The 144,179-nt window shown below is 37.1% G+C and overlaps 2 protein-coding genes across 9 annotated transcripts; one reads left to right on the forward strand and one right to left on the reverse strand.

The window, feature by feature from the left end:
• Positions 1 to 10,475: 10,475 nt before the first annotated feature.
• CEP126 (centrosomal protein 126) lies at positions 10,476 to 96,669 on the reverse strand. 8 transcript variants are annotated; one of them, XM_057490353.1, is made up of 11 exons: positions 96,533 to 96,669; positions 92,122 to 92,241; positions 80,979 to 81,124; positions 70,836 to 70,947; positions 63,423 to 63,621; positions 57,321 to 59,475; positions 31,122 to 31,234; positions 28,554 to 28,629; positions 27,426 to 27,635; positions 18,876 to 18,937; positions 10,491 to 11,317 (listed from the first exon to the last, which is right to left on the reverse strand). In XM_057490353.1, the coding sequence occupies exons 1-11, from the start codon at positions 96,658 to 96,660 to the stop codon at positions 11,255 to 11,257; spliced, it is 3,384 nt and encodes a 1,127-aa protein (XP_057346336.1). In that variant the 5' UTR covers positions 96,661 to 96,669; the 3' UTR covers positions 10,491 to 11,254. The 8 variants fall into 8 exon arrangements, with proteins under 8 accessions (XP_057346338.1, XP_057346336.1, XP_057346337.1 ...); XM_057490354.1 differs by lacking the exons at positions 28,554 to 28,629; positions 31,122 to 31,234 and having other exon boundaries at positions 10,495 to 11,317; XM_057490355.1 differs by lacking the exons at positions 70,836 to 70,947; positions 80,979 to 81,124; positions 92,122 to 92,241; positions 96,533 to 96,669 and adding an exon at positions 64,861 to 64,974 and having other exon boundaries at positions 10,476 to 11,317.
• A 4,660-nt stretch (positions 96,670 to 101,329) lies between these two features.
• ANGPTL5 (angiopoietin like 5) lies at positions 101,330 to 115,063 on the forward strand. Its single transcript, XM_036902777.2, has 8 exons — positions 101,330 to 101,516; positions 102,172 to 102,316; positions 103,808 to 103,911; positions 104,768 to 104,861; positions 107,167 to 107,267; positions 108,887 to 109,007; positions 111,070 to 111,255; positions 114,193 to 115,063. The coding sequence occupies exons 1-8, from the start codon at positions 101,421 to 101,423 to the stop codon at positions 114,510 to 114,512; spliced, it is 1,167 nt and encodes a 388-aa protein (XP_036758672.2). The 5' UTR covers positions 101,330 to 101,420; the 3' UTR covers positions 114,513 to 115,063.
• Positions 115,064 to 144,179: the final 29,116 nt, after the last annotated feature.

Below are 144,179 nucleotides of genomic sequence, written 5' to 3' on the forward strand. Positions count from 1 at the left end.
CCATAATTCTCAAGGGTCATGTACTTCAATGCTTTCTATTAAAAGGTAAAATTCCCATTTTGGAAATGTCCATTCTATAATGACATTAAAAATTCAAACCTGAAATCATAGTTATAAATTATAATTTATTTACATCTTTATTTAAAGTTCTTTATTTAAAAATTCTTTCTAGTTAAATTCTTAGTACCAAGAACACTCTACATTGTTGCATAGCTGAAAGGGAAGGTCTAGGGTTGAACCTGTGAAAACTGTATCAGGTGGAACAATGATGAAATGGTCTGGGCACACAAGGTGGGGATATTTCAGAAGAAACTGCAGAGTACTTTAGCCCCTGCTCCCCTCTCTGGCTTCCTCTGCCACAAACTGGGGGTTTCTTCTCTCCTTTTCATTCTATGAAACAATATTCACTTGGCTAACGCTGAAACGTTTTTCAGAATTCGGAATGCCATTCATTTCTCATGTGTTCATATAGCTTGTGAACTTAGTACTTGTTAAACTGATTTATAAGTGCCTCCTGCTTCGTCTATCTCCTCCATAATAAGACTGTACAAACAGGAAAACAAAGCTATTATAAGGATTATGGAACTAAAGGATTATTACAGGGGTAACATACTACCAAACATGGGAGGAGCTGGGAGAACAAAGGTCTGGAAAGGGAGAGTTGGAGGACCACAGTAGGGGGACCAGGTGAGCAAATCTAGCTTGCACTAGCTTGCAATGCCAGCAAGGAGCAGAGGAGCAGTGGGTGTCCAGACTGCTTGGAGCACTGGTGTGGGTAGCCATGTTGAAGCTTGCAGGGAAATTTGATAATTCAAGCTTGCCTGGCTGCCGAAGGGGAGACAAGAGAGGGCACTTGATGGAGAAATCTATGGAAACTGCCACACGTGTGAAAACTGCTTTGGTGAAGCTCTTGGTGGGTCTGCAGTCTAGGGTCTGATGGTGTGCTGGGGGCTACTGTTAGTCGGCAGGACCCACATTGGGGAAGATGCTGTAGAGTGAAGAACGAGGACCAGCTGGGGCCTGATGGGCACGTCAGTGGCCATGGTGACCTTGTAAGGATAACAGCTTTTGCTCACTTCCACCTTCCTCTTTTGGCCAATTCTTTTTCTCTTTTGGTGGATCCCAGCCTTGGCAAATTTGACAAAACAAGGGCTATTACATACTCATGATGTACTCTGAGAACGTAACAGAGCTTTTGGTGCCTAGCAGCAGTTAGCATTTACCAAATGAGAGAAGGAATGGCAAGAGCATTAATATACTATAAATGAGAAGCGAAAAAAAATTTGCTCCTGAGACATGAGAGTATTTCATAAATCTCTTCCAGTGTACTTGACTCTCACTAATAGCTAATCGAACATTTATGTAGTACCACTATTTTATTGATAGATCGGAGACCAAGGGAAATCCAGGTTAACAATGTCCCAAGAAGAGTGATTTGTCGAAGTTTCCAGGGCCGTCCACGGGAGAGGGCGCCCGGACTGAGGGCTTCACTGGCAGTCCTCGTAGGTGCAGGCCGGCTTTTGATTCCCCAGCGCCACTACTGGACTTGCGGAAAGGGTAGGGGACCTTCTGTCCCTCATCGCTGTGTCAGGGCCCGTGTTTCTCAGCCTTGGCCGCTTATTAGAGTTCTTTGGGGTAGATTTAAAAGAACCAACTGCTCAAGCTGCAGCCTAGTGTAATCCAGGCTTAAACTATTTTATTAAAGTTCCTCATGTGATTTCAATGTGCAGCCAAGGTTATGTTACTGGCCTGTGTTCTTCTAAATGTGGTCCATGGACTGGCAGCACTGGTGTTATCTGAGTCCCACCCCAGACGTATTACATTAGAAAATGCATTTACTAAGCTCCTCAGGTGATTGAAAAGTACATCAAAGTTTGAGAAACACTGTTCTAGACCATTCATTGTTCCTCCCATTTTCTTAAAAAGCCCCATCTCCTTTGAAATGTATGCTATGAAATATTCTTATTTCTTACTTCTCTGGTTGATTCATCAACCTTCATCCTAGAAACTCCCTACAATTCAACAAAGATTTTAGCATCTGGCTTATTTTCTCTTCGTGACAGTGCTTGTTATCTTTTCTGGTGATTTTAATAACCACACAGATAATCCATTCAACACCCTGGTAACTCAGTTTCTTGGCCTCCTTGTCCCTAATCCTATCCTCAGAGGAAGGGAATCCCATCCCTGCACTGGCTTTCCCTCCTGCCCGGCGTCAGAAGTCCTCCGGCAACAGCACGTGAGTCCTTCGGCTCAGGCAGCTTTCTGGGAAAGCTCGGCTGAGACATTTAGCAAAAAATGTAACCCTGCTCAAATCCAACCGCTATTCTAGATGAAATGACAAAGACTGGTGCAAAACACAGCCATGGTGAGTAATCACTCTTTAAGTTTATGACTAAATATATTAAGTTCCTCTACTGAAATTAATTCTCAAACTCTGTGAAACAAATTTTTCACATCTTCTCTCTTCTCAAGTCTTCGAACCCTCTTCCCCCTCCTTACTCAATTGATGGGTTTGCCTCTAATTTAACAGAAAATAAAGGCCACCAGAGAGAACTCATATTTCTACTACCATCTCTAAATCTACTTACTTCTGTATTCATAGCTGTCTTCCCTCCTCAGTGCTTCTGTGGAAGGCCAACTTCTCCCCGGCATCAGAGGCTAGTCACAGCTACCTATACAAAGACTTTGTTCCTATAAATATCCTTTTATCTCTTGAATCATTATTAACTGAATACAATCATGCCTATATATAATAAAGATTTGCTCCATTTTGTGGACAGCTTTTAAACTTCACCCTTCCGTCTTCCCCTCTGCTCCACATCTGAGCAAGCTGATAAGAAAACCTCAGTGCTTGCTTTTTCCTCTGGTTCTGGCAGGAGAGTCAAACCAGGTGATTCAAGCCCCAGCCCACGCATGGGTACCTCAGCCCCATCCCCCACCACAATAAAAACCTTGAGCCAGTCTCCTTTTCTTGTTCTCTCAAGCCATCAAGCCGTTTCATAGCTGCTTGAAAGACTTGACCTGCTTTCTCCAAAGACCTCAATTATGTAGGTCATAAAAATTTTCATACCCTGCTAGTGTGTGCATGGCATCATCAGTCTTCATGCCTGAATCAAATTTTGGGCTGGGGATAGGTGTGTTCAGCTGCTTCTGATGAGTGATTACAACTGTATAATATCTCCCATCTTAAAAAAAAGTGTGAGCATGGATTTAAGATAGGCTGTTTCAACAGAGAGTCAAAATAACCATGGCTTAAAGAAAATAGGAATTTATTTCTTACTCACATAAAAGTCCTAGCTGATGTGGTAACTGCTCCCTAACATCTTTAGGGGCCCAGGTTTCTTCTAGCTTCTTCTCCACCATCCCTACATTTGAACATATCAGCATGGTACAGTGATAACACTCAAGTCTGCATTCCAGGTGCCTGGAGAAGGAAGAGGAGAAGGGAGAAAGGAGGACTTGCCCCTTCCCCTTAAGGGCAGAGCTCCAAATGTAGTCATATGGCCTTTTTTAGCTGCAAGAGAAGCTAAGTAACATTGTTTTTATTCTGGTGGACAGGTACCTGTAAAGCAGACTTTACTACTAAGGAAAAAAGGGGAGAATGAATGTTAGAGGTCAACTAATAGTCTCTGTACCCCAAATCTTTTCTTGACTTTAAATCCCTGGTAGACAGAATAATGCCTTCCCCACCAAAGTTATCTACTTTCTAATCCCAGAACCTGTAAATACGTTAGGTTACATGGCAAAGGGCAATTAAAGTTATAGAGGGAATTTAGTTTGCTTATCAGCTGACCTCAAGACAGATTATCTGGGATCATCCAGGGAGGCCCGTGTAATTGTTACAGTTCTTAAAAGTGAAAGAGGGAGGCGAGGAGGTCAAAGTGATACAATGTGAGAAGGACTTGACCCGTCTTTGCTGACTTTGAGAATGGAGGAAGAGAGCATGTGCCGAGGAATGCAGGGTGTCCTGTAGAAGCTAGAAAAGGCAGGGAAACAGATCCTCCTCTAAATCTTCAAGAAAGGAAATTAGCCCTACTGACACCTTGATTTTAGTCCAGTGAGATCAGTGTCAGACTTCTAATCCCCAGAATGGCAATATGATAAAAGACCCCACATCTTTGTGAGGGGCCACAAACATCTTTGTGTTGTTTTAAGTCAATGAGTTTGTGGCAATTTGTTACAAGAGCAACAGGAAACTGATACAGATTTTGTATTGGCTATAGGGTGCTGCTGTAATGCATGCCTGGAAATGTGGAAGAGGCTATGAAATCGGGCAATGGGCAGAAGCTGGAAGAATTTTGAGGAGCAAGGTAGAAAAAGCCTAGAGTGTTTTGAGCACGCTGCTGGAAGAAATATGGATATTAATCACTTTGCTATTGAGAACTCCAAGGGAAGTGAAGAGCATGGTAGAGAAAACATATGTCATTTTGGATCTTCATGAACAGATTCTTGGTAGAAATATGCAGTGTTAAAGGAGCTGCTGGTAAAGGCTCAGAATGAAAATGAGGAATATTTTACTGGAAACCTGAGGAAAGGGCATCTTTGTTATACAGTGGCAGAAGTCTTAGTGGAATTATTTCAATTCCACTAAGTGGATAAGTGGGACTTATAAACCATGAAATTGTATATTTAGTTGAGGATATTTCTAAGAGTTGAAGGTGCAGGCTGATTTCTTCCTGTGTCTTACAGTAAAATGCCAGAGGAAAAAGATAGATTAAGGGATAAATTGTTAGAGAAAAGGAAATATGACTTGATGTTTTGAGAAATTCTTAGCCCAACCAGAGTTCAAAAGATGCTAAACTTAAAGAGATTCATGGTAAGGATAGAAACAACTAATGATGTGGCTGTACAGTCATTTCCTAGTACCATGGAAAGAGCAAAAGATGACAGTACTTAGTTACTGCCTCTTTAGAGATTAACTGTGTGCTTCACAGATACCCTCAGCTATCAGCACAAACAAAAAATAGGGGTGTGGTCATCTCAGAGGAGCCTCTTGTCTAATGATGTGAATTCCTATAACCAGTAGACTGGTTATGCTAGTAGACTCACAAGGTGTTTTAGAATTTTATATCCGCAGAAACATTGTCAACTTGGACCAAAAAGGATAGAGAGAATATGAAATGAAAGAAGGCTGATAATAAAAATTCTACAGGCAGGAAACAGGCTCATAAAACTACTTAGCTGCAAACATGTTACTCACCATGAGGATGGCTCAAAGGATGGGGCCCTGGGCAACATAGGATTATTCTAGGCCTTGAAACCTAATGGATTTTGAAATTTCTTGGGACTAGTTACTCCTTTTTTCCTTCTATCTCTTTTTGAATGAAAATGTGTATAACTGTTATCCTATCCTACCTTATGTTCTACCATTGTATTTTAAGAGCAGGTAACTTGGGTTTTAAGTTTCACAGGTAAACAGAGAGGAATTGTGTCCAACCCATAACTCATTTAGATGATGAGATTTGGGACTTCTGATCTGGGGAGATATAGATGAGAGTTTTGACTATGAGTTGATGCTGTATGGGGTGAGAGCTTTGGGACCCTGGGATAAGGTGAATGTATTTGGCATGTAGGATGGATACCTTCAGGGGACAGAGGGTGGATTATGGTAGACAAAATAATGGTCCCCTAAAGATGTTCACATTCTAATGCCCATAAATATCTTATGAAAATGGTGTATTATTTTCCTGTTGCTGTTATTAACAAATTACCACAAGAGTCTGAATAGACATATTTCTGAAGACATACAGAGATCCACCAGGCATATGAAAAGACGCTCAACATTACTAATCAACAGAGAAATAAATAAAAACCACAGTATCTTCTCATACCTGTTAGAATGGCTATAATAAAAAAGACAAGAAATAACAAGTATTGGCAAGGATATGGAGAAAAGAAAACCTTTGTGCACTGTTGGTGGGAAGGTAAATTGGTGAAGCCACTATGGAAAACAGTATGGAGGTTCCTCAAAAGATTCAAAATGGAACTGCCATGTGCACAGAAAGAGAAATATCATATGATCTCACTTATTAGTGGAATCTAAAACAAAACAAAATGAAACAAAATGAACAAAACAGCAGTAGACTCAGAGACACTGAGAAGTGACTGCTGGTTAGCATGGGGGAGGGGTTGCAGTGGGTGGGTGGGATGGGTGGGGATAAAGGGGCACAAAAATCTCAAACGTAATATAAGTTGGTCATGGAGATGAAGTGCAGCATGGAGAATATAGCCAGTGTTCTGTAACGTCTTTCTATGTTGACAGAAAGAAACTGCACTAGTTGTGGTGAGGATTTAATAATGCATGTAACTGTTGAACCACTGTGTTATATACTTGAGACCAATATAATATTGTGTATCAGCTATACTTCAATAAGAAAATACATTTAAAAAGTAAATATTTACAACAACAACAACAATAACAAACAACTGCCATATGATTCAGCAATTCCACTTCTGGGTTTTTATCTGAAGAAAACTAAAACACTAATTTAAAAAGATATGCATCCCCATGTTCACTGCAGCATTATTTATAATAGCCAAGATATGGAAACAACCTAAATGTCCATCAATTGATAAATGGATAAAGATAAGGTATATATACACAATGAAATACTATTGAGTCAAAAAAAGAATGAAATCTTGCCATTTGCAATAACATGGATGGACCTTGAGGGTTGTATGCTAAGTGATGTAAGTCAAAGACAAAGACAAATACTGTGTGATCTCTTATATGTGGAATTAAAAAAACAAAACAAAACAAACAAACAAAACCCAAAGCTCATAGATACAGAGAACAGATTGTTGTTTGTTGGTCAAAGAGGTTGGAGGGTAGGCAAAATGGTTGAAGGGGGTCTAAAGATACAAGCTTTCAGCTATAAAATAAATAAGTCATGGAGATATAATATACAGCATGGTGACTATAGTTAATAACACTGTATTGCATATTTGAAAGTTGCTAGGAAAGTAGATCTCAAAAGTCCTCATCACAAGAAAAAAAAAAGAAAAAAAGTGTTGTAAGGTATGATGACAGATGTTTGAACTAGACTTACTGTGGTGATCATTTTGCAGTGTATACAGATATCAAGTCATATGTTGTATATTGTAACTAACAGTGTTATGCCAATTACACCTAAATTAAAAATCACTGCAACTTAGTGGCTTAAAAAAATACAAATTTGTTAGCTTACAGTATATGGAGGTCAGAAATCTGAAATGGTTTCAGTGGGTTAAAATCAAGACAGTGATCGGATTGTGATGCATCTTTAGGCTCTGGGGAGGATCTGTTCCTTTGCCTTTTCCCACTTCCAGAGGCCACCTGTATTCCTTGGCTTGTGACCCTGTCTTCTATCTTCAAGGCCCGAAGTTTAGTATATTCAAATCTCTTCTGACTCTGACACGGACTCTCCTTCCTGCCTTCCTGTCACTTACAAGGACCCTTATGATTACATTGGGCCATGGGGAGACTCTGCTCATCTTAAGGTCCTTTACTTATATCTGCAAAGTTTCTTTGTCATGTAAGGTAATATGTTCATAAATTCCAAGGAGGAGGATCTGGACAGCTTGAGGGACCATCTTCGGCTTACTGCTTCTAGTTTGTTTAACTTTTAAGTATATCATCATACAGTTTCTAATAATATCCTATTATTATCTTTCTTTACTCTTTTTTGCAACCATTCCAATTAGTGTTTTGTCTCAAATACTCCACTGGAATAATTTTTGTTAAAGCCACCAGGGACCTCCAGGTGGTCACATCCAATGGGCACTTATAGTTTGCTTACTCTGTCTCAAACTGGTTAGCACCTCCTGACCCAGCTGAGTCCTCCCTCCTTCTGGAAACGATTTCTTTCTTGGCCCCTCAGATCTCTTCTTTCTCTATACTTTCTCTTCAAGTGACATCATCCATTTTCATGGCTGTAAATACCATCTATACACTAGTAATTCTCAGTTTATCAAAAATTCATCCAGGATCTCACCCCTAAATTCCAGACTTGTATATTTAACTGCTTATTGGGTATCACTACTTGGATAGCTAATAGGCATATTAAACCTAAAAACTGATTTTCAACCCAAACCTGTTATTTTGCCTGGTATTCTGGCAAATGGTTCCATCATTCACAGAGCCACTTGGGCCAAAAAACATTGGAGTCATTCTTGATTCCTTTTTTTTCTATGTATCACATCCAATCTTTCATAAAATAAGCAGTTCAAAATATGTCCTGTATGTATTTTAAAATTTTCTCACTTAGGTTATTGCAAAAGCTCTTTAATTGGTTCCCCTCCTTAAACACTTGCCACCTCCTTCGCTCCTCTAAGTGTGTTCTCCAGACACCTGAGCGACTCTCTTAAAAGGAGCATGTCCCTCCCTTACTCCAAACCCTGGAAAGGATTTATTCATATTACTCTAGACTGAAATCCAAAATCCTTACTAGGGTCTATGAACCCTGCATGATGTTATTTTTGGCTACCTCTCCAACCTCATTTCCCACTAATTTTCTCTTGCCAACTGCGTTTCTACTCCTTAAACGTGTTAAGCATACTCCTGTATAAAGTCCTTTGCACTTGTTCCCTCCATGCAGAATGCCATTCTCCCACAGAGGGTAGCCCCCGTTCTTCACGCAGATATTTGTTTGGCTGTCACCTTCTCAGAAGCCTCTGACCTCTGCCTCTCAGTGCTCCCGGTACTTGTTGTTCCTTGTGTTTCTGATACTAGCAGTTCTGGCTGGTGTGAGGTGATATCCCATTGTGGTTTTGATTTGCATTTGCCTGATGAGTAGAAATACTCAGCTTCTATTCATGTGTTTGTTGGCCATCTGTAGGCCTTTTTTTGAAAAATGTATTTTCAGGTCCTCTGCCCATTTTTTATGCCCATTTTTAAATGGAATTATTTGGGTTTTTTTGGTGTTGAGTTGTATGAGTTCTTTATGTATTTTGGGTATTAACCTCTTATTGGATATGTCATTTGTAAATATATTCTCCCATTCATACGGAAAACAGTATGGAGGTTCCTCAAAAAATTAAAAATAGGAATACTATATGATCCAGTAATTCCACTTCTGGATATTTACCTAAGAAAAACAAGAACACTAATTTGAAAACATAGGCACCCCTGTGTTTACTGCAGCACTATTTACAATAGCCAAGACATGGAAGCAGTCTAAGTATCCACTGATAGATGAATAGATAAAAAAGATGTGGTATTAAACACAATGGAATATTATTACTCAGTTATAAAAGAGAAGGAAATCTTGCCATTTGTTACAACATGGATAGACCTATAGGGTATTATGCTAAGTGAAATAAATCAGGCCGTGATAAATACCATATGACTTAACTTACACATGGAATCTGAAAAATGAAACAAATAAGGAACAGCCCCCTCCCCAGAAAGACACTCATAAATATAGAGAACAGAGAGGTGGTTGCCAAGGGGATGATGAGGGAAAGGCAAAATAGGTGAAGGGGACTGAGAGGTACAAACTTCTAGTTATAAAATAAATAAGTCATAGGGATGAAAGTACAGTATAGGGAATATAGCTAATACTATTGCAATAAGTTGATATGACACGTGGTAACTGTACTTAACTGCAGTGAACATTTTATAATGTATATAAATGTCGAATCACTATGTTGTACACCTGAAACTAATATAATACTGTATGTCAACTGTACTTCAATAAAAAAATAGCACTCCCATCACTCTGTGTCCTCTTACCATGCTCTGGTTTTCATTCAGTATACTTTATAGCCATCCATTTATATATCAAACTTAATCTGTATTGTACACTAAAATTTAAATTCCATGATGACAACTAGTTTTGTCTTTTACTGTATCCCTAACACATACAGCAGCAGTTAGATAGTAGGAGCTTGATAAATTGAACAACTGAATATTTTTTCCTTTATTCATTATTTTGATCTGCCATTATGTACCCTATTTAATTCCTAAGGGCACAGAAATATCTACCTTCCAGAAGCTCTTCATCTAGAAGAAGAGAAATTTTTATATATATATATATATATATATATATATATATATACAGAAATAATTATGGTTCAGGGTACAAAGGATACAATTTATATAGAGGAGGTAGTAGAAAGGATTGTTAGGAAAAATTGGAGAAGATTTTTTCTGGAATTCTGAGCAGAATGTAAAGAATAGATAGAAGTTTATCAGGCAGATCAAGTACAGTGAGAGGGAAAGTGTTCCAAGCGAAGGTACAGTATATGAACAGGCAGAGAGATGAGAAAAAATAGCAGGTATCTGGGGAACTCTAAAGGGTCTGGTATACTGGAATAAGAGGTGTGGTGGGAAATGTGGTGAAGATGATGCTAGTGAGCAGGAGGACTTAGGAAGAGCCTCATATGAAAACTTTTTAAGATCAGACACATTTTGGAAATGCCATTCTAGCAGACTTATTGGGCAGGAGGTAAAAAATTCAGCTTGAAATAGTCCAGATGAGAGGTGATGAGAGCCTGAAGTAAAAATAGTTGAGGGAAAATGAAGTATGTATGAGACTATCATAATTCTATGAAAAAAAATTTTTTATGATCATACAACTTTCGGCTTTTGGTTTCTATACTTTAAAAAACAATCCTCTAGAAATCTGGTTTCCCCAGTAGGCATTCTTATTGATAAAAGAGCATACTGATCAGGCAATTCAAGTAATCCAGTTGGGATTGCAGTTTATTTTTTATATTTACCATTTACCTATTGAGCTTTGCCAGGATTTTCAGTTACCCTGGATAAAATGATAACTTTAATTTCTAAACATGCAGAATTAAGAACAAGACTCCTTGGTAACATCTCTACAGTACAGAGATCCTCTCAAGTTTTAAACAAACAGCTTTACTGTTTATGTGGGATATTATTTATTAACCATAAACTTTTTACACTGTACAAAAATGTAATAGAATCTATGATGAATTTCAGAAGATCAAAGATTCACAACTATAGCCAACACATAATTTGAATAACTAAAAATTCCTGCTTTATTTTTAAATCTAATGAATTTATTTCCATTAGCATGCTCATTAAAAACAATGAACTATTTCCATTCATTAAAAATGTATTTATCAATAAATAAAGTATACATTGTAGCAGAAATGTAAACCAGCCCATATATCTTCATTACCCACATTATGATTTACCTTTATGGTTATAGTATTTTAAAACATTAACAAATATAGAAATATATATTTTTACAAGAGATTCTCAAAAATAATGGTTCCATTTAATAGTTACTGTTATACTTCATCAATACTTTCTCTGCAATCTGGATCCAACATCAGGATATAGACAGGTCCTTGGTTGGCTATTCTGTAACATAATTTCAGAATATTATTTTACTGTAGAAGCCATAAACTTTAACAAGTAGATTTCCTTACAGATTATAGATTTTAATAAGACCAAACTCATAATTCAAATTCTCAAATGTTACATATTTGTCAATCTCAACATAATGAGTACCTCTTTATATAAGGCATTATACTAATTATAATAATAATCTTCATTCTGCTATTGGTAAATTGCCCTTAAGAGTTGTTTTTTATCATGATCTGCTGTGCAAATGGTCAAAGTTTATTAATATTATTTTCTACAAGCACTGGGAGATAATGTAACACTCTAGGAGTGGTTTAACAACATATACTGGGTTTAACAAAGTTACAACATATATAAATTAAGTAAATAACCTAAAAATTCATTAAATTAATTTTATTTAAAAAAATAGATAAAATATTACAAAATGAAAATTCTGCTTCTAAAATTTATGGTTTTTACACTGAAAAATCATGGTAGGTATCTTGAGGGATGCCCTGCAACAGCCCTATTATGTTGTATTGTTTGCATGTTGTCTGTATTAGAATGCAAGCTACTTGAGGGCAGAATATGTTCTCTTCTTGCTAGTCCCATCCCTGAGTGCCTGACACATAATAAGAACTCAGGCAATATCTGTTCAAGACCCATAAAATAGCTTCTACAAAAAGAAAAAAATCAGGCTGCTATGACTCAAAAAAGAGGGAATTTTAAATTTTGGACAGGATAAAACTTGGGTTAAATAAAGTTTCCTAAAGGGGATACCATGGAAGCCAAGTCCTAAAGAATAAGTAGGGCAGAGGCATTTAGGAGAGCAAGTCCTATGAGGCAGCGGGAGCGGTGTGGGTCCTGGAAGTGTGCAAGGAGTTCCAGGAGACCTGCCTGTTGTTACTCAACAGTGTGTAAATTATAACTTGGGAGCAACTGTACATGAGTGTGGAGAGGTCTTGAGTGAAGTTCTCTGAAGCTTTAATTTTGTCTTTTAAGTCTTGAGTAACCACTGAAGTTGGATTTTAAACAGGAGAGTGATATGTTCATATTTGTGTTTTCAAAAGATTAGTGTCGTGGTGATAGTGTGAAAGATGCACCAGGAAGAGAAAACCTGAAGGCTGTTGAAATGGTTCAGGTGAGACATGATGAATTCTTAAACTAAGACACTATCAGCAGGAATGGAGAGGAGCGGGTGAGTTTCAGATTCCCTTTTAGCTAAGTGTTACTAGGATGATTTATTGACTGTGGGAATGGAAGAAGAAGACTGGATGAGACACAAATTTCTGTCCAGGAAATCTGGTGGATGATGGTGTCATTAATTGAAATAGGAATTATAAAAAGGTAGAACAGATTTTGGGGACAGGTAAGAGAAGTTTAAATCCTGGCTCTCCCACTGAATAGTTCTGGGACTTGAGAGAATAATCTGATGTCCCTAGTTTAGATTATCAAGAGAATATGTGTGAAACCATTTGGCACAGTACTTTTCAACTTTTAGGAACACAGTAAGTGTGAGTTTCCTTTCTTATTTCTAATTATATCTCAATAATGTTCAGTTGCCACTGAAGAGTACTAATTATTCAATATTAACATTCATTAAAAACCTTTGGAAGAACTCCAGAAATAGTGGTATTTTTATGGCACGTAAAATCTTGCTTTAGAATATTAAAAGAAGTTGTTTCAGGTTCAAAGTCATGAATTTTATTGCAGTCTGAAAAATGTAGAACATTTATATATTCAAAGACCATGTATAAAAATATAAAGACTCAACCAATATTTTCAAGTATTTAATATGTGCTAGTTTCTATGAAGATTAAGTAAAAAACAGTCTCAAGAATAAAGTTCTAAAGAAGATAATTCATGTAGAAAGATAACTAATGAAAATACTTATGGAGTATAAGTGCAAAACCATGAGATACCACAATATAAGTCCAGAGGAAGGTGAGAGCCATCAGCAGGATTGGTTATGGAAGGCCGTGGGAAGTGACATTAACTTGGTAACTTAGATGGGTTGGATTTGGAAAAAAGAGTGAAAGTATAACGGTGTTTGGAACTAGGCATGAACATAAGCAAAGCATGAGAAAAACACGGAGGTGGAACACAGTATTGTAAATTTGATGGACAATATAGTAAACATGTTTGGCTGGAATGGAAGATTCATTTTGTAAGAGGAAAGGCAGGTGGGGCTACAAGTTGCTACAAATGATTGTTAGAATAATCCCTACTTTTTAGGTGGGAAAGTTATGCTTTGCAAGTAAATTTCCCTTAAGTTATTTTAGGAACATGGCATTTTTTGAGATAATTTAAACAGATAAGATGGTCATAGTCATAATAGTGAATAGCAATAATAATAATGCAACTCAACATATATTTAGTATGTATTATGTTACAGGCACTGTTCTAAGTGCTAACGGGCATTTCACATAATCGTCTTAGGTACTCTATGGGGGTAGATACTATTATTTAGATGATTATGAATGTCCAGTGAAAGGATACAGGAAGGTGTATGTTGAAATTTTTTTCTTCTGAAATTTTAGAATAGCACTTGATCTAAGCAATGGTAGTTGATTTCCTATGCTATGAGAGATACTGAGAAGACTTTCTTTCTCAATATTATTCCTCTTACTTGAGTTAAATGTGTCTGAAATCTCACTATTAGAAATTCAGAATTGTTCTTTGAAGAGTTTTTAAATAATCTAAATGGCTTTAAGTATTTTAAAATGACTTTTGAAAATGATAAATCATCTTTTAAAATTCATTTTAAATGCCTTAGCATGAATGAATATATCAATTCACTTCTCTGCCTGAGAGGAGAAACCCAAATCAACACCACCAAGCATATGGAGGAAAAGAAACCCCAAGTGCAATAAATGGGGTAAATACAGCAAAAACAACAACAACAAAAAACCCATGCATGTGTGTGGTGGGGATAGTAGATTAATATATAAACTTCCCCAGTTCAAAAATTTTCCAAAGAGATATATAATTTCTGGAAATTAAACATCAATTCTCAAATCTTAAACAAATGGCTTCTGAGTCTTCAGTACTGGGGTATGTGATAAATTTATTATATAATTAATGTTGCTAGGCTAAGAAATGCAGTTCCTGAATTAACTATATGATACATGTAAATAATAAAGTGAGACATATATGACACGTTATAATTTAAAAAAATTATTGTAAATTCATATGAATATGAAAATATTAGAGCTGATAGGTAAAATAAAATAAAAACATTAATAAAAAGCTTATTTGCAACATCTTCAAAACCATAAATACTCCTAAATGGAAAAAATCCCTATTGACTAGAACTAGTCTGTATTACAATTGTCCTGGTAAATGCAATAGAGTTTGGGTAGTCTCTTGTGTTAATATGGTAAGTATAGGAAGATGGTTGTATATTGCCTTTCTTACATATTTGAAATGCACTGGAGATCCAGGAACAAATTTTAAAAGCTTTTAAAAGACCAAAATGTATCTAAAGTCCATATATTTTATTTCCAGGGGAGGCCCTAAGTACCTATTTATTGTTGCTTTAAACACAAAACTAAACTAAAAGCTAGGACATCAGTTTACTTGACTTACAATAAATTACAAGCAGCTGAATAGAAGACTTGACGGAAAGTAACAGGTAGAAGAAGCCTAGGTGATAAGAAGAAAACAAAGCGGCTATAAAACAAACTTTGAAGCTTTGCACCCATTATAAATGTTAACCTGAATTTAATAATGAGAAAACAACCAGACAAATCCCGTCATGGTGTGGGGAAGTTGGGGTTACATTAGCGTTTGTTGCATGCAGGGCAAAAGACAATGTGGGCTGTAGCCCATTGGTGGGGCTTGCCATTGACCTTTGAAGAAGTTAGTAGAGCCCAGCAGGAGTGTGTCCTGTGCTCCAAAAGGGAACTTGCACGGAGTTCCACAGCAACATGGGACGATAGCTAAGGGGCCTATACCCCTCATTAGGTGGCAGACAGACTATATTGGGCCTCTACCTGTGTCAGAAGGATATCGGTATGTGGACACAGCTACTGGACTTCTGGTTGCTTTTCCTACCCATTGTGCAGACCAGCAGATGACCAAAAGAGGCCTAGAGCATCCCTTTGCTGCCTATGGCCAACCACAGGTAATTGAGAGTGATCAGGGCACCCATTTTACCGGACATATACCGCAAGAATGGGTGCAACAGCTGGGAATCAAATGGAAGTTTCAAGTGCCATACAATCCTACTGCAGCAGGCATGATAGAGAGGCACAATGGTTTGTTAAAATTCTGACTAAAGTCAGATACCAATAGTCTGTGGGGATGGTGAGTCCACTTATGGACCGTGCTATGGCATTTGAACAAGAAACCCCGAAAGGGAGCCCTGGGCCCTGTAGACATGTTAACACATATGGCTGCCTCCCCTATACAACTGCAAGTACTAACAAAGGAAGGATCCCTGAAGCTGAATTTTAGCCACTAGAATAACATCTTGCTGCCAGTACCAACTGCACTGAATCCCAGAGACTCCATTGAGTGGGTGTGGCCTTGGACCTTTCAACACATGGACCATAGATGACTGGCTCTCCTGGCACCTTGGGGACAAGGCCTGGAAGCTGGCTCCTGTGTATTCCTGGAATAACAGCAGAGTGGCCCCCAAAGGTCACAGTAGTATATCCTGAAAGGCCAGAAGGTAGGAGTTTTGTTTTGTCATTATGGCCAGTGCATGCACCTCCAGTAGCACTATATATAGACCCTTCAGTAATCCCCATGGGGAAAGGAGTAAAAGTTTGTTATACTAGACCTGGAAGGGACCCCCTTCCTGCCACAGTCCTACCACAGAACCACTCTCTTGCATGCATCCTACCTGATGGACAAGATTTACTATGCTGGTGTCATTAAAACATGTGTCTTATTGCCCCTAAGGTCTTTGTGGATTGGGAACTTACTCTGTCTTGAGGATTATTATAATATTGGTTACCTGTATCAAAATCTTATTGTATCTTCATTTTTGTTATTATCTCTATGTTGCTGTTATCCTCTATTGCTGTGGAATCTGGTTACAGTGCTCCAGCTTTCTCACACAGGGACCATTGCAGAAGATTGAAAGTGTATAGATTATAAGGCGAGAATCCTGGAGGGGTAGAGTGTGGGGAAGTTGGGGTTCCTATGGCCAGGATCCTCACTTAACTTAAATTACCCGATGATGTAACTGGCCAGTTGCTAGGCTACCACTTCCACACCTTTAGGCAATAAGCTATTATTGCACTGTATAGAGAGCGCTGCCCAGTGTGGAGGCAGAGACGCTAGTGCTTGACCTACCACCAGGAGAACAAGCTGGGTAATAAACCCTTTCACCCCAAAGAAATGTTCTACTGTCATTTCTTTGGTGACACTGAATCCATAGTGAACTTGCTGGGAGCTGAAATCCATTGGCAAGACACGTGGTATATTCAATAAGACAACTGGCCTGGACTCCTCAAAAGTGTCAACATACATGGAAGATTGAAAGAGTAAAGAGACATGACAACCAAATACAATGTATAATCCTGTGTTGTGTCCTGGATCACGGAAATAGAAGCCACAGAAGACATTTTTTTTCAGATCTGGGGAACTTTGAATATGGAGTGTGTACCAGATAATATTGTATCAATATTAAATTTCTTGGGTGTTGATGATGGTATTGTGGTTATGTAGGAGAACATGTATGCTGAAGCATTTAGTGGGACAGTATTATCATGTCTAATTTATGGGTTATTAAAATGTATGTTTGTGTATGTACCTCTATTGTTTCTATTCTATTCTTCCAATCTAGTCATCATACATCAGATAAAGCAAGTATGATAAAATGCCAACAATTGGTGAGTCCCAGCAAAGGGTAACATAAAATAAAAATAGTGGAAAAAGGGTAAATAATAACAAAATGTTCAAATCCCCATGCAGAATATGGAAAAGATGCTGTTTTGCCAGGGGAGAGGGACAGGGTAGTTTAGATGCCATTTGTTTAAATGGGTAGTATAATTCTGTGATTTTATGCCATTTTCCCTGAAAAAAAAAGAGGAAGGTTTCTGACCCATTATTTAGTGATGTTAAATTAAGGAAGACATGTTTGGAAGTAAAGGGACTGAAAAAAGACAGTTACTAACTGTCCTAAGGAATTAAAAAGATAACATAAAAATGATTTCAAGCTTACCAGTAGTCCATAATCGACACCATCAGCTCTTAACTTATTAGTTAGATGCTCTAACAATATGATGACACAGTGCATCAATATGCACAACAGGATAATTTTCTGACTAGGAAACTTTTTCTCCCTATTGAGTAGTGTTTACAATTCAGGCTCAGTTGTTTGCAGTTAGTACAGTTTTCAAGATGGGTTGAAGTGTATAGAAGACTGATTTCAGTCACTACAGGTCTTATCTTACTAAAGTGAAATACAAATCCTAACATCACAAATGACAGAAAATCATGATTTAAAATTCATACCCAGAAAAATTATCACGGAAAAAATTACTTAAATTGATGAATTGGTGGAGATGAAAAACTGAGCAAAAAACCAAACTAGGATGTAAGCAGTAACCATGAAAAAAAATCAGCAAAGTGGCCGTTGCCGAAAGTGCTGTGTCTAAAAATCACAACATCAAAATACCACATTGAAGAGGCCACTCCTCAGACCCACACATCCAGAGGTAAATAAGCTCCATGAGGGCAGAGGCAGCCTCTTCTATTATTCACTACTACACACAGCACAGAGCAAAAATCTGAAACAATGAGTAAGAAATGTGTAACTTTATATAAAAGCAAATAATAAGAAATGAAGTATGCTTGCTTATTAATTTTACTTTTCCCTATGAAGATTTCAGAACTGAGGGCACATGATGAAAAGCAGCAGAGAAGCATCCAGTTTATTCTCCAATAAAACAGGTCTTGTTGAACATCTAAATTGAGGGTTGTGAGAATACAAACTTAGTTTGAGGATACCTTTTCTATAGACCTGAATGTCTCCTGATCATCTCTAGCTAGATATGATTTCTTCCTTCTGTGATTTCCTAAGAGTCTTATCTTACCTTGTATCACAGTTGTTTGTATATAATATCCATGTGTATCTTTCTCCCTGGTAGACTGAAAATTCTTGAATACAATGACTGTTTTTCATTTATATGTGTATCTTTACCAGAATCCAGTGTCAAGGCAAAAAGAAAAAAATTTAAAATAGTAGTGTCTAGTTTTGATTGCTGAAGACATGGAAGGGATATTGGCAAGTATGGGATTATTACCAATGTAAACAACTTTCCAGTTAGGCTACATATCTGAAACTATTTAAGGAGTAGCGCATTGATGCCTGTGTTGCTGTTTCCATGACTGATGAAGGAAGTACTCCGGATATAAAAATCTTCACATTATGACTTTTAAAAATGAAAGGATATTTGTTTGATGCTAACAAAACATCTTATAATTTAAAGCTGATTGGGGAGAAAAAAACTCCCTAAAAGCCAATCTCAGGAAAAATTAACTTAAATACAGGGTTCTTACACATAAAATCATGAAGTTTCCTAAAACAAGAGAAAAAAACCCAGCTTCTTAAAGTACTTACCAGAAATGTTGTTTGTAAGGTATTTTTCATGGATCGTTTTTTGCAAATGGTTTCTTGCACATCTGGAATATAATTATACCATGATAGAAAAATAATTTAGCTATGTATATTGAAAGAGAAGAATGACCAAAGAATCAAATAAAAAATTCTGATGTGTCAAAGTACTTCAAATTAAGAGACCTTTTTCCCTCCCTATTGTCCCCAGAAACAGTCTTTATGCTTTTATTAGGTTAGGGAATAGAAGTAATCTTATTAAAACAATTACATAAAACTTATGTTGAAAAAAAGGAATTCCTAGTACTTTGACTATTCTATAATAATCTTTATTCAAATGCTAGGTTTTCTTTCCTTTTCAGTCTTTCTTCCTTCTTGAAAAAAAACAAGAAATGAATTTCATTCTTGAAACATCTCAGGAAAGAGGAAATGTTTATTTAGCTATTGAAACACAAAAAAGTTGAGTAATTTGGTCAACTGTTGCCTTTTCAGTGTTTAGGCTTTTGTTCATACAGTAGCAAATATATGGGAAAAGAAGAAAGATTTCAGGCAGAATCTTGTAGTGTAGCATTTAAATATGTGGAAGAATCTAATAGAAAAAAAAAGTCTCCAAAAGAAAAAGGACTTGAGGTTTTTCACTTTATCTGAATAATTTTACATCTTAAACTTATAGCATTAATTCTGTATTGCTTTTTTGTGGTTGTAGCATCCTTTTTATTAATATATAATTTAAAATCTTTAATTTTGAAATTAACACATATAGAGTATATAAAACATAAAAGCATATTATAGTTAATAATAAACCTAATGTCTGTTTAATCCTCTAGTTAAGGAATTTGAGCATTATCACTACTTTGGAAGCTTCTTGGAGCTCCCTACCTCCACAGTGCCCTGTGGACTGCATTCCCTTACGTTGCCCATTAGTATCCACTATACTCACTTTGTTTCTTTATGTTTTTAACACATATTTATACATTCCCCCAAATAATACTGTTTAATTTTCCTATCCCTGAACTTCACATAAATGGAATTGTATTGTCTTTATTCTTACATAATTTGCCTTATTTTGCTCAAAATTATATATTATTTAGATACATCCATGATGATGTGTGCACTTGTAGTTTGTTATTTTCCTTGAATAGTATTCCAACACATTAATATACCATATTTAGATGTTTTCAACTTTTATAAACAATAATGATCTCTATATACTTATACATGTCCTTGATGTACTTGTGCAGGATTTTCTCTAGGGTATCCAGTAGAAGTGAAATTTTTCTCTGGGTTGTAGGGTATGTTCATGTTCAATTTATTAGATGGTGGCAAACATTTCCCAAAGAGATTGCACCAGTTTACACTCCCACCAGAATTATATGAGAGCTCCAATTGCTGCATGTCTTTACCAACATAGCACTGCCAGGTTTTTACTCTTATGTCCTGATGAGCATACAGGCAGACCTTGGAGATATTGCATGTTTGGTACCAGACCACAGCAATAAAGTGAATATTGTGATAATGAGTGAAAATAAATTCTTGGTTTCCCAGTGCACATAAAAGTTATGCATTAACTATATTGTAGTCATTACATGTGCAATAGCATTATGTGTGAATGAAACAACGTACACACCTTAAAAATACTTTATTGCTAAAAACGCTAACCATCATCTGAGATTTCAGTGAGTCAATCTTTTTGCTGGTGGAGGCTCTTGCCGCAATATTGATGATGCTGACTGATCAGGATGGTGGTTGCTGAAGGTTGGGTGGCTGTGGTAATTTCTTAAAATAAGACAATGAAGTTTGCCACATCAACGGACTCTTCCTTTCACAAACGATTTCTCTGAGCATGCGATGCCATTTGACAGCATTTTACCCACAGTAGAACTTCTTTCAAAAGTTGGAGTCAATCCTCTCAAACCCTGCCTCTGCTTTATCAGCTAAGTTATGTAATAGTCTAAATCCTTTGTTGTCATTCCAACAATCTTAAGACCATCTTCACCAGGAGTAGATTCCAACTCAAAAAACGATTTTCTTTGTCCTCCGTAAGAAGCAACTTCTCATCTGTTTAAGTTTCATCATGAGATCACAGCAATTCAGTCACATCTTCAGGTTCCACTTCTAATTCTAGTTCTCTTGCTATTTCCAAATCTGCAGTTACTTCCTCCACTGAAGTGTTGAGTCCCTCAGAATCATCCATGAGGGCTGGAATCAACATCTTCCAAACTCCTGTTTAATGTTGTTATTTTGACCTCTTCCTAATGGCATCTAGAATAGTGGATCCTTTCCAGAGGGTCTTCAATTTATTTTGCCCATGTCCCCCAGAGGAATCATGGCAGTTACAGCCTTATGAAATGTATTTCTTAAAGAATAATAATTAAATGTTGAAAATACTTCTTGATCCATGGCCTACAGAATGGATGTTGTTAGCAGGCACAAAAACGACATTCATCCCTTGTACATTTCCATCAGAGCTCTTGGGTAACCAGGTGCATTGTCAATGAGCATACTATTTTGAAAGGCAATTTTTTTTCTGAGCAGTAGGTCTTAATAGTGATCTTAAAAGAGTCAGTAAACCATGTTGTAAACAGATGTACTGACACCCAGGCTCTATTATTCCATTTATAGAGCACAAGCAGAGTAGATTTAGCATAATTTTGAAAAGCCCTAGGGTTTTCAGAATGGTAAATGAGCATTGGCTTCACCTTAAAATCACCAGCTGCTGCAATAGCCCCTAACAACCAAGTCAGACTGCCCTTTGAAGGTTTGAAGCCAGGCATTGACTTCTCTTCCCTAGCTATTAAAGTTCTAGATAACATCTTCTTCCAATAGAAGGCTGTTTTGTTTACAATCAAAATCTGTTTAGCAAAGCCACCTTCATTAACTATCTTTACCAGATATTCTGGAGAACTTGCAGCAGCTTCCACATCAGCACTTGTTGCTTCAGCTTGCACTTTTCTGTTAGGAGGATGACTTTTTCTTTAAACCTCATGAACCAACCTCTGCCAGCTTGCAACTTCTTCTGCAGCCTCATTCTCTCTCTCAGCCTTCCTAGAATTGAAGAGAGTTAGGGCCTTGCTCTGGATTGGGCTTTGGCTTAAGGGAATATTGTGTGGTTTGATCTTCTGTCCAGACTACTAACACCCTCCCTCTATTAGCAATAAGGCTGTTTTGCTTTCTTAGCATTCATGTGTTCACTGGAGCAGCACTTTTAATTTCCTTCAAGAACCCTTCCTTTGCATTCACAACTTGGCTGTTTGGTGCAAGAGGCCTAGCTTTTGGCCTACTTGGCTTTTGACATACCTTCCTCACTAATCTTAGTCATTTCTAACTTTTGATATAAAGAGAGAGATGTGCAACTCTTCCTTTTATTTGAACACTTATAGGTCATAGTAGGCTTATTCATTGGCCTAATTTCAATATTGTTGTGTCTCAGAGAATAGGGAAACCTAAAGAGAGGGAGAGAGTCAGGGGAACAGCCAGTCCATGCAGCAAGCAGAACATACACATTTATCACATTTATCAATTAAGTTCACCATCTTTTTATATGGGTACAGTTCATGGTACTGCAAAACAATTACAATAGTAACATCAAAGATCGCTGATCACAGATCACCATAACAAGTAATAATGAAAAAGTTTGAAATATTGAGAGAAATACCAAAATGTGACAGAGATGTGAAAAGAGCAAACCATGTTGCAAAAATGGTGCTGAGATAAACTTGCTTGATGCAGGGTTGCCACAAACCTTCAATTTGTAAAAAGCACAAATATCTGTGAAATGCAATAAAACAACTGCAATAAAATGAGGCATGCCTGTATCTCATTGTTTTAATTTGCATTTGTTATTCATGTAGTGGACATCCATCAATGTTAAATGTCATTTTCCTTTCCTTTCCTGCAAGTCATTCCTCCCCACTATTTCTCTACTGAGTTATTTTCTTATTGATTTATAGGAATTCTTTATATATTTTGAATGGGTCTTTTTCTATGTATTATAATAAATATTTTATATCACTTTGTGGCCTGTCTTTTTATTTTTTTTAATGATGTCTTGATATGAAGTTTATAATTATAATCAAATTTATTAATTTTCTCCTCTATGGATTATGCTCATTTTGCTCCACCTAGGAAATCTTTCCTTATCTGGGGGTTAATGAAAATTTTTTAAAATATTGTTTCCTAAAAGATTTATATATAATTTTCTTTCACATTTGTATTCACCTTGGAACTGATTTTTGTGTATGATATTTGATAGGATTCAATTTAATTTCTATTTGGTATTGAACTTCTTCAATATAGTGTGACAAACAACTTGTCTGAAAATGACCCTCAAAGTTTTTCATAGCTTCTCTTTTATTTTGCTTTCTGGGGTCCAGGAACAGGTTTTCACCCCATGTGAGAGGGGCTTTGACTAAATCCAACTTCTTACAAGATCAGTGGCTCCTTCTCTCAGCACAGGAAGGTTGCAGTTCCTCAGATTAGGATTATAATGACCTGCTTGTTAGACTGGTTGATATTGTCCCACAGCTCTTGGGTCTTCTGTTCTGGCCCTTCCATCCCCACTCCTTTTTGTTTTCTCTCTTGGTGTTCCAGTTTGGAAATTTTCCATTACCTATCTTTAAATTCATTGATTATTTCTGCAGTTGTGTTGAATGTACTGAGGAACCTATACAAATATCTTTCATTTGTTACAGTGCTTTTATTTCTCACATTTGTATTTGACTCTTTCTTATGGTTTCCGTCTCTTTGCTGAAATTCCCATCTGTTTATGCATGTTGTCTATGTTTCCCACATTGTCCACCTCTTCCGCTATAACTGCTAACATATTATAGTTACTTAAAATTACCTGTCTGATAGTTCCAACATCTGCATTATCTCTGTGTCTCAGTCTGTTGATTATTTTATCCCTTGACAGTGAGTGTTTTTCTTATTTTTGTGTTTCATAACTTTTTACTGAATGCTGGCCTTTGTGTTTAGAATAACAGGTGCTGAGATAAATAGTATTCGTGGCTGGAAACAGGCATGCCGCTTCTGCTAGATAATTGGTGTGTGTGTGTGTGTGTGTGTGTGTGTGTGTGTGTGTGTGTAATCAATTTTCAGGAATTGAGCTGGGTTTGGGTTTTGTTGTTGCTATGGTTACATTAAGTAAATCACTGGTTTCAAATTCCTCTAGTGTTATTTTATGCTTCTGCAGGGTTCATGGGGTTGTTTAGTTTTTTCCTTCACTGTGTCCTTGTCTCTCTTCCAGTTGCAGATTTCTCTTACCTATGACTTGGTACTTGCTTGTCCTGTGGTGAGGGAATAGGGACGTTTTCCTCCTGTCACGGTCTAAGCTCACTCAGCCTTATGCATATCCTCTGTGCCTTCTTAGCTATCCTGTTCCTCCTTCTCATAGTCAACTTTGCCTGGTATCTTTCACTCAAGTTTTGTGCAAAAGAATTTTGTGTCCCTCTTCCTAAAGTAAAATACCTCTAATGATCTAAGTCCACGCCTGTTTCTTGCTGCTCCCAGGAGTGGAAGTTTTTTGCTTTTGCCTACTCCCAGTAAACTTGCACCTGTGACCTGGGGGCAGATTGCAAAGTTTGCTGCCTCTGTCCCAGTATCCTACAGCCTTTATTCTGTAGGAGAAACGGTTCTGCATAGGGCTTCATGCATTTCTTACAGCAATGGCTGAAGAAGGATTTCCACAGCCTCCTGCTCTGCCCTTGTTTTTGTCATAAATCCATAGTGTAGGTTCATGGAGAAGAACCTGTAAATGGGTGTGAACTCTTCTCGTGCCTGTGGTGCCCAGGGGTTTTATATTTTCACAGTAGTTTACGTTTATCTTTTAGTAATTTGTTGAAAATTTCAGTTGAATTCTTAGTATCAGCTTCTAGGGAACCCATTTCTTTCTCCCTTTCTCTGCCATCAGTGAGCCAATGGTCATGTCCGTTCTCCCCTTGGAGTTCCTGTCTTTCTTTGGATGTCAGGCTACTTGGCTGTGCTATGACTTCAGCTCTAATGGGTTCAAGAAAAGCTATGCTTTTGTCATTTATCTGCTTTTTCTTATTCTTAGGGTGGGATTGACACAGTCCAGCTTTTTATATTATACATAGAAGTGGAATATAAGCACACACACAATACATACATGTATATTTATATATATGCATAATACATGTATATACGAATATACAGTTGAACTTTGAACAACATAGGTGTGAACTGTGTGGGTTCATCTGTATGTGAACTTTTTTCAGTAAATATATTGGAATATAAGTTTTTTGGAAATTTGTGACAATTTGAAAAAAACATTTCTTTCCTTTGCTTACTTTAAGATTCAGCATATAGTATATATAACATACAAAATATGTGTTAATCAGCTGTTATTGCTAAGGCTTCTGCTCAACAGTAGGCTATTAGTAGTTAAATTTTTGGGTAATCAAACATTATACATGGATTTTAGACTGCAGGTGTTGGCACGTCTAACCCTTGTGTTGTTCAAGGGCCACGTATATATATATTCAGTGGTTCTCAACCACAGCTAAGTTTTTGTTACCCAGGGGGCATTTGGCAATATGTGGAAACACTTGTCATGACTGGGAGGTACAATGGCATCTAGTGGGTGGAGGCCAGGGAAGCTGCTAAACATCTTACAATGCACAAGTCAGCCCCCCAATAAAACAAAGAATTATCTGTTCCCAAATGTTAGTACTGCCAAGGTTGAGAGACCCTGATAAATATATACATATATAAAATATTTTTATTATTGTTCATGTATAAATATTTTATAATTTTTATTATGGTGTATTTTTAGAATCAGGATTTATTTAGAAATATGTTTCTTAATGGTTATATTTTCATTATTTATTTTTATCTAAATTGCATTGTGGTCAGAGGATGTGAATGACTCCAATCTTTGAAACGTGTCAGGATTGTTTCATAGTATAATATAAGGTCCAGTTTTAGAAATGTCCCTATGTATGCTTGCAAAGAATGTGTCCCTTTGATCAAGTCTATTAATGATTGATTCGTATACATCTATTTTATTTTTTGTCTATTTGTTCTATCAATTACTGACAATGTAAAAAAGAAAAATCTCCTACCATGGTTAAAAAACGTTTTATGTATTTTGAGGCTATGCTCTTAGATAGATATAAAATGAAAATGATTTATATATTTCTCCTCAATTAAAATCAATGTCTAAAAAAAGTACATACCTTAATTTAAAAATACTTTATTGCTTCCAAGTAATCTTTTTTATGTCTACTAACACTTTCAGCTTTATAGTCAATTTTGTTTGACAGTAATACATCTAAAGCAGCGTTATAAAGTTTCATCTAACAATCTCTATCTTTTAAATGTAACATTTAATCAATTTATATTTATTTATATTTGTACATACCATCTTATAGTATAGTATTTCTTTTTCCTATATTTTCTATGTTTATTTTTCTCTTTTCTTCTCTGCAAGTTTGGAAGTTTTATATTTCTACTCCTTTATTTGTGACCCTCAAAATTACCAGAAGCATACTTCATTTATCAACACCTAAAGTTTAATCTATATCTTTACCCAATTCCTTAACAATTTAAGAATCCTAGTATACTTTAATACCATATAAATACTCTTAACTTATGCATTTTTTTGATAGGTATTTTAATTCTAACTTTTTCTCTTTGAAACACACATTACTTTATTACATTTATTTTATACAATGTTCAAATTTACACTTTCAGACGTCCAAGATTCCAGTCTTCTGCAGTGCATTCTTCAGAATTTTCTTTATAAGAGTCTGCTGTTAACAAAATCTCTTAGAGAAAGAGCTACATCTTACATGGACAGATACACACAGAGAGACAGAGAAAGGGGTGAAAAAAAGCTAACATGTCTTCACCCCTCATCTGTTCAGTACTGACATTCAAGACGTGCAAGCTTTTTTCATTTCTCTCTTGTCTCTGTGTGAATGTCTGTCTGCAAGGTGCAGCTCCTTTGGAGGCCCAATTTTACTGGGGAGGATCCTCCATGAAACTACTCATCTTGAGGAATCCCTGAGTTCTGTCTTCTGTTTCTATTTTTCTGTGAGGCTATGAAAAACAAAGCTCATTTTCATTCTGTGGGTTAAATGCCCTCAAGACAAAAAGTTAGTTGTTGCAGTGTCCTTATCTTTCTGGTTTCTTATCTATATACAGTTCCTGGTCTTAAAAATTCCTTATATTCTTAACAGCTTATTGCTATACTTAAAGTTTTTAAGGTACTTATTCCAGAATTTATGGTTGTTTTTGATGTATGGACAGTATAGTGACCTAGCCTGTCACATTGCTGAAATGGAAGTGTATTCATACATTCCTAAAAGATAGTTAAGCCTGCCAAAGAAATTGGCATCACCATAATGACATAGTGTGATATACTTGAATAGCATGGTATATTCAAATGTATTTTTAATCATTATATATTTGATTGAGGTAGATGATAATCTGAATACATTTTGTATTTTTATTTCTAATTTTTAAATTAAACTTCAAATTAAATTTGTTTAACACAACATTTTTTTTTTTTTACAAGAGGTGTTCTTCCATACTTACATTGTAACCTTTCATTGAGATGATTAAGGGACTGTAGGATCTTCTGTTCTTCAATTGATAGTGCACAGATGTTGAGTGGCTGGGTTTTATGTAAAGCCAGATCTGATTTCTGTAGTTGATTGCTATTCATGACAGTTAGAATTTCATTCTCAGGCACTAAAGTTTTCACTAGGCTTTCAGCCATCAAAAACTCCGAAGTACTATCTGAAACTACAGAAACTTTACATTAATTATTCCTTGATCTCTTTTTGTCTTTGGGATCAGCCCTTCACTATATAAGCCTGTATGTTCATTTCACAGCAGAAGCCTTGTAAGTCTATTACTTTGCATTTGTAGGCAGGAAATTAGCTCTCAATAAATCATATGTTGAATTAAAAAATAAAAAGTAAGACTTCTATATGTGAAAATACAAAATAAGCAGAATAAAATGTAAATAATAAAGTAGTAAAAAAATTTTCAACTAATATAAGGATTAGAACTCCTGATGTTTAAAGAATTTGCAGAAGTAGATAGGAAAATACCAAACTCCTATATCTACAGAGAAAAATATATAAAGGAATAATTCACCACAAATATATATTTATATTTACAAAAGCAACTAAGCATACTGTTACTAAAAGATGTTACAAAATCAAAACAAAAAAATACCATTTCTTTGCCTGTCATATAAGCAAATAATAGAAATGATTTTACCTCATTTCTATTCTGTATAGTTGGCATATACCCTAGGAGAATTTTGAACGATAATACTTTTCAGGAAAATACTTCAGGAATATGTATGAAAAGACATAACAATCTTATTTCCTTTGATCCAGTATTCATTTTACACATTCATTCAACAAATATTTACTGGGTACCAGTTATATGCAAAATACTATAATGTTAATTCTGAGAAATTATCTTACGGAAATAATTAAAAAGCCAGGAAAAAGCTTGATATAGAAAGATGTTCTATATGTATTATTTAGAATAAAGAAGAACTGGCAAAAACCTAAATGTGCAGGGTAAGGAGAGTTCATGTTCCAAATGGTGGTTTAACAGTTACATAATATGTAAATACTTGGGGAAAAAAATATAAATGAAATCACTGGGAAGAGCTCAGAGAAAAATGTTTAAACTAAAACATACCTTCTTCAAAATTAGAAGTACCACTTGTAGTTTGTTTTGGGTCACTTGAACTTAGCTGGACACTTTGTCCAAAATTCTATAAAATTAGAATATTAAATCAGAACATAATTCCATATTTAAAATCTATGATATGTACATTGACTTTTAAAAAACTTTTATAATACCGTATATATTTTCAGCTATCACTGTTCATGTAACTTTTATAATATATATATTTTTGGAGTCGAGGTTAAGAATTCCTGGAATAAGGTCTTTCTATGGTACCTGAATATTTAAAAAAATTTTTTATGTCAATTTTGGAAAGTTTTCAGGCTGCAGTGTTGTCTGGGATATTTGGAAGAGAGAATTAAGTTGCATGGCAATCAAAGGAACTAAAGGAAAGGTAAAAAAATTACCTGAAGGTTTATAACCTAATTAATTTATCATTGTAAGGGTGAGTCACAACTACTAGCCAAAAGCTTCTGATTATTGCTAATGCTAAGGATACGTCAGTATCTTAGATGACTAAACTTAAAATAGAAATAGCTGCTTCAGTGCTGCATAGAACCCAGAAATGGGAAATCCCAGAGCACTGGCAATTACCACCCTTATTCTACACCCTCTGAGGGATACCCTCTCTCCTTCCCTGGATAGGGTCTACTTGGCTTCTCTTACTCACATTTTGTTCCATTTTAAGAACTGTTTCTTTTAGATAAAATTGCCTGGTTATCACTACACCTAGCCTAGGTTCGGTCTGATCTGAGAAGCAACTGATGCAGGTTTCTGAAACAGCCCTCCTTCAGTAGCTCTCATGGCCTTGCCTCATCTCCATTATAGATGTGAGAGGCCTTGGACTGAGACCTGGGCAAAAATGACAACTGTGCTTTTTTTAAAAATCTTTCATTGATCTCTTTTAATTTTCTCCATATAGAAGTAGTGGACTGGATTAATCTAGTATGATAAAATACCTTTCCTAATACAAGGTGAAGGTGGCCACTGTGATAGTAACTGAACCCTTGTTTAGGCTCTCAAGTTAAAACAAAACAAAAACCAAAAATCAAAACAAAACAATAGGGATGAAAAAATTAGACTTCAAAGCTTGATTTTGATTCAGCAACACTGACCTAAAGGTAACACGACTTTGTAAGATATATAAGAGGGTGTGTGAGTGGAAGATGTGTATGAGAAAACTGAAGTGAGGCTTCTGGAAAGAAGGACAAATGTGGATTCTAAAGACTGTAAGAATGCAAAGCAGCAAGACAGCAGAGCAGAATAAGACCCAGACAAATAAAGATGAATTTAGAGATGGCATTAATAACTGCCACTTAAAATTTAATTAATTTTTTTGTATTAACATGTATATTAACGTAATATGTATAACACCTACATATTACTGTAATGTTTAAAATGTATTAATTAAAAATACAGATAAAAATTTGTTCACTTTACAGATTTTGAGATGTCTGATGTGAACATGGAAGTTAAAAAGACAGGACTGATTGGTATTATTATATTTATAATCAGGAAGTTATGTTTGTAATTAAGTACTGTGTTATTAAGCAATAAGAATTTATTGGTAATTGGCTTTATTTACATAAATGTATAACTAAATGACTTTGATTTTGCTAATAAGAATATTTAATGATTGACTGTTCTCCATATTAATAATCTTCTCCAGACAAAAATCAATATTCCTATAACATACAAATAATAGGACATTCAACCTATAACCTGGATACAAGTTCTTCATAAGGAACTCTATTATAATTTCATTAAAAAGATCAGAAGTGATATTTAAAGTAAAAACTCCAAATGAAATGCCATTCACTCATCCATCTAGGTATTTTAATATTTTAAATTCAGTTACTGATGTTTCTAGAAAATGTCATATTTAGATTAGACTTACTTAGCTCTCACAGAATTACCCCCACTAACTTCAAAGTTCATATTATTAGGCTTTTGATCTTTATTGAAGATCTCTATTTCAAACAGCCATACAAAATTCCTTATTCATTTGTTTTTGACTGTTACAGGGATCTTTCCATTATAAACTTCAAAGCCCCTACAGAAGATCCTCAATGGGAAATGATTCTTAATATAGTTTACTTCAAATAACATCATTATCATTATCTCCTGAGAACTATATAACCCATCCTATATTCCTTTTTGCCATATTTTCTAGGAAGCTGAAATCCAAAGAGGATATTTAAACACATGGAACTAAATTAGTCTTTATGATTAGCGTACTTGCTTCTTCTATCCATGGTTGTAATTTGTTTTCTTTTTTTCATATATATTTAAAGAAGTTGTGAATAATCTGTTTTTTCCAGAGTTGACTATAAATAATAAAATGGTGATTTCTTAAAGTTGTTTTAAAATCTTCATTAGTTAACTGACCACAAGGCTAATTAGAATATAGAAAATAAGTGTAGTACAATAATTCCAAGGCTGCTTCACAGTGGCTTTGGATATACTTGTATTTGTGATTGTGGCCCACAGTTTATCGCAAGAGCACAATTCTTTAACAGTACTCTGTTTTTCAAGCATTTTTCACTATTAAAGAGGGATGTTTACTAATACTGTACTTACATGAACTTGTGCACTGTACTTCTCTCCTACAGATCCGGGGTTTTGTCTTTTGCGTTCTAAAAGACTTCTCTGCTTATTTTCAATAATTTGTTTTCTTCTTCTAACAGTAGAATCTTAAACAAAGGCCAGCACAATGTCAAAATTTATACAGTTTGAGTAGGTAATATATATCTACTGCAAACTTTCAAGTTAGCTACAGACATCACAGAAAGCTATAAGTTTCATCCATTCCTTCAGCAAACTTCTTTATATGTACTGTGAACAGCACAACTATAATGAATTAAAATCTCTGAGGGGTTTATGGTTAGAGCAGTGACCTCCATAGTGTGATGCTAGAACACCAGAAGAATTTGCAAAATAATCACTGCTCTGCAGAAGAAAATCAGAATTCCAATTTATATTTATTACCTAAAAATTAGAAATTAAACTTTACTATAGTAAAATATAATCAATACTGGCACTCTTGTCAGTTTGCAAGGCAAGTGGTCATATGTTGCATATAGTATGCAAAGTTATCTTGGAAGAAGAGTAGAGGTTCTCATTGTGAAAGGTGGGCAAGGTATCATTCCTTGGTGCTCTGTTGCTTCCTGGAATGTACTATATTTTATGTGTGCCCTGATAAGCGGATTTATGGGCATCTTGTAGTATCTAAGTAAGTCTCCACAAAATGGAAAAGAGGCTAAAAAAGACTTTTGTAGGGCTTCCATTTTATATGTAATGTTTTATTGTTTAAGGTGAGTGGTGGGTACATGGGCGTTATTTTATTATTTTCCTATGCTTTTTGTATGACTAATTAAACACTTATTCTTGAAAATTATAGATCAAAGATAATATTAACAATGCAAGCACAGGTGAATAAGAAGTATGCAGAGCTGAGCAGGGAAAATGATGGTGTGAGAAGAGAGGCAGAAACTTCCTCCCAAAACCACATATAACATGAAAATATAGCAAATACAACTAAGTCTGAAAGAGTGACCAAAAGACTGCAACAGACTGCCTACATCTGGAGAAAAGAGAAGACCTCACAGAAAAGGGTAAAGTAGCAAAGCTGTGATCCATGGGACCCAAGTCCTCCCCAACTCAGCTCACAGGTGGGAGGAAGAGAAACAAAGTGGAGAGGAAGTAGAAGCCAAGGAGTACTAAACACCCAGTCCTGGAGATCTGCTCCAGGAGCACGAACCCACATTACATGGTATTCTGGAGATTAGAGGGGTTGGAAAGAAAAGACAGGCTGAATACTCAGAGAGACTGAGATTACAGTCACTTGTGGAGAACAGTTACCCAAAACCCACAACACCAGGACAAAAAAAACGTGGGCACCTTGAAAGGCTTCACAACAGTGAGAAGGGTGCGAAAGTGGCAAGGATTACACAGAGCTTGCTGCTCAGGAGAAAGGACAGGTGAACAAAATCACCCTGGCACGCTCAGCCCAGCAGGTTGGGAACTTGCAGGAGCTTCAGATGTTCCATCATCCTGCTGGCAATGCAGTGCTGAGGTCCCCAACTGTGATACACAACCTGTTGCAACTTCCTCTTGGCAGGCACTGGTCAGCACACCTGCTGACCCCACTATTGCACAAGGCCAGCCAGAGGGCAACCCTGCTTATGGAAGCTACAGGGGCACATGGCAGAGGCCCCTTCTGGTATGCTCAGCCTACTGGACTGGGCAGGGGGGCAGGTACTGCAGCTGGGAAGCAGGAAAGAGCTCTTTCCTACTGGTGGGTGCTGGCACCCATGTGCCTGTGATCCCTCCACCCTTCATCACTCCAGGTTCTGGACAGCTCCAGAGAGTACAGCTTCTGGGCACTAGAGAGCGCCACCTACATAAAGTTATTATTCCATAGTAATCATTATAATTATAAAACAGCAAAAGGATTTTGTACAGAATCCCTCAAATACTAGAAAGAAGGCTAAGTGAAACCAATCTTCTTGATACAGATTTCAAAATAAAAGTCATAAACATGTTCATGGAGCTACAGAAAAATATTCAAGATATCAGGGAGGACTTCAAGAAAGAGATAGAAACTTTAAAAAATGCAGTATGTGAAATAAAATATACAATGGAGAGATTTAAAAGCAGATTAGATGAAGTAGAGGATACAGTAAATGAAATAGACATTAGAAAACAGGAAAACAAGCTGAGGCACAGAGAGGAAAAAAAGATCTCTGGGAATGAAAGAATAATGAGAACTGTGTGACCAATCCAGATGGAACAATATTTGCATTACAGGGATACCAGAAGAAGAAGAAGAGAGAAAAAGGGATAGAAAGTCTTTATGAGGAAATAATTGCTGAAAACTTCCCCAATTTGGGGAAGGAAATAGTCTCTCAGGTCATGGAAGTGCACAGATCTCCTAATACAAGGGATCCTAGGAAGACAACACCAAGACATATAATAATTAAAATGGCAAAGATCAAGGACAGGAAGAGAGTATTAAAAGCAGTGAGAAAGCAAAAAAGGATCATGTACAAGGGAAAGCCCATCAGGTTACCATCAAACTTCTCAGCAGAAACCTTAAAGGCCAGAAGGGAGTGGCATGATATATTTAATGCAATGAAACAGAAGGGCCTCAGTCCAAGAATATTCTACCTGGCAAGATTATCATTTAAATTTGAAGCAGGAATTAAACAATTTTCAGGTAAGCAGTTGAGGGAATTTACCTCCTACAAGCATTTCTACAGTGTACTTTAAAGGGACTGCTATAGATGGAAGTGCTCCTAAGGCTAAATAGCTGTAACCAAAGAAAATAAAACCACAGTAAGGGAAGAAGACCAATTAATTACTAAGCAAATGCAAAATTAAATCAACTGCCCACAAAGTCAGTCAAGATATACAGAATATGACACCTGACATATAAAGAGTGGAGGAGGAAGAAAATAAGAGAGAGAAAAAAACCTTTAGGTTTCATTTGTAATAATAAGGAAGTTAGACTGTTAGATCATAAAGAAGCTGCCCTTGAACCTTTGGTAATCACAAATCTAAATCCCACAGTGGCTATAAGTATGTATCTATTGATAATCACCCTAAATGTAAATTGACTGAATGCACCAATCAAAATACACAAAGTTACAGAATGGATAAAAAACAAGACTCATCTACAAGAGACTCACTTCAAACCCAAAGACATACACAGAATAAAAGTGAAAGGATGGAAAAAGATATTTCATACAACTAATAGGGAGAAAAAAGGAGGAGTACAGTACTTAGACAAAATAGACTTCAAAACAAAGAAAGTAACAAGAGACAAAGAAGGACATTACATAATGATAAAGGGATCAGTCCAACAAGGGAATATAACCATTACAAATATCTATGTACACAATATATGAGTACCTAAATATATGAAACAAATACTAATGGAATTAAAGGGGGAAATAAAATGCAACACATTCATTTCAGGAGACTTCAAAACACCTCTCACTGCAAAGGACAGATCAACCAGACAGAACATAAGGAGACAGAGGCACTGAACAACACATTAGAACAGATGGACCTAATAGGCATCTACAGAACACTTCCCAAAAGCAGCAGGATACACATTCTTCTCAAGTGCACATGGAGCATTTTTTAGAATAGAACACATGCTAGGCTATAAAAAGAGCCTCAGAAAATTCAGACTGAAATTTTGATAACCTGCTTCTCAGATTACAAAGGTACGAAACTAGAAATAAATGATGCAAAGAAAGCAAAAAAGCCCATAAACACATGGAGGTTTAACAACATGCACCGAAATAATCAATGGATCAATGACAAAAACAGAGCTCAAGCCATATATGGAGACAAACGAAAACAATTCAACACCGCAATATCTGTGGGATGCAGTGAAGGCTGTTCTAAGAGGAAAGTGTATTGCAATACATGCTTACCTCAAGAAAGAAGAACTATCCCATATTAACAGTCTAAACTCACAATTAGTGAAACTAGAAAAAGAAGAACAAATGAGGCCCAAAGTCAGTAGAAGGAGGGACACAATAGATCAGAGCAGAAATAAAATAAAATTGAGAAGAAAACAACAATAGAAAGAATCAATGAAAGCAGGAGCTGGTTCTTTGAGAAAATTAATACAATAGATGAACCCCCAGCCAGACTTATCAAGAAAAAAAAAGAGTCTACACACATAAAATCAGAAATGAGAAAGGAAAAATCACTAGACACCACAGAACTACAAAGAGTTATAAGAGAATACTATGAAAAATTATATGCTAAAAAATTGGATAACGTAGAAGAAATGGACAACTTTCTTGAAAAATACAACCTTCCAAAACTGACCCAAAAAGAAAAGAAAATCTGAACAGAATTTCTTCTGAAGAAATTCAAATGGCCAACAGGCAAATGAAAAGATGCTCCACATCATTAATCATCAGGGAAATGCAAATGTGCAAATGAAAACCACAATGAGATATCACCTCACAGTAGTTAGGATGGCCAACATCTAAAAGACAGGGAACAACAAATGCTGGCAAGGATGCGGAGAAAGGGGAACTCTTCTACACTGTGGCGGGAATGTAAATTGGTTCAGTCATTGTGGAAAGGAATATGTAGTTTGATCAATGAACTAAAAATAGAAATACCACTTGACCCAGTAATTCCACTCCTAGGAATTTACCCAAAGAATACAAGATCTCAGATTCAAAAAGACACATGCACCCTCATGTTTATTGCAGCACTATTTACAATAGCCAAGACAGGGAGGAAACCTAAGTGTCCATAATAATAGATGAATGGATAAAGAAGAGGTGGTACACATACACAATGGAATGTTATTCAGCCATAAGAAGAAAACAAATCCTACCATTTGCAACAACATGGATGGAGCTAGAGGGTATTATGCTCAGTGAAATAAGCCAGGGGGAGAAAGACAAGCACCAAATGATTTCACTCATTTGTGGACTATAACAACAAAGCAAAACTGAAGGAACAAAACAGCAGCAGACTCACAGACTCCAAGAAGGGACTAGGGGTTACTAAAGGGAAAGGGGATGGAGAGGGCGGCTAGGGAGGGAGTGAGAAGGGGATTAAGGGGTGTTATGGTTTGCACACATAATATAGGGGGGCACGGGGAAGGCAGTATATCACACGACAAGTAGTGACTCTATAGCATCTTACTATGCTGATGGACAATGACTGCAATGGGGTGTGTGTGGGCTACTTGATAATATGGGTGAATGTTGTAACCGTAATGTTGCTCATGTGAAATCTTTATAAGATTGTATATCAATGATACCTTTAAAAAAAGTTTTTTTTTTAAGTTGACACATCTCTTATTACAAACTCTCTGCCACATAATGACAATGACAGTATAAATATATTTGTAACAAAGTTAGGACCAAAAAAAAAAATTATCAAAAATCTGAAACAATCAACTTCACCCTAAATGTATACTGTGTTATGAGATTTTAGCTAATGATGGTATGGAATGAAGTCATAACTGATAAGACATTTGAAACTTCACATTTGGATGGTTATTAATGTTAAGTGAGAGAACAAGTATTTTATAATTGACACATAAAATTTTAATAATTATTATCTTAAAATGTATTATTTTTAAAATTTAAAAATTAAGTTCATACTTCATCTACATCTCTGTAACAATTTCTATTTCTGTTTAAGCTTATGTATATGCCAGCACAGTAATACATGTGTATGGCATATATATACATGATACAGGGTCAAAATTGCTATTAATAGTGGTACAATAAAAAAATCTTAAGAGTCCATTAGTCTAGAGGAATGGAGATCAATTTAAATGCATTAGTACAGCAAAATGCCTAAATTGTATATAGAGCTAAAAACAGAATTATATGAAAGCATAGAGGCTAGAGTGTCTGTGAAAATCAAGAAAGGTTTCACAGAGAAGGTTATGCCTGAGCTTGGTGTTAAAGGAGTATCATATTCCCAAGTAAAAGGGCTCTGAGTCAAAAAGAACATTATCTATCTACAAAGGCACAAAGTAACAATAATGCATAGTTAAGAAGTTTCTTGAGGTTGAAAGGTGGAAAATTCAATATGGGTATGCAAATGTATGTGGAAGTCTGTATGTGTGTTTGTGTGTGCATTAGTGATAAGAATTCAGGTAGGAGAAAAAATGAAAATATTTTTAGTTCTGAAATTATGTACTGGAGAATGAGTTTGAATATTGAATCTAATGTGTTACTATAGCATAGACATATACACACATATTCTACATATAGCTATACATATATAGTTAATATACTATAACTACAAATATAAAGCTATAACTTTCAAGAAAGTAACTTAGTAATTGAGCTCCTAAACTTTTAGAATAAGAAATAACATAATTTTAGCTAATATTTTTCTAATTGAAGTATTATTGATATATAATCTTAATTACCCATATTATTAAATCCTCACCCCCTCTAGTGTGGTTACTGTCAACATAAAAAGATGCTACTGAATCACGTACTTATATTCTCCATGCTGTACTACTGTCCCCGTTACCAACTCATATTGTGATTGCAAATTATTGTATACCTTTATCCCCCTCCCTCCCTCCCTGCCCTTTCCCATCCTCCCCTTTGGTAACTACTAGTCACTCCTCAGAGTATATGAGTCTACTGCTGTTTTGTTCCTTCTGTTTTGCTTTGTTTTTATATCCCACAAATAAGTGAAATTACATGATATTTGTCTTTCTCTACCTGGCTTATTTCACTGAGCATTATACCCTCTACTTCCATCAAGCTGTTGCAAATGGCAGGGTTTCTTTTCTTCTTATGGCTGAATAATATTCCACTGTGTGTATGTACCACATCTTCTTTATCCATTCATCTATTGATGACACTTAGATTGCTTCCATGTCTTTGCTAATGCACATAGTGAGAACAGAAATATAGTACATATGTTTTTTTGAATCAGGGATTTTGTTTTCTTCAGGTAAATTCCTAGAAGTGGAAATACTGGATCAGATAGTATTTCTATTTTTAGCTTTTTGAGGAACCTCCATACTTGTTTCCACAGAGGTTGCACAAATTTACATTCCCACCAAAGGTGTAGGAGGGTTCACATCTTTCCATATCCTGGCCAACATTTGTTATTTCTTGTCTTTTGGATAGTGGCCATTCTAACTGGTGTGAGGTGATATCTCATGGTGGCTTGGATTTGCATTTCCCTGATTAGTGATGTGGAGCATGATGTGCTTGTTGTCCATTCGTATTTCCTCTTTGGAGAAAGAGTCCATTTTAAAAATCAGGTTGTTTTTTGGGTGTTGAGTCATATGAGTTCTTTACATATTTGGATGTTAACCCCTTATCAGATGAGTTGTTTATGAATATAATTTCCCATACTGTAGGATGCCTGTTTTGATGATGATGTCTTTTGCTGTACAGAAGACGTTTAGTTTGATACAGTCCCACTTGTTCATTTTTTATTTTGTTTCCCTTGCCTGAGGAGATGTGTCCAGGAAAAATATTGCTCATACTAATGTTCAAGAGATTTTTGCCTATGTTTTCTTTTAAGAGTTTTATGGTTTCACAACTTATATTCAGGTCTTTAATCCATTTCGAGTTTACTTTTGTGTATGGAGTTAGACAATAATCCAGTTTCATTCTATGACATGTAGCTCTCCAGTTTTGCCAACACCAGTTGTTGAAGAGGCTGTCGTTTATGCATTGGATATCCGTGGCCCCTTTATGGTATATTAACCATATATGTGTGGGCTTATATCTGGCCTCTCTATTCTATACCATTGACATATGGGTCTGTTCTTGTGCCAGTACCAAATTGTTTTGATTACTGTGGCTTTGCAGTAGAACTTGAAGTCAGGTAGCATAATCTCCCTAGCTTTGTTCTTCTTTCTCAGGATTGTTATGGCTATTAAGGGTCTTTTGTTGTTCCATATGAATTTTAGAAATATTTCTTCTAGTTCATTGGAGAATGCTGTTGGTATTTTGAAAGGGATTACACTGAATCTGTAGACTGCTTTAGGCAGGCTGGCCATTTGGACAATATTAATTCATCCTATCCATGAGCACAGGATGAATTTCCATTTATTGGTGTCTTCTTTAATTTCTCTCATGAGTGCCTTGTGGTTTTTAGGGTATATGTCTTTCACCTCCTTGGTGAGGTTTATTCCTAGGTATTTTATTCTTTTTAATGCAATTATAAATGGAGTTTTTTTCCTGATTTCCCTCTGCTAATTAGTTATTAGTATATAGGAATGCAACTGATTTCTGTGTATTAATTTTGAATCCTGAAATTTTGCTGAATTCAGTTATTTGTTCTAACAGTTTTTTTGGTGGAGCATTTAGGGTTGTCTATGTATAATACCATGTCTTCTGCAAATAGTGAGTTTTACATCTTCCTTACCAATTTGGATGCCTTTTATCTTTTTGTGTTGTCTGATTGCTGTGGCAGGGACCTCCAGTACTATGTTGAATAAAAGCAGTGGGAGTGAGCATCCTTGTCTTGTTCCTGACCTTAGCAGAAAAGCTTTCAGCTTTTTGCTATGTATGATGTTGGCTGTGGGTTTGTCATATATGGCCTTTATTATGTTGAGATACATATACTCTATACCCATTTTGTTGAAAGTTTAATCATGAATGGATGTTGAATTTTGTCAAATGCTTTTGCAGCATGTACTGAGATGATTATGTGTTTTTATCCTTTTTAAAAAATGTGGCGCATGATATTTATTTCTGAATATTGTGCCATTCTTGCATTCCTGGAATAAATCCAACTTGGTCATGGAGGGTGATCTTTTTTATGTATTTTTGAATTCAGTGTGCTAATATTTTGTTGAGAATTTTTGCATCTATGTTCCTTAGGGACATTGGTCTTTAATTTTTGTGTGTGTGATGTCTTTTTCTGGTTTTGGTATTAGAGTGATGCTGGCCTCATAGAATGACTTTGGAAGGATTTCTTACTCTTCTACTTTTCGGAATACTTTAAGAAGGATGGTATTAGCTCTTCTTTAAATGTGTAATAGAATCAGCTGTGAAGCCATCTGGACCTAGGTTTTTAAAATTTTTATTTATTTATTTTTATTTTTTAAAATTATGTTTACTAGACTCCCCCATCACCAAGTCCTCCCCACAAACCCCATTACAGTCACTGTCCATCACCGTGGCAAGATACTGTAAAATCACTACTTGTCTTCTCTGTGTGGCACAGATGTCCCCGTACACCCCCTGACATTATACATGCTAATTGTAAGGCCCCCTTTCTTCTTCCCCACCCTTCTCCCTCCCTTCCCACCTATCCTCCCCAGTCCCTTTCCCTTTGGTAACTGTTAGTCCATTCTTGGGTTCTGTGATTCTGTTGCTGTTTTGTTCCTTCAGTTTTTCTTTGTTCTTATACTCCACATATGAGTGAAATCATTTGGTACTTGTCTTTCTCTGCCTGGCTTATTTCACTGAGCATAATACCCTCTAGCTCCATCCATGGTGTTGCAAATGGTAGTATTTGTTTTCTTCTTAAGGCTGAATAATATTCTATTGTGTACATGTACCACATCTTCTTTATCTATACATCTATTGATGGACACTTAGGTTGCTTCCATTTCTTGGCTATTGTAAATAGTGCTGTGATAAACATAGGGGTGCATCTGTCTTTTTCAAACTGGGCTGCTGCATTCTTAGGGTAAATTCCTAGAAGTGGAATTCCTGGGTCAAATGGTATTTCTATTTTGATCTCTTTGAGGAACCTCCATATTGCTTTCCACAATGGTTGAACTAATTTACTTTCCCACCAGGAGTGTAGGAGGGTTCCCCTTTCTCCACAACCTTGCCAACATTTGTTGTTGTTTGTCTTTTGGATGGTGGCGATCCTTACTGGTGTGAGGTGATATCTCATTGTGGTTTTAATTTGCATTTCTCTGGTGACTAGCAATGTGGAGCATCTTTTCATGTGTCTCTTGGCCATCTGAATTTCTTCTTTGGAGAACTGTCTGTCCAGCTCCTCTGCCCATTTTTTAATTGGATTATTTGCTTTTTGTTTGTTGAGGTGCATGAGCTCTTTATATATTTTGGCTGTCAACCCTTTATTGGATCTGTCACTTATGAATATACTCTCCCATACTGTAGGATGCCTTTTTGTTCTATTGATGGTGTTCTTTGCTGTACAGAAGCTTTTCAGCTTGATATAGTCCCACTTGTTCATTTTTGCTTTTGTTTCCTTTGCCCAGGGAGATATGTTCATGAAGAAGTTGCTCATGTTTATGGTCCAAGAGATTTTTGCCTTTGTTTTTTTCTAAGAGTTTTATGGTTTCATGACTTACATTCAGGTCTTTGATCCATTTTGAATTTACTTTTGTGTATGGGGTTAGACAGTGATCCAGTTTCATTCTCTCACACGTAGCTGTCCAGTTTTGCCAGCACCAACTGTTGAAGAGACTGTCATTTCCCCATTGTATGTCCATGGCTCCTTTATCAAATATTAATTAACCATGTATGTTTGGGTTAATGTCTGGAGTCTCTATTCTATTCCAGTGGTCTGTGGCTCTGTTTTTGTGCCAGTACCAAATTGTCTTGATTACTGTGGCTTTGTAGTAGAGCTTGAAGTTGGGGAGCAAGACCTCCCACACACACTTTATTCTTCCTTCTCAGGATTGCTTTGGCTATTCAGGGTCTTTGGTGTTTCCATATGAATTTTTGAACTATTTGTTCCAGTTTGTTGAAGAATGCTGTTGGTAATTTGATAGGGTTTGCATCAAATCTGTATATTGCTTTGGGCAGGATGGCCATTTTGATGATATTAATTCTTCCTAGCCAAGAGCATGAGATGAGTTTCCATTTGTTAGTGTCCTTTTTAATTTCTCTTAAGAGTGTCTTATAGTTTTCAGGGTATAGGTCTTTCACTTCTTTGGTTAGGTTTATTCCTAGGTATTTTATTCTTTTTGATGCAATTGTGAATGGAATTGTTTTCCTGATTTCTCTTTCTATTAGTTCATTGTTAGTGTATAGGAAAGCCACAGATTTCTGTGTGTTAATTTTGTATCCTGCAACTTTGCTGAATTCTGATATTAGTTCTAGTAGTTTTGGAGTGGAGTCTTTAGGATTTTTTATGTACAATATCATGTCATCTGCAAATAGTGACAGTTTAACTTCTTCTTTACCAATCTGGATTCCTTGTATTTCTTTGTTTTGTCTAATTGCATGGCTAGGACCTCCAGTTCTATGTTGAATAACAGTGGGGAGAGTGGGCATCCCTGTCTTGTTCCCGATCTCAGAGGAAAAGCTTTCAGCTTCTTGCTGTTTAGTATGATGTTGGCTGTGAGTTTATCATATATGGCCTTTATTATCTTGAGGTACTCGCCCTCTATACCCATTTTGTTGAGAGTTTTTATCATGAATGGATGTTGAATTTTGTCAAATGCTTTTTCAACATCTATGGAGATGATCATGTGGTTTTAGCCCTTCTTTTTGTTGATGTGGTGGATGATGTTGATGGATTTTCGAATGTTGTACCATCCTTGCATCCCTGGGATGAATCCCACTTGGTCATGGTGTGTGATCCTTTTGATGTATTTTTGAATTTGGTTTGCTAATATTTTGTTGAGTATTTTTGCATCTACATTCATCAGGGATATTGGTCTGTAATTTTCTTTTTTGGTGGGGTCTTTGCCTGGTTTTGGTATTAGGGTGATATTGGCTTCATAGAATGAGTTTGGGAGTATTCCCTCCCCTTCTGTTTTTTGGAAAACTTTAGGAGAATGGGTGTTATGTATTCTCTGTATGTCTGATAAAATTCCAAGGTAAATTCAACTGGCCCAGGGGTTTTGTTCTTGGGTAGTTTTTTGATTACTGCTTCAATTTCATTGCTGGTAATTGGTCTGTTTAGATTTTATGTTTCTTTCTTGCTCAGTCTTGGAAGATTGTATTTTTCTAGGAAGTTGTCCATTTCTTCTAGGTTTTCCAGCTTGTTAGCATATAGGTTTTCATAGTAGTGTCTAATAATTGTTTGTATTTCTGTGGGTCTGTCGTGATGTTTCCTTTCTCATTTCTGATTTTGTTGATGTCTGTTGATTCTCTTTTTCTCTTAATAAGTCTGGCTAGAGGCTTATCTATTTTGTTTATTTTCTCAAAGAAACAGCTCTTGGTTTCATTGATTTTTTTCTATTGTTTTATTCTTCTCAATTTTATTTATTTCTTCTCTGATCTTTATTATGTCCCTTCTTCTGCTGACTTAAGGCCTCATTTGTTCTTTCTCCAATTTCAATAATTGTGAGTTTAGACTATTCATTTGGGATTGTTCTTCCTTCTTTAAATATGCCTGGTTTGCTATATACTTTCCTCTTAAGACTGTTTTCACTGCATCCCTCATAATTTGGGGCTTTGTGTTGTTGTTGTCATTTGTTTCCATATATTGCTTGATCTCTATTTTAATTTGGTCATTGATCCATTGATTATTTAGGAGCATGTTGTTAAGCCTCCATGTGTTTGTGAGCCTTTTTGCTTTCTTTGTACAATTTATTTCCACAAATGTTTTATATCTTTGTGGTCTGAAAAGTTGGTTGGTAGAATTTCAGTCATTTGGAATGTACTGAGGCTCTTTCTGTGGCCTAGTATGTGGTCTATTCTGGAGAATGTTCCATGTGCACTTGAAAAGAATGTGTATCCTGTTGCTTTTGGATGTAGAGTTCTATAAATGTTTATTAGGTCCATCTGTTCTAGTGCGTTGTTCAGTGTCTCTGCGTCCTTATTCATTTTCTGTCTGGTGGATCTGTTTTTTGGAGTGAGTGGTCTGTTGAAGTCTCCTAAAAATAAATGCATTGCATTCTATTTCCTCCTTTAGTTCTGGTAGTATTTGTTTCACATATGCTGTTGCTCCTGTGTTGGGTGCATATGTATTTATAATGGTTATATCCTCTTGTTGGACTAACCCCTTTATCATTGTGTAAAATGTCCTTCTTTATCTCTTGTTACTTTCTTTGTTTTGAAGTCTATTTTGTCTGATACTAGTACTGCCACACCTGCTTTTTTTCTCCCTGTTGTTTGCATGAAATATCTTTTTCCATCCCTTGACTTTTAGTCTGTGCATGTCTTTGGGTTTGAGGTGAGTCTCTTGTAAGCAGCATATAGATGGGTCTTGCTTTTTTATCCAATCTATTACTCTGTGTCTTTTGATTGGTGCATTTAGTCCATTTACATTTAGGGTGATTATTGAAAGATATGTACTTATTGCCATTGCAGGCTTTAGATTCATGGTTACCAAAGGTTCAAGGTTATTTCCTTACTATCTAAGAGTCTAACTTAACTCACTTAATATGCTGTTACAAACACAATCTGAAGGTTCTTTTTTTTCTCTCCTTTTTCTTCCTCCTCCATTCTTTATGTATTAGGTATCAGATTCTGTACTCTTTGTTTATCCCTTGAATGACTTTGAGGATATTTAATTTTATTTTGCATTTGCTTAGTAATTAGCTGTTCTACTTTCTTTGCTGTGGTTTTATTACCTCTGGTGACAGCTAAAAAATCTTAGGAACACTTCCATCTATAGAAGTCCCTCCAAAATAGACTGTAGAGATGGTTTGTGTGAGGTAAATTCTCTCAAGTTTTGCTTATCTGGAAATTGTTTAATCCCTCCTTCAAATTTAAATGATAATCTTGCCAGATAAAGTAATTTTGGTTCTAGGCCCTTCTGCTTCATTGCATTAAATACATCATGCCACTCCCTTCTTGCCTGTAAGGTTTCTGCTGAGAAGTCTGATGATAGCCTGATGGGCTTTCCTTTATATGTGGTCTTATTTCTCTCTCTGGCTGCTTTTAAAAGTCTGTCCTTATCCTTGATCTTTGCCAGTTTTATTATTATATGTCTTGGTGTTGTCTTCCTTGGGTCCCTTGTTTTGGGAGATCTGTGCACCTCCATGGCCTGAGAGACTGTCTCCTTCCCCAGATTGGGAAGGTTTTCAGCAACTACCTCCTCAAAGACACTTTCTATCCCTTTCTCTCACTTCTTCTTCTTCTGGTATCCCTATAATGTGAACATTGTTTCATTTTGATTAGTCACACAGTTCATTCTTAGAGATCCTTTTTTCTCTGTGTGCCTTAGCTTCTTTGTATTCCTCTTCTCTAGTTTCTATTTCATTTACTGTCTCCTCCATTGTATCCAACCTGCTTTTAATACCTTCCATAGTGCTCTTCAATGATTGGATCTCTGACCTGAATTCATTCCTGAGTTCTTGGATGTCTTTCCATACCTCTATTAGCGTGTTGATGATTTTTATTTTGAACTCCCTTTCAGGAAGTTTCATGAGGTCCATGTCATTTAAATCTTTCTTGAAAGTTGTATTAATAATTTTACTCTGGCCCAGGTTTCTTTGGCATTTGATATTTGTATATGGCACCCTCTCATGTCCAGAAGCTCTACTCTGGAGTTGCTCAGTCCCTGAAGCAATGTCGGGGGTCACAGGGGAGCAGTATTGATGCCAGGGGGGAGAAAAGAGCTGTTTCCTGTTTCCCGGCTGCTATGCCTGTCTCCACTGCCTGAACCAGTGGGCCGAGCACACAGGTATAAGCTTTTGTCCCAGAGCAGCCAGATATGGATCCCTGCTTTCCACAAGCGGCTGGAATCTCAGTCTCTCCAGGAATTCTGCCTGTATTAGCTTTCCAACCCCATAATCATGAGAGTATCATGAAAGTACCATGAAATGTAGGTTTGTGCTCCCAGAACATATCTCTGGAGCTAGGTATTCAGCAGTCCCAGGCCTTCCACTCCCTCCCTGTTCCACTTCTCTTACACTTGCTGGTGAGCTGGGGTCAGGGAAGGGCTTGGGTCCCGCTGGGCCATGGCTCTGGTATGTTATCCTGTTCTGTGAGGTCTGCTCTTTTCTCCAGGTGTATGTAGCCTGGCACAGTCCTCTTTCCTGTTGCTCTCTCAGGACTAGTTGCACCAACTATATTTTCTAATTGTATATGGTTTTTGGAGGAAGCCTCTCTCTCTCCTCTCTCATGCTGCCATCTTCAGGGTATTTTTTTTTTCAGAGTTTTTGATTACCAATTCAATTTCATTCCTGGTTATTAGTCTGTTCATACTTTCTGTTTCTTCCTGAGTCAATCTTGGAATGCTGTATTTTTCTAGGAACTTGCCCATTTCATCTAGGTGGTCCAATTTGTTGGTACATAGTTTTTCCTAGCATTCTCTAGTTAAATTCTTTGCATTTCTGTGGTATCTGTTGTGATTATTCCTTTATCATTTCTGACTTTATGTTTGTACTCTTCTTTTCTTGGTAAGTCTGGCTAGGGGTTTATCTATTTTGTTTATCTTCTCAAAGAACCTGCTCTTATTTTTATGATTTTTTGCCTATTGTTTTATTCTTCTTATTATTTATTTCTGCTCTGATCTTTATTATGTCCCTCCTTCTACCAACTTTGGGCTTCATTTGTTTTTCTTTTTGTAGTTTGTGAGTTAGGCTATTTATTTGGGATTGTTCTTGTTTCCTGAGCCAGACCTTTTTTGCTATGCACAGCTCTCTTAGAATTGCCTTTGCCACCTCCCACAGATTTTGGACTGTTGTTTTTGCTTTCATTTGTCTCCATGTATTGCTTGATTCCTGTTTTAACTTGTTCATCAATTAAATGATTATTTAGAAGCATGTTGTTTAGCCTTTGTGTGTCAGGCTTGTTTCCTTTTGTAAGTTATTTCTAGTTTCAAACCATCATGGTCTGAGAAGCTGCTTGATACAATTTCAATCATTCTGAATTTACCAAGGGCCTTTTTGTGGTGTAGTATGTGATCTATTCTGGAGAACATTCCATGTACACCTGAGACAACGTTTGCCTTGCTGCTTTTGGGTGGAATGTTCTGTAGCTATCTGGTAAGTCCATCTGATCTAATGTATTATTCAGTGTTTCTGTTTCCTTATTTATTTTCTGTGTGGTTGATCTATTGATGTGAGTGGTGTTTTTAAGTCTCCTAAAATGAATGTGTTGCAATCTACTTTCCCCTTTAATTCTGTTAGTATTTAGCTTACATATTTTGGTACTCCTATGTTGGATACATGGATATTAATGGTTATATCCTCTTGTTGGACTGACCCCTTTTTCATCATGTCATGTCCTTGTCTCTTGTTACTTTGTTTTGAAATCTATTTTGTCTGATGCTATTACCACTACTCCTGCTTTTATCTCCCTATTATTTGCATGAAATCTTTTTCCACCCATTTACTTTTAGTCTGTGTTATGTCTTTGGGTCTGAAATATGTCTCTTGTAAGGAGCATATCTCATCTATATAGATGAGTTTTGTTTTTTAACCATTCTGCCAGTCTGTGTCTTTTGATTGGTGCATCCAGTTCATTTTACATTTCATTATTGATAAGTATGTACTTATTTTATTGTTTTCTCATTGTTCTTATAGCTCCTCTCTGTTTCTTTCTTCCTCTCCTGTTATTTGATAGTTTTCACTAGCATTGTGATTGGGTTTCTCTTCTTAAATTTTTTTTGTGAATGGCTTTAGTTTTGTGGTTACCAAAGGTTCAAGGATAGCTTCCTTACTATATAACAGTCTATCTTAAATTGCTGATTACTCTATTTCAAACACAATCTAAAGGTGTTTTCCTTCTTCTTCCTCCTCCACACTTCATGTATTAGATGTTATAATCTGCACTTTTTGTGTATCCCTTGACTGATTTTGTGTATAGTTGATTTTGCTTTTGTTTTAATTCTATACTTGCTTTAGAATTAACCGGTCTATTACTTTTACTGTGGGTTTATTTTCAGTAGTGTAAGCTATTTAGTCTTAGGAACATTTCCATCTATAGCTGTTCCTCTAACATATTTTGAAAGGCTGGCTTAGTAGTAGTGAATTCCTTCAACTTTTGTTTATCTGCAAGTTGTTTAATCCCAGTTTCAAATTTAAATGATAATCTTGCTGGGTAATTGATTCTTGTTTGGAGTTCCTCCTATTTCAGTACATTAAATATTTCATGCCACCCCCTTCTGGACTGTAAAGTTTCTGCTGAGAAGTCTGCTGATAGTCTGATGGGGTTTCCTTTATAAATAACCTTTTCTCTCTCTCTTTGGGACTTTCAATACTCTCCTTATCCTTGATCTTTGCCATTTTAATTATTATATGTCTTGGTGTTGTCTTACTGGGGTTCCTTTTGTAAGGGACTCTCTGAGCTTCCTTGACCTGAGTGTCTATTTCCTTCTCTACACTGGGGAAGCTTTCAACAATTATTTCTCATAGAGACTTTCTATCCTTTTTTCTCTCTCTTCTTCTGATACCCATTATGTGAATATTGTTTTGTTTGGATTGGTCATGTAGCTGTCTTATCACTCTTTCATTCCTAGAGATCCTTTTTTCTCTGTTCCTCAGCTTCAATGTGTTCCTGTTATCTAATTTCCATTTCATTGATTGTCTCCTCTACTTGCAGTAATCTACACTTCAATCTGCCATTGTATGTTTCATTTCAGTTACTGCATTCTTCAGCTCTGAGCGGCTCTTTTTCAGCTCTTCTTTTTGTTAAAGTCCTCCCTGGGAACTTGAATATTTTTCTGTAAGTCAGTCAGCATGTTTATGACAGTTGCTTTGAAATCTTTCATCAAGAAGATTGGTGATCTCTGTTTCATTTAGCCTTCTTCTGGTGTCTTGTCCTGTAGTTTTGTTTGGTACATATTGCTCTGCCTCATTTTTTCAGGGTGTCTGTATTTCTTCTTTTGTATTTGATGGATTTGCTATGCTTACTGGCCTACAGAGTAATAGTTTTATGAAGGAGGATCCTATCATGCCCAGAAGCTCAAGACTCTTTACTCTCCAGTGGCTGGTTCTACTTTGCAAGAGCCCCAGGTGTTGTTGGTGTGCAGTGGGTGAGGCTGCCTTTCTGTCTGTCTGCTGGTAGTGGTCTGAGTCTGCAGTGCTGGCAGTTTGCCTCTGCCACCTTTGTGATCTGAGCAGAAGCCTCTGCTGGGATGGCTGTGGGTAGCACTGCCCTCTGCCTGACCTACAGCACTGGCAGGACTGCAGAGTTAATAGGGCTGGTGGGCGGGGATGTTGTGTGACTTTAGGGCTGGGTGGGACATGCAGCACTTGGCCTGGGGAGGAATTAGCTTTTGGGACTGGCTCCTGCAGGCACTTCCCTAGTTGGGCTGAATGGGGACTGAGAAAGCTGTGAGTGTTCCTCTGCTTGCCAGACATCAAAGTCTGATGTGTTGCTGGGCTGAGGGTTGGTTCACCAGCAGGGCACTCAGGGAGGTGTCTCAGGTTTGAGTCACCAGCAAGGGGCATGGAGTGTCTGGGGCTCCTTAGAGTTCCTGACCTATTGGGCCAAGGGCTGGGGAGGTATCATGCACCTGCCTTTTCTCCTGAGGGGAGCTTCACCCAACCCTTGCCTCTTTGGCATTCCTCCCACTGCTGGCAAGCCTTTCAAATTGTCACCTCCTCTTTGGGTCTCAGGACTGGTGGAATATACCTGTCCTCCACAAGTCTCAGCCTCCCAGAGTGTTCCAGCTGTCCCTTGTGTCCAGCCCTGCGATTCACCAGAAACCTAGTGTAATGTGGACTTGTGTTCCCAGAGCAGATCTCCAGGGCCATGTGTGCAGTGTTCCTGGGCTCCTATCCTCTCTCCACTCTGTTCCTCTTTCTCTTGCCTGTGGGCTGGGTTTGGGGGAGGGCTTGGATCCCACTAGATGGTGGCTCTGCCACTTTTCTCTTTTCTGTGTGGTCTTCTCTTCTTCCCCAAGTGTAGGTGGTCTGTTCTGCAGTCTTCAGATCATTTTCAGGTTTAATTGTATTTGCTCTATTTTCTATTTTTATGTGTTTTTGGGAGATTTCCAACTTGCCTTCCCACTCGGCCATCTTTTTAAAATTCTAGATAATATTGATCAAACATTTACAATTGTCTAGGCATTGTTACTAGGGTTATAGACACTGTTATCACCACTGTTTTTATAGATAAAGAAATTAAGGCTCACAGGGGATAAGTAAGTTGCCCAAGGTCACAGAGCCAGTAAAGGGCAAGGCTGGGATTTAACTCCAAGTAGTTAAGTCTTCAAAATCTAAATTCTAGCTCTTATCCTCTATGCAAGTAACTTGCATTCTGATTTACTGTGTCTCACAGAAGAAATATATTTTGCATTGTGGTCTAGGATGAATATACGGTTTGTGAAACATATTCTCACCACCATATATGATGCTCTCTGTTAATTTCTATTCTAGAACATCATTTGAAAATTATATTTCATTAAAAAAATTCTGATCACCACTCATTAATTTCATAATTCACTGAGTCATGACCTACAGTTTAAAATCACTCTATTGTATTTACTCCCACCCATATGGATATGCTAAGTATGCTAAAGTATATATATGCTAAATGTTATAGTTTCTAGGGAGATCAGTTGGGCAGCAATAAAATTTCTATACTGTTTTCTATGCTTGGAATTGTCTTCTAAATGATGTAAAGTCCACATCTTTTCACTGTAAGAGCTTTAAAAATACCTTAAATGAAAATATCCTTGGCCACATGACTGTTGTGTCCAGATTTTCCCCTTCCTTCAGCTTGTTCATAAATCTTCTGGAGGGAAGATCTACCAACACTTTAGTACTTTCTTGATTTGATGCATAGTTATTTGTTTTTGTGTTTTATTATTCTTTGTGTAGATGTTGTTTTGTGGATTGTAGATTACTGATCCCAGAAACAGATACAGTATATGCTTAAAACTGTTTATGTATTGTTCCATTCACATACATGTTCTTAAATATTATCTAATTATATAATGGCTGAGAACCTTGCTATTTTTGCAAAAATAATGTAGTTTGCACTGGCATCTCTGGCCAAATTCTAGTCTCATGAAAATTACAGAGTTGATAAGTTTACTACAAAAACTCAAAATAAAGCTACTAATCCTTAATAAATTATATTAAAAAATCCATAGTACTCCTAATTATAAATGTAAGGGAACATTTTGGAGACTCACAGAATGATAGCTTTTGAAGAGATCTTAGATGTTAACTATTCTTTTAGTTATAAATTACAAACAGGTGGACATTTAACCTCTGCTTGAATGGTACAGTGATGGGGAGCCACTACCCCATGGGGGATCCTCTTCTACTCTCAGTGGTTTTAGCTCAAATCCTTCTTTATGCTGAGCTGAAAACATCCATACAATTTTTACCCCTTCATTTACGTCTGGTTTAGTTTTGTGTAGATTTCTTCTCCACAATTCTTTAAAGAAAAGTTGGCAAGACAGATAACTTTCTTCTTGGAATCATAAAATTAAAAAAATACTAAGCACATACAAGCAAGTTGCAAAGGAAAAGACCACATCCAAATGAACTTTTACTCCTCAAGAAGAACGAAACTATAAATCACAAACTGGCAGAAGATAATTGCAACACATATAACTGATAACTGATATACAGTCCTAGAATATATAATCAATTTCTATCAATAAGGAAAGAGAAAAACAAAGAGCAGACACTCCACAGAAGAGAAAATGCAAATAGTGAATAAACATATAAAAAATGCTTAAGTCATTAGTTATCAGATCAATGCAAATTATTATAATTAGATACTCTTTCTCACGCATAAGACTGAAAACACTAAAAATTATGACTGTCAGTTTTGATGACAATGTAATAAAGGGGCTTTCATAGATTGCTCTGGAAAATAATTTGGCATCACCTAGTAAAGGTAAAAGTACACATACCCTATGACCCAGCAACATGTGAACTGATAGACATACAGAGCTGTTTCTAGAAGTATTATTCATTAAAGCAAGAAACTAGAAGTGACCCAAATATCCAGTGATATAACAAAGAAAAACTTTTGTACATTCATATAATGGAATGTAATACAGTAATGAACTTTCATTAAAAAAATTCTGATCACCACTCATTAATTTCATAATTTGCTGAGTCATGACCTATAGTTTAAAATCACTCTATTATATTTATTCCCACCCATATGGATATGCTAAATATGCTAAAGTATACATATGCCAAATGTTATAGTTTCTAGGGAGATCATTTGGGCAGCAATAAAATTTCTATACTGTTTTCTATGCAACAATGAAATACAGTTGAATCAATCAGTAACAATGAATCTAAAAATCAAAACTGACTGCTTTTCTCCAAAGCAAATCATGGAAGAACATAGATGAAATGGGTCCAATTATGTAAGTTACAAAACTTGGCAAAACTAAATAATATACTGAGATACATTAACATGAAGCAAAATTATAAAGAAAAGCATGGAATAATTAATAGAATTCCATATATGGTCATTTTTATAAGAAAGAAAGGGGATGTAATTGAGGAGGGACATTTTGTCAGTAATTTTCTATTTCTAAAACTGAGTGGTGGGCACAGGATTCTTCTTTTATTATTTATTATTAGTCTTCAACTTGTTCTTATATATTATATACATTCTTTACTATGTAAGATATTTCACAATGGAAAACTTATGAAAATAAACAATGCAAATACAAGACTTTACAGTTATTTCTGCTAAATGGAAATTTATTAGTTTTGGTTTATTATTTCAGTTAGTAAAGATGATTTTGAATCTTAACTCCATTCTCCATTTTATTAATGACTTCCTTTGTTACTATGTGCCTTCCACAAACTAGTATAGATCATTGTACTTCTTTTAAAATGTATATCATTAAAAAATTGTGATTATTCAGAGTTTTCAAATTTAATTTACATTTTCCATCTCTTTTGAGATATCATTGATATATAACATATGTAAGTTTAAGGTGTACAATTTGATCATTCAATACACATATCTATTGCAAAATGATAACACCTCCATCCCCTCACAGAGTTTTTTTTTTAAACAAGCATAATGGCAAAGTAGTTAAGAGCACAGATGCTAGATACAGAATGCTTGCATTTTAATCCTGTCATGCCATTTATACTAGCTGTGTGACTTAGATAAGTTATTAATATTCTGTCTGCCTCAGTTTCCTCATTTATAAAATGGGAATAATACTATTTACCTCACACAGTTAATGGGGAGAATTAGATTTGTTTCCATATGTAAAGTGCTTAAAATAGTGATTGGCACATAGTAAATGCTATCTAATTTTTACTTAGAATAATTTGCTTTAGTGTCTCTGATTAAATTTCTGATCTCATGAAAACTAGATTTATTCTAAGGTAAGAACTCTGGAGCTATAATACAAAATCCTGGTTTGGTTTTTAACTAGTCATGTCATCTTGGGCCTATATAATTTCATATTATGTTTGTCAATTTCCTCATCCATAAAATATGGGAGTTAAACTCAATTATCTTTGGTCTTTTCCAGTAATCACATTTTTGATTCCTTGAAAGTATTTTTAATACTTCCTTGGAAAGGAAAAAAAAATCAGATTTCAAGTATTTAATATGCTAACATCATTTGGATTTAAAAAAAACTAAATAACCACCTATAGAAACATGCACAAATTATAAGTACTGATTATACACACACACACCCAGATTGCACAGCCACCTAAGTCAAGAAACAGAACATTATCAGCACTGAAAAAACTTTCATCATTACTATTTTCCACATACTGCTTACCACACTTTTAACTGTTCTTGAACCTGATAGAAATGGAAAATAATGTATTTTTATTACTGGTTGTACAATATTATGGTGTGAGATTCATAGATGCTACTGTTTGTTAGCAGTGGCTCATTCATTTGAATTATGGTATTTGGTTGAATGAACGATGGAATTTTACTTTATATATTGTAGTGTTGAAGGACATTGGAGTTAATTCCAGGTTCTGGCTATAAAGCTGCTATGAAAGTTCTTGTACATGTCTTTTGGTTTACATATGAATGAATTTCTGACATACACACATGCATATATACAATCTATTTCTGTTGTACTGGAATTGCTGGGTCATAGGGTATGCATATATTCAACTTTAGTAGATATGAAAGTTTTTTAGTGTTATACATTTTAATCAACACTTAATATTGTATCTTTTTAATTGTAGCCATTCTGATGTGTGCAGTTACATCTAATTGTTTTAATGTGAATTTTCCTGTGGACTGAGGCTGAGATCTTTTCATATGTTTATTGACCATTTGGCTATCCTCCTTCGAGAAAAGCTTATTGAAATATTTTGCCTTTTTTTAAAAAAAAATGTGATTGTGTTTTTGATGTGTCACTTAGTGTTTCAAACACTAACACAGGTGTTGCTGTGGAAGTAATTGTATATGCTATTAAAGTCCATAGTCAGTTTGCTTTAACTGGGGGAGATTACCATAAATAATCTATGTATACTTGATTCAGTCAGTTCAAAGGCCTTAAAAGCGACTGGAACTTCCTTAAGAGAATAAAAAATTCTGTTTGTAGATAGCAACTTTAGTCTAGCTTTGTGAGTTCTGACCTGGCCTGCCATAAAAAATTCAGACTTGCTTAGTCAGCCCTGTATTCATGTACGCCAACCCTTGCAATAAATCTTAATATATCTTACTGTTTCTGCTTCTCTGGTTGAATCCTGACTGATATAAGTGGGAAATCTTTCTCTTATTGGTTGTAGGTGCTCTTTACATATTCTGGGTAGGAGCTCTTTGTCAGTATTATGCATTATAAATATCTTCTCTCACTTTGTGATTTGCCTTTTAAATAACTTAATGGTATTTTTGGATAAAAATGTTTCTAATTTTAATGTACAATCTATGGATCTTCTTAACTGTTAGTGCTTTTTATGTCTAAGAAATCTTTGCCCATCCTAAGGTTGTAAACATAATCCCTATGTTATCTTCTAGAAGTATTTCTTTTTCACTTTCCGTATTTATATCTACATTTCACTTGGAATTGATTTTTGTGTAAGGTGTGAGGTCATTTTACTAATCCTATGTAATCATTCAGTTGACACAATGCCATTTAATGGAAAAGCAAGTTTTTTCTCCTTGGCACAAAGTATCACCTTTACCCAAAATCAAGCATTTAAATATGTAGGTCTTTTTCTGGTCTCTATTCTATTGCATTGGTCTAAATATCCTTGTGAAAAAACCACACTGCAGTCAGAGAGCAGGAGATAAACCAAATTCCTGATTTTAGAAGTAGAGGAGCTATGGGTGTTGACAAGGTCAAGAAAATGAAAAAGGGAATGGAACTTGACACAAAATGGTATAGAAAGTCATTAGAGACGAGAAATGGTTGAGAGAGATCAGGGTGTTGCACTGTTCAACTCCATGAATGCTGAATTATAAATATATTGGCAAAGACTACATGGAATGGAAGACTGAAACTGATGTCAAATTCATCTTTGATGGGTGATATGACTTGAGAGGTCAGACTTGAGAGGTCAGGAGGTGGTAAAGTTGAATGGTTGAGCTTCTTGGAATAGAGTTTTACTGGAGAATTTTGCTAGAGTTCTGGAAATGCTAATAGAGAGCAAGATGCCCTCTACAATTGTCAACTACAGGAACACTGAGTGTGAGAACAAAAATTACCTGGCAAATAGGAGAGTAAGGAAAAAATGAATATATGCTTATTGAACTAGAATCCAGTATTAGCAAAGAGTTTGCTTGAAATGTTAATATTTAAATCATTTTGAAAAGAAAAGTTTGAATGCCTGAGCATACAAAGTATTTAGTATTGTTAGTATTATATTTTCTAAGCATAATCACTATATTAAGAAGTATAGACATATACAACAGTATAAATATTTCTCTCTTCATGAAAATATGGAGAAAAATGTTGAAATTTATAATATTTTCCCTCATATAAAGAACTTCTCCAAGAACTACCTCCTTTGATTAAATGTTAGGAAAAAATTGATTCTCCAAATGAACATACAAATTATATTCTCTTATCAGAGAATGAGAGCATAATTTTAATGTGCTACCCAATGCTTAAGCTTTTGGGAAACTATGTTTCCTAATGTTTTTTCTGATTAGCTCAGACTCTGATATATGATGTTTGCTTAATAACTATATTTATTACATAGTTTTTGTAGAAAAGGCATGGGACTTGGAGCCATAGGTATTTGGATTAAAATACCAATTTTGTTATTGTAATAGTGCTTGAGTTTGGGCAATTCGATTTCCTTCTTTGCAAAATGGGGTTTTAAAAAATATTTATTTCTCAGGGTTGTGGTGAGGTTTAAATGAGACAATAAGTGTAAAGCACTTAGCACTGTAACCTGCATAGGGCATGAATTCAAAAAAAGGTAACCATCATAATTTATTTACCATAATTTACTTTAGAATATCAAATCTGTATGATGCTTCCATTGTTTGGAAGTCATGTGAAAATGAAAGTTACATTGTGAAATGGCTGTATAAAAAAAGTATGAAACCAATTAGTGAGAGAAATAATTTTTTAAATCTAGGTTTTTGTAGGTAAGTACTGAAGATTTTTAGAATCTTTGCATTTAGCTCCCCATATGCTAATATGGCTTGTATCCATTCAATTCAAGAAAAATTTGGGTGCCTACTAAGTGCCAGGCACTGTTAGGACCTAGGGATACAATGATGAATTTTTAAAAAGTCCCTTGTCCTTAAAATCTCATGGTCTAATTGAGGAAGACACAATATTAAATTTTAAGTTAACCCCCTCTTCATAGAGTCTTAATATTTATTCATAGCTTTGGGAGAAAGAAAAAAGATTTGCTTTCCTGATTTTTTTCCCAAGTCATCTATTGGCTCAACAGGCAACTGATTCCTACTGGTAGGAAAATTTATGGGCTTGTAGTCCATTCCCTCCTCAGAGGAAAGTAGCTTCGCAAAGAGTCGCCAGCTACCAAGGGCAATGGCATTCTACAGCGAATTAATTTTCAGAATGTTTAAAGGAATGGTATCCTTTTTTTCTCCATATGAAAACCAACATATACAACACATAAAAGAAGAGCTGTCACTCTTGTAAAGTGGGTGGGAAGGTTAGGCACACTTATTATTAACTTAGAACAATTCAACAAATGATTTAATGAAAAAGGAAAGCAGTATAACCACATTTACTCACCTATTTAGAATGATTTAAACAATATTTTTCACTGTGCTTGCTTTGACAGAATTTTTGACTATAATATTGAGGAATGAGATCCTAGTCATGGAAAAAATGAGACTGGCAAAAATTTATAATTTTAATTGAGTAAAGGCTGGGTCTTTCTCTTAAATGTTTCAGCCACTAGATAGACAAGTGTATAACATTAAGGGAGATTAAGTTATTTCTATAAGGCTGTTATTATTTAATACTGTATATGTAAGGTACACATTACCATACTTTAATATGAAAAATTTCAAATGAATTTAAAAAGTCATACATTTAATCTGTAAAAATATATAAAATCATTCTTACCAGGAGCCTTTTCATTTTGACTCAGAATATTGTGCGGCAGTCTTTTCCACAGGGGAACAGATTCTTCTTCAGTAGTTCTAAGTGTCACAGACTGATTATTTTCTTCATAAACAGGACTTCTTTGGGTGTAATATAATGTCCCATGTTGCTGGGCAACCTTTTGAATGCCATTTGAATGATTTATTTTTGCTAAAGTTTGGCACTCAGAAGCACAATATGGTAGAGAAGTTATCTCAGTGACTAAGTCAGAACAAATATCTGAGAGTGGAAAACTACTCTCTTGATTTTGCTGGATCAACCTGTGTTCTACTGGAAGCAAATGACTTGAATTAAAATAGTCCTGTGTCATGTTTTGAGAATTTTCAGGCATTACTGACTGATATTTAGCCACGTGTATATTTTTACCATTCCTAATATTTGATGGATACTTAGGTGGAGGATGAGGTACAATTAGTTTACTCTGAGCTTGTAAAAATGTGTTGGCTTTGCTTGCAGACTGTGGTCGAATAACAGTGCCTTTTCTATTTGTGTATAAAAAGCCTGATTGGACTTTAGCAGATCTTGTTCTTCTAATTACTTTTGTGCCACCTCTTTCTGAATTAGCCTTCTGAATTTTAGAATCACTGCTCTGTAGAGGAGATTTATTTTCCTCTTTTTCTGAGCTTGGCCAGGCTTGTTTAGCAATGTTATCACTTGAAGGTATAAAACAATTCAAAAGCACATGGTCTGTTCTAGGTCCTCCTAAAGTAGTGACATTTGCAGAGATGGAATCATCCTTGGGCTCTTTTCTATCAGCAGAATTTACAGCACAAGCAGGAACACTAATTATGTTGCTGGTAATACTACTTTTAGTTTGAATGTGGAATGGTTGAGACCACTGTTGGGATATTTCTATTCTATTCTTCAGTGAATAATTATCTTCAGTATTTTTTTTTGTATCTCCAGTTTCATCAAACCACCTCAGTTTTTTAAGAGTCTTTGGAATTTTGGCACCTTTTCCTTTTTCTTTTGTTAATTCAATACTATCTCTGATAGCTGTTGCTTTTTGAGTTCCTAACTTAAAGCCTTGGTTTATAACTAGTGCCTTAAAACAGTCATGTTCGTATTTAGATTCCTTCTTTAAAATACTTTTAAGAAACCTCACACCATTTCTCTCATGGATGTTATATTTTATTTTCTTGTGCTGACCAACTAAGTCACAATCAGAAATTACATTAGACAATGGTATTGATGTTTCAGCTATTTTTTGTTTTTTATCTTTTGAATCAGAGTTGTGAGGTATATAGGGAGCTTGAAAATCATCTGAAAATAAAAGAAAATTCGCCTTACTACAATTAAAATATTTTACCTTTTCATCTTTAACCTCTTTCAATTCCCCTAACTGATCAGTACACTGCACTGGGTCTATTTCTTTTATATGTATATTGTTTTTGGGTAACGGCCTAGCTGATTGTGTATTAGGTGTAAAAACTAAAGGTGTTGCCGCAGGTACAAGTAAGGTAGCAGGAACTGAAGCTGTTCTATTTTCTTGAGTTAATTTAGAGTATTTCTCTTGGTCTGAAAATGTAGCCATTTCCTGGGTTAGAGAATCTGGAGTGGTCCAGGCTTTGCTGAATTTAAGGGTTTGGCTCTCGGTAACTAGTGGTTTCTCCCCTTTGAATGCCCCAGAAAAGGAGTCAGTTGTTTCCATAGTGCCAGTTTCAGGGGTCTTTTTGCTTTTCTTATCTTGTACAAGAGTGGGCTGGCTATAAACAAAGGCTACTGAATTATTAGTAGTATTTGTGGCTCTTTCCACAGTTTCACTTGGAACAGATGGATTTTGTTCTTTACTAGTTAAACATTCACATGAAGGTACAACATTAGGTTTACTTAGAATATCTGAGAAAGGTGTGACAGTGTTATTATTTGGATCATCTAAATTTATAAGCCAATTATTTATATGTTGAGTTTTAGAGAATGACAGTTTATCTTCATCAAAGCAGCTCACATTAGTTGATTGCAGATTTGCTGATCTGAGGGAAACAGAATTCTGATGAATTGATGTGTAATGCTCCTTAAGTGTTAAATATATTTCTTCATGTTCCCCAGCCTCAAGACTGTCTATACTTGAGAGGGCTTCATAATTTGTTATCTGCTTAACTTCATCACAAAACTTCTGAAAGAAAAAAAGAGCATTGTTTTATAGCTCAGATATTTTTAAATGCCAAAATTAATGATTCAATATGCAATTGTTACTGAGCCTTGACATCTAAAAGAGTAATATGACTACAAACAGTGTAAGTATATATCTACATTTCTGCCCTTGGTGTAGTTCTCAGAGTAAAAAAGAGGGAGCAAAGACAATAAAGTATGTTTACCTTAATTTCTATGCCTAAAATAACTACCCAATTATTCTAACCACAGTTAGAATAGTAGTTTCTTGCAGGTTTAATAACAGCATGTGAAATTCTGAAAAAAGTTACTTACAAATGGTATTTTTTCTTGAAACTTTCACTGGACTTGAATGAGGCTCCTGAAAGCTGCAACCCTAATGTGAATTCCCTCCAGCTACATCTCTTTATAAAAGTTAATCTTGTGGTCTACATAGAGTTCTCCACTCTGGCTGCACATTACAACCACAAAGTGAGCTTTGTAAAAATAACTATGCCTGGGCCCTGCTGAATTAATACTTGCCTGGGGTCTATGTATTGGTATTATTCTTTTAAAATTCCCAGGTAATTCTAATGTGGATTTAAGGTTGAAAACTATTGATTTTAATGACTCTTTTTTAGAGATTTAGCACAGTAATAATTTCCATGAATTCCATAGACATTTTCATCACTATTTCAATGGAATTTCATGGAACTTATAAATCTTCAATAATATACTTCAAAGTATAGTGAGTATTTAAAAATATTTCTAATTTCTCACACATATGTAGAATGTATTAATCTGTATCACATATATAGAAATAAATTTATAGAAAGAAAACCTTAAATTATAAATCTAGTCAAAAAGCTGAATGGACTCAAAGAAATAGTGTCCCTTAATATTTCTCACAAATTTTAGAAAATTTAAATATTCTTATATTAAACAAAAATACATTTCTAGCCTAGAAATAAACTAAGAAGCTCAGAAAATCAGTTACAGAATACAAATATTCAGTTTACATATTTAATGCTTGTTGATATATTATTGTGAAGTTTGAAAATGATTTGTGAGAGTTTGATATGACTAGCATTTATTACCTGCATGTCATTTCCATCAGTATTGTGATGTCTTTTTAAAGTGTTGGTCATTCAACCTAATTAGAACAAAAGAGAGCACAGATCCTTCTATGCTTATTTTTGGAATTGAACTATTTTAATTGATAATGGAAAGGAAAACTGGCCTAGAGGTCGTCCTTTGACACTACATCTAATGAGATGTAGAAATCTGGGTTAGAAGGTCCTTCTAGATAGTGTGATGAACATGAATCTAAGATTTCTGTTGCCTGAGTCTGTTTGGCCTTATCGTCCAAGGTACCTCAAAAGAAGTTCAGCAATGCATAATTTCACAAACTATATATTTTTTCCCCTAGAATTTTTCTCACCAATAAATGAAACATTTTGATTTACCTTCAAGTTTCCTTGTAAGTTACTGATATAAACTGTAATAGACTTAACATGCTGTGTTTTAAATTTTTTGTTTTTAATTCAACTTTATTGAGGTATTCTTATCTACAATTTAATGTACCCATTTAAAATGTATAGTTTGATGGGTTTTTTGAAATTATTCACCCATAACCACCATACCAAAAAATATATAGAATGGTTTCATCTGCTGAAAGTCCTTCCATGTTCTTTGAAGTTAATACCTACCCACCACTGACAACCACTAATCTGTTTCCTGCCACTATAGATCTGAGTTTTCATCTGGCATCATTCTCCTTCTGCCTGAAAAACTTACTACAGCATTTCTGACAGTGCAGATGCTGGTACAGTGCAGTGGTGTTCAGCTGTTGCTTGTTTGAAAATCCTGTACTTTACAAGGATACTTTAGTTGGATATAGAATTCTATGTTAATAGTTTTTTTTCTTTCTTGGGACTTTAAAAATGTTGTTTTGCTATCTTCTGGATTGATGTTAGTGTAGTTCATCTTATCTTTGTTCACCTGAATGTAATATATCTTTTTATCCTCTGGCTTAATTTAATTTTGATGTATGTGTGTGTGCATGAGCATGTACATGTGTGCATATTTATCCTTCTTGGAGTTTGTTGAGTTTCTTGGATCTGTGGCTAAAAGTTTTATCAAATATGAAACATCTTCAGCCTCTGTTTCTTTCTTTTTTTTATTGAGGTATCATTGATAAACAATCTTATATTGGTTTCAAGTATACAACACAGTGGTTCATCAGTTATCCATATTATTAAATCCTCACCCCCACTAGCAGTTACTATCTGTTAACATAGGATATGTTACAGAACCATTGGATATATTCTCCATGCTGTAGTACCATCCCCATGATCAACTCATATGGTGATGGAGAATTTTTGTGTCCTTTTATCCCCCTCATGCTCTTCACCCACCCATCCCAACCCCTCTCCCATGGTAACCACCAGTTACTTCTCAGTGTCTATGAGTCTACTGCTATTTTGTTCATTTTGTTTTGTTTTATTTTTATATTCCACAAATGAATGAAATCATATGGTATTTGTCTTTCTCTACCTGCCAGCCACAGTTTCTTTAAATATTCCCTCCCCTCTTTGTGGGATTTTTAACTAATGTATGTTAGATTGACTGATATTATCTCACAGGTTACTAACATTCTGTTCTTTTTTTTTGTCTTTTTCCCCCAGTGTTTCAATTTGGATGATTTCTATGGCTGTGTCTTTAAATTCACTGATCTTTTTGTCTGTTATGTCTGCATTGTTAAGTCTATCCAGTGAAATTTTCTTTTTGGATACTGTTTTTCAGATCTAGAAGGTCTATTTGGTTCTTTTAAAAATATCTTTACAATATGTTCATTTTTACTTTAATCCTTGAAAATATTTATAATAATGGTTTTAAATTTCTTGCCTGATAATTCTATAACCACTGTCTCTTCTGTGTATGATTACATTTGCTAATTTTTCTCCTGGTTATGGGCCTTATTTCCCTGCTTTTTCACATGTCTAATAAGTTCTGATTAAATGTTGGGCATTATGAGCATTATGTTGTATGTCTAGATCTTAGTCCTTCTTCAAGAGTGTGTTAAAATTTTTTTTGACAGACAGTTGTGGGTTACCTTTGGATTTTTTTGAAGTTTCTCCAAGAAATATGTCCAAGTGAAAAATCCATGTGATCACAGAGCTTACCTCATGTTTTTCCCTTTTTTCAAGATCATATTCTGTACTCTCTTTTGTCTAATGTCTAAAAGCAGCTACCTCATATATTTTATTCGGCATTATAGTTGTTTATGGCAGGAAGGCTCTTCATCACAGCCAGAAGTCTCCTGCTTTGTTTTTTTAGCTTTGCCAACATTGCTTAGTTATTGGATGAATCAGGCCAAGGTTATGAATTTAATCTTGAGAGTAGCTTATTAAAAATCTCATAAATGTGTGTAATTGCTCATGAAAAATAAAGTGCATGAACATTTCAGGAAAATCAGCCAAAATCCATACTCACTTGTGGGAAAAATGACAAAGTAAATGCTGTACTCAGATAGAATAGAATACTAAATAAGGTAAAACAGAATATAAGATATAGATAGAATAGAAATCCATTTCTAGCTAATTGTGCCATATTTTCATTAAGAATCTGCAGTCCACATATAATTTTCAGGCTCCTTTTTATAATTCAGTCTCTATCAATGACTCTTATATTGTATTTTCACATAGCTTTCATGTTTGTCAGAAAATAACATCATAGAGCATATTTTCTAAATATGTTAGATGGAAAAAGAATAGAGGAAGCATAGAGAAAAATAAGTAAAGGTAAGGAAAAATTAAAAGGAGTTTCTCTAGTACATATCATGAATTTGTGTTGACTCATCCACATTCTAACCTTGGCTAATGGCAGGTATTTCCTTAGCGTAGAACACTGCAGAAATGGGACAGAGTCATTGCTAGATATTAAAATATTAACATATTTATAGTTTCATACTTGCAAAGTGCTTAGATGCTGATCTTCTAGGAGTTTCTGAGTTTCCTCCAGTTTAAGCTGGAATACATCTTTGTTAGTAGCCAAGTTTGTCCTGCTGTTTTCCTTCATTTCTTTAACACAATTGATTTTGGATAAAAGATGTTTCTGATGCTTGTGATCATTTTTTGGCAATGATGAAGGCAAGGCATTATCTATAGCTCTGTGAACCATATATAAAAAAATATTTAGTACATTTAAATAAAGTGAACTTCTTTATGTGTATATATATATATATATACTTCTTTCTATATATAAATGACACATTCATATAATAAGTCTGTGTATATGTGTGTGTATGTGTGTGTGTGTGTGTGTGTGTGTGTGTGTGTGTGTATGTGTCCAGATAATCACATATAAGGATATTGGAGAAATACATAGACATATTGGAATGGGAATTTAAGGCAATCAATAGAATAAAAATGGTTGTGGGATTATAGTTCCAATAAAGTACCCAACTTCATACAGGAATGACAATTATTCATGGCTTTTATTATTAAATCCTATTCTTCTATTGTCTGGGATATAGAAGGAATTCTGGTACATATGAAAGTCAGTTTTCAGTTATTTAAGAGCATTCATATTTGGGTAATAATATACTGCATTATTGTTAGTTCCAAGTTGCTGTCATAGCTGGTAGGTATTCTTACAACTTAAAAAAGTGGTTTAATAGAAAATATGAAAACTGCCTGTAGGGTTGGCATGAATTTCTATCCTACTTTACTAGGTTTGGAGCTTGGATCTTACTTCATGGAGGAGAGTGTACACATTTTCAGTTGTGTCACAAATATAAGTATGACTTTCATGACACAGAAGGGGTACCTCTAATGCAGAGCCTACTTTGAGTGTGCCGAAGTGCCACCCCAAAATTATCAGTAGATGACATCATTGTCTATTAGAATTTTGCATCCTCTGGAAACTTAACATCAAGTTACATTTCAGCATTATGTACAAAATGAACAGCAAAGAACAAATAAAAACTTTCAGGTGGGGTGGGACAGGGGTGAGATATATCAAATAGCTGACTACTGCTGCATTAGGGCCAATAGTATGAATCCAAAGGGCATTTATTCCAAATTCATTTGAATTATTCCCAATGAAGATAAAAATGTTTTGGGAGGTGACAAATGGTCACATGTGACATATACCTATCTCCAACACCCATATATATCTTTATTTGGACTGTAATAGATCAATGATTACTAGATTCCTGACTATCCTTATATGATCACAGGGAGATCAGAGAGAGCAAGAAGGTATTTAACATAAGTTCCTGAACACTTAGAGAATGTTTCTCTCTGTTTTAGGCTTTCCTACTCTTACATATTCCTTCCCTTTCAGTCACTCTTCCCAAACACAGTATTGCTATATCTACAATGTATCTAATAAACAATTTATTTACCTTTACAGTTGCCGTCTCTCAACTTTTTCTTCTCTATTTCTTTCTTCTCTACTCCACTTGCTTCTCTTTTCTTCTCTACTTTCTTCCCCCAGTGAGGAGGATTGAAGGGATGAATAGGAATAAAAGGAGACGGGGAGGTAGAAAGAGAGGGAGAGTGAAGCATGGGGGGAAAGGAAGAAGAAATCATAGAGGAAGAAGAAACAGGACCAACTGGAGAGGGAAAATCTGAATATCTTGGAGGCAAATATGGAGAGGGAGGTGAATGCAAAAGAGAGGAAAAAAGAGGAATGGGTGAAGGATGTAGGGATGGAGAGGTAGAAGATGAAGGTGAAGGAGAGGATAGCATGGGAGAAGAAGAAAACTGTATAGAGGACGGAGAAGATGTAGAAATAGGAGATGAAGACAAAGAAGAGGATGGAGAATGACAGGGAGGTCGATGGGAGAGAACTGAGGCAGGCGGATGGTCTATAAAGGCCTCGGGCATTTTTGACAATGTTGTGGTTTGTGGAGCAGATTTTTGGACTGACTGAAAAGGACCTAAGCTAGTAGGATGTTCAGGCAACGGACTGATGTAAGAAAGAGTCGGGACCAGTGGATGAGGGGGACAATTAGGTAAACAGGAAGGCTTCAAAACAGGGGGAACTTCCAAAGGAGGTGGGGAAACAGCCAGTCGAGCTGGAAGGGAACGACGAACAAGAGCAGGAGTTAGTTTGGCTGGGAGAGAACGCTGTGCTGGAAGGAAATGTTTGGGTCTGAAAGTTTTGTAAAATAACTTGCTCTGTGAATCAGAATCAGGAATCATTGGAGAGCTTCGGAGTGGGTGGGGTAGATGGTCAGGTGGGACAGAAGGAATTGGGGCTGGTAGATGAGGGTAATGGCTAGAAATGCTGGGAGTAACTGGGGCTGGAGGACGAGGGATATATTTGATTGGGTAGGATAGTAATGGAGCTGGTAAAAAGGTTTTTGGAAGAGTAGTGGGGACAGTTGGATGGAAAGGCAGAGTATGGGGCTGGTGGGTGAGAGAAACAGTTGGATAGCTAGGAAGAATTTGGGAATGGTGGGATAGCAATGGGGCCCGGGAAGGAGACAGATGATCAGTTAAGTAAGGATCAGGTGTGGAGACAGCTGGACAGGCAGGAATGGATCTGCACAAGTGGAAAAGCATTTGGACAGGTAGGTAGAGAGACAGCCTTATTAAGATGTTTTGTTTTATTTTGTTTTGTTTTTTTGATTGCTTCTAGGCTTTTGACTCAAATTATTTTTTGTTCTGAGGGTCTATGCATGCTGTTCTGATCAACCAGTGTCCTCTCATAAGGACTGAGAAATGTACATAGCTTATTTAGGTCCCCCTTTTCTCATTCCTTGCTCTTAAGAGTCTTTTTATCTTACTGAACTCTGATAGTCATACGGATAATGAATATGGGCTAGAAGATCTGGCTTAAATTACAAAGGGCAAACAGAGGTCAAATAGACCACTGCTCAGCTCTGGAGAGATTTCTCAGGGTAATATGTGGTTCAGGATCAATTGTCTCACCACAAATACATGGATATTGGAGATAGATATCTAGCAACATCATTTTAAAATATAAACATTTAATATGGGAGAAGATACAGCTTCTTTTATCCTACATCTACCAAGAGGGTCAAATATATTATCTTTGTGGTAAGGATTTGGTTTGTAATAGAAGGCTGATTACTTATATTTTTGAATGTCAGTCCCTTACTAATATTCTTATATCTTATTATTTCCTGAAGCAGCTTCTATTTTCATATGGATATATTCCCTGATTTTTCTTGAGGCCTAAGAATTGAGTGCTTCTTTAGATTATCACATTCCCAACAGCTTAAATTATTTTTACTTATCACTAATATTTTCCACATTAGAACAATCATTTATGTATACTGATATACCTTTTCTTTGAAAGCTCCCTGTTTCTTGGCATTACTTTATTGCTGAAGACATTCTGGTTTTATATTCCACAGAAAATGTACTTTTAATGTGGTAACAGCTTATCAATATTTATACCTTAATTATATTCTCAATAAATAGTACAATATATATTTCCCTTAACCCCAATGCCTGATCCTTAATATTCCAAGGTTTCATATTTGTATAGCATTTGACAATTTATGAAGTATTTTCAAACACATTATTTAATACTCATCTGTGGAGAAAAATTCAACTTTTTAATAAGTAAATCATAGTGTTCTCTCTATAATTGTGTACATTTGCTGTTTTCCAAATACTTATGTGTGTATGTATGTGTGTGTATATATAAATATATATATGTATACACACATATATATCATGAAGTCATAGTCAAAATAGTAATTACAATCACAAATGAAAACTATGTATTCTAATTTAGAATGGAGATAAAGCAAAGATGATGTATGTTATTTGATAGGTCTAGAATAGATATGGCATAATGATAGCTATATGCTTGTTGCTACAGGGAAATCAAAGTTTTCCTGAAGCTTTGGCTCTTCTAAGACTTTAAGGAACCATATGGTATTGAACGAAAAGTCTATCCTTTCATTCATAGTAAAAATATTTTTTTATTGAAAATATCTGGTAATACAAAGGATAACAAGTAATAAACAGAAAAAGAAACCTGAGAGTGAAAAAACCTGTTACAAAAATGCATGTTACTTCTATACTAAATGATTTGGAATTTTTTGTTACTCCAAATTTTGTTACTCCCTGAACCCCAAAATCCTAATTGTCTGTCACTTTCCATAGTGTAGTCTAAAATTACATTGCCTTCACTGCATCAACTTCCACTTCTTCCTTAACACACTGCTATCTTACTTTCACCTCTACCACTTCAATGTACTGCTTTTGCTAACAATTAACTATTGACCTAATATAAAAATAGATACTTCTTGACTGCTATCTTTCCTGATTTTAATTCCTTTGGTTTCCATATTAGCATGCTTTCCTACTTCTCTGGTTGTTTCTTCTCAGGATCTTTCTTAAGCCCCTCTTCCTTTGCTTGTCTTTTACGTGCTGAAATTTTTGAGGGTTATGTGACCCTCTTCTTTGCTTAGCTATCCCTATTCTCTGTGTAATCTTATTCATACTGTCTGTGTGATATTATTTGTATCTGTATGCGAATGAAGGATTAACAAAACCCATTCTTCTCTGTGGACCAATTTGACTTTGGATTAACTTTCTAAATTTGTTCCCCTGGATTATTAGTAGGATTTGGACTGTGTTACAAGGCACACTGATTATGGTGAAAACAACCCTTCACTGATAACTGCATCTGGACTGAGAAGACTGTAAATATACCATAGATAGCTGGTAGGAAGCTACGGCTTTAGTTAAGTAAATTATAGTGCTTCCTTGAATGTGGTAATTCTTATAACTGGACATGACTCCTGCATAGATCTGGAAGCCATTCACTTGGAGCCATTACAAGAAATACTGGTTCCTCTTTGGAATGTGAGGTTTGTAACCCAGGGTATATGCCCACTAATTGTGATCTCACATCCTTACAGTTAAGTTGTTAACTGGGAGAGGGGTATAGCAAAGACTGCTTTGCCGCCTGCCATGAGGATTTCTCCTATTGAAGAATGTTGCCTTTGACATGCAGTGTTTTCTGTCCTCTGATTGAAGCCAAATACAGCCTATTGTAGTCATGGGAATTTGATTGCTTAGCTGAATTCAAAAACAACATTGCTAGATACTGAACCATGACTTAGCCACTATCCATTTGTTGGCAATTATCAAATATATATATGTGGCCCAGATTTTTTACCATGAGAAACTGGATCTGGAATATCCCATAAATGCCTCAGACTCAAAACTTATCCTCTTTATAGTCATTCCTTCCCTCAAACCCCTTCCTTAATAGTTCTTATTTTGATAAGTTGTTATACTATCCAGTAAATGTCCAAACTCACTCTCCAGAGTCATCCTTCACTCCTTCAATCACCTTCCAGTTCTTAAATAGTTATCAAATCATGTTGATTCTATCTCCTAAATAGTTTTTAAAAGGTTTTCATTTGCATTAACTAAAGTATCACTTTATCCTACTTTCCCACTTTTAGTTTTACCTTACTCTTTTTCATTCTGGCAATATTTCTAAAATACAAACATTGTATGCTTGCTTCAAGACTTTTGGTGGACAAGGCTCTTCATTTAAGTCCTAGCTTCCTGTCATGTTGCCTTTTCACACACTACTTGTTCCCACTATCTGTCCTTTTCATGTATTAAACTTCAGGTCAAGTTCATACCCTCTGAGAAGTGTTCATATATGTTAGTGATATTTATTTTCTCAAAATATTTATTGAGTATCTCCAACATGCATAGCAGTGAGCCAAGCACTGCAGAGAATACTTGCATGTGTAAGATTTAGTCTTGTTCTCTAGAATACCACAGTCTGGCTGGGGAGACATAAGTCCACGCAACAATTAAGCAACAACATACACAATCATGACTTTCATATCTGTTCCTATACTCTTGACCTCTCACTATCTTTCTAAAATAATAGAAGTTTATATACTTCCTTAAAAACCTTACTGCTTAAAAACCTCTACTGCTTCTCTACTAGCTATAGGACAAAGTTCAAACTTCCCAGCTAGACATAAAAAAAATTTTGTATCTGACCTTAGCGTATGTTTCTACATCATCTCCAGTACCTACAACACATCATGCAGTCCTGCCACTCTGAACAATTTCTATTTCCTTACGGGTCTGTGTATTCATACACACTGGGAAAGCAAAAATTTCATTTGAATAGCTTTATTGTGGAGGTCTGGAACCAACCACAGTATCTCCAAGGTATGCCTGCACATACTGAAATAACCTCCTGTTCTGTCTTCTTTCAATCCATTATCCACACTTGCTCAAAATAGTTTAGAATAATATGTTAAGTTTATTCTTATTAGTCATTTGCTGAATATCCTTCAATGACTACTCTTAAACTCTCAGGATAAAGTTTATTTCTTAGCATACAGATGTATTTACCTCTTCAATCTCATAACTAGTGAAGCATTGGTATTTTGCATTCTATCATTCAGTCATACTCTTATTAGAACACATCATTCCTTGTCTGGAATACCATCTACCCACTGGTTATGACTAACTCCTATTTTCTTCAGTCTTTGCTAAAAAGTCTTCTATCCCATAATGTCTTTCCTGAATTGCAATGAAGACTGAGAGGATGAATTTAATTGTTCATAGCTTGGATTGAGGAAACTACTGGCCACAGGTATTACAAATGGAATTACTTTATTAAATAATATTATGTACAGGTAAAACATTAACATAATTTATGTCTGAATTGTAGATGTCTTTATATAAATAAATATGTGATTATACTTTTTGTAGCATTATTTCACTTCTCTCCTGGATTATATACTAGGGATTTTATTTTACAATATTATACTTTTCCATATCCCCTTTACAATGCCTGATCTAGTGATGCATGTGTTAGCTTAAAAAATATGTTTAGTAAATAAATGGCAAATACAACTTGTCAGAAGGTACTCTATGGTTGGTTGATACATCCTATTGCTTCCAGATGAATCATTTAAGCTAATGTGGAGAGGAACCAAGAGACACTGTAGCTTTTTCAAGATGTTCAGGATTTTCATTGAGGAAAAACCAATTTCTGTCATAAAGTTACTTGTACTTAAATTTATATCACTACAATGCAACACAATTATTTCCTCTCAATAAAGATGAATAACCAATATGAATATTTAAAAATAGTTTTGATGATAGTTTCTATAGAAAATCATTCAACATAGCCAGCATTGTAATACAAATGACAATAAATTAGAATTTTGCCTTGTTCTTGCAATTTATATTCTACTCTGCCTCAATTTAATCTGTGAGAATAAAATAGTAAGATCTAAAACTCAGGGTAGGAGTAACTGGTGAAAAAGCCTACAAACTCAGTAATTAGAAAGCTATTTAATTATTACATATTAGTAATTGTACATAGTAATCACAAATTACTTACCTCCAGCTTATTGTTGGTCTGTGGGAAGAGGGAAGATTTACTTCTGATTTTGAGTTGGATTCCTGAATTTGCCTGAGTGCCTCTTCTAATGGAGGAACTGGTTTTTGAAAAGCTAAGGGGATAATAAAGGTCAAATAGTACAGACTCACTTCATCTTCAATGATTTCTTTATATATAATGTAATTGTTCAATGATAAAATGCTACTTTAAAACTTTTGTGAAAAGAAAATATTTTTTAGAATAGTATAAGTAATTTTAAATTTAGACATCCAATTCCACAAAGAGAAAATGTTAGGACCTCAAAATTCTCATCACCAATTTTAATAATATTTATCTGGAAAAAAGAAACTTTGGGAAATGCCCAGGCTCTTCATTCTGGCACAAAAACCCCATTATATTTGATATCATGTCTCACAAATTTCTAACAAAATTCGTATTCTTATGAGGAAAAGAGGAAGATATAAAAACACCAGCTAACATTTACTGAGCACTTACTGTTACAGACGTTATTTTCAAACACATTATAAGTATTAACTAATTTAATCCTCTCTATGGCCTATAATGCAGATGCTATTTGAATTTCCATTTTGTAACTGAGGAAACTGAGGCATAGAGAAGGTAAGCAACTTGTTCAAGGTAATACATTATATGGACACACATCAGCATACTACTCTGCCCAATTTCGAACCCAAACCTACTTCCCGTATGTATCTACTCTCTCAAACCTTCCACCAGTACTGAACATACTCTATACTTACTTCTTGAAATATTCTTTTCACCTTCTTATTAGAGTTGAAACACAGCTTCTTTTAAGGATACTGTTTCTCCTGCAGCCCTCTTAAGTGGAGCTGTTATTTTTCTCCCATCACCTATTACAGTTAAGTTACAGCCTGGAGATAGGGTGGGTGACTTTCTAGCTCTCTACTGACACCTCCAAACTGTCTCCCATCTTTTCTCCTTTAAAAACACCCATATGTTATCAGACTTTTCCACTATTACAATGTTTATTTACCTTAAAATGTTAAGTAAAATGAGTATATTATGTATGGGTTAGTTCAAATTGAACTCTAGAGACAGTCTATTCCTTAATCAAGGGGTGATGGCCTAATATACGAGTGAAGAATGCATGGTTATGAGATAGTTTGCAGGATATTCTAACCATAAAGGACGAATCCTCTTGAGGCAGATACTATCAAGTTTTATATATTGACTTTCTAGAAATGGTGTACTCAGTGTCCCAAATGGGTTTTTTTTGGTGAAAATAATAGCCTGATGCATGTTAAAATAGACTTTCTTTGCTGAAATTAGAGGTATTCAAGACAAATGGATTTTGCAAAACATTTTAATCACTCTGTACACTTGCATGAACAGAGAATAAGAATCTAGGGAAGCCTATACACCTCATGGATGGCATCTGAGGCTAGATCTGTAATCAGTCTTGTGTCCAGCCATTAACATAGGAACATTTCTGATTGTTCAATGCCAGAGGCACAGAATTCTCTCTGGAATGTGGACCTGAGTAGATTCCAGACATACGTCTAACTGTCATGTACAATGCAGTCAGAGCACTTAGAAGGACAGAGAGCTGGGACTTTATGGAGTTTAGTGAACGTGTTATATGAATTGTTTTGTGTCTCTTTTGCTAAGGAATGCCTACTCATACTGGATTATAGTCTGAGACTTGCTTTTATTAACCCTCACCACTTGTCTATCAAAGGGAACTTTAACACTAACTTTAAAACTAATACAGGCCAATGTAAGCACTGATTCAAAGAGATATATTCACCCTTATGTTTTCTGCAGCATTATTTACAATAGCCAATATAGAAACAAATTAAGTGTCCATTGATAGATGAATGGAAAAAATACCCCCCCTTCACCACACAGGAATATTACTCAGCCATAAAAAAGAATGAAATCTTGCCATTTGTGACAACATGGATGGACTTACAGGGTTTTATGTTAAGTGAATTAAGTCAGACAGAGGCCAAATGCCATATAATTTTATTTATATGTAGAATCTAAAATTTAACACAAAGGAACAAACAAAATAAAATAGAAACACAGTCATAGATGCAGGAAATAAACTCTTGGTTACCAGAGTTCAGACCTCTGAACTCGAAATCTGTGTCCATGGGTGAGACCCTTGGGTGAGCTGCCCCTAGAGATGGTGGGGACATACCTGGGCCACCCCTGTGGATGGCAGGGAGGCTCCAGTGGCTGTGGCAGTGGAGGGTGCAGCTTCACCCAGGAGCCCCCTGTCTGTGGGGCTTCCAATTGGGGAGTCCCTGCTGGGGAATTGGTCTAAAGCACCTCCTAGATGGGTGGGGCCTTTACTAGAATTGGGAAAGGGTAGGGACATTGGAAACTGTGGAATTAGCCCTCCATGAGATAGAAGACTGCTTAGAGGTCCTGAGTGGCTGCGTAGCAGCTGGGATTGTATGATGTCTGTTTCTCGAGATAGTGGAAGGGGTTATCGAGGAGAGAGAGAGACTTCAACAGGAGAGAGGAGCATTGCTTGGAAGAGCTGGGCAATGACCTATGGGATGCCCTTAAGAAAGAGAGAGTTATTGAGAACACAGGTTGTGCTCATGGAAGATATGTTAGCAGTGAAGGAGGAGGAAGCAGGAGAATCCGTGATACAGGAGGCCATAGGGGAGGGGGAGGAAAGAGCAGTGCCTTCAGCCCCGGACATGGTGGAGGAGATAACAGGAGAAGATGAGCGGGTGGGACAGAGTGTCGATCTGCTGCCGGGCCACTGCCTGAGGCACCAGCTTCTCCCGTATTAAAGGCCCACCTGGTTGTAATTAAGAAAATAAATTGCAACAACCCCGGACTCCTCAGGGGGAGGAGCTCCCCCTCCCCAGGTTGTGGAGCCCTCCATGCTCTGCCCCTACACCCAGGATGAGCTGGTGGACATGAGCATCCGGTTTTGGCAGAAGCCATCAGAACCTCTGCCAACGTGGCTTTTTTGTTTCTGGGATATGGGGGTGGAAAACATTGTTATTTCAGGTTCTGAAATGGGTAGATTGGCTTCCCTGATGACTCACGCTTCCCTCCAGCAGCAGTTGCAAAGTGTCTGTCACACCTCCAGGAACTGGGTACTTCTGGATTGGCTGAAAACAGCCATCAGGGCAGTTTGGCCTAATCAGGGTGATTTACTATACTTACCCAGTAGCTCGAAAGTGTATACAGACCTCCAGCAGGTGTTATGGGAGCTGGTCATGAAAAATATCAATTATAATATGGACCCCAGGACCCTGATGAGTTGTTATTCACCCTAGGAATGAGAAATCTGGTGCTCCATACAGCTCTGCCATTTCTCTTTGGGTCCCTAGTGACTATTCTTACCCCCCATATAGGGCAACCCATAAGTGAGGGTACTCATACTTTGGAGGTTGAAACAAGAGCATGGAAGGACGTATAGGCTGTGAATGACAGGAGAGGTGCAAAGGGCCCGCAAAGGTCTCAAGGACCCAGATGTGGGTTGATTAATAAAGGCCAGGGTAGTGAAAGAAAAACTTGATGGGAAGCCCAATAGAATCTTGTTCGAACTGTGGCACCAATTAAAGCCAGAGCAGCAGTTCCAGCCACTGAGGTCCAGGACATGGAAGCCAGAGGTAAAGCCCCATGTCTGGCCTGTGTCCCCGCAAGACTTCTAGGGGAAGAATACTCAGGATCCACCCTGGCACTTGCCTCCACAGGAGGATGATTGGGCATTGCTGTTTGACTAGGGGTGGGGGGCGGATGGTGGAGGTGTTAAGACCCTACCTTGTGGGGCATGGGGACCAAAGACCACCTGTAGAATTAGCAATTCATTGGTCCCTTGTGAATGTACAATGTGCCCTGGTGCTGGTGGACACAGGAGCTGAATGTTCTCTGATTTATGGCAACCCTGGCATTTTCCTGGGACCCTGCTGTGACAGATGGCTATGGGGTAAGGCAATTCGAATAAAGAAAGCCTAAATCCCACTGGGGATAGGGTGTTTACCCCCAAAGGAGTATACTGTATACATTTCTCCCATCCCTGAATATGTTTTGGAGGTGGATATCCTGCAGGGCCTGTGGTCACACACTACTGCAGGTGAGTACAGACTGAGGGCATGTGTACTAAAGGCAGTTCTGCGGGGACAAGCACAGTACCCACCTGTAGCTCTGCCTGTACCCTGGTGGGTGACAAATGCTAAGCAGTATAAATTGCCTGGGGGACACAAAAAAATTGGAGAAAGTCGGAGTTGGAGAAGGTGGGCATCATAAAGTCCACTCATAGTCCTTTTAATTCCCCAGTGTGACCAGTGAAAAGCCAGACAGCTCCTCTCACATGACTGTGGGCCACAAGGAATTGAATAAAGTTACACTCCCTTTGTCTGTTGTCTCCTCTATAGCAGCCCTTATGGACACCCTCAGTCATGAACTGGGGACGTATCATTATGTTATGTACTTTGCTAATGCTTTCACCTCTATTGACATAGCATAGGAAATTCAGGAACAGTTTGTTTTCATGTGTGAAGGCTGGCAGTGGACATTCACTGTCCTTCCTCAGTCCCATTATTTGTCATGGACTTTATAGCCCAGGACTTGACCACATGGAAGAAACCACAAACGGTGCACCTGTATCACTACATTGATGATATCATGCTCATGTCTGATTCTCTTGCAGATTTAAAAGGGGCAGTTCCTAGACTGCTGCAACATCTACAGGAGAAAGGATGGGCTGTGCACAGCACCAAGGTTCAGGGACCTGGTTTGTCTGTAAAATTCTTGGGGGTTGTCTGGTTGGGTAAAACTAAAGTTATCCCAGAAGCAGTCATGGATAAGCTTTCCCCACCCTACCACTGGTGGCAGTATTACAAGAATTTTTAGGTCTTTGGGGCTACTGGAGAGTGTTTATCCCACACTTGGCACAAATTCTGAAGCCCATATACCAACTGGTATGAAAGGGCATCAGGTGGAACTGGGATGAAACATGTGCAGCTGGTTTTACTGCTGTTGAGTGAGCAGTCAAGGCAATACAGGCCTTGAATGTAATGGACTCCTCAAGGCTCTGTGAGCTAGATGTTCATGTAACTGAAGACGGTTATGGATGGGGCCTTTGGCAGCAGCTTGAATGGACATGCCAACCTACTGGATTCTGGTCACAACTACAGAAAGGAGCAGAGGTCTGGTACACCTTGACAGAGAAGCAACTGGCTGCTATGTACCATGGCTTGCTGGCTATGGAGCCTATCACTGGAACAGCTCCGACCAAGGTAATAATCACCTATTCCATTGAAGGGTGGGTGTGAGACTGGACCCAAGGCCACAGAGTGGTGTGGCACAGATGCCTACACTGGCCAAATGGGGTGCATACTTACAGCAGTATAGAGCCCTCTCCAATAACCCCTTAAGTGGAGAACTCCAACACTTATTAGGTCCAGTGACGTATACCAGTGGAAAGTGGGAAGAACTTGCTTTTGAGCCATTGGTAGCCAAGAGTCCTTAACAGGAGGGAAAAGCCCCTACACCTGAAGATGCTTGGTATACAGATGGCTCCAGTCATGGGCAGCCTCCAAAGTGGAGGGCTGTAGCTTTCCATCCTAAGAGTGAGACAATATAGATGGAGGATGGAGAGGGGAAGTGCAGTCAATGGGCTGAGTTGTGGGCAGTATGGCTCATGATCACCCAGGAGTCCTCCCTTATAGTTGTTGGCACTGACAGCTGGACCATCTATCAGCGCTTGACCCTGTGTCTACCAGCATGGTACCATGCCAACTGGATGGTTGGTCACTGGACCCTTTGTGGGAAAGAGCTGAGCAAGACCTATGGGCCTCTGGTCAGACTAAGACTGTTACTGTATATCATGTGACTGGCCATTTGCCTTTGGCATCTCCAGGGAATGATGAAGCAGACACTTAGCCCAGGTGCGTTGCCTATAAGAAAAGCCTGCTTTTGATGTGGCCCAATGGTCACATCAGCGATTGCTGCAGATGGGGCAAAAGACAATGTGGGCTGTAGCCAGTCTATGGGGCTTGCTGTTGTCCTTTGAAGAAGTCAGCAGAGCCCACAAGGAGTGCCTTGTATGCTCTAAGAGGGACTTACACTGAGTCCCGCAGCAACATGGGATAATTATAAAGAGGCCAATACCCCTTGTTAGGTGACAGATAGACTATATAGGGCCTCTGCCCATATCAGAAGGATATCGGTATGCTATGACTTGTGTGGAAACAGCTACTGGACTGTTAGTTGCTTTTCCTGTACGATGTGCAGATCAGCAAACCATCAAACAGGCCTACAGCGTCTCTTTGCAGCCTGTGCCAACTGTAGGTGATTGAGAGCAATCAAGGCACCCACCTTACTGGATGTACATTACAAGAATGTGTGCAACAATTAGGAATAGAGTGGAAGTTTCATTTATCATATAACCTACTGGGGTAGGTATGACAGAGAGGTACAATGGCTAGTTGAATTCTGACCTGAAGTCAGCCACTAACAGTCTATGGGGCTGGCCAGTTTGCTTATGGACAGTGCTATGGCATTTGAATTAGAAGCCCTAAAAAGGATCCTTGATCCCTGTGGACATGCATTGCTGCCTTTCCTATACAACTGTATGTGTAAACCAAAGAGGAGTTATTGAAATCAGGATATGGCCATCAGAGCAACATCCTGCTGTCACTCCCAAGTGCATTAAACCCTGGAGACTCTGTTGAGTGGGTGTGGCCCTGGACATTTCAACACATGCACCAGTGATGGCTGCCTTTCTGGCACCTTAGGGTAAAGGCCAGGAAGCTGGCCTACTGTGTGTTCCCGGAGTAACAGCAGAGTAACAGTGTTAAGGCCCCCAAAGATCACAGTAGCGTACCCAAAACGTCTGGAAGGTAAGAGCATCTTACAGGGAAGTTTTGTTTTATCTTTACGGCCAGTGCATGTACCTCCTGTAGCCCTATATACTGACCCATCTGTAACTCCCACAGGGAAGCGGGTGAAAGTCTAGTATACTAGACCATGATGAGATCCCGTTTCTGCCATGGTCCAATCACAGGACCACTCTCTTGCATGTCTGGACAAGATTTGCCTATGCTGGTCTTATTAAAACATATATCTTATTACCCTTAAGGTAATTTTCTTCTATAGTCCCTATGGCCTGGATCTATCCCCTGGCTGCAGCTGCCACATGATGATTTCTCTGAACTCCCTACCTGTTCAACTACTGACTGCCTGTGGAATGGGTGAGGTATGGACTTAATCTGCATAAGACGTGCAGGTAACGCACGTAGGACTTTGAACCTATGTGAATCCTTTGGCTTTAAGATTATCATGATTTTATTGTTATTGCTACTGTATATTATTAGTCTGGTTACAATGTTCCAGTTTTCTTGTCCAGGGGCCATTGCAGAAGATGGGGAAGAAGTAGATTGTGAGGCAAGATTCCTGGAGGGGTGGGCTGTGGATAAAATTGCAATATTTCCAGAATATCTTGCCTGGCCTTACTGCATCTCCATATCAATAGGTGTTTCCAAGGGGTGGAGAGAAGTAGTCCATCCTCATATCAATAGGTACAAGGGAGAGCAAGGGCATATCTGGACTGCAGAGTTGGGTGGGGCCCCTTTTTGCAGCCAGGTCATGAGAGACATGGGTGAGCAGAAGTGGACAACTGCTTGTAGGCAATAAATGCGTTTCTCCCACTTTATTTCTCCCTTTGACTGATTTTGGTTTCAAAGGTAATTTGCCCTGGCTGGGAAAATATTTTGCTCCTAGAGTTACAGCATTGTATGAGAGAAAAATAAACCCCTATCACATTTAAGCTACTATTTTGAGCAATGTTACTACCTACTTTTACTTACAGGTTTATTACTTACTGACACAGAAATGGCTTGCTTTCCTGTTAAAAAATAATAGTATCTTCTGTCATTACAAAGTTATTACAATATTATTGACTATATTCCATATGCTGTACTTTTCATCCCCATGACTTATTTATATTGTAACTGGAAGTTTAATTCTCTTGATCCCCTTCACTTATTTTGCCTATTTTCCCAACCCTCTGGCAAATACAATTTTCTGCATTGTATTTATGAGTCTTTTTCTGTTTTTTGTTTGTTCATTTGTTCTTTTTTAAAATTCCACATGTAAATGAAATCATGTAGTATTTGTCCTTCTCTTTCTGACTTATTTAGGACAATACCCTACAGGTACATCTATGTTATCACAAGTGCCAAGATTTCATTCTTTTTTATGGTTATGTAATATTCCACTGTTTATATATACTACATGTCCTTCATTCATCTTAGGTTGCTTCCATATTTTCATATGTCTTTTCAAATTAGTGTTTTGTTTTCTTAAGGTAAATGCTCAGAAGTGGAATTACTGGCATATGATATTTCTTTTAATTTTCTGAGGAACCTTCATCCTGTTTTCCATATTGGTTGCACTAGTTTACATTTCCAGCAAGAGTACATAAGGATTCTCTTTTTCCTACATCTTCACTGATACTTGTTATAACTTGTCTTTCTGACTGGGAGGTAATATCTCACTGTGGTTTTGATTTGCATTTTTCTGATGATTAGTGATGTGGAACATCTCTTCATGTGTTTATTGGCTATCTGTATGTCTTCTTTGGAAAAATGTCTATTCAGTTTCTCTCACCATTTTTTGATCAGATTGTTCTTTTGATATTGAGTTGTATGAGTTCTTTATATATTTTGGATATTAATCCTTTATTGTATACACCATTTCCAAATATCTTTGCCTATTCAGTAGGTTGTCTTTCCATTTTGTTGATGGTTTCTTTCTTTCACTGTGCAGAATCTTTTTAGTTTGATGTAGTCCCATTTGTTTATTTTTACTTTTGTTCCCCTTGCCTGGGGAGACATCTCTAGAAAAAAAACTGCTAAGGCCAATATCCAAGAATTAACTGCCTATGTTTTCTTTCAGTAGTTTTATGTTGCGGGTCTTACATTTAAGTCTTTAATCCACTTTGAGTTTATTTTTGTGTATGGTATAAGAAAGTGGTCCAGTTTCTTTTTTTTGCATTTAGCTATTTACTTTTCCCAACACCATTTAATGAAGAGAGTGAATTTTCCCATTATATATTCTTGCTTTCTTATTGATTAATTGACCACATAAGTGTGGGTTTCTTCTGGGCTATCTATTCTGTTCCATTGACATATGTGTCTGTTTTTGTGCCAGTACTTTACTGTTTTGTTTACTGTAGCTTGGTAGTGTAGTTTGAAATCAGGGTATGTGACACCTCCAACTTTGTTCTTTCTGAAGATTACTTGGGATTTAAAAAGTTTTCTTGTTTTTTGCAAAATCCTCATTCTTCAAGATTCATATTAAACCATTCCTCCAAGGATTATGTGCTTGATGTCTCTGTGTAGGTTTAGTGTTCTTTCCTATGTGCTTTCACATTCTGCTACCATAGCAATTATCATTATATTTATTGACATTAATTGTTTATATTACTCTCATTCCAAAATAAGCTGTGAGATCTTTAATGGGATCTAAGAGAAATCTAATTACTCTGTGTCTCAGCTTAGCCCAGGACTAAGTACAACATGGTATAACATGTTTGCTGAATACATAAAGGTTCTGCCTGCCCTTTTTTCTTTTCGAAGCTTTGAAATTTTGTAGTTAATTCCTGTTAATATTTACAGTATGAAAAATATAGATGTGATACCAAAAAATCACCCCTAATCATATTTAAATTCTTAATTGGTTCCAGTTCTTAGATTGCTGGATTAGATCACTTTCTAGACTTTCTTTTTATTTTGCTATACTCTTAAATATGAATGTGAAACAAAATGTAAATAAAATGCCAGAATGAACTGACACTAATTTATTTACTCAACCTAAATGTTAAATTTTCTTTTTTTAAGGTACTTACTAAATCAATTTAAAAAGGACAAAGCATTGTAAGCTAGAATGAAGTAGAATCAAACTTGTGAGCTTTCAAATTTTACTGATAGAGCCAACAGAATATTCTCCAAATAAAACCTAAATCAAATTGCAATTTTTCATTTGGTTAAAGTTCTGCTATTCCAAAGGCATATTGGTATTTTTAGTTTGAATTTCCACTTTGTTTTTTTATCATTTTATTATCTACTCAAGTCAAATGTGATTGTAACTTTCATTTTTATTTTCTTATTTTTCTAGAAATTAAGGTACCTGCTCTCTTCCGCTGTGAAAGAGGAATATGGGCACGCTGGAATTTTTCAGTAACCTTTAGAAACTCCTGTTTCCTTTGTTGAAGTATTTGTTCTCTGATTTGGTGTTCTCTTTCTTCTTGTTCTTTTTGTTTCTCTTCGAAAACTCTATGTTTAAATTGCATAAAGTAGATAATAGAATTAGACAATGTTTTTAAAATCGCAACACATAAAAGTTTCAAAACAATGCATTCATTACATAATAGTACATTCATATTTCAAAATTTTACTTACTTAGAAATAACAAATTTTAAATAAAGAGAGGTTCTTGGTTAAGAATATTAAGAATAACATAAGAATTTAATATGTCTGTAAATGATAATTATCCAGGTCTTTTATAAGGGAAGGCTCTGTAATGAGGCTTTTTAATTTCTGGCAGGCCTGTACACACATTCCTACCTCCCTAGACCTGCTTTGGAAATATTCTTTCCTAAAAAGCTACACTATTTTATGTAATGTGAAGAGCTAATTAATTGGTGAAAGAAGCAGCTCTGCGAATTATGGGGCAGACAGGAAAATACTGCATATCTCTTTTTCTCAAGACCAAAATTTAAATTTGGTTGTCATGTTATCTTTAAACTGTGCTAAAAATCCACGTAATTTACATAAAAATCTTGATTTCCAACTTCTCTGTAAAATGTGGAAGATTTGGCAATCTTACACTCTTATTCACACATGGGTACAAACACCTGCCTGTAATTCTTATCACAGTTTATGTTCTTCAGCTTAAACTATAATTTAAACTGCTTCAAAGAATTAATATTGACAGTGGAAAATGTGTGTGTGTGTGTGTATGTGTGTGCTTGTGCATGTGTTTCAGTAATTATCTGCTGGATGAGAAAAATGAAAATTCAAGCCTGCAATTCACTGGTAGAGTGAACTGTTTGGAATGTATGCGGGTGATTGGTAAGAACTCTTTAAAATGTTTAGTGTCATAGGTTTCTGTTAACCAGTCTTCTAATGACCTCCACTGGCTAGAGCATTATTTGAGTCTAAACAACTCATATTTAGGGACCTATACTTCTGGAAAGTAAGAATATAGATCTTTAAGTTACCTAAAGCCTGTAGTAGGTAGGATATAGTGGTATAATGCCACAGGTGGGAGAGATGAGTTTTACCTCCCCAAACAATTTCCTTCAAGAATCTCCCCAAGCCAAGACAAGGGAGTCTGCTTTCACTACTTGATTCAATGTAGTGCTGGAAGTCCAAGTCAGAGCAATTAGACAAGAACAAGAAATAAAAGGCATCAAAATAGGGAAGAAAAAGTAAAATTATCTCTATTCACAGATGATTATTTGTTCATAGAAAGGCCTAAAGAATCCACAGAACACTGTGAGAAATAATAAATTCAGCAAAGTTGCAGGATACAAAATCAACACATACAAATCAGAGGTCTTTTCTTTATATTAACAATAAGCAATCTGGAAAAGAAATTAAGAAAACAAACCCATCTACAATAGCATTAAAAATAATAAAATACTTAGGAATAAACAGCCAAGGAGGTAAAAAACTACAAAACGCTGTTGAAAGAAATTTAAAAAGTCACAGATAATTGGAAAGACATCCATGTTCATGAACTGGAAGACTAACATTGTAAAGATGTCAGTATTCCCCAAAGTGACAATCTTTATCAAAATCTGATTGATGTTTTTTGCAGGAATAGAAAAACCCGCCCTAAAATTCATATGAAATCTCAAGCGACCCCAAATAGCCAAAACATTCTTGAAAGAGGACAAAAGTGGAGGTCTTATACTTCCTGATTTTAAAACTTACTATAAATCTATGGTAATCAAAGAAGTGTATTGCTAGCATACAGATATGGAGACCAATGGAGTAGATTAGAGAGCCTAGGAGTAAAGCCTTGCATGGTCACATGATTATCCACAAGGGTGCTAAAACTAGTCAGTGAGGAAAGAACAGTCTTTTCACAGCAAATGATGTTGAGAAAACTGGATATCCATATGCAAAAGAATATGGATACTCTTACCTTACAGCACATACAAAATTAACTTGAAATGGATCAAAGACCTAAATTTAAGAGCTAAAACTATAAAGCTCTTAGAAGAAAACACGGGAAAAACTTTGCTGGATTTGGCAATTATTTCATCTAGCAATGATTTCATGGATATGACAAAAGCATAGGCAACAAAAGAAAAAATAAATTGGACTTCATTAAAAGAGCTTTTATTCATCAAAGAACACTACCAACAATTAAGAGGCATTTCAGGGAATGGGAGAAGATATTTGCAATCATATATCTGATAAGTGACTTATATCAAGAATATATAAAGAACTCCTACAATTCAACAACAGAAATAATTGGTTTAAAAAATGGGCAAAGGACTTGAATAGATAATTCTCCAAAGAAGATATACAAATACCAACAAGCACATGAAAAGATGCTCGACATTACAAACCAGTAGGAAAATGAAAATCAAAACCACAATGAGATACCACTTTATACCCATTAAATGGCTATTAGAACAACAACAACAAAACCCCCAGAATATCACAACTGTTGGTGTGGATGTAGAGAGATTAGAATTCTTGTATGCTGCTCATGGGAATGTAAAATGAGCAGTTCGGTAGAAAACGGTATGATGTTTCCTCAAAAAATTACTTAGAATTACCATATAATCTGGTAATTCTGCTTCTGGAAATATACTGAAAAGAAGTGAAAGCAAGGGCTCAAACAAATGTTTGAATTATATTTATGTTCATAGCAGCCTTATTCACAATGGCTGAAAGATGGAATCAACTCAAGTGTTCAATGACCGGACAAGTGGATAAACCAAATGTGGCATATACATATGATAGAATACTAATTTAGCCTTAAAAAGGAAGAAAGTTCTAACCATGCAACCCTTGGATGAACCTCAAATACATTCTGCTAACTAAAATAAGCCAATCCCAAAAGGACCAATATTTTATGATTCTAATTAAATGAGGTACCTAGAGGAGCCAATTCATGGAGACATAAACTACAATGGTGGTTGCCAGGGGCTGGAGTAAGGGAGGGTATGGGGAGTTAGTATTAAAGGGGCACAGAGTTTAAGTTGGGGAAGATGAAAACATTCTGGAAATGGACGATGGTGATGGTTATACAACAGACCGAATGTACTTAACACCACACTGTATACACACTTAAAAATGGTTAAAATGATAAATTTGGTGTTATGTATATTTTACAATACAAAATAAGAATCCCCCCAGGTCTTTGACATTGACAGTGTTTCTTCAACACAAGCGCAGCTTTAAGCTCCTTTGTCCAACCAGATTGAACCTGTTAGCCCTTCTCTTTTGAATATAATTTATCAGCACTGTCCACTAGAAATAAAATATAAGCTGTATATGTAATTTTCTAGCAGCCACATTAATTTCAATATTTTACTTAACTCATATAAAATAGTTTTAAACATATATCAATATAAAAATTATTAGGATAATTTTATATCCTTTTTGTACTAAGTGTATTTTTACATCTCCATTTGGACTAGTCACATTTTAAATGCTATATTAATAGACTAGAATGCCTGCTGGTAGGAGTTGTGGTTTTCTGAAGGAGGAAGGGCTTTTATAGACAGGCAGAGATTTGAGAACAAGGAAGTCAGGTTAACAACTAAAAAGCTCTTGAAAGGGATTCATTTAATTTCAAAATAGTTTTCACTTAGACCATAGGAAAACACATTGTTGTCATTTAATTTATAAAAATTTTCTCTTTTTAAATAGTTTCCTTTATTACTCTAATCCTGTAGTTTCAATGTGGAATATATCGCCTTCCCCAGGATGGCTTGGGAATTTGTGGAGGAATTTTGATTGTCACAATAACTGGGGTGGGTTACCAGATTTTAGTTCCCTAGGACCAGGGAATGCAAAATGTCATACAGTGCATAGAATGATTCCACACAAAAAAAGAATTATTCTGCTTCAAATACTGAAGGCTAACCCCCTGGGAAATATTTCAATAAAGTGATATACTGCTGTCGCCTTCTATGGTGAAGTCCTGGAGAATGGTGGACCTGCTATACATTTACACTTCTGTTGCCACACATACAGACAGGACGGAATTCAATCAAGAGGACTAGGTTAAAAAGTTCTTGGTAATAACCAGCCCAGCAGCAGGCCGCCCCAAAATTGGGGGTGGCTAGGGTCAGTTGATATGGGGAAATAACATTAGGTGAACAATTAGGGTGGGAGGTAAGATAAACACCTGCTTCCCTACTCCCACCCTCAATTTCCACTAGGTTACAGAAAGGTAGTGAAAACCTTAAAGGAAGGACGTAGGCTGAGGTTCAAGTTGTATGTGAATCTTAAGGCACTTATATTGGACATGAAGATAAAGAGAAAACTAGGAGTTGAGAAAATAAAAATAAATTACATGGCAGACCAGTTACTTTTTGTAATGCATCCTTTGAAGAAAGATAAAGAAAAGAGAGGCAATCAAATGTTGGCATTAACATTCTACTTTCTGCTAAGAGGAGGGAGCAGAGACTTGCTTGGAAGTAGCTGAGAGAGTCAACTCATAATTCATAGGCTCTTCCTTGAAGTTTGATGGCAGTATCAAGGACACTAAATGAGACTAGATGAGTGCACTCTCGTGGCAGCTAGTCTCCAAAGACACTCTTCAATGAACAGTGACAATGTCATCCTCTCTGCTTTAATCAATCTGGCCCTGTGATTCTTATGGCCAATAGAATGTAATAGAAATGATGCTTTGTAATTTCCCAGGCTAGATTAGAAACTTTGCAGCTTCCAGTTTGGTCTTTTGGAATGCATGCTCTAGGAAAAGTCAGACTTATGTAAGAAGTTCAATGACCTTGAGATCACCATGCTGAGAAGTCCAAGCTAGCTAAAGGGAGAGAGGGCATGGAGACAGATGTCTGGCTAGCCTCCAGCAGTTCTTGCTATCCCAGCTCCAGCACAAAATGTGACAAGAAGCCATCTTGGATATCCAGCTCGGTAGAACCTTCAGATAATTCCACCACAGTTGAAATCGGAGCTCAATAGCGTAAGACTTCCAAGAGACAATAAACCACCTGAACCAGTCTACATACAGAGTGGTTAAAAAGTATTGTTTTAAGCCACTAGGTTTTAGATTTGTTACACAGCAGTAAATGGCCAGAATAATAACTAATAATAATGAACTTTTAAAATGTGCTAACATTTGTTTAGTGGGGATGGACATAAATCTTCAATAGAAATTATTTACTTACTTATGTTAATGATAAAGAATTTATTACTTTCATTTATAATAAATGATTTTTTTGACTAAGAAAATTTAAGGGGCATATTGGAAATTAGTATTTTGATAATAAAATATTCTCAGTGAACATCATTATGCCATGAATTATTCAGTTTCAGAGTATCAGTGGACTGCAGCTCCCAACTTAGATAACTGTCACCTTTATGTCTCACGGCTGATAGTGCAGCAAGTACTTGTACAGAACAAGTTAACCCTTAGTACATTTTTTTTTAAAAACAGAGATATATACTCCAGGGTTGTATTGTATTTTTATATTTTTCTTCTAAAGTATTATTTCATTGATAATGAAAACAATTTATATTTACCTAGTTAGATAAGGAGGAAACCTTAGCTGATATGTATTACTGATTTTTTTAGTGATAATTCAGTCATCTTTATACATTTTTTTTTTTCTGGGCAAATGCTTTGATGCTTTTCCTTCAACCTGGCTCTTTGGGAGCTAATCTAGACAAAACTATATATCTGAGAGTTGCATTCAGAAATCCATGGCTGCCTAGATGCTTAAGGGAATTTGTTAAATAATTACATAAACCTTCCTCTAATTCAAGTGTGTGAAGTTGTTCAGTGATATCTCATATCACAGCAAATAAAACATTGAACATTTATGTGGTATAGAAGACACTTGCAAAAACAAAGAAATAAAGTTATTTGTTGTTAACCATGAAGAAACAGAAAATCTGAACAGACTGATTACTAGTAACAAAACTGAATCAAAACAAAAAATCCCAATGAAGAAAAGTCCAGGATCAGATGGATTCACAGAATTCTACTGAATATTTAAGGATGAATTAATGCCTATATACTCAGAGTATTCCAAAAAAATTGAAGAGGAAAGAAAGCTTCCAAATTTATTCTATGAGCACAATGTCACCCTAATACCAGAACCAGACACACTGCAAAAAAAGTTACAGACCATATCCATTTTGAACATATATGCAAAAATATTCAACAAAATATTATCATATGGAATTAAAAAATACTTTAAAAAGATTATTCACCACAACCAAATGGGATTTTTCCAGGGACAGATGCAAAGATAGTTCAACATCCACAAATCAACCAATGTGATACACCACATTAACAAAAGGAAGGATAAAACCATATGATCATCTCAATAGATGCTGAAAAAGCATTTGAGAAAATCCAACATCAATTCATGATAAAAACCCTCAACAGAGTAGGTATAGAGGAAACATACTTCAACATATTAAAGGCTGTATACAATAAACCTATAGCCAACATCATACTCAACAGGGAAAAGTTGAAAGCTATTCCTCTAAGATCAGGAACAAGACAAGGAGGGCCAGTCTCACCATTCTTATTGAACATACGACTGGAAGTCCTAGCCACAGCAATCATCAGTGAAATGCAAATGAGTATTACCTCACATCAGTCAGAATGGCCATTATCCAAAAGACAATAACAACTGTTGGTGAGGATGTGGAGAAAAAGGAGCCCTCCTACCTGTTGATGGGAATGTAAATTGGTACAGCCACTATGGAAAACAGTATGGAGGTTCCTCAAAAAACTAAAAATAGAAATACCATATGACTCAGTAATTCTACTCTTAGGAATTTACCCAAACAAAACCTCTGATTTGAAAAGATATATGCACCCCTGTTTATTGCCACATTATTTACAACAGTCAAGATACAGAAGCAACTAGTGTCTGTCAGTAGATAAATGGATAAAGAAGATGTGGTACTAATACACAATGGAATGTTATTCAACCATAAAAAAGACAGAAATCCTTCCATTTGTGACAACATGGATGGACATAGAGGGCATTATGTTAAGTGAAACAAGTCAGGCAGAGATGGACAAATACTGTGTGATTTCACTTACATGTGGAATCTAAAAACAAAACAAAACAAAATGAACAAAATAGCAGTAGACTCATAAGACATGGAGAAGTGACTGGTGGTTACAATAGGAGAGGGGTTGGGGTGAGGGAATGAAATAGGTGAAAGTGATGAAAAGGCACAGAATCTCAATCATAATATAAACTAGTCATGGGAATGAAAGTATAACATAGACAATATAGTCAGTAGTTCTATAACATCTTTCTATGTTGACAGTACACTAGCTGGGGTGAGGCTTTAATAATGTAGATAATTGTTGAACCACTATGTTGTACATTTGAAACCAATATAATAATATATATCAACTATACTTCAATAAAATATTAAAAGAAAAAAATAAAAGGCATCCAAATTGATAAGGAAGAAGTAAAATTGTCACTATTTGCAGATGACATGATACTAAATACAGAAAACCCTAAAGAGCACCAAAAAACTATTATAATTAATTCAGTAAAGTTGTAGAATACAAAAATCAATATATAGAAATCTATTGCATTTCTATATACCTATAATGAAATAGTAGAAAGAGAAATTAGGAAAACAATCCTATTTACAATTGCATCCAAAATAATAAAACACCTAGGAATAAATTTAACCAAGGAGGTGAAAGATATCTATTCTAAAACTATGATACATCGATGAAAGAAATTGAAGATGATATAAATAAATGAAAAACTATTCTATGCTCATGAATTGGAAGAATACTGTTAAATTGTTCATATTACCCAAAGCAATCCACAGATTCAATGCAATGCTTATCAAATTCCAATGGTACACTTCACAGAACTAGAATTAATAATTCTAAAATCTATATGGAATGACAGAAGATCTCTAATAGTCAAAACAATCTTGATGAAGAACAAAGATAGAAGTGTCATGTGCCCTGATTTCAAACTATACTATAAAGCTACAATAATCAAAGTAGTATGGTATTAGTACAAAAACAGACACATAGATCAATGTATCAGAACTGAGGGCCCAGATATAAACCCAGTTATATACGGACAATTAATCTATGACAAAAGAGTCAAGAATATACAATGGAGAAAGGACAGTCTCTTTAATAAATGGTGCTAGGAAAACTGGACAGTCACATGCAAAAGAATGAAAGTAGACCACTATTTTACACCATACACAAAAATGAACTCAAAATGGATTAAAGACTTGAATTTAAGACCTGAAACCATTAAATTCCTAGAAGAAAATATAATTGTTAAGCTCCTTGACATTAGTCTTAGTGATGTCTTTGCAGATGTGACTTGAAAGACAAAGGAAACAAAAGCAAAAATAAACAAATGGCACTACCCAAACTAAAAAGCTTCTGTACAGTAAAATAAACAATCATAAAAGTGAAAAGGCAACCTAGTGAATCGGAGAAGATATCTGCAAACCATGTATCTGTTAAGGTGTTAATATCCAAAATATATTTAAAGAACTCATACAACTCAACAACAACAACAAAAATCTACCTGATTAAAAAATAGGCAGAGGATATGAAAAGACATTTCTTCAAAGAAGATAAACAGATGGTCAACAAGCCCATGAAAAGATGCTTAAACAGGGAAATTCAAATAAAAATCACAACAAGATATCACCTGTTACAATGATTTCACTCATTTGTGGAATCTAAAAAAACAAAATAAAATGAAAACACACTGAAAAAAAACCCCCACTATATGAAGTCTCCTTCAGGGCTCTTCTTAAAATCTATTTCAATTAATTTTCCTCAAGTCACACTGAATCAGATTATTGCCATTCCTAAAGTTTACTAGTAGAATACATTATCAAAATAAAATTTTCTCATGATAAAATGTTTAATAACAATTGTTATTGACCAAAAGAGTTCTAAAATGAAAATTTACAAAATGTAGGTAATATGTTAATTTCCTTTATATGTGTGTGTATCTTAAAATTATTTGGTCAATAAAGCAGTATGTTAGAAAAGAACTAGAAAATTAGTTTACTCCAGCAAAGTAATGGTATAAAACAGAACAAAAGGGATGTTGTGGGAGGCAAGAAACTTTGGTCTAACTCCTAAGATCAAAAACAGTAAGTCCCAGAATTCCAGTTGTGCAGTAAGCCTAAAACATAACCAGCACCCATTGGAGCAGTACCTATTGGTGGAGGAAGAGATCTTGGAGGGCAAGGAACACTGAGTGAGAATAGAAAACATGAGAATGTAAGAAAAACACTGGCAAACAGAAAAGGAAAACAGTAATAAATAACAAGAAAATAAATATATGTGTGATGTTAAGTAATTAATGGAAATAAACAAAGAGTGCTTGGTGCTGTGAAAATTTTCCTGTTAGCACTTCTGAGGACACAGCACTGACAATGTCAAAATATAACTCACATATAGTAGAAGGAGACTATCTGTATTTCCAGGAATAAATACTTTTTTTAAAGAAAAACTCTAGGACCATAATGTGAGTGGACAGCATAAACTTAGATGATGTAAAGCATAAATGGACAGACAATGGCAAGGCCAAAAGGGGTATAATGATAGGTATATTCTGAAATTCAGAAGTGCACAAATAATTTGTCCCCTTTAATAAAATGTGAAATATAGAGACAAATGATCAGTGCTTAAAATAAATTTTTATATTTTTATACAGAACTGTAGGATAACAGAAAAATAAAGCATAATGGAATTTTTTAGAAAAATATTCTGCCTCTTAGAATTTTAAACTAAAATTTCTGTTCTCTCTACATCAGAATTCTCATGCATTTGATAAGAGAAGACATCTAGGAACTTTATGACTCAAATTCCATATATAAATCTTGCCATTTCATAGAACAAGTCAATTATTAGAAAACACACAATAGACAAATATTAATTATTAAAAAACAAACTTAGTAAGCAGTGCCAGACACTGATAAATATTTTTACATATGTTCTCAACTATTCCTCTCTACTATTACCTTTTCTGCTCTACATAACAATCCCTTGAAATAGATGCTAATTCCAATCATAAATGAGAAACTGAGGCTCAATGAAATTAAATAACTTGCTCTAATTCATGGAGCTACGATTTAAACCTAGATCTCTAACTCCAAGTCCATGATCCTTTCAACATATGAATATTCATGCTTATTGAACACCTATCATGTGCCTTTTACAGGCTCAGGAGTCAAAAGGTTGGAGAAAAGCAGTGACACACAAATACAAAAACAAGCTTCATTAAATAACTTCAACTACAACAGCCAATGAGTTAATCTAAAGAGAAATATAATGACAGAAAAAAATTACAGGTAAACAATTTTGTACTCCCCCAATGGGATTTGCTACATATGCCCAATGATGTAGTTAATAAACTCTAGGGATTTTCTGCTATTCGTGCATTGTAGAAATAGAGACAAGGTAGCAAAACAACAGTAAAAAATGGCATAACTACTCTGTCCAGAAAGAAAAAAATCTAATAATTTAAACAAGTCTTGAGAAATGTTAAGCACTGACTGGATGGTTTGCATTTTTGTTTTGGTTGCCAGTTTACATTAGAAAGCTCTTTTTTTATGGCAGTCATTTATAAAATTCTTTTTATAATATTTCTACCATTATTCATATTTTCCCCCATTTTTCTGATTGGATGAATGAGGGTAGCACAGATAGAAAAATTATACAGAACTGAATAATAAAGTAAAATCAAATTATACTCTATCAGAGATTAAATACTTTATCATAAAATGATACCAAAAAAAGATAACACATTTTATGGTCATTTTAAGAAGCATATATGAGACACTGTAATAATAAATTCTATGCAAGACTGCTATGGTCACAGTCAGTGGAATTAGACAATATACAATTATCCTCATGTCTTAGGCAGAAAAGCAGTAATTTACAGACGCACAAATCCTGATCAGTATTTTATAGATGAACCAATGTCATGACTTAGGTTCATAAAATGCTTCAAAGTAGAGAACGTTAATTTTCAATGACTTTGAATTGCTATACTTGCGAATAAAACACAATTACTTACTTTTTTCTCCGATTTGATTCCACAAAATATTTGCGTGCTCGATTTCGGCATATTTTTTGTTGCTGCAATAATATTTGGCGTTCTTCTTCTAAATTTTTCTCCAGATAGGTTTTCATGTCGCTAATGATAGTATACAGTTAAGGTCAATGGCTTATGTCTTTGGTGGATGCCAGTGCTATCTGATAAATATAATTACAACCTCATACTAATGATGGATGGTTTTTTTGTGGAACTAATATGTATACACATTAGTGTTATATGAGTGGCAGTATTAGAACTGAAGATATTTCTCTCTCTCCCTGGGAAAAAAAATACTTTAAGACATCCTGCAGTCAGATAAGGAGAATGTATGTGTTTTCATTCATTTGAACCTCCAAAAGCCAGCTAAATGCAAATCTGATTGGGTTTTTCATTCTTTGTTAGTCTCTAAAAGTTCCAAACCACCTTCACAATAAATTATAAATTTCTTGGTGTAGTATATAAAGCATTTCATGTACTAGAATAGTCTTATTTTTTCAGCTTCATTTCTCATCATTTCCCTACATGAATCCTATGCCTAGCCACATTAAGATACTCATTAATAGAACAAACCATGATGTGTCATGCCATTGTCTCCCAGCACATGCCCGCCTAACCTGAATCATCCTTTCAGGGCCACCTCAGGTAGTTCCTCCTTTGTTTTCTAACCCCTACTGGATGACATGACACCATCATAAGTACATCAGATAGTATGTGTCTTCTGTACATTTCTATAACTCCAGTGCCTGGCTAGGTGCTCGGAATATAGTAATGGCTTAATAAAAGCTTGCTGAACGATTTCCTTGGAGAAATTCTTGGTAGAGATACAGAACAAAAGATATACATTTTTATAGCTTTTAGTGCCTCGTAGACAAACTGGTTTCTAAAAAGATCATATAAATTTGCTATTAGAAATGTACATGTGTTCATTTCAAAACCTCATGAGTTAGGGTAGTACATTTTTTTCTTTTCCAGAGAGACCAGGTGGAAAATCTTCTTTTATTATGTATGTATCAGTAAAATAGAATATTTTCCAAGTTTAATTATTGATTTTTATTTTCGTTTTTAGTGAACTGTTTACAGTCACTAGCAATTCATCTACTGAGAACTGCATTTACAAAAAATCAATTTTAATAAATTTAAGAGATAGAATAGTATAGATATTAATCCTCTATTATAGTTAGTGTTATTTTCTTGATAGTTTGTTCTATTCATATAATGTCTTCACACTAAAGTTTTAAATTGAGTTATTTTTGAAATATTTTTCCTTTAAAGTTTCTTTTTTCTGTCAAAAGGTAAACATTATTTTTTCAAAAACATGAAAAATATTCAATTCTATTTTTTATCAGTTTTCTTTTACAGTTTTATATTTGTATTTTATATTTATCCTTTCAAATTTATCCTATTTATCAGTTCAAGTTTATTTTGCAATGCAGTATAAAGTGTGACTAAAGGTAGAGACTGAATTTAGACTACTCTTTTCAGAGTTTTCAATAAGGCGACATAGGACACTAGAGCATAGTTAAAAGGGTCCTTAGGATCAAAGAGTTAGTTCAGTTAATTTAAGGATAACCAAGATCTGTGCATGATTATAAGCTGTAAGGAAAGAATGCCATGAGAAATTGAAAGTAAATTACAAGAAAAGTAGTATAATTTATAATTCAGGGTTACTGATGAGAAGAAGGCAATAGAACTAAGGGCATAGGTGAATGGAGTCACCTTCCAGGTGAAAAGTGATATCCCATCAGTTAGCCTAGAAAAGAAGATGGGGAATTGGTTTGGAGGTTGGGGGTGGTGGCTGGGAGTATATGGATTTGTGTTACTTGTTGGGAAGGACCTGAGAGAGTTCATAGCATTAACTGTTTTATGAAGCAGTAAGATAGTCTACTGAGAGGTGGAGAGGCGATAAAGATCTGGCACAGGCACTAAGAGGAATAACAGAGAACCTTTTTCTTGTTCAGGTGAAGCTGGAAACCATTAATCCGTAATATTGTTTTGTTATTTTCCTCTGACAGTGTTTTTATTATTTGAGTGGAGTAGAGAAGTAGGATTCTAGTAATTACTGGGTGGCTGAGGCAGAATAATGAGGGTGCAAAGAACCTAGGATATTGATGAGAAAATATGTGCAATCAAGAAAAGTGTATAAACTGGGTAGAGAAGAGAGGCAAAGAGGTATAAAATGGGGAAAAGATAAGATATTTATGAGAAAAAAGAGGCATAATGTGAAGGGACATGAGAGAGCTTTAACTTTTTTTAAAAATAAACTTTATTCTGTTCCCATTTGAATTCTTAAAAGAGATCAAAATGATAGAAATTTAGCTAATTTAAATCACATGAACTTTACAAGGTTTTGTTCTTTTATAGCCTTTAGACTCAGGAAATTCTGTCTTGAGTGAAAAAACATCTTTGACAGAAAGCCGGAAGGCTTCTGGTAGTTAATTAATATTTGAAAAATCATATGTAGGAATTTTATCAAGCCACTTGATTATTTTAAGACTACACTTTTTTTTTTTCCTATTTAGGTATTCATTCAATAAGTTTGAGCACCTGCTCTACAACAGATATCCAATGGTTTCATTACAGACACTAAGATCATCTAAAATAAGGTTCTTAAGTGTTTTAGCTATTAGTAACAATGATATTCCTTAGTGTCACAGCCTTCATTATGATCAAAAGGCATTCCTCTATCCCAATTTAAAAAAATATATAAACCAGAAAAGAAGACAGATATGCATATATACGTAGATACTACCAAAATATATGTATATATACACATACTAGCAGAAGTTGTAGTATCAAAGCCTCTTGGGCATCCATGGAGATGATCATTTACAACTTTCTTAAATTTAACCTTATATTTAGTATATAAGTATATTTTTAGTAATATATTTCCTTACAGGAAACCATCATTGCAATTCTGGAATTAGTCTATTTCGTTTTGTTCATTGAGGGTACAACTGAATTTTATTTACAAATATTTTCTTTCATGTTTGTATCAACATTCATACCACATCAATGTTAAAAATTAAGTCTACAACCATTTCATTAATGAAAGTGATGGAAAGATACACTTTATCAATGAGCCATTTACAATGCTTTGCTGTTTTTCTGATTTAGAGATAAATCAGGGTCAGTGTAGTTGTAATTTCAGTGTTCAAGAAAATGTAATGTTAAGAGGACAGAATCAAATCCATACAGAAAACAACCCTGTTTATTTCAGAATACATCTTTGAGAGGATAGTTTTGAGGAATAGCAAGGTCAAAAGCCAAAGCGAATGGGGTTAATAATGAATAGATGAGAAGAACTAGAAGGTGCCACTGCAATCTACCATTTGGAAAACTAGCCAAAGAAAGAAAAGTCAGAGGAGATGGAGCTTGAGGAAACCATGATCAGAAGAGGGATGTTTTACCCTAGTGAAGCTCAGTATATGTCTGTCTTCTCACTAGATTTGTTTCCCCAGCACCTAGAACAGAGTTGGCCAAAGAGCAGTCAGTTAAAACTGTGTTGACCTGCTGTTAAAATTCAACATCCCAGAAAAAGTAGAAAACAATGGAGTTATGAAAATAGCGGTTAACTTTTAAACAGAAGACACTCCATTCTGTGACAAGAATGAAGATGATTATGAAGCACCATTACTGCCAACCAAGTCCTCTGGGAGAAAAAGGTTAAATTTTAATTATCTTAATATTCTCTGAAGGAATAAACACGTTTTACATATTTTGAAAGGAAACGCTTTCACTCCTCATTTTGTAGAGTGCAACCAACAGCGACATCACAGGCGGGCTCGACCAATTCTTAGGGAAAAGTCAAAGATAATGCACTGTGAAGTGTTCGGGTCCCTTGCTTCTTATTTCCTCTCCGCTGTCTCTCTGACAACAGACTGGGGCAGAGAATGGAAAACAAAACAAATTACCCAACTGTGCTAGGCTCTAGCACCTCTGGCACTTGAATTAGGGGTGTGTCCGGTTAACTGTTAAAACGGACTCGTAGGTAGCAAAGCATTTACTTATTTGTGGAATTCTTCTTTCCAAGTAGTATGAATGATCAGGAGGTGGATAAGATAATGAACATAATGGCTTAATTCTAGAAGAAAAGAAAACAATCTCCACAGAGCACGCAGTTGATGCATCTTAAAATTGGGAAAAATTTTACACTCAATTTGAAGGATGGGAGTGGGACAACAACATGATGGGGAAAGCCGTCATAGAATAGGTTAAAATGGGATGGTTTCAGGTCTAAGGGGTGCAACGAGAGCTGCTAAAGCAAATATCCACCCTAAAGCCACCAGCTAGCCCCCATTACCTTGCGTCAGGGGTAAACGGGAATCTCAAGGAGCAGAGACGGGCCCCGCCTCCAGCGCCGCCGCCCCGGCAGTCGCGGCTGTAAGGATACAGGTAGGCGCCAAGCCGGTGACCCCCGCCGCTCCCCCGAGGGCCGAGGCGAGCTCTGTCGCGGGGTTCCGAGGACTCGGGGCCCAGACCTGCGCCCGCGCTGCGCGCCCCCGGCCTCGCGGCCAGCATCCTTCACCTCCGCGCCGCCGCCCGGCTCGCCTCTGGCGCCTCCCGCATGGCAGCTCAGCTTCCCTCCTCCTCCAGCACTCCCCGCACACGGTCTCGGGCCCCGCGTCACGAGTGCGCGCGGACTGGCCACGGCAACTCCGGCTTCCGCGCAGCGGCGATGGGGGCTGTGGTGGCGACGGCAGCTGCGGCGGCGACCTTTCCTGGCGGTGGCAGAGGGGGAGGCGGCAGCGCAGCCGCCGCCGCCATCTTGACAAACACCGACGCCGCGTCCCTCGCGACAGAAACCAGGGTGTCGGGGGCGGGACCGCGCATCCCAGGCAGCCAATCAGAGGCGCCGGCTGCTCTCTAGCGTGGGGCTGCGGGCAGGCGGCGGACGGGAGCCGCTGAGGCCCAGGGGACCCCAGTGTTTTCAGGCGGGGAAAGCGGAATTGGGCGTTGGAGTCGGAGTGAGGTCTACCTCCGTTTTTATGAGGATGTTTTCGTGGTGGGGTTGAGAGTGATGAAAGTCAGTGAGATGCAAAATCCCTAGATACAGGCAAACGCCACGTGGGGATTCTGAACCGATGTCTCGGGGATGGATAATTCAGGGTAAGAGGTGTTAGCTACCAAATCTTGTTGTGCGGTTTGAGCTGTGAGTCTTTCTGGAGCATCGCTGTCCCCAAACACCATCTCTTTAAAAAAGCTTTGAAGTGGAAACTTCCTTTGCTCTGTGTTCTCCCACCCACTCCATGATGCTTCTTGCCAGCCCCTCTTCTGTCGTCTCCCTTGCCATTTCCTTGCTTACAAGGTCCACGTTTCAAAGGCTCCTAGTGGTAACTGCCTTGCTGCCAGATTCTGGAAATAGACCATCGCAGCATCGGTGGTCTGGAAAGAAGTCCAGATTTAATTTAATGATCTCCTGGCACGACATGCCGAGAGATCGACATTGAAATTGTTTCAGAAGGTAGGGGAGAGTGAATGGGTTTAATGTGGAAGTTTAATGTCTGTGAAACTGAAAATCTGAAAAAAGGCTGACACTTTTTGTTGGAGCCCGTTATAAAAGTATACATAAATTCTGACTGTTTTTCAGCCAGGCTTTTTTTTGGGGGGCAGGGAAACTCCCAGACTGGAAGTAGAATGTACAAGCCAAATAAAAATCACTCATCATTCAAATACCTCTGTCATTGTGAATCAATTTGTTCATTTTTAGAGTTCGAATAATGAACTTTTTCAGTTGAAACTACTTAAAACAGAGCTTTTGCAAAATTGGATGCAACAGTTCCAATTGGAATATGCTTTATGACTAAGATTTTAAAGTGCTACAAAAAATCCAGTTTTGATTTAAAACACAAAATACCAGAGGCCCCTTCAGGACCGTGCCAAGAGGATAGAATATATAATTTTGGCAAAGAAAGGCTCAGTGTGTGTACATGGACCATTAGCTTTCTTGTCAAGTTTTTAACTAGCCTAGCCACAGACATTGACCTTGATTCTGTTCCCGCTGCTATCATCACAAATCTGTTTCTCTAGAGTTCATTTGAGTGCAAGCAGGCAAACTGGGTAGTGCAAAGCACGTATAAAAGTGAGAAGATTGTGGTTGCTGTTTGGAGTATTTAAGCATTCTTAGCCTTCCCGAAAGTCTAGCCTTTGCTGTATTATTAGTTTGGTTATCTTCTGATTCCTAGGCACCTTATTGCTTGTTGCATGGCATATTAACATTAAGAAGAATGTCTTGGTTTCTCTACTGCCTGCAAATCTTGCTCATATAGTCATTCTCCTTTCAGATGTTGCTGTACAATGATAACCAAGAAGAAATTTCAAACACTATGTTGTTAGTTTTTTTTTAAAAAAATCACAGGATCTATTTTTTGACCTTTAATTTATTTCTTCAAAATATTAATCAGGGTTCCACATTTTATTTAAGTTGTATAGTCCTAGATTCTAAAAAAAAAGACTTTAAGATTATTGGATAAGAGAAAGATAATTTCAGGCATTTATAAGTTTTACCTTAACAGAGAAGACAAGTATGATTCAAGTAATAAAGAATATTACACTAAGTCCGAAGAGACACTGGAATTAAATATAATGCTTAATTCTTTCAAACTTCAAAACCATAATATTCATTCTTTCATTAAGGAAATATATATTGAGTACCTACAAAGTGCCAAGCACTTTCTAGGGGCTGGGGATACAGAGATGAATAAAACTTCAAAGTCTCTATGCTCATGAAGTTTGTGTTTATTTTTCTTCCCCTATATAATATATTAGGTAATGAAAAGTGCTATGAGGAAAATGGAGTAGTGTAGGGAGATAGAGATTGATGTCAGTTCTACATTATGCAGGGTGTTCAACGAAGGCCTCTAAGGAAGGAAATTTGGGCAGAATTCTGAATGAAGAAAGGCTTCCATTTAAATATCTACATGAAGAATATTATAGGCAACGGGTGCTGTAAGTACAAAAAGCTCTGAGGGCAGAATTGTATTTGATGTGCTCAAGGAGCAGCAGGAAGACCTCTGTCTAGAGCAGAGTGAGGTAGGGGGAGGATGCTGGGATGTGAGGCCAGAGAAGTACATGGGGGACATACTGCAGATTCAGTGGAGATTTATATAGTGTGCAAGGAATTAACACAAAATCAACTTCAAATGAAGGGAAACCCATTGGAAAGTTTTGAGTAGAAAAATATGATCTAAGTTAACCCTTAGAAAGGATCACTCTAGCTGCTGTAGGGAAACTTAGACTATAGTTGATAAGATTAGAAACAATGAGGCTTGAGTGAATATTATATAGGTTATGAGAGATTATGGAGACTTGGACTAGGATGCTTGTAATGGAAGTGGTAAGAAGTGTTCAAAATTTTAACCTTGAACTAATAAAAATGTTGACATATGGTTGTGGCAAATGAGTGAAAATAAAAGAGTCAAATGTAACTCTCAGATTTGGGGCTGGAACAACTGCATAAAGGGTACTACCACTTACTAAGACGGGGAGGAACAGGTTGAGGATGGGAGAAGGAATAAGATTTAGGCTTCAAACATGTGAAATGTGAGATACCTATTAGACAACCAACTTCATTCACGTGTGTCATAACTTGTTAATTATGTTCTATTTACAAAAGAAACTTATAACCACTTTATGGTTACAAAGCATGTTTACATAACTGATCTAATTTGAATACTGTTATAATCCTGTGAGTTATGCAAGGCAACCTGTGATAGACAATTTTGTGAGCTTTCACTTTCGTGTTGGCTGAGGCTATTTTTTCCATCTTCTGCTCAAGACTTTTCTTGCTTGGGTAAGAATTTCCTGACTTAGTCCCTGGGCAAGCTGTGAAAGAACCGAATTTTAATTGCTTAAGTTCTGCTCTCTTCATTTGAATTTCATAAGACTTCAATTAGAAATTTAAGATTAAAGATACCTGCTTCTCTACTAATAGTATAGATCATAAAGTTCATCAAATTGTCAGTAATGTTAGAACTGCACTACAGAGTAAGTCCAATAATAATAGTAATAATGATAATAATAATGACATCACCTAACATTTGAGTGCTTGTTGTTTCCCATGCAGTGTGATTAGTGCTTACATATAGTAAATCATTGAATCCACACAATCCCCATTCTACAAAAGAGGCAATTAAGCTGTAGCCATGTCAAGTAACTTTGCCAACATCCCAGAGCCAGCACTCCCAATCACCTCCTGCTGAGTCACTGGAGACACTCAGAGAATGTTCCAGTAGACTAAGAGGTAAGAGTATTTGGGTTTAAATGGTGGTAATGAAGTAACATCAGAATAGATAATTAGCTTCAGATATTACTTCACTAGTTCATATTTGAGTGCCTATTATGTACCATTCAGTAGGTGAGTGTCATAAAAACTATGGCATGGTCCCTGCCCTGTAGTTTTCAGGCTAGGAATGGAAACAGAGAAAATAATACGGTGAACAGGAAGCAAGATTCAGGAAAGCTTTCCTTTGCCTCTTAATTTTAGGATAGTGAAGACTTAGGCATACTCATATAATAAAGAGAAGAAACAGTTGTAAGGGAAAATTTGAAGACTTACAGACATAGACCTACCAACTTTCAGAGAGTGGTAATTTTCAGTAACAAAAGTTTCTTATTTTCAAAATTTTTGAAGTTTTAGTAATATAGATGTGAAACATACAAATCAGAGCACGAAGAATTTGGTATTTATGTGCTTGATAAGACCGTCATTGCTAGTTAAATTCAGTTAAAAGCATATTTTAAGCCTGAATTATCTGCTCTCTATATCCACGTTGATTAAATTTCCGCTTAGTATTTTGTGGAAATAGGTCCAGTGAAATATTCTTCATACTTCATCGCTCATTTCTACTTCCTTACTATTTTTTTATGCAAGCCAGTTCACAATTATTGAGGTATACCTTATCAAAGGAAGTTTTCCAAAGGCCAAAAAAAAGAAAAAAAATACGACTCATACAAATTAGATGAATTTATTAATTCACGTTTTATTTATTTATTAACTTATTTAATGCCTATATTCCAAAACAGGGACTGATAATGCTGACATGTAGTGATTAAAAAAAAGAGTATGTAGAACTTAAAACTGACAGGATCTCTAGAGGCTACCTTGTTTTTTTATATGAAGGGTGTTATTTCAAAAGAGGATGTGGAAACTAGTAAGTATTGGCTTCTGTTTTTGTTGTACACTTTCCAGAAATTTTTAACTGAAGACACTATGCACTGTAGTTCTTTCCATAGAGAACTGACTGATATTTGAAGAAGGTTTTCATTTCTCCAAGAAGAGTATGATGTATCTTTCTCAAGCTTCACTCTTGTTTTTAAATGTATGTATTTTTTTTTGTGGAGAAGCTATACAAGGTAACTATGTACGTCATTCTACGGTAAGAATTTCAGCAATATTATTTTAGCTAGGAAAACATGATATACAGTTTTCAAGATGTATATTAGAGATTAGAGGTTAGAAAAGATTAATTATACTAGCCAATATAATTTATAGAAAAGTGTTTATTTAGAAATGTTGAGATTTGCTAAGGTATTATAAAACCATAAACTGAGGCTTGCCTCTGAAGTTTTTAATGAAAATTTCTTATGAAAAATTAAAGAAATTACAAGTCTTGGTTAAAAACTAGTCAGCAACTTTCCAGTTAACTTTGGTAATGAAATATCTGTTAAATAATAATAAAAGTTCACTTTGCATTAAAAAAATTCTATAAACTTTCATATTTCAAATAGTCATGTGAGTGGTTACCTAGGAAATTAGAAAATTTTATTCAAAACAATATCAGTGTGGTTGCTAATCTAGAGTATGAAATATCTGTTATAAGTAGATAGGGTATTACTCATACACCAAATTTACCTGTAAGATTTATTTGTAGAAGTTTGAACTAATCAGTTCATTATGCTTTTTTTTATAATGATCATCCTTGTGTATATCCTGAAATCTTAACTTTTCCCTATTGTCTTCTTATTTATTGTGTATTAGGCCATATAAATTACTTAATATATTTTTTGCATTTCTATTTTTCTAATGTAAAGGATTCCCCAGTAGTTAACACTGTAGAAGATGTATCTAATGCAAAAGATGAAAGTAAAAATAATGATACTATTTATAAGGAAGACTGTGAGGAATCATGTGATGTTAAAACTAAAATAACACGAGAAGAAAAACATTTCATGTGTAGTAAGTATTTAAAAAACCGCAATTATAAAGGTATATGATTTATTTCCAGGCTAAACACAGAAAAAATACATCTTAGGTTTTGAGTCATTTTATACATATCTTGATCATTCTAGGCCAGAGGTTTTGTGCCTTAGTGGGTTCTTAGTGGATATTTTGTAAATGAACAGATCCTTCTTCTGTTTAGTCCTGTGGCATAAACTAACCACAGAGGGAAGGAGCAAGCCAGAGGGTGTTGGTAGTAATAGTGTATCAATTTAGCTAGGACTATTTTCTTACTTCCAGCAGAACCACCAGGAAATTTCACCATAGGTTTGAGGGAGAATTCACTAATATTGAATAATTGGTACAATAGATATACTACAAACTCATAGGCAATTTGTACAGCAAAGAATAAAAATTAAAAACTTTAAAGTCTTGATTTTTTTAAACTAGCAACAGTGCAGTAATTTTTATTGTCTGTTATATGTACATAAAGGATGGGATGAGAGAGGGGACCAGAAAGGGAGGAGGTGATGATCTGACCCAGCTGCTACAGGACTGTAACTCCTAGATCAGAAAGTATAAAAAGCTCACTTTAATTTGTTCCGTTTAATGTGTAACGAATCCTAACTTTAATGTTAGAAACATAGAAATAAAATACTTTGTAAAGGAATAATGATGCAATAATGTATAGAACTTTGGTTATAAAGGACATCATCAGTTAGATTAATTAGAGATTATTTACATACAATTAGAGAAACTTGCATCAGGTCTGAGAAAATAAGATAGTCAATGTTTTTTTCCTGAGTTTGATGGTTGTGATGCAGAGAATGCCTTTTGTGTAAGAAATATGCGCTGAATTGGCCAGGACATCATGGCAGCATGCTCTCAAATGATTTAAGAAAAAGTTCTTTGTACTTTTCTGGAAACTATTCTGTAAGTAAGATTGTTTTAAAATAAAAACATTTTAAAAAAGGAAAAGATAAAATTTCAATCAGAAACTAACCAACACTTTTGACTAAAGGTTAGTATATGCATATGTGTTTATTTGCAGTTTATTTATATTAAATTATAGCATTAATAGGAAAAATTAAAAGAAACCTTATTCTGAAAATTAACTTGCATGATATGGAATTACTGCCTCATATTTTCTTATATAGTAAGAATTGATGAGTCTTGGACCTCCTGCTTTCTGTACTTCTCATCTTAGAAAGTGAGAATTGATATTCAGAATGTTGTTTCTCAGTTACATAAGATTGAATTATTTGGGGGTAATCTAAACTATTAGGAAGCATGGTTTCATTAAGCAGTGTTCAAACAACATGTTTTCTTGGTTAATTCTGAGTTAAACAAAAAAAAATACTACCTAGAATATATAATTCTGAGTAGATAGATTGATATATTACTATATTTGCATATTCACCTAAAATTGTGTGAAATTTGTTATTTTTCAATGTAACTATTTTCTATAGCAGTATAATTTTTAGCAAGTACTTTTTGTTATGGTTTAAGGAAATTTGCAAAGTTCTATTGTTTCCTACACACGAAGTACCAAAAAACTATTAAGAAATATGATGGATGAGCAGCAAGCTTCCTTGGATTATTTATCTAATCAGGTATGGATTTTTTTTGTTATTGCACATGTAAATTGATACAGCTAGGGGTGAAATCATTTGATTTTTTAATGCATTCTTGTCTGGCCATCTATTTAGTGCCTTCTATTTTAGATGCACTATAGTAAGCTTCAGGCAAACAGAAAGCAATAAAAAAACAATAGACCTTCATTCAAGGGGGATATAGACTAGAGGAGCAGAAAAATGTACTGAAAAAATTTTGTGAATGCTGTTAGAATGACACAAAGGAGAAATCTGAGATACAGGAAGCTTTTCCAGGTGACAGAGCTCGTGAGCTGAGTCATAAAAGATGAGTAAATGTTTCAAAAGTCACAAAGGTTGAGGGCAGAAGGGTAGGGCATTCCACTCTGGGGAAACTAAATAGAGTTGGTCCAGGGATGAAGTGGCTAGTGAGGTTGAAGTGAGTAAGGAAAACTGACTTAAGGAAACTGGGACTAAATTATGCCATGCCAGGGAGCCGCCGAAGTGTCTGAGTAGGGAAAGGAAATGATCAGATTGGGAGCTGGCGTGGAGGATGATTTGAGGAAGACCAGAGGGAGAAGGAGGGGGACCAGTTAAGAAACTACAGCAGTGGTTCAGGCAAGATATAAAGACCAGCTCTGTAAGAACAGTCAAATGCAGAAATGGGCAGATAAAAGCAATGTGCAGGAGGTAAACGGTGCTGAAATTAATGATTGCTATTTATGCCTGCACTTTGTTAAAGCAGCAAGGAATTCATCGTGGAAAAGTATATTTCAGAGCTCAGTTTATAAGAGGCTTAGAGATACTAATTTTAGAATTCAGTTAAAGGAGTTTTGTCCAAATATAAATATGCTTAAATGCGTGCATGTGCATTTAGGTTAATGAGCTCATGAATCGAGTTCTCCTTTTGACTACGGAAGTCTTTAGAAAACAGCTGGATCCTTTTCCTCACAGACCAGTTCAGTCACATGGTAAGAATTTGGGTATTTCTTCATACTTGTCTTTTATTGCTTAATATTTTCCTGGACAGATGAATACATTTAATTTTGTTTAAAGAACACAGCTCACTGTTATCTAACAGACTGGAGAAGTAATACCCACCAATAAGCCAACTTCAACCCAGACAATGTGTACTTTTCCAAACTGGGTCTTTTCTGACCATTTGAAAGCCACGGCTGTATAACACATATCTCAAATCTGTTGAAAATAGCATAGTTTTATGTAACTGTATTCTGGGCTCCACTTTATGTTTTATTAATAATCTTCAGTTAGAAGAAAAGAGACTTTCAGAGTTCCTCCCACCTATAAAAAGTATTTTTGACATCTTTGAAATGTTTGAAATTGGGACACAGAATTTGAAAAGAAATAAGAAACTGAAGACAGAAATAAACTGGAATTTAGTATTTTTTGTACTAAAATACAGTATAGTAATTCTTAGAGGCTTGGGTTTCTAAGAAAAATATCCTATAAATCTTGTAAATATGAGTTAATACCAAAAGGTTCTAAGTGATTAAATATTATTGAGAGCCTAGTATATACTTTTTTTTTCTTACAAAGGGAAGGGGATAAATAACAACTCAGAATCTCCTATGTGTCAGGTTCCAAGACAGGTACTTTCACATATTATTTTGTTATTTTTTATTATTTTATTGTATCTCTTTTATTTTTACTAACTGTCCCTAGGCAGGTAGTGTAAGATGGTGGTTAAAAGCATAGACTCTAATGTCAGACCACCTGACTTCAAATCTCTGAAACATTGTTTCCTTGCTGTCAGTTTCTTCATCAATAAACTGATGATATCCACCTCATATGGTGGTGGTGAAGATTAAATGAATAAATACATATAAAAGTGTGCTATGATGATTATCATCATCAGATGAGGAATATATAGCCCAGAAAAATCTAAAAAAATTCTAAATATCCATCCATATTTATTTGGATGGCGATGACCAGTCTTTCATTGTGAACCTTTATCATATCTCTGAGCATAAAGTTACTATAAGAATGTCTCTTGGTAATTCAGAACAAAGGCCACAAATCTATGTTTTCTGAAAATGAAGGGGAAAAGCAAGCAATTTTTTATAGCTAACTTTTTGTGGATGACATTTTCCACATATTTTTTGTATGCCAGGTGCTAAGTGCTTTACGTAACCTTACTATGTAAATTGTCAGAATAACACTGTGAAGTAGATAATATTATTATTAATAATAATATCACTTATACAGAAAAGTGGTTAAGAAATTCAGCTAATGGTTCTTGGCTAGTAAGGAGTAGAACTGGGATTCTAACCCAGGCTTCTGGCTCTGGGGTCTCAGCTTTCATGGGTTTGTTTCTCTTGGTAATTGACTTTGTAAGGGTTGTATCTATTTTATGACATTTATAAAAGATAATACAAAGTAAAATATTATAGAGTTAAATGTAATATTCATATCCACATAATATGTTTACAATCCCCTGGGATGTGGGATGCTTTGAAGAGGGTAATTACAATATGTTATAGTTCTAACTACTGTCAACAGTGCAGGCTGTAGCCTCAAGCACAATTTGTTCTTGGTAAAGAACGTGATTTTCCCCTCCCCTCCCTTTGGCTATTTGTAGTAGTGGTCCCCAATAGATCAGAGTCTTGGAAGTTTAGAATACAGTCGGCAAGGATGTGTCTATAACAGTTAATCTAGTTATTCCTCTGGGTTTTCTCTTCTACATTCATATAGATTTCCTTTACACATTATGCCGCCAAGATAAACCTAGATTCTTAAAAGGGCATTATTTATAGGGCAAGGGAATGCATAATTATAAAATATTTTAAATAAATGTTGATCCCAAATGAAACCTTTGAACAGTATGGAATACTAACCACTAACAGTGATGTTATTAGTGAAGATTTATTGTAGCATCAATTCTTTAATCCCAGTTCTTCCACGTACTTCCTCCTTATTTCTTTTCTTTTTTGAGAGGGCATCTCTCATATTTATTTATCAAATGGTTGTTAACAACAATAAAATTCTGTATAGGGGACTCAATGCACAGTCATTAATCAACCCCAAGCCTATATCTCAACAGTCTCCAATCTTCTGAAGCATAACAAACAAGTTCTTACTTCCTCCTTATTTCTAAAATTGAGATCATTTTTCATTTCCAAGAAGTTAAAATCACCATATAATTTAATGGAAATTATATTAATAATTTCAGATAGCACTGTCAATTCTCTATAGAACAAAATATTGTCTTAAATGTATACTTGAAAGTATTCTAAATAACTAATTTTATTTTTCTAGGTTTAGACTGTACTGACATTAAAGATACCATTGGCTCTGTCACCAAAACACCCAGTGGTTTATATATAATCCACCCAGAAGGATCTAGTTACCCATTTGAGGTAAAGTTTTCCCCTACTTTATGGAATAGAATAAGCACCCTAATATTTATGGATAGGGTAATTTATTAATTAATGTTAAAAATTTAATTGTTTCAACTTTTTTCTTGAAAACTTTAAAAGAACTTAGTAAAATTCCAGTTTCAAACTTTTGGTTTTCTGGCATTCTTTGCCCAAACCACAGGCCAGTAAAAGAACTAGAGAGTCTTTCACTTTCTTATTTGAATTTTCATGGCTACACTCTAAAGAAAATCCATTTGGTGAAAGATCTTTTATTATCCTTGTATTATAGGAAGAATTGTGAATATAAATACTTGCTTTAATTAGCATACGGATATTAGAAAATAATGGTGTGCTTTGCCTTGGAGCTTGCTTTGATTTCCCTTTCTACACATGGTTATAATTTCTTTGGATGAAAATGATTTTATATGATTGTATAAGAAATTATAATTTGACTTGGGCTGGGGTGGGGTAGGAATGAAAGAGAAACTATAATTTTAAAAAACTTTCACTAAAGTGTCAGACAGATTGAGAAGCTGACCCATTCTTACATTGAATAATAAATTACTCTTACACCTATCCTTAGTAGTTCTATTCTAGGACTTCTAGAAACAATTTCTACTAGAATTATGTATCATTATTATTATTTTTTGTACTTAAGAAAGTTTGTGATACCAGTATCACACCTTACTGATAGTCTTTATTACACAATAAAATAACTTTTTTTCTAAGTCGATACTACCAGTTTCTTGTCTTAGAATTACATTATTTTTTGACATCTATTGACAAGATGTCAAAAATTTAGGAACTAGATGGGAAATAAATTTAAAATTATCTAAATTACTTTGGCTACAGATAAAAAAATGAGCCTGAACAGATGTGGAAAGGGAAGGTTTCTAATTTTGTGAAGAGTGGGATGCATAACCTTTCATAACTGTGGGAAAGTGTTAGTTCCCTAACTGCCTCCACACTGTCTTTCTCTGCATGCCAGAAGTTCCTGATGGGGAGGAGGATTGCCCTGACTTTTTCCCAGTGTCACCTCTAAGGGTCCCCTACAATTGTCCTCTTAAGGGCATTTTGTACAGCACCAAAGGATGCACTTACACATGCCTAATGCAGTGGGGCAGAGATCTTGCCTTTCTGTCTGAAAATCGCAGTGTGAACACAGGCCTTTCAGACTTTGGAGAGAAGAGCGTTAAAGACAGGAACAAGAGCATATTTAACACTTAGAAAAAAATCAAGTGTTTTAATTTAAAGGAAAAGTTTATTTGTAAATTAAGGTATCACTCTGCCACATCAGATTAGTACTGTTATTATTCAACTGAAAAGTATTTGTAATTGAGGAATAAGAGGAGAACCTTAAAATTCTGCAAATACTAATATAAATAAAAAAAGACTGATATAAATAAAAAAAGACTGTAATTATGTTAGCTATGAGTTTGTTTTTGTAATATTATTTCTAGAGATTACAAAAATCTGAATATGTTAATGTTATACAATTAAGTTGGAATTTTCAGTGGAAGTATATACTCTTTTTCTAGGCTTAAGGGTGAAGCATGAGTTTTATATCAAAGAACAAAAATAATAGTCTGTTATTTTTGTCTTTTCTTTGTTGATTTTAGGTAATGTGTGACATGGATTACAGAGGAGGTGGATGGACTGTGATACAGAAAAGGATTGATGGAATAATTGATTTCCAAAGGTTGTGGTGTGATTATCTGGATGGATTTGGTGACCTTCTAGGTCAAATTTTATTTGTTTCTCTTTTTTGATATTACATTTATTGACAGTCTTTATTGATCAAATCCTTAGTAAAAATAGGAAATCCTTGTGAATATCAAAATATGACTTAAATTACTCTCTTTCCCTGTACCAAATTATTTAAAATAAGTGGGTCTTCAATTGGGATCTGTAAATCTTTATTTTTAGATACCTGTTGAAATGTGAGTTGAGTGAAAATTCAAAATTGGGTATGTATTAAGTATTTGCTATGAATCCAGAAGTGCTGGCAGATTCTCAACAACTATTTGAAGAATGAAAAACTGAATGGGTAGGGTTGTCATGGACCTTGAAATTCTTGAGATGTGTGTTGTGTCTACCCAAACAAATGAAGTGAAAAATTGAGTTATATGGCTGTACAAACTCAAAAGATGTGAACTGGGAGTAGTGTTTTATAAAAATATCAATAAAAATCACCATGCTCAAAAATTTGGAAAATGTAAACCCCAGGTGAATTGTGAAATCTGTTTACATTATTGCCATGCATCATCATTACTTTTGCTGGTGAATAGAACACCAGTATTACTGAATACTGCAGGTGATTTTGATCATTTTTATGCTATTATTTTAAGTTACTGCTGTTATAATTTAAAATCTTTCACATCCCATAATAATGTCATCCAAGGTTTTACTAAGTGGTGGTAGTTCTGCTGCTAAAAAACCTACTGTATGCCAGTGATTTTAGAAGGGACACAACATGTAATAAAATGTTATGAATAAGGCCAAGTAGCTATCATGCTACGGAGTATAGTTAATGTACTTACGGTTTTCTCAGCATTATCTCTAATTTCCCAGTGAATGCTACCTTCTGAATTAAGTAGTCAGAGATATACAGGTTCTGGCTTGTCATCTTCCTTATTTTATGCATATTTATATGGAAAAATTGTCTGAGTTTTGACAGAAAGGTCTTCAGGTAGGTATACTTCATGTAAACAGACTGCTTTGTACTTGGTGTATTTTAAAAAGTAAACCTAGGATTAAGAAAACTATAGTGTTAAGTCAAATTTGGGGTTTGGATAGAGGGTCAAGTTGGCAAGGGTGCTTCAGCTGGAGTGACATAGACTGCGAGACACTAAACAGATGCGTCTTCCTTTACTACTTCAGGACACTTTTCCATTCTAAGTGGATGTGTAGTTAAAATGCCTCTGTAAGCCCTGGAGAGAGACATAATATCTTACCTATAATTTTAAGAATTTGAACGTTGTCATACTCTCCCCAAACTCTTTGAAGTTTGTTTTGACTAGACTCTGACTTCAGTAAATTTAGGATTCAGGGATGTATCTCAGAGCAGGGGTGTACACATTTAGGCTATACCACAGTGGAGGTGGGTAGTAAAAAGCTGTTGGCTAGAACATGTAAGAGGTATGCAGTCTGAATTAAGGAGTTTAAAAACTCATCCTGGATCTACAATTATCTTGGAAATACTGACCAGAAATCTGGGGATACTCCAGTGTTGCTACATTACACTTTCATTCATAGGTAACATTTTAACAAAGAAAAATTTGTTCACAAAGCATTATTCTCAAAGACAGAAAAATTAATTTCACCTGAGCATTTTCAGGAACTGTGTCTTTAGGAGCTGCTGATTTGGAGGTTAAACCTCTTACATTCACCCAGTACAGATCATTTTGTTTTCTGTCATAATATTTCAACTGGCTTTTTGTTGACAAGTTTTAAGGTAAAACTTGAATTTTTACTTAATCTTTAAATGAATTTTTGAATTTCATTTTGGGAGATAAAAATGAAACAGTGTGTAGTTATCCTCAGTCTAGTGAAGTAGAAGTGGAAATATATATCTATATCTATCTATCGTCTATCTATCTATCTATCTATCTATCTATCTATCTATCTATCTATCTCTATCTATATAAAAATTAGGCACACTGATAATTTGAGCTAGGGCCATCCTGTCCCTCAAACAATGCCATTTCAGCATTATTGAAACACTAAAGAATATCAAACACTCAGTAATAAAGGGTTATTCTAATTTGTATTAAAATATATTTTAAAAACTTTTTTCTTACAGGTGAATTTTGGCTAGGACTGAAAAAGATTTTTTATATAGTAAATCAGAAAAATACCAGTTTTATGTTATATGTGGCATTGGAATCCGAAGATGACACATTGGCTTATGCATCATATGATAATTTTTGGCTAGAGGATGAAACGAGATTTTTCAAAATGCACATAGGACGGTATTCAGGAAATGCTGGTAAGTTTTTTGTCCCTAAAATTATCCAGAAGACTTAAATGTAAATGACTCAATTAGATGAAGGTAAAAGAAATACATTTTTCTTAGCCTGTGAAACAAAACTGATAACGTAATAGATTAGGAATGAGAAAACCAGCGAAGTCTTGAGTTTTGAAACTCTGCTATAATTGTCGCTCCACTTCATGATTTTGAAGTGCTTCAGACTCTTTGAAACAATTTGCCATATATCTAACTGCAATTGATTCCTTAGTCTGTGAGGCAGGCTGGGAAGTTATTATTTGTATTTTCTTGTTCTGAGAGGCTGGCATTTATAAGTTATAGAATTTTGAGCTGATCTCCACTCTTCTCACTTTACAGGTGAAGAAACCTGAAAGATTAAGTGACTTGCCCAAGATTCCCAGCTCAACACATCTGAGCCAGGGCATGAACCCAGGTTGATAGAACAAGTAGTTTAGAATTTTTTTTACTATACCTCACTGAATCTACTCATTTCCAAGTAAATTTAATTTGCTAGAATGTTGGAATACTTAATATTAAATTTATATTTTGAAGCTGAAAATTTAAATTTGAGTTAATACTAAATTCCATTCTCCTGCTGTTGCTCATTATGGTGCTTGTTCATTGTGTACAGTCATTATAGAAATCCAAAAACGAATGAGATAATTTCCCAGCTCCTTAAGTGATCACAATATAGAGGTAAAGATAAATAAAACCAAAAATTCAGGATACTGACAGAGCTTTGGGAGTTAAAGAGGAGAGAGTCACTCCAATTGACTGCATCCAGACTATCTTCAGCCAAGTGTAGTTTTCAACAAGGGATTAATGTTAGATTCAATCTGGGAAGCTTTTTGAAAGTTCATGCTCCTGCAGAATCTGATTCAGTATGTTTGGGCCCAGGTATTTGTATTCACCAGATGGATATGTTGGCATCCTTATAGCTGAGAAGCACTGATCTGTACTTGGAGGAATGGGTAGGCTTCTGGCAAATGCAGCTTGAGTCAAGGCACAAAGGGCGGAAAATTCCTGGGCACGAGGAGTTGTCTGGTATGGTTGGAATCTCTGACGTCTGAGGGCCCTTAGGCTGGGGATATTAGGTGAAAGTCTGAAATCAAATCTTGATATATAGGGAAAATTTGAAAGAGTTACAATATACAATTTTAATCCTTCCTCTTTAAAAGTGTAAAGAATTATCTAAATCTGGAGGATACTATGTTAGGAAAAGTTTATGTGGGTTTCTCTAGAAGACAGGTAGGATCTAACTAGAAGATACAGATTATAATGGGAACATTTTCTTTCATTACAGAACCTTCAAATTTTTCCATGCCCTACTTTGCTTTTTCTCAATAAGGTTGTTAAGTAACTTTCAACTGTTGGTTACATAATATCATCAAAATGAAGAAAAAGCTGTCAATATGTAAAAAAAGACACAGATAAACCCAGGGGATTAAGTATGATCAGTGAGTGGTAGACATGAGTCACAAATTTGACTTTGAGCTCAGAGAAAAATAGAATTATGAAATTTGAACGTTAGAGCAGAACAGTTGTTCCATGAGAAAGACAAATATTCCTGGTTCTATAACTTGAGGGAAATTTCTCTGGGTTCTTAGAGAAAACAAAGTGTTTTATTCTCTAGTATACTCTTACAGAAGACATGGCAGTGAGTTTTAATGGGCTATTAAAAAATAGATCTATGCATTGTATTTTAAGAATTCTTAATTAAATAAAACCCAGTGGGGAGCCCATATGAAGTATGATCCTTCTGATGGTTGGTATACTACAATCCAGGGAGAGTATCTGAGGAGGGATCATGTAATTTAGGCAAAGCCCCATAAGTGCTATCTCTGTCATCTGAACTTCAGAAAGGTATTGCATTACATGGGTGTTGAGAATTATGTTCTTCCTGCAAATACCTGCAAAGTGGGCATTTTGTTTCCCATGAAGAGCAGAGCTGGAGTATAGGATAAGCCACTATTGTTAATGAAGTTCTCAGGCTCCACAAAGACAGATCTCAAAAAATTGGAATCCAAACATCTAGAACATAAAGGTGGGCTTTTAATTCTTCATAGATTTTACATAACTTCACTTTTTAGTTAGTGTTTCAAATATAATTAGCAAAGTTTACCTATGGGTGTAATCTAGATATGATTTCTATGGGACAAATTAGAATCTTTTATTTATATAGTTTTAGTAAAACACAACATAGCTCTTACCCCCATGACTTACTTACCTGGGTTGCCTTGGCCAAAATACTTAATCTTTGAAGATTATTGCAAGTATCAGGGATATTGTACATACAAAATCCAGTGTAAACCATTTAAAAATGATACTGTTTTAACTACTATCCAGTTAGTCCATATGTCATCTGGGAGAGCCATGAAAAAAGGCACGCCTCAGTAGTGTAGCTGATTTTTTTTCTTGAGGGCATTGGGCATTTTATATATATTTGGTGGACCCTAAATAAAACCAAACCGCTTTTGCAGTTACAAATTAAAGTTTCTTAAGGGTACAAGTTTCACCTTCATCTATACATCTCTATCTAAAATGATGTCAAACAATAGTGGTATGAAAACTTGTGTGTAAATTATTTTCTTTTTCTAAATTACCAAATACCACATTACTCTTCCTCTAAGTATGGCAGGCTTATGCAGTATCGTTTTTGTACTTAAATTATCTGATTCTGTCTAGACAGACAAACTTCTGTTTTTGGTGGTTATGTTATATCAAATGTCCGCTTAAGAATGCCTATCATGTTGAGGCATTAATTTCCAGATTTTCATATACTGTAATCTAGGGGAGAGATTTTTAACATGATGCCTAGTGGAAAAGAATCTAAATCTTCTAGATGCAATGCTTTTGCATGATAGGCTGGGAAAAGTCTATCAAAATTACCAAAAGTGACTTCAAACTTTGTCATAAAAAAATATCTATTTTACCCAGGTGATGCATTCCGGGGCTTCCGTAAAGAAGATAATCAAAATGCAATGCCTTTTAGCACATCAGATGTTGACAATGATGGATGTCGCCCTGCATGCTTGATCAATGGTCAGTCTGTGAAGAGTTGCAGCCACCTCAGTAACAACACCGGCTGGTGGTTCAACCAGTGTGGCCTAGCAAATCTGAATGGCATTCATCACTTCCCTGGAAAACTGCTTGCAACTGGAATCCAATGGGGCACATGGACAAAAAACAACTCGCCTGTCAAGATCAAATCTGTGTCCATGAAAATTAGAAGAACTTACAATCCATATTTTAAGTAACCTCATTTTAAATTTTAATGCATGTTCCATAGTCATTTTTGATAATATATAAAAGATTTAACATAGTTTCTCTTCTTACAGGGTGTTTCAAATATATTAGCCAAAATTTCACTGTTGATGACATCTAGTGTTAAGGGTTTAATTAGAAATCATTGATTTTGTAGTGTTTTGTACAAGAGAACATGGCTCAGTGTATGGGTTTATTACTAATTATATTAGCAATATGCAATAAAATCTGTTCTAAGTGAATTGCAACTTGTCTTCTTGGAGTCTATTGCCCTTTAAAAGAATTTTCCTTGTTCTTTAAAGCATATGTACCATAGCAGATTGTTAGGAAAATTTAGGATAGCATTGTACTTATTTCTTTATTCTTCAAAGGGGTTAACTATGTAATCCATGGATAATTTCTACTGAAGACAATTATAAGGAATAATTTTGTGCAGATTAATATGCAACTTCACATGGCTTTAAAACTTCATTATTTCCAGGTTATTCTACAATATTTTATAGGTAATGAGTTTCCTGCAAAAATAAAATCCTTTTTGTTTTCATATTTTATTGTGATTATTAATTTACTTTTTGTTTATTTAAAATTTACTATGCATTTATATCCTGATCAGTTATATTCTAAAATGCAGTTATATCTTAACTCTTTTTAAGCCAATAGGAATAGTAAGAACTTTAAGTGAGGGGCAGAGGAGAAAGTGTGATTCATTAGTGGTCTAGAGGTAGCTCTAGGACCAAGCTGGTCCCCTCCACTTTTTCCACTAAGTTGCAAGAAGTCGGAGTGGTAAGGATCCATGGGAAAACAGCCGGGAATGCACTAGGCCAAATGTCAGTTACTGATAAGAAAGTGAGAGAAACAGGTAAGAGTTAGTGTTGAACAGAAAAGTGCTTTGTCCAGAGTTAGCACTATACAATGTACATAAGAGTATAGAAGTTTCTAGAAAATGAGGTGGGAAATCAACTGAATTAAAAATACATATGAGGATATTGAAAACAAGGTGAGGTATCTGAGCCCGCAATAGAGTTAATCTTGGTCAGAACACAGAATCTGATCTGACTTTAGGGATGGGCAAAAATGATATAGTTACCATTCAAGACTGCTTTCACTTTGATCTGCTAAGTGGTAGATAAATTATGTGCAAAATACTTGGGGTAAAGTGGGTGAACATGTTTTCCTACGGCTTCTTATGCATCTCATAGAAGTACAGCTAAAATTCTTTGGTTCACTGCCTTTTATGCCAGCAGTGATATCAGCACTGGCATCAAATGTATCTACAAATTAAGGAATTCATTATGCTACTTAGCAAGCCACATTTAATGGTGTGGATTCTGGATCCTGAAATTCTTGCAGAGCCTGTACAGGGACATTCTCCTTTATTGCACTGCAAGGTCTAGGAGCTTCACATTTATCCCATCATAAAGGCTATGAAGATAATGGAAACATTGGAGGTAAAAGCAAAATGGGAATTAATGTTGGCATGTTAAGGAAAGACTGATCCAGAGAGCAACAAAAATTGTAATTTCTTTGGGTTGGGAGTGGAAAGATATAGTTGACTTTGACTAAGGGACAGTGGCTCCCAGGTTGCCTGTGGGAGCCATAAACCCATTGCAAAGGAGACGGTATAGTCTGGTTAATAATCCTGAGCTTTAGGCTCCCAGAAGTGCAGTGACCTTAGCCACAGGAGAAGTTAAGGGATTAGGACAACTGTCCCTTTCATGCCGTCTACTACCCCAACAGCAGGCACACGTCTTAAAAGTACTAATAAAAGGTTGCAGTCACATTCCTATGGTCTGAATGACATCTTTATAGATTCATTCTTTCAGGATCTGAGGACTTCCCTGAACAAATGATCCCATTAAAAAATACAAAAACGATTCTTTCATCAACTTACACCTTAATTATTGGTAAACACTGAAATAGTGTCCTATCAAAAGAAAAATATACAGATCCTAAAACTTCTTTCTATACCAGCACAGGTTACTTATAAATGGAAGAAAGCACCCATACTAGCTTTGAGAGCTATTTAGAAGAAGGCTAAAAATTAGTAGTAATCTATTTAAAAATAATTATGAAACATTACTGAAAAACAAATGACTCTAAATAGCACCATGGTCTTCAATCAGAAGACTTGATGCAAAGGGCCCCCGATGTACGGACTGAACAGTGGGGGGTGTAAGAACCAAGAGCAGTTTGTGGAGTGGCAGGAACAATATGTGAGGAGAGACTTGGGTTGTGCCAAGGGGGTCACTGACACACACTGCCTTGTTGGCAGATAGGAAATAGGATTGATTGGGAAAAGATGTACAGGCTGGCAGATAGGCGAACCTACTTCTCTTAATGAGCATTGTGTTCTGGGAGGCAAAATTGTAAGAGTACAAGCCTCGTGGTTGAGAAAGCGGCCTTGTTTGAAAGTGGGAGCCCACTGGAGCTCAGTGGCTGGTACCAGCTTGCTCTTTTCAGTGCGCGACTGCAGGTCTACTGAGCCGGATCTTTGGACAAGGTACTAAAAGGAGAGAGAGAGTGAGCCTCCAGGCTATGTGGCTCCGTCTCCAATGCAATCCACAAATTTAACATAAGGACACTGTGGAAGGTCAATAGAAATTTTTTGTTGAGAAAATTTGAAGTGCTTCTGGAAGTGTGATGAATGAGAACAGATAGTATGTTTGAAAAAGATTTTATCAGGCCTTGGTGTACTGATTGTGAAAATGTATTGAAAATATACTAGGTCTTTATTTACTGTGTGGCAAACTACCACAAACTTAGTGGATTTAAATGACATTCATCATCAGCTCACAGTTCTGTAAGTCAGATGTCTGGTGAGGTACGGGTGGGTCTTCTGCTCAGGATATCATGAGACTGAAATCAAGATGCCGTCCAAGCTGAGCTCTCATCTGGGCTCAGGGATCTCTCCCAAGTTCATTCGTTGTTGGCTGTAGGACTGAGGCCCTGACGTTCAGCTAGCTGTGAGCTGGGACCACTCTCAATTCCTAAAAGCTGCCTGCTGCTCCTTGCCATGTGGTCCTATGGGCAGTTCATAGGATGGAAATTTGCTTTCTTTCAAGCCAACCAGAACACATCTCTCTAACTTCCTCCCCTTGAGCCCAGCCAGATTGGACAGAAAACTGGCTGCTTTTAAAGAGTTTATGTGATTAGGTTAGGCCCACCTGAATAATCTCCCTATTTTAAGGTTAACTATTTGTCACCTTAATTACACCTGCAAAATGTTTTCAAAGCAGTACATAGATTACTGTTTAACTGAATGACTTGAAGAAGATGTGTATAAAATGAGCAAGTGATCTTGGGGCAATCTTAGAATTCTGCCTACCACAATAAAGTGACAACATTAACACAGTTATGATAAAGAAACAGAAAAGTCAGTAGAATAGGAATTTTATAATGCTAAAAAGTATGTAATGAAGTATACAGTAGAAGTATAGTTTTATATCAGTGGGGGAAGAGACAGATTGATAAATGGTAATGAGGAAAATGGCCTACAATATGAAAATTAAAGGAATATCTTATTATTATTATATATAACAAAATATAACAACAATTAATTCTAGATTGAGTAAATACATTAAAAAACCCAAATCATTTAGTATTAGGCGAACATGCCAGTAAATCTTTTTATTCCTAAGGCAGAAAGATTTGGATTATTTGAATATTTGAAGCTTCCATATGTCGCAAAATTACCATAAGCAAAATTAGAGATAAGTGAAAAGGCAGAAAAAATATTTTAACAAATGACAAATTTTATTCCTTATAAATGAAGCATCCTAAAATATAAGAGAAAATCCTTATAAAATAGGCAAGTGACATGGACAGCAGTAGATAGAATATAAATGTCAATAAACATATAATTATGTCATGAATCATCATGAAAATTAAGACCTAATATTGAATCTGTCAAGTGAGTGTTTATATAAGGTAACACTACTTAGTGTTTGTACAGAAGCTGGTAAATGGGCTTTCTCATACTTTTTGTTGTAATATAAATTGATACAAGCTTGTTGAAGGGTACATTTAATAATGCTTGTTTAGAGCTCAGGAATAGTCAGAAGGAAACAGATCCCAATTTTACGTAACACATTCACATACACGTAATTATGAATATTTAATAATAGCTAACATTTAGTATATACTCATGGATCTGATTTGTCCTTAGAAAAATCCTATGAGTTAGGTATTATTTTTACTTTGGAGATAAGGACAACTGAATCCACAATGAACTGAATTCAAACACAAATTCTTCTGACCCCCTTTGGCCATGCTGAAACAGCTGGATGTGGTGTACTGGCGTAAAATATGGTGGCTTACCTATGTCTGGCCCTGCCCCCAATCTGCTTCTTGTCCTCATTGTGCTATTGTGCGATGAATGTGTTCTCACAAGTAAGGACAAGTCAATTATTATGTTAGTCTGAGATAAGTTTTCAGTGATGTTATAAAGAATTCAGAAAGCCACATCTTTAGGTAAGAGGAGATATAAAGGTAGATGGAGAAAACAAAAACAAAACTTCATTGTCTGTTGAAATCAGTCCAAACCAGGCTTACCATTAGGCTAACAGTAGTTGCTTCTTATCCAAGTGTCTTGCCAATGGGTTTCAGCCCCCACAAGTTCACTATGGATTCAGTGTGACCAAAGAAATTGACAGCAAAACATTCTTGGGGTGAAAGGGTTATATCCAACTTTATTTCCAGGTGGCAGATCAGTCACTAAAATCCCATTCACTCAGAGCGAGTCTGCATGCAGCAATCTGGTCTCTGCCTCTAGGCCCCTCTGTCTGCACAGTCATCCCACACAGCCATCCTCTGGGCCTCTGCTCTGCTCTGCTCTCCTGCAGCCTTGCAGCCCTGCCACCATGTTGCATCCAGAGCACTGGGCGGAGCTCTTTATATAGACATGTATTGCTCACAGGTGTGCAGTGAGCTAGTCAACCAGGGCCAGGTGAGAATCCTGGCCACAGGAACTCTCATTTTATCCACACCAAGGAAATATAAGTCTCATAGGACGTGTGCTTTCGATTCAAATAAACATGCATCAATAGACAAGCTTAGGGAAATAAAAATGAGAAAAATTGTTAATATTGATGCATATAAAAGGCTATTTTCACTTCATGATTCCTAGTGTTAAACATTTAATATATTCATGCTTTTTGTTTTCCATAAAACAGGGAGTAAGAACTCAAATACTTGTTACGTGGCACTTAAGAATTTAATGTGTTCAACAGCTGGGAATAAGACTTGAGGTATTTCATTTTCCACTAATGCCCAAAGCATTTTATATTTCAGCAAGGCCACTCTTCTGAAACTGAAACAAATTGAATAGCAGGAGCTTAGATTTCTTGTAAGTTATATAAATTTCTTAGAAACACACTTGAAAACACATTTAGTTTACATTTTTAACAGTGCTTTAATTTCACACTTGGATGTAACTTTTGTCACAAAATACATTTTTTTGGAAAACTCTATAAATATCTCAAATTAAGACTCCTAAGACATGCCAGAAATGCAACAAGTAAACAGTCTTAGTATCATAAATTGAAAATATCAAAGCGGATAATAAGCTGAAAATTAAGTACTTTATTGAGTCTTCTAACACCTAGACAACAGTGCTTGAATCAAACCTTTAATTCTAAATGTATACGCATATAAACGGATACACATTTCTTTATAATGCAACTATGGTATATGTAAACCACTGTCTTGTTTCAGTTCAAATGTTCTCAGTTTCATCAGTCCCCTGCCAGGTGTCTGTGTCCCTGGATATTTACAAGTTCTCTGGGCACTGGGAACAGACCTCTGTGTGAGTAGCCAGATGACACCTCGTGGCTTAAGCTGGGCGTTGTTCCTCTTAGGTGCTCAGCAGGAGGTACAGTGGCCTGACAGAGCTTAAAATGAAAAAGGTTGGGTATGAAAAGGAGTTATATCTGCCCTAGACAAAGGTGTGAAGAAGAATAAGATAAGCTGTATTTATTGTGCATGTGTGTTTTTTTAACTTCTTCACTGTCTTTCCATGTGCCCCGGTAGGGAGAGGCACTCTCCTGGGGACACGGACTAAGAGCAGAACCTGGGGGAGGCTCTGGAGAGTTGTCCTCAGCTCGCATTCTCCTCCCTGGGAGACTGGTGGTCCTGACCGAAAAGTCAGCTGGGTTCCTCCTGCCCAAAAATTAACAAACACAAACAAAAGTAAAGAGAATCTATTTTCTCTCCTATGCTATCAGCTTTCAAAGAAATACCCAAAGGAAAATTAACAAACACAAACAAAAGTAAAGAGAATCTATTTTCTCTCCTACACTATCAGCTTTCAAAGAAATACCCAAAGGCATTTTAAAGAGGAAAAGAGAATCCGTCCTTCAGAAGGGGCTTGCCGTGGCTCTGAGCATTCACTGGAAGGAATCCCTGAACCAGAGCTCCTGCGAGGAATTGTAGTCCCTTCACTCACCTTAGCAAGTGGGAGGAACTGGCTGCTGTGGCCAGGGTGCCTTCTGAATGCATGGATATTAGAGCCATCTGATTCCAGAGGGTCTAGGATGTGGCCATGAGAGTGAGTGACAAATATAAGTAATATCCTGAAGACCAGGATATTGTTGAAATACTCCAGGGAGGTGGCAAGCCAGGCTGTCCACTGGTTATATTTTGGGTGGAAAGGATGATAGCTGGTGGTCATGATAGAATGAGAGTGGTTAAATAGCAACCAGAAGGGATGGGTCTGGTAATTAGATTCAGGGAGTGGTGCCTTTCCTAGGTACCTTCTTGATAGTGTGAGCTCAAATAAAGCAGAGAGAAGCATCTAAGGCCTACTCCAGAGCTGTAAGGACATGGATCCATGTGCCCCTGATACTTTATCAGTGGCAGAATTTGGAGATTTTTGAACACCTGTGCTAGAAAGATAACATTAAATATGAGGAAGGCCCTGGTGGGTCTAGTGGGTCTGATTGTGAGTTGTGGAGTGGAGAATTTGGGGGAATCTGGTCCTTCTGACCTGGATGTTTGGGCTCCAGGATTGATCTGGTAAATTTCAACCCCAAACCTTCCTCTACCCAGACATGGCAAGAAGATGTTTGTGATAAATTTGCTGCAGGGCCTTAGAAGGTTATGAGAGTCTCTGACTTAGACCGATGGTCTAGATATTACATAATGTGGGATGGGTTGATTCTTAAAAGTAGATCCTTAGATTCAGGAATCAATTGTCTGAAGCCCCTATTTCCTGGACTTACTGAGAAAGTTCTTGAGCAGCATGTGCTTCTTTTCTGTGTATATAACTCTTGCACCCTTATCTGTGGACTGTACCAGTTTGGCGATTTGAACAGGCAACCAGGTTTGTTTCCAGGTTTGGGCAAGGCAGCATTCTCTTTGGCATCGTTTTTCATGAACAACTGATGGATATGTTGGCCTTGACCCAGGGGTGGGACTCCCATCTGCTTCTATTCATTCACAGGGTTTTTGAGAACCTCACTAGAATAGAATTTCTAAGGCTGTTCCTCTTTACCTTTTCATAAAAAAATGGTTTACAGTATAGAATGTATTACTAACACGAAGAATGTATTAGGTCAGATAATTTAAAGACTTATAGGCCTCACATGATCAATAAAGGCAAAGGATATAGTAGATCAGGAGAATGAAGTACAAACAAGCACCTGAATCCCAAGAAACTTCCTAATGTAGCTCCCCAGTGTCCTCATTTGTGCAAGGATGTACTTTGTCTCCAGGTTGAATTGCCAAGACTTGTGTGATGATAGGTCTGTGTTCTAGGGAGATACACAAAAGTTTCCATTAGGGTCTTTTATGTCTCTTGGTCACATGGCTAAGCCAGGCTGTCCAACTAGTTACACGGGGTATAAGCCATCAATAAACAAACTGGTCCTGGCTGACACCAGAGAGTTTGAACTTTAAACACCACATCATAAATCATAGCTCACTGCCCTTATCTTGGCTTAGAGTCAGTACCAGAGTGCCAGGCATTCCCAGATAAGCACAGAGTTGTCCTGGTCCATCTGGAAGATAACTGTTCTATACATTCTACCCTGTGATAATCATGCCTTTTAAATTATAAATTGTGTATTATTTTTTCACTGAAACCTTGGCTATTTATAGAACAAAAAAGAAAAAGGGCATTTTCCAAAGTAATAACTCTGTCTCTGTGAGTATTGTTTCGTCATCTCAAAGGAAATCTCATACTCATTAGTAGTCACTACCTGCTTGCCTTCCCCCGAGCTCCTGAAATCACAAATTTACTTTCTGTCTCTATGCAACTGCCTATTATGAATACTTTGTATGTACAGGCTCATACAATGTGATTTTTCATGACTGGCTCTTTTCACTTAGCATAATGTTTTCGAGTTTCATCCATGTTGTAGCATGTATCAGGACCTAACCCCATTATTTTTTGGAACAGCTTTATTGACGTATAATTCATATACTACATAATTCACGCATTTAAGGAGTACAATTAAATAGCATTCAGTATATTCAGAGTTGTGCAACCACCACCACAATCAATTATAGAATATTTTTTACCCCATCTTTTTTGTATCCTATTTTGAGTTTCTTGGATATATAGGATTTTCATTAAGTTTAGGAGGTTTGGTCATTATTTTTTCAGATATTTTGTATGCTCCTTTCCCCTACTTGGACTCCTGTCATGCTCATGTTCATGTGGTTAATGGTGTCCTGCAGGACTCTGAGGCTCTGTTCATTTTTCTTTGTGCTTTTAAAAAAATCCTATCAGATTGGGTAATCTCAGTCAACCTTTATTCAGGTTTGCTGTTTCTTTCTTCTGTCTGCTTAAATCTGCTATTGGGTTCTCAAGTGAATTGTTCACTTCCATTGTACTTTTCAACTCCAGAATTTATATTTGGTTCTTTTCGGTAATTTCTGTTTGTTGATATTCTCCATTTGACGACAGACATCATTTTTATACCTTCCTATAAGTTGTCAGATATGGTTTCTTTTAGTTCTTTGGCTATATTTAAATGGTTGATTTAAAATCTTGGTGTCATACAGCTTTACACATGCAAATGGCCTAGTTTCCCAGGAATCTAGAAAAATCTCAGGAAGATTCCCATGCTTCATACTGAAAGTTACATAGCTTCTTAAAGTCCCTATGGACATCTTATTTGTTAGCTTTTCCTTTTCAGTTTTTTAGTTAGTCTATTGTTTGTCCTAACTCTTATCCATTGCTTTAGGCAGCTGCATTGTTACACAATTGCCTTTAATTGTTTTCAACAAATGTCCCTGGGGGAATATTTCTTAGAAATGGAAGAGCTCCAAGTAAAATAAAGACAGCCTTGTGAGCAATGTCTTCTAAGGAACAACTAGGCAGGTACAATAATGACAATTTTCTGTAAATGTGCTTTAAAGAAGCTCCAATTCAATTCTACCTCTCCAGTGTTTTCCAGGCTGCTGATTTTCACTGTGATTGTAGGTTATTGGTTTGCAAGGCTATGACTGATCTGGGGAGAGGAGCTGGGAATAATTCAAGTTATAAAGCCACAAACCTCATTGTCCTTAACAAGATTCATCTGTGTTTATTGAATAAATTATCCCCAGATTTTTGTAAGCCTTTGATTATCTTCTAGAATTCTGCAACACTTGATACTGACAACTTTTTTTGCCAGTGTTCTCATTGCTTTTATAGATTTTTGGAGGCTTATAGAGAGTAACCTGATTTGTAGTTCAAATGGAAGAACATTTTGTAGATTTCTGTAATTAAAGCTTCTAGTACATTTTATTGTTGAAATCAGTAGTATCATAGGCTTTGTTAAAAATCAAATTAATCTTCTAACTACACCTGATAGTGGTTACATTGTAAATTAGAATAAAATCATTACCAAATTAATTAATCATAATTACACTAGTATTTTTTTACTAAATGTGGCCCTTTCCCATATATTATTTTCTTGAAGAGTCTCATTTAATTCTAGACTACAAATCTTGTGGGCATAGGCATATGCTATGCTTCACACTAAAGGTTATACTGATATGAGATCTCTGTGGGCTCTATAAGTACTGGTCATCTTTCCCTACATGTTAAAATCCTACTCAAGTTTAATAGGCTTCCTATTCTGACTGACTGCAAAGTTGGGTGCATCTAGTTTTTGTTAATGCATAGCATCTTGGTAGTTAGAGAAAATATATGCAAATTATGCTCTCCATGAATTCCCATATGTTAGGAGGAACCACAGATCTACAAATTCATTCCAAGTACTTCCCCTGCCAAGATCTTGGGTCATTTTCCTTAAATAATTTCTGCTTTTATCTGGAGGAACATGTTTCCTGGTTCATCTCAGGTCAACGTGATCCCCAGCATTTTATCTAACTTTCTATTCAGTCTCTTTATTCATTTCCCCAAGGCTGTACTATCTGTCCAGGTTGTTTGTCACTCTCCTTTCTTCTGAATTAACATCTCTGCTAAGTGTCCAATTTGGGCTGTTATTTTTTTAGTTTTGTATGTCTATTTTCTTTAGAGACAAATTTGGTTTGTTCTAGGATTACTAGACCTGTGCCATTTTCTCCCAGGGCTCTTATAAGGTACTGTGAGTAAAACTGCAATATTTCCATAATCTCTCTCCTGGCCACAGTGCATCTCCATATCAGTACGTGTTTCCAAGGGGTGGAGAGAAGTAGTCCATCTCCATCTCAGTAGGTGACTACAAGAGGGAGCAAGGGCATATCTGGACCGGAGAGGTTGGGTGGGGTCCCTTTGTGCAGTCCAGTCACGAGAGCCACGGGTGAGCAGAAGTGGATGACTGCTTGTAAGCAATAAACGGGTTTCTCTCACTTTATTTCTCCCTCTGATTTCGGTTTTGAAGATCATTTGCCCTGGGCTGGGAACATATTTTCCTCTGGAGTTACAGGTGGTTTGAACAGTGCTGGTTTATTCGGCCAGTATGTTGTTACCACAGAGTACTTGGATAGTTTTGAATATGTATTTGGACCCCAAAATGTTGAGTTCCACAGAATAATGCCATATGGGTAGCAGTGCCCCAAAATATAGTTCAAGTATGCCAAGAGCATCCCATAAATGTGGAAGACAATGGGCTGTCAGTAGTAGGTATATAAGCCCACTGAGTCACCTCAACTGACATTGGTTTGTTTGCTTGCCATTCTTTACCTTGATTATTTAGGGCACATGATACAATAACAAACTGAACATGCAGCAGATCCATCATATTCAGACACTTTTCTCTATAAGTCATCACATAAGTTAATAGTTTACAGCGATCTATAGCTCTGTTAAACGGAATCTCTTTTTTTTGACATTTGAGGGGCAATAGTTCCGACTTGTCACCTATTAAAGGAATCCTCTGTAATAGATTAATTGGGGGCAATATTTGTAGATAAGTAAAGGGAGTGGGAGCACAGTAAGAATAGAAATTGAATAGGAATGTGATACAGGTCTGACACCCATGAAAAGAAAAGAAGGAATATTGGATAAGATGAGCCTTATCAATTTGAGAAAGACTTGGTTAATCCATCAGAGAGTTCTAGAGCAAAGATTTCCCATTAGAGGTGATAAATGTTGGGCTGAAATGGCCAGACCTTTCTGACCCCATCATAATTGGTCAATGGCCAGAGGAAGAGTATGCCTTAAATCAGACACGGAGGGATTCTGAAGGATTGACAGCTGAAGTTACTGGTTTATTGACTCTACTTGTGGCAGGCTCAAACTCTGGTCTGCTTCCCAAGTTTATAATTATGTTATTTAATAAATGTTATATAAATTAAATCATGTAGTATATCCTTTTGAGCTTGCCTTTTTAACTCAGCATAATTTTCTTGAGTTTCATCCAAATTATTGTGTGTGTCAATAGTTTTTTACTGTTTCTTGCTGTTATTAATATTCCGTGGTTGGATCTACCACCATTTCTTTTACCATTCTAAAATTATTTTTTCACGTTGATTTTATATCCTACAAATTTGATAAACTCACTTATTAGTTCTAGTAGCTTTAAAAAAAATAGATTTGATAAAAGCCTTGGGCTTCCAAATGGCATCTTCCTTTTGGAAGCCAGAGAAGCTGTGGGGTAAGCCTCTGATGAACCAGGCTGAGTGATACCCATGAGCACAGTCAGAAAACCACAGTACCAGCTCTGAATTGCTCAGGGGCTATTTCCTTATGTCCGTCTTCCTGCCCCACATGGAAGGGGATGGGTGGGTCTTCCTAGATTACCTTCAAAGTTAAGGCATCTAGCTGTCCAAAAGCTGGTTGTGGTGGCTAATGGAATCTGGCCCCATTATGGAGTGTCTAGTGTAATGAGATGTCTGAGTTTGAACAGAGGAGAATCAGACGTGATTAAAGGGAAGATGTAGCACTTTGGTAGAAACCAACACTGGGTTATGTAAGTTTCCTTCTGGGGAGAGAAACTGACAGAAAGGATAGTCCTGTAAGGACCTGAGACCAGCTGAAAACAAGGTTCAGATACTCTCCAGGGACCATGGTAGTGGCAATAAGCTCTGGCAGGACTGGGAGCTGATAAAAGTCTGAGACTTCAAATCAGGAATGAAGGCTTGCAAGTCAAGGCTATCTTTCTACACTTTTTTTTCTTAATGTCTCTATTACTGAATTTCTGTAATGGAATGATTTGATAAATAAAATCTTGGGATATTCCTGACTTTTGCCCCTCTAAACAAAGTTTCTTTTAATTATAAAGGAAACTGACTTAAAATCCATAGTTTCTACATAGATTTCTCCCATACTGGGTTCCCTCAGAAGAAACGCTGAGTCAAGGCTTTGAATCTAAGCGGTTATTCAGGAGATAATCTCAGGAAGCATCAGTAAAGGAGTAAGTATGTGAATGAAACAATGAAAGAAAGGAAGCCAGTATGGGGTGTTTCCAAGCAGGTTGCTTCAGCGGTCGGCTTGTGTTTCAGTACCTCTGGGAAACTCCAGGAGGCAGTGAGGAAATCATTTCAGAGTCTCCCCGACCAAAGGCTCTCATAAGTCACTGGCTGATGGCTGTTCCTTGGCATTTCCGGTCTGTTCTGTGCTCACTCAAGAAAGCCCCTAGACAAAGAATCTCAGATGCTTGCAGTTAGATGCCATCAGGTTTTTATGTACATTAATGGCAAAGGGAATTGCCACCTGATTAAACTTAAAATAAACTTCTCATTTTCTAGGAAATATCTGCATTCAGCAGTGGCCAAACTAGGAAACGAAGTTAGGGTGTAACATGAATCCTTACCCTGATTTCCTCAAGGCTTTAGAGACTCCAATGTGGATGAGCCATTGCTTCTGATTTTTTCTCGATAGAGTTGGAGAGTTAAAGGGGCTTCTGTTTGGCTTTTTCTAAAATGTTACGCAGATTCTACCGGTTGTTGAGGGTATATTCAACAAAACGTTGAGGAACTGGGGAAATAACCATGTGGTGTCTTCAGGTCCCAGTGGGCTTATGCTAGAGCAGAACTGGGTCAAACACCACTTATATTTTGATCCCTGTAAATCTCTATTGTGATAAGAAGACCACAGTAGCCTTTTGTTTTCCCAGGAATTAACCCTCAGGGCCAGTGTTCATAATCCCTCAGAGGTTTGGATATTTCCCTTTCTCCAATACACAATTAGCCTTGAAAAATTCAGCAGTTTCAGTTGGAGAAAGCTAGGAGGATGAATTACAATATCTACTTGTAATATCAAGGTAAGATAGACCATCTGTCTTTCAGTACTGACTTTAGATAGACTAGAAAACAGCGCTTGGTCCTCAGATACCTTACTGCCTTATGCTGCAAAATCATAATAGTGAAAGGTGAAGGGCCCACACCCATAAGATGGCGAACCTCCTGCTTCTCTTCCGGGTCCTCGGTTCCCGCCGGCGCCACCTGAAGCCCAATCACCCCTCGCCCCCCTAATCCCAGCACCTAGCCAATAGCCACCAGCCCCGTAGAAGTAACACCACAATCACCCCATGCCCCTTCCTATATAACCCAGCACCTTTCCCTAAAAAAGTGGAATTCTCCGGTGAATTGCTGCTGTGTGTCGCTCCTTTCCTTTCACTGGTGCCGAAACCCGGGAGATGGGACACCCCAACTGGGCCCCGTCTCCCCCCGACACCAGCAGCAGCTTGCCCTTGTCCTCTTTTTCCGGCGCTGGCTCCTCACACTCACCACTCCTCTCTGGCCTTTGGGTAAGTTTTCCCCCAGAGTGGGCCACTCTTCCCTGAGCTATCGCAGTGCCATTGACCGTGATCGTCCAGCAAGGCCCTGACGCTCGGGGACGAGGAGGGAACTCTCCCCGCCTTAGGCCTTCACGGCTGCGGTGGACCCTCAGGCTGCTCCTCCAACAGCCATAAACGAGGTGACTCCTTTCTGGATGAGAACGCTCCCTTTCCCCCTCCTCTCCTTCCGTTCCTTCCGCTGAAAATTCCTTCCGCCGAAAACTCCTAGTACTAGGTTCCTCGGACCCCGGCACTCTGCCTTCTTAGAGAAGTCTGGGTGACGACCCACACCTCCTAAGAAACCGACTCGTACACGAGTTTCCGCAGACCCCCAAGGATCATCGGGGACGCCCTTTGTCTCCTTGCGGTCTGCTCCCGGTCCGAGGGTCTCCGTTCGTCTTCCCCCGTTTGTCTCCTTCTCTGTCCTTTAGCCATGGAAGCCTCCTCATCCCTCCCTGAAAGTTCACCTCTTGAATGCCTGCTCAAGCATCTAGCCACCCTCTCCCTGACGCCTGATATAAAACCAAAACTTCTCCACAAATACTGCTCCCAAGATTGGTCGACATACCCCCTAGATAATAACAACCAATGGCCGGCAGGGGAAACTCCTGATCCTAACATCACTCGCGATCTCTTTAACTACTGCCAGCGCCTGAAAAAATGGAAGGAGATTCCCTATACCGAAGCTTTCCGCCTCCTCCCCCTGCCTCCCCCCAAGTTCTCCTAGCCTGCAAGCCATCTCCCCCGCAGAAGCCTCCCGTTCACTCCCTTCCCCCTCCTCTCCTACAACAGCCCCTCCCCCTTCCTCCATCACCATCTCCTCCCCCACCTCACCCCCCTGCAGATCAAGCCTGAGCCTTTCAGCCCCCCTCTAACTAAGTCCCAGGAGCCTCCTCCGTCTTTGCCCCCATCACCTGTTTCTCCCCCACAGACTGAGCCAGAACCCTTCAGTCCCCCACCGCCGTGGGTCTCCTCTCTCGAGATATCTTCACCTGCTGCTTAATAGCAGGTCTGAAAAACGCAGCTTGTAAAGTAGTCAATTTTCAAAAGCTCCCTCTGAGTTCTTAGACAGACTCACTCAAGCCCTATTGCAGTATACCAGCCTGGACCCAGAAACGCCTGACGGGAGACATGGCCTTATGACATACTTCCTAGCTCAAAGCTACCCCGACATTAAAGCTAAACTCAAAAAGTTAGAACAGGGCCCCGCTACCCCACAGACTGAGATCCTAACAGTGGCCTTTAAAGTCTTCCATAACCGGAAGGAGGAGAAAGAACGCCGTAAACAAAAGGCTGATCAGGCCAATTTCCAAATGTTGGCCCAGCTGATAAAACCACAACCTGGGCGCCCCTCTACAAACAAGCCCCCCCCCAGGAGCTTTATTCAAGTGCAGAAAAGAAGGACATTGGTCAAGGGCATGCCCCTCCCCCAGATCTCCTACCACCCCATGCCCCAGATGCCACAAAAAGGGCCACTGGGGGTCTGATTGCCCAGCCACCCAAAGGGGAGGCTGGACGAACAACCCCCATCCTAAGCCCGCCGTAGTGGGGCTGGCAGAAGAAGATTGACGGGGCCCGGGGGCTTCTCGCCCGACCATTTCCATCACCAAACAGGAGCCCAGGGTTACTTTAATAGTACACGGTCACCCCATCTCCTTCCTCCTAGACACAGGAGCCACCTTCTCAGTCTTGCGGGAATACCGGGGCCCTACCACGCCTGCCATTACTCCTACAGTCGGGGTAGGAGGTAAACAGATTTTCCCATTAAACCCCCCCCCTCTTTTATGCACAATCCAGGACAATCCCATACCTTTCTCCCACTCCTTCCTGGTTATGCCCCAGTATCCCATCCCCTTATTAGGATGGGGCATCCTTTCTCTCCTCCATGTTTCCATAACTATATCCACTCCCACAGCCCCCAGTACTCCCTTTCTAATGGCCCTCATAGCTGACGGCCCCCCTCTACCCAATGAAAGTTCCAGTTCCGCCCTCATACACCCTGTAAATCCCAAAGTTTGGGACATTACAAGCCCCTCCGTGGCTCTATGTCCTCCTGCCTCGATCAAATTATGTGACCCCTCTCAGTATATCTGTCAGGCCCAATACCCCCTAACCACTTCAGCCCTCATAGGCCTTCAACCCATCGTTCAAAATCTTTTAAACAAAAATTACCTCAGACCCACTCACTCCCCATTTAATAACACTATATTAGCTGTTAAAAAAAAAAAACCAATGGATCTTTCCGCCTTGTCCAAGACCTTCGCCTCGTCAAAATGGCCATTGTCCCTATCCATCCTTTAGTCCCAAATCCATACACCCTTTTATCGCAGATTCCTGCCTCGGCCTCCCACTTCTCAGTCCTAGATCTCAAGGATGCATTTTTTTCTATCCCTCTGGACCCCTCCTCCCAAGATTTTTTGCAGAAAACGGCTCCTCTCTGACCTGCCTGTTCCCGAAACCAAGACAGAAATCTTTTCCTTTCTAGGCCTGGCTGGGTATTTTAGAGTGTAGATCCCTAACTTCTCCCTGTTGGCAAGACCCCTATATGACCTCAGCAAGGGCCCCCCTGAAGAACCATTATCCTCCTCACCCCGACACTCCTTCATTAAGCTCCGTGGAGCCCTTGTGGAAGCCCCAGCTCTCCATCTTCCTGATTTGTCGAAGCCCTTCTCATTATACATTCATGAGAGGTCCAGTCAAGCTCTAGGAGTCCTAGGCCAACATTATGGCCCATCCTTTGCCCCAGTAGCTTATCTTTCCAAGCAATTAGACCCCACAGTTTGGGGATGGGCCCCCTGCCTACGGGCATTAGCCGCTGGACAGCTCTTGCAGAAGGAAGCTCATAAACTGACATTTGGGGCGCCCCTTACCATTCTGTCCCCACATCACCTAAAGGATCTCTTAACCTACAAAAGTTTACAGACTCTCCCTCCCTCCAGACTCCTGACCTTACTGTCCTCTTTCCACCAAAATCCCGTTCACCCCCTTTGCCATCCATATCCGAATCATGACTTTTTCCTCCTTTACTGCTCCCTCGCTCTCTCTCGCTTTTTTCCCTCATTCCTATTGTCTTCCCCGCCACCCCAGCCTCCTTTGTATGGTGATTCAAAGTCAGACAGACTCACACACAGCATCAAACAAAAATTACTGCCCTCATTGCCACATCAGACTGCCCTCTGAAAAGCTGCTCTGAGCCTTTATACCTCCACTTTCCTCCCTCCACTGAAGTGTTCACTAGCAGCTACCTTTATTCTCCCTACCTCTGCTTCCTCTATGACCAAAGACAAGCCTGTTGCAGGTGATGGCCAGACACCTATGGGGGATGTCCCTACTGGTCTTGCGCCATTCACTACATGGGTAACTCCTGGTACCCACAGTATTACTCCTCCAACCCATTCTCTTCAATACTAACAAACCCCTTCCTTACCTGGCTTTGGCCCATTGCAGGCCCTATAATAATCATTCTCCTCGCCTGTCCCTTCTTGCTTTGTAAAGTTTATCAAATCCCAAGTTAGTAAAATCTCTAATCAAACTTTCAACCAGCTTTTACTCAGGAACGACCAGCTTTTAGCCACAGAAGGTCCCTCACCCTCATGTAACATCCTCACCGCATGCTGAGATGGACCCCTCTCTCCGCTGGAAACTGATCCTGGAAACAATGGGCACAGACACCTGGCTTCTGGCACCCATATCCTCTTGGCACCATTAGAATCAACAAGTCCTCGACCTATGGTTACAGGGAACCTTCATTGATTTCCAACCTGAAGAAGTCCACATCTACTCGTCCTTACTGTGGGGAGTCCTATCAACCCTTTCCTCCCAGTCCTCAAGCCCTCACTCCCTTCTCCGCCCCCGTTCAGCAGGAAGCAGTCAGAGAGAAAGCAACGTCCACAACCCCATAGAGGAGAAAGGGGGGAATGAAGGGCCCCCACCCATAAGATGGCGAACCTGCTGCTTCTCTTCCGGGTTCTCGGTTCCCGCCGGCGCCACCTAAAGCCCAATCACCCCTCGCCCCCCTAATCCCAGCACCTAGCCAATAGCCACCAGCCCCGTAGAAGTAACACCACAATCACCCCATGCCCCTTCCTATATAACCCAGCACCTTTCCCTAAAAAAGTGGAATTCTCCGGTGAATTGCTGCTGTGTGTCACTCCTTTCCTTTCAAAAGGTGCCCTCTGAAGTTGAGCAATGAATCATTTGACTATCTGTATGTGGTGGTTCTGCTGGCCTCCCTTACATTCAAAGCGTTCTTGCTCTGAGAATTTACACAGTTCTAGGGATTAGGTGAAGGCCCAAGGCTCTCTGCATCGGAGGCTTAAATGAGACCCTTGTTCTCAAGACAGAATTTTCATGTACAAAGAAAATTGACTACTGGGCTGCTCATATATTTTGAGCCTCATGATCTCATGTTCAAATAACAATTAGCAGAGTCAAAAAGAACATAATTTATAGGAAAGGCAGCAATGTTCTCTGATATAGAATGGTTTGAGCTATAAGGCTCTCTGTTAAAGGGTTGTCACTTGATTTTGCCACTTCAGAATTACCTTCTTACCATTCAAATTAGAGAGGCCATTTAATTTTCAGTCTCTCCCACCAATATATCCGATCTACAGAGAACCATCATTCTAGTACTTTTAATATGTTGGCATGCTCCTCTCTCATGGCTTGATGGAGAGAGTATGTATTCTGCATAATAGGGTATAGTTGAGGGTAGGTAGTGCCCACCTAATTCAGGTTATAAATTCACTCAGGATTTCTATATTGTGAAATCCTTAATTGACAGAAGTTCTTTGTTTGCAATATGAAAGCCAGAACCTAGCTGAGGCCACCTTTGAGTTCAAATTTCTGTCAATTAGTTGAAAAGCAAGAAAGCAACTCTTAGCTGCTTGAGCTTTTATAGTTGAATCCAAAATCTGGTGATTATATCAATCCCACTAACTAAAGCCTTTAGACTTGCTTGGCTTAGCAGCTTCACAGTGTCCCGCCATACCCTATTCTTGCTCCCCATTTTTGGCAATTTGAGGCTGTCATGTCCTGCCTGCAATTGTTGTGTCCGATGAGCTTTCCTTTCGGCTTGCGGCTCAGTTCTTCCTCTACTGCCACCATGTGGTAGGTGTGGAGATGTGCCACCCAGGTCTCTTGAGGATTTACAGCCCTCCCGTGAGGAGGGCAGTGCACAGACAGCTTCTAGCTGCCTGCTCTGTCAGGGTCTGCCTCAGGGGTCACTTCCCCCACCAAAGGTCACTCCCTTGTTGGAGAAACCCATACTCAGTGACTGACAGGGCAGGGTGAAAAGGCCTGGCACTGCAGCTTGAAGCAGGATGCCTCCAGTGGGCAATTAGATTTGTTGGGCTTACACTGCAGTCCGACCTCTCTTTCTGCCCAAATATGCTCCCCTCTTTTCTTTCATAAGTATTAATTCTTAAAAAGTATCTTGTACTCCAAATTTGGTCTCAGACTTAGCTTCCAGAAAACCCTGCCTGTAACAATTGGTACCAGAAGTGGTCTGGACTAAAACATAGGTGATAAAATGGGGTTTGGAGCTGGGTCACTCACAACCCATCACTGTTGGTAGGAGGAGCCCATACAAACTTTCACTGTTGGTGTATTGTGGTGGTCTACTAGGGAAAAGGAAAGCTATCGTGGGCACAATGTGAGGTGAGACAGGGAGAAAATAGAGGCTATGTGAATGAATGAACTGAATAGCTATTGCTAAAGACCTTCATGCTTCAGAAAGATAATGAACGGGCAATTGAAATTAGGCATAAAAGCCTGAAGGCCTATTTAACTGTATATAAAGAAACATTTATTTCCTGCATGAGGAAGGCAGAGAAAGATGACCAAGCCCCAGATCCAATTGTCTCAATAATAGAATGTCAAAGATGGCTAACATGCCCAGTTAAGGCATATCTGTTATGTCAAGTTTAGGGCTCTGCTTAGGAGAATCTGAACCCTTAGCACCTGAGATGGGGAAATCTGGGGAGATGGCCCCTAAATATTGGCTCCCAGAATTCTCTGAATCTGCAGAAAAGGCCCAGGCCTTCCTCAGAATAGCTAGTGGTTTCTTTTGTTCAAAGACAACACATAGGCATTTCTCTTGCAAAGAACATTGTCCTCTCAGAATCTGTTTCCCATTTCCTGTCCTGGCATGTGGGTCTATCATAGTGAAGTTATAGAAAAACTTAGTTTGAGAGGTACTGGATTTGATAAGGAAGGAATGGGAGTACACCTCAAAATAGTTTCAGAAGTATACAGCAGGGTGTGGAGGAGTAAGTCTGAACCTGAACTGCAAGGCTACTTAATCATGGGGCTGATATACATAATTAAATGTGAATGAGTTTACTGACTTGGTAGTGCTTTTCTAAGAGATTTAAGATTGGCAAGGACACAAGGAAAGGAGGCAAACTTACTGTTCGGATGAGTCTAGAAGCAGGAGAAACACAATGGGTCAAGCTGAGTGAAGTTGAAATGGACTCAGCCAGTTGACATCAGCCAGCCTCTGCACTCTCCACACCTGTGTAGGCATGATGGGCACATGAATAGAATGGCTCTAGGGTCACAGGTGGAGCTGTGCACGAACCAGCAGTGTGAGCTTTCACTTAGTAAGGCTGATCTGCTCCATTTGCCTCTGAATGTCTAACCTGTCAGCAGTAATCGCCAGTACTGAGTACCTGCCATGGCACCATTTGTGGCAGGCAACTTCAAAGATGGCCCCTGATGTACCCTTGGTTCCTCCTTCCTGGTGTTCATGCCCTTGTATAATCCCTCATCTTTAGTGTGGCTGGACTTAATCACTCAGTCCTAACAAATAGAATATGGCAAAAGGTAACAGAAAAAAAAATCATTGAAATACATGCAGTTTTGCATAATTCTTAATATCACTATTTCTATTTCTGTGAATATCCATGACTTTTATCTAGGATGTTTTAATCTTGAGAACATCTAATTGAACAAACCTAATGACATAATCCTCAATTCAGCATTGGGGGAGCATACAGGGAATGTCTGACTCCCTTCAGCCTCAATAGTGTGAGGTGGGACAGTACCTCATAGCGAGACTAAAACATTGGGAAACCCCCCATGTTACTCTCTCACTGCTTTTTAACAAATTATTAAAGCTTAGTAGGAGGTGGAGCCAACATGGCGGCGTGAGTAGGACAGTGGGAATCTCCTCCCAAAAACATATATACTTTTGAAAATACAACAAACACAACTAGCCCTAAAAGAGAGACCAGAAGACGCAGGACAGTGGCCAGACTGCAGCTACACCAGCGAGAACCCAGAGACTGGTGAAAGGGGTAAGATACAAGCCCCGGCCCGGCAGGACCTGAGCGCCCCTCCCCCCAGCTCCCGGCGGGAGAACAATAGACAGAGCGGGAGGGAGACGGAGCCCAGGACTGCCGAACACCCAGCCCCAGCCATCCGGGCCAGAGCGCAGACACAGTGCATGGGCGGAGGGCCCTCGATACTGGGGGAACAGGGAGTAAGACCTCTGAGCGGGTGCCGAAGCTGATGCCCCTGTGACAAAGAAAAGCGGGGGCTTTTTGAAAGTCTTAAAGGGACAGGGACTTAACAGCTTGACGGAAACAACCCAGGTCACAGTACAGCAGCTGGAAATTACAGGGAAAACCGGGTGCACTAACCCCTGGGCAACAGCTCTGAGACCCCTCACGGAGGCAAACAGTCAAGCAGCCCCCCCATCCATCACCCCACCGGGCGCTGCGAAAGAAGAGAAGCAGCCTGAGACAAATTCCGCCCACAGAAAGGGAAATTTCTCCCTTCCGGCCGGGCAAGACACAAAGACCCACTCTACACGCAATTACCCAACACAAGCCACTAGGGGTCGCAGTTGCCCCAGTAAAGAAAGGCCAGTAGTAAGTGAAAATTTTGGCCCTCCCAGCTGACAGTCAATAGCACCTGTCAACATGAAAAGGCAAAAAAATATGATCCAGACAAGACTAACCCAGACAGCTTCAGCATCTGCTACATCTTCCCCTGAGAAGGAATCTGGGGAGATAGATTTAGCCAGTCTACCTGAAAAAGAATTCAAAACAAAAGTCATAACCATGCTGATGGACTTGCAGAGAAATATGCAAGAACTAAGGAAGGAGAATTCAGAAATAAAACAAGCTCTGGAAGGACTTCAAAACAGAATGGACGAGATGCAAGAGACCATTAATGGACTAGAAAACAGAGAACAGGAACGCAGAGAAGCTGATGCAGAGAGAGATAAAAGGATCTCCAGGAATGAAAGAATTTTAAGAGAGCTGAGTGATCAATATAAAAGGAATAATATAAGAATCATAGGCATTCCAGAAGAAGTAGAGAGAGAAAAGGGGATAGAAAATGTCTTTGAAGAAATAATTGCTGAAAATTTCCCCAAACTAGGGGAAGAAATGGCCTCTCAGACCACAGAGGTACACAGAACTCCCATGACAAGGGATCCAAGGAGGGCAACACCAAGACACATAATAATTAAAATGGCAAAGATCAAAGACAAGGACAAAGTATTACAAGCAGCCAGAGAGAAAAAAAAGGTTACCTACAAAGGAAAACCCATCAGGCTATCATCAGACTTCTCAACAGAAACCCTACAGGCCAGAAGAGAATGGCATGATATACTTAATGCAATGAAACAGAAGGGCCTCGAACCAAGACTACTGTATCCAGCACGAATATCATTTAAATATGAAGGAGGGATTAAACAATTCCCAGACAAGCAAAAGTTGAGGGAATTTGCCTCCCACAAACCACCTCTACAGGGCATCCTACAGGGACTGCTCTAGATGGGAGCACTCCTAAAAAGAGCACACAACAAAACACCCAACATATGAAGAAGGGAGGAGGAGGAATAAGAAGGGAGAGAAATAAAGAATCATCAGATTGTGTTTATAATAGCTCAACAAGCGAGTTAAGTTAGACAGTAAGATAGTAAAGAAGCTAACCCTAAACCTTTGGTAACCACAAACTTAAAGCCTGCAATGGCAATAAATTCATACCTTTCAATAATCACCCTAAATGTAAATGGACTGAATGCACCAATCAAAAGACACAGAGTAATAGAATGGATAAAAAAGCAAGATCCATCCATATGCTGCTTACAAGAGACTCACCTCAAACCCAAAGACGCGCACAGACTTAAAGGCAAGGGATGGAAAAAGATATTTCAAGCAAACAACAGAGAGAAGAAAGCAGGTGTTGCAATTCTGGTATCAGACAAAACAGACTTCAAAATAAAGAGAGTAACAAAAGACAAAGAAGGACATTACATAATGATAAAGGGCTCAGTCCATCAAGAGGATATAACCATTATAAATATATATGCACCCAATACAGGAGCACCAACATACCTGAAACAAATATTAACAGAACTAAAGGAGGAAATAGAATGCAATGCATTCATTCTAGGAGACTTCAACACACCACTCACTCCAAAGGACAGATCCACCAGACAGAAAATAAGTAAGGACACAGAGGCACTGAACAACACACTAGAACAGATGGACCTAATAGACATCTACAGAACTCTACATCCAAAAGCAACAGGATACACATTCTTCTCAAGTGCACATGGAACATTCTCCAGAATAGACCACATACTAGGACACAAAAAGAGCCTCAGTAAATTTCAAAAGATTGAAATCCTACCAACCAACTTTTCAGACCACAAAGGCATTAAACTAGAAATAAACTGTTCAAAGAAAGAAAAAAGACTCACAAACACATGGAGGCTAAACAACACGCTCCTAAATAATCAATGGATCAATGACCAAATCAAAATGGAGATCCAGCAATATATGGAAACAAATGACAACAACAACACTAAGCCCCAACTTCTGTGGGACGCAGCAAAAGCAGTCTTAAGAGGAAAGTATATAGCAATCCAAGCATATTTAAAAAAGGAAGAGCAATCCCAAATGAACGGTCTAATGTCACAACTATCAAAATTGGAAAAAGAAGAACAAATGAGGCCTAAGGTCAGCAGAAGGAGGGACATAATAAAGATCAGAGAAGAAATAAATAAAATTGAGAAGAATAAAACAATAGCAAAAATCAATGAAACCAAGAGCTGGTTCTTCGAGAAAATATACAAAGTAGATAAGCCTCTAGCCAGACTTATGAAGAGGAAAAGAGAGTCAACACAAACCAACAGTATCAGAAATGAGAAAGGAAAAATCACAACAGATCCCGCAGAAATACAAAGAATTATTAGAGACTACTATGAAAACCTATATGCTAACAAGCTGGGAAACCTAGGAGAAATGGACAACTTCCTAGAAAAATACAACCTTCCAAGACTGACCCAAAAAGAAACAGAAAATCTAAACAGACCAATTACCAGCAACGAAATTGAAGCGGTAATAAAAAAACTACCAAAGAACAAAACCCCCGGGCCAGATGGAATTTTATCAGACATACAGGGAAGACATAATACCCATTCTCCTTAAAGTTTTCCAAGAAATAGAAGAGGAGGGCATACTCCCAAACTCATTCTATGAAGCTAACATCACCCTAATACCAAAACCAGGCAAAGACACCACCAAAAAAGAAAACTACAGACCAATATCCCTGATGAACGTAGACGCAAAAATACTCAACAAAATTTTAGCAAACCGAATTCAAAAATACATCAAAACCATCGTACACCATGACCAAGTGGAATTCATCCCAGGGATGCAAGGATGGCACAACATTCGAAAGTCCATCAATATCATCCACCACATCAACAAAAAGAAAGACAAAAACCACATGATCATCTCCATAGATGCTGAAAAAGCATTTGACAAAGTTCAACATCCATTCATGATAAAAACTCTCAGCAAAATGGGAATAGAGGGCAAGTACCTCAACATAATAAAGGCCATCTATGAAAAACCCACAGCCAACATTATATTGAATAGCGAGAAGCTGAAAGCATTTCCTCTGAGATCGGGAACTAGACAGGGATGCCCACTCTCCCCACTGTTATTTAACATTGTACTAGAGGTCCTAGCCACGGCAATCAGACAGAACAAAAAAATACAAGGAATCCAGATTGGCAAAGAAGAAGTCAAACTGTCACTATTTGCAGATGAGATGATACTGTACATAAAAAACCCTAAAGACTCCACCCCAGAACTACTAGAACTGATATCGGAATACAGCAAAGTTGCAGGATACAAAATCAACACACAGAAATCTGTGGCTTTCCTATATACCAACAATGAACCAACAGAAAGAGAAATCAGGAAAACAACTCCATTCACAATTGCATCAAAAAAAATAAAATACCTAGGAATAAACCTAACCAAAGAAGTGAAAGACTTATATTCTGAAAACTACAAGTCACTCTTAAAAGAAATTAAAGGGGACACTAACAGATGGAAACGCATCCCATGCTCATGGCTAGGAAGAATTAATATCGTCAAAATGGCCATCCTGCCCAAAGCAATATACAGATTTGATGCAATCCCTATGAAACTACCAGCAACATTCTTCAATGAACTGGAACAAATAATTCAAAAATTCATATGGAACCACCAAAGACCCCGAATAGCCAAAGCAATCCTGAGAAAGAAGAATAAAGTAGGGGGGATCTCACTCCCCAACTTCAAGCTCTATTATAAAGCCATAGTAATCAAGACAATTTGGTACTGGCACAAGAACAGAGCCACAGACCAATGGAACAGACTAGACAATCCAGACATTAACTCAGACATATATGGTCAATTAATATTTGATAAAGGAGCCATGGACATACAATGGCGAAATGACAGTCTCTTCAACAGATGGTGCTGGCAAAACTGGACAGCTACATGTAGGAGAATGAAACTGGACCATCGTCTAACCCCATATACAAAAGTAAACTCAAAATGGATCAAAGACCTGAATGTAAGTCATGAAACCATTAAACTCTTGGAAGAAAACATAGGCACAAACCTCTTAGACATAAACATGAGTGACCTCTTCTTGAACATATCTCCCCGGGCAAGGAAAACAACAGCAAAAATGAACAAGTGGGACTATATTAAGCTGAAAAGCTTCTGTACAGCAAAAGACACCATCAATAGAACAAAAAGGAACCCTACAGTATGGGAGAATATCTTTGAAAATGACACATCCGATAAAGGCTTGACGTCCAGAATATATAAAGAGCTCACACGCCTCAACAAACAAAAAACAAATAACCCAATTAAAAAATGGGCAAAGGAACTGAACAGACCGTTCTCCAAAAAAGAAATACAGATGGCCAACAGACACATGAAAAGATGCTCCACATCGCTAATTATCAGAGAAATGCAAATTAAAACTACAATGAGGTATCACCTCACACCAGTAAGGATGGCTGCCATCCAAAAGACAAACAACAACAAATGTTGGCGAGGCTGTGGAGAAAGGGGAACCCTCCTACACTGCTGGTGGGAATGTACACTTGTTCAACCATTGTGGAAAGCAGTATGGAGGTACATCAAAATGCTCAAAACAGACTTACCATTTGACCCAGGAATTGCACTCCTAGGAATTTACCCTAAGAATGCAGCAATCAAGTATGAGAAAGATCAGTGCACCCCTATGTTTATCGCAGCACTATTTACAATAGCCAAGAATTGGAAGCAACCTAAATGTCCATCGATAGATGAATGGATAAAGAAGATGTGGTACATATACACAATGGAATACTACTCAGCCATAAGAAAAGGTCAAATCCAACCATTTGCAGCAACATGGATGGAGCTGGAGGGTATTTTGCTCAGTGAAACAAGCCAAGCAGAGAAAGAGAAATACCAAATGATTTCACTCATCTGTGGAATATAAGAACAAAGGAAAAACTGAAGGAACAAAACAGCAGCAGAATCACAGAACTCAAGAATGGACTAACAGGTACCAAAGGGAAAGGGACTGGGGAGGATGGGTGGGTAGGGAGGGATAAGGGGGGGAGAAGTAGGGGGGTATTAAGATTAGCATCCATAGCGGGGTGGGAGAAAGGGGAGGGCTGTACAACACAGAGAAGACAAGTAGTGATTCTACAACAGGTTGCTACGCTGATGGACAGTGACTGTAAAGGAGTATATAGGGGGGACCTGGTATAGGGGAGAGCCTAGTAAACAAAGTATTCGTCATGTAAGTGTAGATTAATGATTAAAAAAAAAAATGCAGTTCCTATGTGGTGACCTCTAATGAGTTCTACACAATGATATAAAGGACATATAAAAGTGTAGGCAAAGGGTCTGTTTGTGTTTATACAGAGGATCAAAGCCTAATTTGGCTACCCCGAAAATGAACTAAGATACGATATGAAAGAGAACTTCCAACATCAGCACTCTCGGGAAGACTCATGCCAGAAGATGATCATCAAAAAACCCCAACAAAGACCCACGCACTGCTACAGCTGTAGATGCACTCATCCCACCAGCTCCTGGACTTGCCATGGGAATGAAGGAGATATCTAAGCTGGCCTGTGCATACAGTAAAACAACAAATTTGACTGGATCTATACTGTTGGAACTCAACCAAGAATTAGGAGAAGTGCAAATTGTAGCGCTCCAAAATCTTACAACTACAGACTATTTACTGTTAAAAGAACATATGGGATGTGAACAGTGCCCAGGAATGGGTTGTTTTAATTTGTCTGATTTTTCTCAAACTATTCAAATTCAGTTAGATAATAGCCATCATATCATTGATAAGTTTTCACAAATGCCTAGGGTGCCTAACTGGTTTTCTTGGTTTCACTGGAGATGGCTGGTAATTACAGGTATGCTTTGGTTATGTAACTATACTCCTATTATGTTAATGTGTGTGCGCAATTTAAGTAGTAGCTTAAAATCTATACATGCTGAAGTTACTCTACAAGAAGATATGTCAAAGAAATAATCAATCTTCCCATGTTTTCTCCCGCCTGCTACTTCTATAGCTTTTCTTCTTCCTTCCTAATTACAACGAATTCTTAAATAGAATTCGTGCCTCATATCAAATTTACCGAGTATCATAACTCCTCCAAGTGGTAAAGATACCTCAAGACAAATGCTGGGCATAGAAGCCACAGGGCATAAATATGCAAAGAAATAAAAAGCTAACCATTTCAAACAATAAGGCTTCTCTCTCACTTACCAACTTAACATTTCCCTGTATGGCCCCGGAAGATGACTGGTTAGCCAGAGACGGGTAAGATTCCTCAAGGGAGGAACAACCTAAGACAGGCACAGTCACAGGGGGGTCATCAGGTGAGAAATTGGGGATCAACAGAGGTGAGGCTTAGAACCTCACCCTCCCTGTTCTGAGAGAAATCTTCTGCATATGTGGATGTTTTATTGCCCTTTTCTAGCTTGGATTAACACGTAGTCTACAGGCACACACCTGATCATCTACATTTGCTCTCTTACAACACTAAACTATGTTTTCTACCTTTATGTTGTATCTACCTACCACTTCAGCATTTTATTAAAAATAATAAAGAGAGAAATGTGGTATCCACATATAAATCAAGTATAAAAATCAAATGTGTATTCATATTTGAACTGACTGTTTATAGTTCATAATGCATGAGCAAAACCAAAAGTTTCTGTGATGACTGCCCTTGTACTGTTCACCATGTAACTTATTCACTATGTAAGAATTTGTTCTCCATGTAAGAACTTGTTCGTTATGCTTCAGAAGATTGGAGACTGACAAAAATTAGGCTTGGGGTGGATTAATGATTGTGCATTGAGCATTGACTCCCCTATACAGAATTTTATTGTTGTTAACAACCATTTGATCAATAAATATGAGAGATGCCCTAACAACAACAACCAAAAAAAAGTACACACTTCCAATTGTAAAATAAATAAGTAACCGGGATGTAATGTATAGCATAAGGAATATAGTCAAAATATTGTAACAACTTAGTATGGTGATAGCTGGTACCTAGAATTATCATGTATATAAATGTTGAATCACTGTGTTGTACACCTGAAACTAATGTAATGTAATACTGTGTGTCAACTACCCTTCAATAAAAAATAATTATCTAAAAAAAAAAAACAAAAAAAAACTTTGTAAATTACAGCAGAATGTATTTATTATGTCACCGTTTCTGTAGGGCTGGAGTCTGGGCATGGCTTAGCTGGGTTTTCTGCTTAGGATCTCACAGGCTTCAATCCAGGAGGCTTGCCTAGGGAGTAATCTTCTTCCAAGCCTGTTAAGGTTGTTGGCAACATTAATTTTCTTGTGGCTGTGTGACTGATGCCCTCAGGTCCTTTGTGGTCTCCTCTGTAGGTAGTTCACAAATGGCAGGGGAAGCTCTTCAGTCTGAGATTACCTTACATAACGTTACCTCACCTAGAGAGTGCTCTCACGTCACTTTTGTCATATCGTTCTGGCATAGGAGTGAGTCACAGGTCCCACCCACATTCAGCGGGGAGGACTGTACAAGGGCTACAGGACCTGACTCCCTTTAAGGATCGCCTTGAAGCAGCTCTTAAGGTGTGTCACCTAAAACCTCCCAGCTCCTGATTAGCTAAAAAGAAAAGGGCAAATGTGCACTGATCA

This window comes from Manis pentadactyla, chromosome 13 (assembly GCF_030020395.1).
Source record: "Manis pentadactyla isolate mManPen7 chromosome 13, mManPen7.hap1, whole genome shotgun sequence".
Classification (NCBI taxonomy): Eukaryota; Metazoa; Chordata; class Mammalia; order Pholidota; family Manidae; genus Manis; species Manis pentadactyla.

Coding starts and splice junctions, on each gene's coding strand:
- CEP126 (XM_057490353.1), bottom strand. CDS start 96,660: ATGCTGGCCGCGAGGCCGGGGGCGCGCAGCGCGGGCGCAGGTCTGGGC. Junction 81,125..92,121: donor GAATCAAATCGGAGAAAAAA/GTAAGTAATTGT, acceptor ATTTAAACATAG/AGTTTTCGAAGAGAAACAAA. Junction 28,630..31,121: donor AGTACAGTGCACAAGTTCAT/GTAAGTACAGTA, acceptor CTAATTTTATAG/AATTTTGGACAAAGTGTCCA.
- ANGPTL5 (XM_036902777.2), top strand. CDS start 101,421: ATGATGTATCTTTCTCAAGCTTCACTCTTGTTTTTAAATGTATGTATT. Junction 101,517..102,171: donor ACTATGTACGTCATTCTACG/GTAAGAATTTCA, acceptor TCTAATGTAAAG/GATTCCCCAGTAGTTAACAC. Junction 104,862..107,166: donor CAGACCAGTTCAGTCACATG/GTAAGAATTTGG, acceptor TTATTTTTCTAG/GTTTAGACTGTACTGACATT.